Below are 144,179 nucleotides of genomic sequence, written 5' to 3'. Positions count from 1 at the left end.
AAAAACAAAGGTGTTGGATTTTAGAAATGCTGACTTTGCAAAAATGGGGAGATGTTTAAGTGATTCATTGGCGGACTGGAGGAACTTGGAAGGGGTGCAGGAGAGGTGGGAAAAACTGAAAAGTGCAATACTAAGGGCAACAGGCCTTTGTATCAAAAGGGTTAGGAAAAGCACCAGGAAAAGGAAGCCAGTGTGGTTCACAAAAGAAGTATCAACTAGTGTGAAAGCAAAAAAGATGGCTTTTAGGAAATACAAACAGACTCAAAATAATAATGACAAAGAGGTGTATCTTGACAGACGGAAGGATGCTAAGAAAGTGATCAGACGTGCAAAGGCAGAAGCCGAGGAGAAAATGGCCCAGTCAGTAGATAAATGGGGCAAAACCTTTTTTAAGTATATAAATGAAAGGAGAAAATCAAATGGAGGAATAATAAGACTTAAGACAGAGAGTGAGACAAGGCAATAGCAGATCACCTAAATCATTATTTTTGCTCAGTATTTACTACAGAAGGAGAAGGGAAGGGGCCAGAGTTAAGTTGCAAGGACATTCATAAAAATAAGGTAGATGAAAGTACATTTACAGAGGAGAAGGTCCTAACTGAACTGTCAAAACTAAAAGTGGATAAATCAATGGGGCCAGATGGAATACACCCAAGGATACTAAAAGAGCTAAACGATGTGCTGGTGGCACCATTAATAGAATTATTTAACCAGTCACTAAATACAGGTGCCATTCCAGAGGACTGGAAAAGAGCAAATGTAGTTCCACTGTACAAAAGTGGAAGCAAGTAACTACAGACCAGTAAGCCTTACAACAGTAGTAGAGAAAGTAATGGAAAAACTACTAAAAGAAAGAGTTGTGGAATATCTTAAATCAAACAACTTACAGGATCCAAAACAGCATGGATTTACTGGTGGGAGATCATGCCAAACAAATCTTATTGACTTTTTTGACTCTGTGATGAAAATAATAGATCAAGGGGGAGCTGTAGAAGTAGCATATCTAGACTTTAGTAAGGCATTTGACACTGTCCCACATCGCAGACTGATAAATAAACTTGAAAGTGTGGGGGTGGATTATAAAATAGTTAAATGGATAAGAAACTGGTTGCAGGATAGGAAACAGACAGTTGTAGTAAATGGAGTGCAATCTATGGAGGGAAATGTTACCAGTGGAGTACCCCAGGGATCTGTACTCGGACCAGTTCTCTTTAATATCTTTGTTGGTGACATTGCAAATGGTATTGAAGGGAAAGTATGCCTTTTTGCAGATGATACAAAGATATGCAACAGGGTAGACACACCAGGAGGGGTAAAACAAATGATTGGTGACCTAGCTAGACTTGAAAAATGGTCAAGAACATGGCAACTACAGTTTAATGCTAAAAAATGCAAAATCATGCACTTGGGTCTCAAAAACCCAAAGGCTAAATATAGTATCAAGGGTACTATAATGGAAACTATTGAGGAGGAAAGGGATTTAGGAGTCATTATTTCAAGTGACTTAAAGGCAGGAAAGCAATGCAACAAAGCAATGATAAAGGCAAGTCAGATGCTTGGTTGCATAGGAAGAGGAATCAGTAGCAGGAAAAGAGAAGTATTAATGCCACTGTATAGGTCATTGGTGCGGCCTCATCTGGAATACTGTGTCCAGTTCTGGAGACCATATCTCCAGAAGGATATAAATACATTAGAGAGTGTACAAAGAACGGCAACTAAAATGGTGCATGGCCTACATCACAAAACTTACCCGGAAAGGCTAAAAGATCTTAACATGTATAGTATGGTGGAGAGAAGGGAAAGGGGAGACATGATAGAAACTTTCAAATATACCAAAGGTTTTAACAAAGTTCAGGAGGGAAACATTCTTCAAAGGAAGAGAAGTATTACAACTCGAGGATATACACTGAAACTGGAGGGAGGCAGGTTCAGGGGAAATTTAAGGAAAAAATACTTCACAGAAAGGGTAGTGGATAAGTGGAATAGCCTACCATCAGAGGTGGTAGAGGCTAAGGGGTATATGCAATTAGCGGCGAATCACGGCAAATTATCGGCCGTTTTTCAACTCGACACAATTCGACAGGCTAATTTCGGCAAGTGGGTGCCGAAATTGACCATATGCAATAAAAAACGGATTCGACAGTCCCGCGGCCGAAAAACGGCCGATTTGACCGGATTTTGATCCGGTTTTTTAAAAACGTGGAAAAACCCGGAAAAAAAAATGGCGTGGGGTCCCCCCTCCAAAGCATAACCAGCCTCTGGCTCTTCGAGCTGGTCCTGGTTCTAAAAATCCGGGGGGAAAATTGACAGGGATCCCCCGTATTTTTAAAACCAGCACCGGGCTCTGCGCCTGGTGCTGGTGCAAAAAATACGGGGGACAAAAAGAGTAGGGGTCCCCCGTATTTTATACACCAGCATCGGGCTCCACTAGCTGGACAGATAATGCCACAGCCGGGGGTCACTTTTATACAGTGCCCTGCGGCCGTGGCATTAAATATCCAACTAGTCACCCCTGGCCGGGGTACCCTGGGGGAGTGGGGACCCCTTCAATCAAGGGGTCCCCCCCCCAGCCACCCAAGGGCCAGGGGTGAAGCCCGAGGCTGTCCCCCCCCCCCATCCAAGGGCTGCGGATGGGGGGCTGATAGCCTTGAGAAATGTGAAAGAATATTGGTTTTTCCAGTAGTACTACAAGTCCCAGCAAGCCTCCCCCGCAAGCTGGTACTTAGAGAACCACAAGTACCAGCATGCGGGAGAAAAACGGGCCCGCTGGTACCTGTAGTTCTACTGGGAAAAAAAATATCCAAATAAAAACAGGAGACACACACCTTGATAGTAAAACTTTATTACAAAACTGCCGACACACACATACTTACCTATGTTGACCCGCCGACTGCCACAGTCTCCGACGATCCGGGGTACCTGTGAAAAAAATTAGACTCACCTGATCCAGTGTCCGGGAGATAATCCACGTACTTGGTAAAAAAAGAAAACGCATACCCGACCATGCCGGACTGAAAGGGGTCCCATGTTGACACATGGGACCCCTTTCCCCGAATGTGCCGGGACCCTTTGTGACTCCTGTCACTGAGGTCCCTTCAGCCAATCAGGAAGCGCTACTTCCGTGGCGCTCACCTGATTGGCTGTGCGCGTGTGACCTCAGACAGCGCATCGCACAGCTCCGTCCATTACTTTCAATGGTGGGAACTTTGCCATCAGCGGTGGGGTTACCCGCGGTCAGCCGCTGACCGCGGGTGACCTCACCGCTGACGCAAAGTTCCCACCATTGAGTATAATGGAGAAGCTTTGCGAGGCGCTGTCTGACAGCTCAGACGTCCAGCCAATCAGCAGAGTGCCAGGACGTTGCGCTCGCTGATTGGCTGAAGGGACCTCGGTGACAGCAGTCACGTGGTGTCCCGGCATTCGGGGAAAGGGGTCCCATGTGAAAACATGGGACCCCTTTCAGTGCGTGGTCCGGGTAAATGCGGTTTGTTTTTTTGCCAAGTACGTGGATTTATATGTGGACACTGGATTGAGGTGAGTATAATTTTATTCACAGGTACCCCGGATCGTCTGATCAGGAGACGTGGCAGTCGGCGGGTCAACATAGGTAAGTATGTGTGTGTCGGCAGGTGTGAAATAAAGTTTTACTCTCAAGGTGTGTGTCTCCTGTTTTTATTTGGGTATTTTTTTTCCAGTAGTACTACAGGTACCAGCGGGCCCGTTTTTCTCCCGCATGCTGGTACTTGTGGTTCTCCAAGCACCAGCTTGCGGGGGAGGCTTGCTGGGACTTGTAGTACTACAGGAAAAAACAATATTCTTTACATTTTCTCAAGGCTATCAGCCTCCCATCCGCAGCCCTTGGATGGGGGGGGGGACAGCCTCGGGCTTCACCCCTGGCCCTTGGGTGGCTGGGGGGGGGACCCCTTGATTGAAGGGGTCCCCACTCCCACAGGGTACCCCGGCCAGGGGTGACTAGTTGGATATTTAATGCCACGGCCGCAGGGCGCTGTATAAAAGTGACCCCCGGCTGTGGCATTATCTGTCCAGCTAGTGGAGCCCGATGCTGGTGTATAAAATACGGGGGACCCCTACTCTTTTTGTCCCCCGTATTTTTTGCACCAGTACCAGGCGCAGAGCCCGGTGCTGGTTTTAAAAATACGGGGGATCCCCTGTCATTTTTCCCCCCGGATTTTTAGAACCAGGACCGGCTCGAAGAGCCCGAGGCTGGTTATGCTTTGAAGGGGGGACCCCACGCCATTTTTTACCGTGATTTTACCATTCCATCTAAAATAAATAAATAAATAAATAAAAATATTATTTTTAAAAATATATAAAAAATACTTGTGCCTCCAAAAAAGACAAACCAAGTACCTAATTTCTTATAATATAAATAGATATGCTATTACCAATAAAAAAAACACCAAAAAAAACATGTTTTAATTTTTTTTTTATTAGTTTCACCCACCAAAGTGTGTCGGATTGAAAATGACGAATTTACTGTCTAAAAGCACTGTTGTCGAATTTCCAAACTTCAATTGAATATACTTTGGTCGAATTGCAGCACTTGTATCATTGCAGAAAAGTCGAATTTGACAAAAGTCGAATTTCAAAAAGTCGAATTTTGAAAGTCCGTTTTTTTGACGGAAAGTACTGAATTGCATTGACGATTTTTTTTTGGGGGGCGAAAAAGTCTAGTTTTTCGCCAATTTAGGGAATTCGACCGCAATTGCATATACCCCTATTGACTGTAGAGCAATTTAAACATGCTTGGGATAGGCATATGAATATCCTTACAAAGAATTAAGGTTCAAAAAGGGTTGAGATTACCTAAAGGATAAAAAAAAAGGGGCAGACTAGATGGGCCAAGTGGTTCTTATCTGCCGTCAAATTCTATGTTTCTATAGAGAAGAGAGATTGGACGATAGCTGGAACATTAGGCCAGGTCCTTGGCTTCCTTGGGCACCATGGTGATATGGGCCCAGAGAATTCAGACAATTATGGGGCAGAAGGGGTCCTACTCAGTACTAGGAAAGTGCACATAGTAAAGTGGCCATTGATTGAACAATGCACAGGCTGCATTGCAGTTTTGTGGCAGCCGAAGACCTGTATAGTATGAACTCCAGCCATACATCCTGTATAAGGCCGGGTACACACTAGAACATTGTGTACCTGACCGATCCGACGGGACCCTGCAATGGCAAGTGCTTACACACTTGCACGATGCAGGGGACGACATGGTATTGTACACTTTATCTTTCAGTCATCGGCCGACCGGAAGATATTGTATGCGACCCACGGGAGTGTGCAATTGGGCATACACACTTAACGACATGCCCGATTTGCCGTTCCAATTTGCTCAGAAATGAGAAATCGAGGCAATATCATTTAAGTGTACCCACCTTGAGAGCAACAGTGGTAGCTCTGAGAAAATGGCTATAAAATATATAGATAGAAGAGCATAAGGAAATGTTTCCCTGGGGTAGCCTGTGAATTAATGACGAGTGCCCGATGTGTTAAAGGGGTAATCCTTTAAAAGGAAATCCAGGTTGGTTTTGCCTTTTAAATGGTTGCTACTTTAAAACATCAGCCAGTCATCGATGCCCACAGTTGACATACTATTATTACCCCGTGTGTATGTGTATATGCTTGCCTTATTAACAACTGGTGATCATTTTGTGTTTTGTATAGTGTCGTTGTCATGTCGCTGACAGGAAGGTCCGTGTGCCTGCTCGGTGCTGTAAGGCGCAGTATCTGTATTGGCGCAGTGAGGTCACAGGGCACGGCAGCCACGCAATCAGGTAGGGATCTTGGGTTCTTTTCCTTACACACTTACCCATAGCAACAGATACTGCAGTGATCTTAACCGCAACACCAAACCTCATCTGTCATTCAATTTCAGTGTCATTGGCAAAGGTTGGTAGATGCCTGGAATTAATGGCAACCACTTGCCATAAAGTTAAAAGTGATTTGTTTTTGGATTTAAAAAAAACAAATCTCTCACCAGGTGCACACAACTGATACATATATTTTGAGGCTATTTTATATCATTAGCATTAATTAGAGAGAGAATAGGTATTCTCTTCCTATATATTCACTATGGTGGGAATCGAACCCATGACCTTGGTGCTGTGAGGCAGTAATGCTAACCATTACACCATCCGCGCTGCCCGTACAGACTTACAGTCTCAGGAATATTGCTTCAGCCTACAGAATTGTTGCCTCCTCACTGGTCTCGCCACAAGTTCTATTCCCACTCTGTGGGGGTCGTGGACACCCACGAGTGGGAATAGCCCCTGTGAGCCGGGATCCCGGCTGACGTCAAATGAACTGCATCCCTCCCATGAGTATAGGTAGAACGCACACATAGAAAGCATTGTACACACACTAACTGGCGCAACTGGATAGGCATGCAGATGTACGCCATTACCAGTTTCTAGCCCATTCTTTGCCGGTGCTGACAGTGTAAAATGAGAACGTTGTCAGCAAAACATTGGTGTGAGACTTGTACACAAGGGGGGTAATTCAGAGTTGATCGCCGCAGCAAATTTGTTAGCAGTTGGGCAAAACCATGGCCCTCATTCCGAGTTGTTTGCTCGCTAGCTGCTTTTAGCAGCCGCCCTCTGGGAGTGTATCTTAGCTTAGCAGAATTGCGAACGAAAGGATCGCAGCGTGGAAACAAAAAAAGATTGTGCAGTTTCTGAGCAGCTCCAGACCTACTCCTAGCTTGCGATCACTTCAGACTATTTAGTTCCTGTGTTGACGTCACGAACACGCCCTGCGTTCGGCCAGCCACGCCTGCGTTTCCCCAGGCACGCCTGCGTTTGTATCTGACACGCCTGCGTTTTTTCACATACACCCAGAAAACGGTCAGTTACCACCCAGAAACGCCCACTCCATGTCAATCACTCTGCGGCCAGCAGCGACTGAAAAGCGTCGCTAGACCTTGTGTGAAACTACTTCGGCTGCTGTGAAAGTACATCGCACGTGCGCATTGCACCGCTTACGCATGCGCAGAAGTGCCGCTTTTTTTTTTTACTAATCGCTGCGCTGCAAACGAAAACAGCTAGCGAACAACTCAGAATGACCACCCATGTGCACTGCAGGGGAGGCAGATATAACATGTGCAGAGAGTTAGATTTGGGTTGGGTGTGTTCAAACTGAAATCTAAATTGCAGTGTAAAAATAAAGCAGCCAGTATTTACCCTGCACAGAAACAATATAACCCACCCAAATCTAACTCTCTCTGCACATGTTATGTCGGTCACACCTGCAGTGCACATGGTTTTGCCCAACTGCTAACAAATTTGCTGCTGCGATCAACTCTGAATTACCCCCAATATACGTGGCAGCGGGAGAGACCGGAATTGGGACTGATACATTACAGGCACAATTACTGAAACCCTCATCCTACCTGCTTAAACACCTAATATGAACCATGCTGCCGACTCCCTCATCTCTGGTTTTGTCAGTACAACATGACCAGAGGCAGCACTGCCGCAAGGAGGATGACTCCCACAAAGGGTGTACAAGGAGGGTGGTATGCCTTAAGTAGCAGCTGTTAAACAAAGGTTTAAAAACCTGTTCAATATTTGTTCACCTGTGCCTTGTTTGTAACACTTCATTTTGCCACAAGGTGGCGCAGGTGTTCTATAATGGGAATGATTTGGATCACTAGCTTCCAAGGGAACTGATTTTATTTAAATGTTGCATTATTTCTGCAAAATGACTGGAAAGTCAGATGACACAGAATGACAGCTTATTTTACCTGTATCATGTGTGTTCAAACTTACAGGTGTACGTGCAGAAAAAGATCAGAAAAATGCAAAGTGTAAGTCTATTTTTGCTATCCTTTCTAATATCAGTTATGTTTGTTTTTTTGTTTCATTCGGGATCAGTTATGTATTTCTCTTACGTCCTAGAGGATGCTGGGGACTCCGTAAGGACCATGGGGTATAGACGGGCTCCGCAGGAGGTAGGGCACCTAAAAAGAACTTTGACTATGGGTGTGCACTGGCTCCTCCCTCTATGCCCCTCCTCCAGACCTCAGTTAGATCTTGTGCCCAGAGGAGAATGGGTGCACTGCAGAGAGCTCTCCAGAGTTTTCTGTGGAAAAATAATTTTGTTAGGTTTTTTATTTTCAGGGAGTCCTGTTGGCAACAGGCTCCCTGCATCGTGGGACTGAGGAGAGAGAAACAGAGCTGGCTTGTCAAGTTGGGCACTGCTTCTAAGGCTACTGGACACCATTAGCTCCAGAGGGAGTCGGAACACAGGTCTCACCTGGGGTTCGTCCCGGAGCCGCGCCGCCGTCCTCCTCACAGATGCCGAAGGTAGAAGCGGATAGAGAAGACAGAAGACATCTTAGGCGGCAGAAGACATCAGATCTTCATGAGGTAGGCCATTGCTCCCAGTCACACACACACACAGAGCAGCACTGAAGGGCGCAGGGGGGGGGCGCCCTGGGCAGCAATAAACCTCACATTTTGGCACAAATACAGTGGGATTAGACTGCGGAGGCAGTAAATCTCTGATCCCCCGCCATTTTATTGAAAAATCACTGGGACCGAAGCCCACCGTCGGGTGGGCGGGGCTTGATCCTCAGCACTAACCAGCGCCATTTTCTCCACAGAAGCTGCATGAGAAAGAAAACGCTGGCTCCCTGGTCTCTCCCCTGCTGAACACAGGCTGGAAAAAAGAGGAGGGGGGCACTTTGGCGACGCAGTGAGTGGGAATTGACATAATATATATTAAAAAGCTCTATCTGGATATATATATTTTTTTCCAGTGTTGTTAAGCGCTGGGTGTGTGCTGGCATACTCTTTCTCTGTCTCTCCTTAGGACCTGGTTGGGGTTTTGTCCCCTTATAGGTTAATCCCTGTGTGTGTGGGGTGTCGGTACGTGTGTGTCGACATGTCTGAGGCGGAAGGCTTCTCCAAGGAGGAGGTGGAGCAAATGAGTGGTGTGTCCCCGTCAGTTGTGCCGACTCCAGATTGGATGGACATGTGGCATACGTTGCATGCAAGTGTGGCATCTTTACATAAAAGGCTTGATAAGGCTGGTTTAGGAGGGACATCAGGGGGTCAATCCTCAGATTGGACCGACTCACAGGGCCCGTCGGGGTCTCAAAAGCGTCCCTTAACACAAGACACTACTACCGACACGGATTCTGATTCCAGTGTCGACTATGACGAAGTAAAATTGCACCCTACGGTGACTAAAACCATTCAGTGTATGATTGTGGCAATAAGGGATGTGTTGCATATTGTGGATGAACCCTCGGTCCCCGACACAAGGGTACACATGTTTAAGGAAAAGAAACAGATTATTAATTTTCCCACATCTCATGAATTAAATGAGTTCTTTGGAAAAGCTTGGGAGACTCCAGATAAGAGACCACAGATCCCCAAAAGAATTTTTATGGCATACCTTTTCCCTAAGCAGGACAGGGAGATTTGGGAATCACCCCCCACTGTGGACAAGGCCCTGACGCGCTTGTCCAAGAAAGTGGCGCTACCGTCTCCTGACACAGCAGCCCTTAAGGACCCTGCAGATCGCAGGCAAGAAACTACCTTAAAGGGTATTTATTCTCTTACGGGTGCTGTGTTAAGACCGACGATTGCGTCAGCATGGGTGTGTAGCGCAATTGCAGCTTGGACAGATGAGCTGACAGATCAATTTGATACTATGGATAAGGATACTATATTCCTAACTCTAGCCCATATAAAAGACGCAGTCTTATTTATGCGGGATGCTCAAAGGGACATTGGATTGCTAGCTTCTAGGGCCAATGCCATGTCTATCTCAGCGAGAAGATCCTTATGGACTCGCCAATGGACAGGTGATGTGGATTCCAAAAAACATATATAAGTACTACCCTATAAGGGTGATGTATTGTTTGGGGATGGGCTGACGGACCTGGTTTCCACAGCTACAGCAGGTAAATCAAATTTTTTACCATATATTCCCCAACAGCAAAAGAAAGCAACACCCTATCAGATGCAGTCCTTTCGGTCGCACAAGTCCAAAAGAGGTCGGGGATCCTCTTTCCTCGCCAGAGGTAAGGGCAGAGGCAAGAGAGCACCTGCTTCGGCAGGTGCCCAGGAACAAAAGTCCTCTCCGGCTGCTCCAAAAACCACAGCATGACATTGGGGCTCCCCTGAGGGAGTCCACACCGGTGGGGGCACGTCTTCGACTTTTCAGTCAGGCCTGGGTCAGTTCGTACCTGAATCCCTGGGTGTTGGAAATAGTTTCCCAGGGGTACAAATTGGAATTTGATGATGTGCCCCCGAGCCGATTTTTCAAATCGGCCCTACCAGCTTCCACATCGGAAGGGGATGTAGTGTTAGCTGCAATTCAAACGCTGTGTATACAGCAAGTGATAATCAAGGTTCCCCTGCACCAGCAGGGAAGAGGTTACTATTCAACCCTATTTGTGGTCCCGAAACCGGACGGTTCGGTCAGACCGATTTTGAATCTGAAATCCCTAAACCTGTACATAAAAAGATTCAAATTCAAAATGGAATCTCTCCGAGCAATAATAGCCAACATGGAGGAGGGGGAGTTTATGGTGTCTCTGGACATAAAGGATGCGTACCTTCATGTCCCCATATATGCCCCCCATCAGGAATACCTGAGATTCGCTGTACAGGATTGTCATTACCAATTTCAGACGTTGCCGTTTGGACTTTCCACAGCCCCGAGGATTTTCACCAAGATAATGGCGGAAATGATGGTGGTCCTGCGCAAGCATGGAGTCACAATTATCCCATACTTGGACGATCTCCTGATAAAAGCGAGATCAAGGGAGAAATTGCTGAGCAGTGTGGCGCTCTCTCTGATAGTGCTCCAGCAACACGGTTGGATTCTAAATCTACCGAAGTCACAGTTGATTCCGACAACTCGACTACCGTTCCTAGGTATGATACTGGATACGGAACAAATGAAGGTCTTCCTCACAATAGAGAGAGCCCAAGACATCCAGAACATGGTCAGAGACCTGCTAAAACCGAAAAAGGGTGTCAGTTCACCAATGCACTCGAGTTCTGGGGAAAATGGTGGCGGCCTACGAGGCCATTCCCTTCGGAAGGTTCCATGCAAGGATTTTTCAATGGGACCTTCTAGACAAGTGGTCCGGGTCCCATCTGCACTTACATCGGAAAATAACTCTGTCCCCAGGAACCAGAGTGTCTCTCCTGTGGTGGTTGCAAAGTGCCCATCTGCTGGAGGGTCGCCGGTTCGGGACTCAGGACTGGATCCTGGTTACCACGGACGCGAGCCTCCGAGGATGGGGAGCGGTCACACAGGGTAAGACTTTTCAGGGTCTTTGGTCAGACCAGGAGTCCTGTCTACACATCAATGTGTTGGAACTCAGGGCCATTTTCAACGGCCTTCGACAAGCGGAGAGTTTTCTTCAAAACCTTCCGGTTCTGATTCAATCAGACAATATCACAGCAGTGGCTCATGTGAACCGCCAAGGCGGGACAAGAAGCAGAGTCGCGATGGCGGAAGCCACAAGGATCCTTCGCTGGGCGGAAAATCATGTAAGCGCTCTGTCGGCTGTCTTCATTCCGGGAGTGGACAACTGGGAAGCAGACTTCCTCAGCAGACACGATCTCCATCCAGGAGAGTGGGGACTTCATCAAGAAGTCTTTGCAGACGTAGCACGTCTTTGGGGAACTCCTCAAATAGACATGATGGCGTCACGCCTCAACAAAAAACTTCGGAGGTATTGCGCCAGGTCTCGGGACCCTCAGGCAGTAGCAGTAGACGCACTGGTAACACCGTGGGTGTTCGAATCGGTCTATGTGTTTCCTCCTCTTCCTCTCATCACGAAAGTGTTGAGGATCATAAGACGAAGAAGAGTACAGACGATACTCGTTGTCCCAGACTGGCCTCGAAGGGCCTGGTACTCAGATCTACAAGAGATGCTCACAGGAGACCCCTGGCCTCTTCCTCTGAGGGAAGACCTGTTGCAGCAGGGGCCCTGTGTATTTCAAGACTTACCGCGGTTACGTTTGACGGCATGGCGGTTGAACGCCGAATCCTAGCAAAAAAGGGGATTCCGGAAGAGGTCATCCCTACTTTAATAAAGGCTAGGAAGGAGGTGACGATAAAACATTATCACCGTATCTGGCGAAAGTATGTGTCTTGGTGTGAGACCAAGAATGCACCTACGGAAGATTTTCATCTGGGTCGTCTTCTCCACTTCCTACAGACAGGAGTGGATATGGGCCTGAAATTAGGCTCGGTTAAGGTACAGATTTCGTCCCTCTCGATTTTCTTTCAGAAGGAATTGGCTTCTCTTCCAGAAGTCCAGACGTTTGTAAAGGGAGTGCTGCACATCCAGCCCCCTTTTGTGCCTCCAGTGGCACCATGGTACCTGAACGTGGTGTTGCAGTTCCTAAAATCACACTGGCTTGAACCGTTTAACAAGGTTAAGTTGAAATTTCTTACCTGGAAGGTGGTCATGTTGTTGGCCTTAGCATCAGCAAGGCGAGTGTCAGAATTGGCGGCTCTATCACACAAGAGCCCCTACTTGATTTTTCATGTGGATCGAGCTGAATTGAGGACACGTCCGCAATTTTTGCCTAAAGTGGTTTCGTCGTTCCATATGAATCAACCTATTGTGGTGCCTGTGTCTACCGGTGACCTGGAGGATTCCCGATCCCTGGACGTAGTCAGGGCCTTAAAAATTTATGTAGCCAGGACGGCTAGAATTAGGAAAACAGAGGCTCTGTTTGTCCTGTATGCGGCCAATAAGATTGGCGCTCCTGCTTCAAAGCAGACTATTGCTCACTGGATCTGTAATACGATTCAGCAGGCTCACTCTACGGCTGGATTGCCGGTACCAAATTCGGTTAAGGCCCGTTCCACTAGGAAGGTGGGCTCTTCTTGGGCGGCTGCCCGAGGCGTCTCGGCTTTACAACTTTGCCGAGCGGCGACTTGGTCGGGGTCAAACACTTTTGCTAAATTCTACAAGTTTGATACCCTGGCTGATGAGGACCTAGCGTTTGCTCAGTCGGTGCTGCAGAGTCGTCCGCACTCTCCCGCCCGATTGGATGCTTTGGTATAAACCCCATGGTCCTTACGGAGTCCCCAGCATCCTCTAGGACGTAAGAGAAAATAAGATTTTAAACCTACCGGTAAATCTATTTCTCCTAGTCCGTAGAGGATGCTGGGCGCCCGTCCCAGTGCGGAAACTCTGCAAGACTTGTATATAGTTGTTGCTTACATAAGGGTTATGTTACAGTTGACATCGGTCTTGGACCATTACTGTTGTTTTTGTTCATACTGTTAACTGGTTATGTATGTTCCAGGTTACATGGTATGATTGGTGTGGGCTGGTATGAATCTTGCCCTTGGATTGCTAAATCCTGCCTTGTATTGTCCATCTCCTCTGGGCACAGTTCTCTAACTGAAGTCTGGAGGAGGGGCATAGAGGGAGGAGCCAGTGCACACCCATAGTCTAAGTTCTTTTTAGGTGCCCTATCTCCTGCGGAGCCCGTCTATACCCCATGGTCCTTACGGAGTCCCCAGCATCCTCTACGGACTAGGAGAAATAGATTTACCGGTAGGTTTAAAATCTTATTTTTTATCCTTTATTTATATGACGGTACAAGGGTTCTGCAGCGCCCAATTACAGAGTACATAAACAAATAATCAAAACAGGAATATAGTGACTTACAGTTGAAGACAATATAGGACAAGTACAGGGTAAATAAACAAACATAGCTACATCAGCAGATGACACTGGAATAAGTATCAGGTGGCAGTAGACTACTGGATTTGGTGCAGCCGAAGATTATTAAAGTAAGAAAAAGGATAAGCACATGAGGGAAAAGGGCCCTGCTCGTGAGAGCTTACATTCTAAAGGGGATGGGCAGACAAGACAGGGGTAAGACAGATGGGGTAGACAGAGAGCGTGGAATAGAGGGTTAGGATGATTTATTATTGGAACCGGGTGTGGGTCATTAGTTCGACCCCATATGTTTGACATACAAATAGTCGATAGGGTCAAAGGTTGACAGGTACAAAACGTCAATATAGAAATGGTTGACAAGTTTTTTATTTTTGGGTGTCATTTGCAACGTTAAGCCAGGTGAAACCCCAATTAGTGTACCGCATACCCTCCATCACTCATTTTGCTTGCCATGCTTCAGGCAGATAACTATTCCCAGTCGTAGTCGTGACGTGGATGGTAAAGTATGAAAAAGTTTTAAAAAAAGAAAAACAAAAAAACTTTTGTCGACCATATGTCTGACAACCATTATCATGTAGAACTTTAGCACTGTTGACCTTTTGACTGTTGACCTCTCAGCCGGTTACCATTGCAACCATATAATCATCATCATCTGTCGTCGTCATCATCCGGCAGCACGGATGGTGTAATACAGTTGTGCTCATAAGTTTACATACCCTAGCAGAATTTGTGATTTTCTGGCCATTTGTCAGAGAATGTGAATGATAACTCACAAACTTTTGTTTCACTCTTGGTTAGTGGTTGGGTGAAGCTATTTATTGTCAAACAACTGTGTTTACTCTTTTTAAATCATAATGACAACAGAAACCACCCAAATGACCCAGATCAAAAGTTTACATACCCCAGTTCTTAATACCGTGTATTGCCCCATTTAACATCAATGACAGCTTGAAGTCTTTTGTGGTAGTTGTGGATGAGGCTCTTTATTTTCTCAGATGGTAAAGCTGCCCATTCTTCTTGACAAAAAGCCTACAGTTCCTGTAAATTCTTGGGCTGTCTTGCATGAACTGCACGTTTGAGATCTCCCCAGAGTGGCTCAATGATATTGAGGTCAGGAGACTGAGATGGTCACTCCAGAACCTTCACTTTATTCTGCTGTAGCCAATGACAGGTCGACTTGGCCTTGTGTTTTGGATCATTGTCATTTTGGAACGTCCCATGCGCAGCTTCCGGGCTGATGAGTGCAAATTTCTCTGACGTCCTAGTGGATGCTGGGTACTCCGTAAGGACCATGGGGAATAGACGGGCGCCGCAGGAGACTGGGCACTCTAAAAGAAAGATTAGGTACTATATCTGGTGTGCACTGGCTCCTCCCTCTATGCCCCTCCTCCAGACCTCCGTTAGAATCTGTGCCCGGCCAGAGCTGGATGCACCTAGTGGGCTCTCCTGAGCTTACTAGAAAAGAAAGTATTTGTTAGGTTTTTTATTTTCAGTGAGATCTGCTGGCAACAGACTCACTGCTACGAGGGACTGAGGGGAGAGAAGCAAACCTACCTCCTTACAGCTAGCTTGTGCTTCTAAGGCTACTGGACACCATTAGCTCCAGAGGGATCGAACACAGGGCCCGACCTCGATCGTCCGTTCCCGGAGCCGCGCCGCCGTCCCCCTTGCAGAGCCAGAAGACGGAAGAACCAGGAGAAAATCGGCGGCTATAGACTCCGGTCTTCAATAAGGTAGCGCACAGCACTGCAGCTGTGCGCCATTGCTCCCACAGCACACCACACGCTCCGGTCACTGGTGGGTGCAGGGCGCTGGGGGGGGCGCCCTGGGCTGCAATATGTATACCTTTTTGGCAAAATGCACATAATACAGTTATAAACTGTATATGTGCCTAATCCCCCGCCATAAATATTATTATTAAAAAAGCGGGAGAAGCCCGCCGCTGAAGGGGCGGGGCTATCTTCCTCAGCACAGCCAGCGCCATTTTGTCTTCACAGCTCCGCTGGAAGGACGCTCCCCAGGCTCTCCCCTGCAATATACACTACGAGAAGGGTAAAAAAGAGAGGGGGGGCACATAAATTTAGGCGCAAAAGGTGATATAAGCAGCTATTGGGGGAAAATTCACTTTGTATTAGTGTAAATACCTCTGTTATATAGCACTCTGGTGTGTGCTGGCATACTCTCTCTCTGTCTCCCCAAAGGACTTTGTGGGGTCCTGTCCTCAGTCAGAGCATTCCCTGTGTGTGTGTGCGGTGTGTCGGTACGGCTGTGTCGACATGTTTGATGAGGACGCTTACGTGGAGGCGGAGCAGGAGCCGATAAGTGTGATGTCGCCCCCTGCGGGGCCGACACCAGAGTGGATGGATATGTGGAAGGTATTAACCGACAGTGTCAACTCCTTGCATAAAAGGTTCGATGACGTAACAGCTTTGGGACAGCCGGCATCTCAGCCCGCGCCTGCCCAAGCGTCTCAGAGGCCATCAGGGGCTCAAAAACGCCCGCTACCTCAGATGGCAGACACAGATGTCGACACAGAGTCTAATTCCAGTGTAGACGAGGATGAGACAAATGTACAATCCACAAGGGCCATCCGATGCATGATTACGGCAATGAAAAATGTGTTGCACATTTCTGACATTAACCCGGTTACCACTAAAAAGGGTATTATGTTTGGGGAGAAAAAGCAGCCAGTGACTTTTCCCCCATCTGATGAGTTAAATGAATTGTGTGAAGAAGCGTGGTGTTCCCCAGATAAGAAATTAGTGATTTCTAAGAGGTTACTAATGGCGTACCCTTTCCCGCCAACGGACAGGTTGCGTTGGGAAACATCCCCTAGGGTGGACAAGGCGCTCACACGCTTATCAAAAAAGGTGGCACTGCCGTCTCAGGATACGGCCGCCTTAAAGGAGCCTGCAGATAGAAAGCAGGAGGCTATCCTGAAGTCTGTGTATACACACTCAGGTACTATACTGAGACCTGCTATTGCTTCAGCATGGATGTGTAGTGCTGCAGCAGCATGGTCTGATTCCCTGTCAGATAACATTGATTCCCTTGACAGGGATACTATTTTGCTAACCATAGAGCATATTAAAGACGTAGTCTTATATATGAGGGATGCACAGAGGGACATTTGCCGGCTGGCATCTAGAATTAATGCAATGTCCATTTCTGCCAGGAGAGTATTATGGACTCGGCAGTGGACAGGTGATGCTGATTCTAAAAGGCACATGGAAGTTTTGCCTTATAAAGGTGAGGAATTGTTTGGGGACGGTCTCTCGGACCTCGTATCCACAGCAACAGCTGGGAAGTCGACTTTTTTACCTCAGGTTCCCTCACAGCCTAAGAAAGCACCGTATTATCAAGTACAGTCCTTTCGGCCTCAGAAAGGCAAGCGGGTCAGAGGCGCGTCCTTTCTGCCCAGAGGCAGGGGTAGAGGGAAAAAGCTGCACCAGACAGCCAGTTCCCAGGAACAAAAATCCTCCCCTGCTTCCACTAAGTCCACCGCATGACGCTGGGGCTTCACAGGTGGAGCCAGGTGCGGTGGGGGCCCGTCTCCGGAACTATAGCGACCAGTGGGTTCGCTCACAGGTGGATCTCTGGGTTCTACAAGTGGTATCTCAGGGATACAAGCTGGAGTTCGAGACGTCTCCCCCTCGCCGTTACCTCAAATCAGCCTTGCCAGCTACTCCCTCCCAAGGAAAGGGAGGTAGTACTGGCGGCAATTCACAAGCTGTACCTTCAGCAGGTGATAATCAAAGTTCCCCTCCTTCAACAGGGACGGGGTTACTATTCCACAATGTTTGTGGTACCGAAACCAGACGGTTCGGTGAGACCCATTCTAAATTTAAAATCCTTGAACACTTATATAAGGAAGTTCAAGTTCAAAATGGAATCGCTCAGGGCGGTTATTGCAAGCCTGGAAGAGGGGGATTTTATGGTGTCTCTGGACATCAAGGATGCTTACCTACATGTCCCCATTTACCCACCTCACCAGGAGTACCTCAGGTTTGTGGTACAGGACTGCCATTACCAATTCCAGACGTTGCCGTTTGGTCTGTCCACGGCACCGAGGGTATTTACCAAGGTAATGGCCGAAATTATGATACTCCTTCGAAAGAAGGGAGTTATAATTATCCCATACTTGGACGATCTCCTTATAAAGGCAAGGTCCAAGGAGCAGTTGTTGGTCGGAGTAGCACTATCTCGGGAAGTGCTACAACAGCACGGCTGGATTCTGAATATCCCAAAGTCGCAGCTGGTTCCTACGACGCGTCTGCTGTTCTTGGGCATGATTCTGGACACAGAACAGAAGAAGGTGTTTCTCCCGGAGGAGAAGGCCAAGGAGTTGTCATCTCTGGTCAGAGACCTCCTGAAACCAAAACAGGTGTCGGTGCATCACTGCACGCGAGTCCTGGGAAAGATGGTAGCTTCTTACGAAGCAATTCCCTTCGGCAGGTTCCATGCAAGGATCTTTCAGTGGGATCTGTTAGACAAGTGGTGTGGATCGCATCTTCAGATGCATCGGCTGATCACCCTGTCCCCGAGGGCCAGGGTGTCTCTGCTGTGGTGGCTGCAGAGTGCTCATCTTCTCGAGGGCCGCAGATTCGGCATTCAGGACTGGGTCCTGGTGACCACGGATGCAAGCCTCCAAGGTTGGGGGGCAGTCACTCAGGGAAGAAACTTCCAAGGACAATGGTCGAGTCAGTAGACTTCCCTACACATAAATATTCTGGAACTAAGGGCCATTTACAATGCCCTAAGTGAAGCAGAACCCCTGCTTCAAAACCAGCCTGTGCTGATTCAGTCAGACAACATCACGGCTGTCGCCCATGTAAACCGACAGGGCGGCACAAGAAGCAGGATGGCGATGGCAGAAGCCACAAGGATTCTCCGGTGGGCGGAGAATCACGTGCTAGCACTGTCAGCAGTGTTCATTCCGGGAGTGGACAACTGGGAAGCAGACTTCCTCAGCAGGCACGACCTCCACCCGGGAGAGTGGGGACTTCATCCAGAAGTCTTCCAGCTGATTGTAAATCGTTGGGAAAGGCCACAGGTGGACATGATGGCATCCCGCCTCAACAAAAAGCTAAAAAGATATTGCGCCAGGTCAAGGGACCCTCAGGCGATAGCTGTGGACACTCTAGTGACACCGTGGGTGTACCAGTCGGTGTATGTGTTCCCTCCTCTTCCTCTCATACCAAAGGTACTGAGGATAATAAGAAAGAGAGGAGTAAGAACTATACTCATCGTTCCGGATTGGCCAAGAAGAACTTGGTACCCGGAACTACAAGAAATGATCTCAGAGGACCCTTGGCCTCTGCCGCTCCGACAGGACCTGCTACAGCAGGGGCCCTGTCTGTTCCAAGACTTGCTGCGTTTGACGGCATGGCGGTTGAACGCCAGATCCTAATGGAAAAGGGCATTCCAGTTGAAGTCATTCCTACGCTGATAAAAGCTAGGAAGAATGTGACAGCAAAACATTATCACCGCATATGGCGAAAATATGTTGCTTGGTGTGAGGCCATGAAGGCCCCAACAGAGGAATTTCAGCTGGGTCGATTTCTGCACTTCCTACAGTCAGGAGTGACTATGGGCCTAAAATTGGGATCCATTAAAGTCCAGATTTCGGCCCTGTTTATTTTCTTTCAAAAAGAACTGGCTTCACTGCCTGAAGTTCAGACGTTTGTTAAGGGAGTGCTGCATATTCAGCCCCCTTTTGTGCCTCCAGTGGCACCTTGGGATCTCAACGTAGTGTTGGATTTCCTAAAATCACATTGGTTTGAGCCACTTCAGACCGTGGAGTTGAAGTATCTCACGTGGAAGGTAGTCATGCTGTTGGCCTTGGCCTCAGCTAGGCGTGTGTCAGAATTGGCGGCTTTGTCCTGTAAAAGTCCATATCTGATTTTCCATATGGACAGGGCAGAATTGAGGACTCGTCCCCAATTTCTCCCAAAGGTGGTATCAGCGTTTCATTTGAACCAACCTATTGTGGTGCCTGCGGCTACTCGGGACTTGGAGGCTTCCAAGTTGCTGGACGTAGTCCGGGCCCTGAAAATCTATGTTTCCAGGACGGCTAGAGTCAGAAAAACTGGTCACACGAGGAGCCTTCACCAAACCCCTAAGTGTAGCAAAACTGTAGAAAAAGTGACCACCAGTGGCGCTATCGTTAAAAAGAAAATTGCTTACACATATATATAGAAACGTGGGGTATTTTCATACATAATTCTTTTTGACCATATAAGATTTCAATTTCCTAAAATTTGAAGAAGACACAATAGTGCAAATAGGAGATGGCACCATAAGATAAAAACGATTTTTATTGGTCCCACTCACAAAGGCATAGATGAATCAGCGCATATCACCCACACGGGGTCAGAGAAGGTAGTTTCTTCATATACTGTAACTACGGCTTAGAAGAGACAAATACAGTGCAATCCCATTTATAAAAACAAGAATTTTTAATGTATCAACACACTCACATCTGTCAAAGCAGACAGAGGGACTCTGGACAGGAACGGACCTTGCAGCTGTGTGTTCTACATTGGGGACGATTTTACATCATTTGGTTTCCCAAGGAATTTCCATCCAACCACATGAGACTGCCTGGGAGGGTCCACCAGAGGATTGGTGATATATGCTTATAAGCTTTTTACCCTATGTGAGTGTGTTGATACATTAAAAATTCTTGTTTTTATAAATGGGATTGCACTGTATTTGTCTCTTCTAAGCCCTAGTTACAGTATATGAAGAAACTACCTTCTCTGACCCCGTGTGGGTGATATGCGCTGATTCATCTATGCCTTTGTGAGTGGGACCAATAAAAATCGTTTTTATCTTATGGTGCCATCTCCTATTTGCACTATTGTGTCTTCTTCAAATTTTAGGAAATTGAAATCTTATATGGTCAAAAAGAATTATGTATGAAAATACCCCACGTTTCTATATATATGTGTAAGCATTTTTCTTTTTAACGATAGCGCCACTGGTGGTCACTTTTTCTACAGTTTTGCTACACTTAGGGGTTTGGTGAAGGCTCCTCGTGTGATCACACGGGCTGCTACTGTTGGTTTGCAAGCGCATCTCTGAGTATAACTTCTTGTATATAAATTCTTTTGCTTTCCCCATGACTCAGAATCCAGACACGTCGGTGCAGCACTGGATGAAAGATGCACGGGTTTTTCAGGAGTCCAGAAACTCACTGATCTTTTATACACATACACTGATTACAAGCAAACAGATCACAGGTGAGGATGGTTACCTTTCGTAGCCATTCAAACCCGTTTGTGTCAACTTGTGTGCATGTTATCAGGCCAAAATCTCCAGGGTATGTAAACTTTTGATCAGGGTCATTTGGGTAGTTTCTGTTGTTATTATGATTTAAAAAGAGTAAACACAGTTGTTTGACAATAAATAGCTTCACCCAACCACTAACCATGAGTGAAAGAAAAGTTTGTGAGTTATCATTCACCTTCTCTGACAAATGGCCAGAAAATCACAAATTCTGCTAGGGTATGTAAACTTATGAGCACAACTGTAGTTAGCATTACTGCCTCACGGCACTGAGGTTATGGGTTCTATTCCCACCATGGCCCTAACTGTGTGAAGTTTGTATATTCTCCCTGTACTTGCGTGGGTTTCCTCCCACAAACCAAAAATATACTGATAGGTTAATTGGCTCCTGGCAAAATAAACCCTAGCTTGTATGTGTATGCGTGTACATGTGGTAGGGAATATAGGGGCTAATTCAGGTTGGATCGCAAATCGCGATCCAACCGGAATTTCTGCGGTCGCCCGGCATGCGCATGCGCAGGGCCCGCAGTGAATGTGAATGTCTCTGCCTGATTGACAGACGGAGGCGTTCACGGTGAGGGAGAGGGTCGGCAACTCTCCAGTTTCAAGGCGGAGACAGAGTGCTGCGCAGGCGGCTGCAGGGAAACGGGCGTGGTGGTGCAAATGGGTGGCATGGGTGTTATCAGGACGGCTGCATGACGTCACACGCAGCCGCTCTGATCAAAAAGATGGCGGCGGGCCTCAGCACGCGAGGCAAAGGATTGCAAATTCTGCTAAAAAGCAGAATTTGCAATCCTTACTGAATAGGGTCCATAGATTGTAAGCTACACTGGGGGGATCCGGTCGTTAGGTCGACAGTAAGTAGGTCAACATGGTTTCTAGGTCGACATGACAAAGGGTTTTTCACATTTTGTTAACTTTTTCATACTTGACGATCCACGTGGACTACAATTGGGAACGGTAACCTGTGCTGAGCGCAGCGGTAACAGAGCAAGGCACCTTGCCCGCGAGCTATGCGAGGGGACACGGTGCACTAATAAGGGTTCCCGGTCACTGTACGGAGAAAACGACACCATTTTTTTTTAGAAAAACCTCATGTCGACCTTCTCTCATGTCGACTTAGTACATGTCGACCTACAGTCCCTGTCTACCTAGAAACCATGGCGACCTACTTACTGTCGACTAATAGTGGTCGACCTAAATCTAATCTGCCTAACATACCACACCACCACTGGGGCAGGGACTGGTATGAATGGACAATTGTTCCCTGTAAAGCTCTGCGGAATATGTGCGCTATATAAATGACTGGTAATAAATAAAATATAAATTCAAATCACGTCAACGTTTTTAAAAAATAATTCCAAATCTTCGACACTATAAATGTGTGTAATGAGGGGAGGGGTTTTAGAACTTGACCAATGGGCGACGGAAAAGGTATTTTGAAGCTGACATAAATACATTGATGATAAAGCAAATCCGTAACCTGAACCATGTGTTTGTGACTGTAAAGGGGCCTAGACACGGTGCGATTTTGGCTATACCAGAAATAGCTCATTTAAATAGTGGGCTTGTATTTCATGGGTGTATCGCAGGCTTTTATCTGTCAGTACTGTACACACGTACCAATATGCACTAGTTTCTCAACTTTCTAGTCGAAATTGAGCTACCTGCACAGTCTATTTTTTTAGTGCGATGCCGACCCCGTGGGAGCGCGCATCGGCATCACATACACACAGCGCGATATGTACTATGTTTTCTACCGATATGGACTATATAGTTCATATCGCACCATGTGTATGCAGCTTAAGAGACTCGTGTATCGCACAGTACACACCTGCCTGGGCTACTTGCAAGGCATAAGGAAGAAGAGATGTCATGGTCTGCATAGTGGCAAATAACGTCCTGAGTGTTAGTCTGTCTTAGTCGCATTTGCAGAGGAACATTATGGTAACTGCAGCCTGCACCGCGGCCCAATAATAGGCAGATAAGACACACTCACCGTTGTACATGTACATAGTCCAGGTGTTGTAGTTAATAATAGGATTTTAATTACCTACCGGTAAATCCTTTTCTCGCAGTCCGTAGAGGATGCTGGGGTCCACATTAGTACCATGGGGTATAGACGGGTCCACTAGGAGCCATTGGCACTTTAAGAGTTTGAGAGTGTGGGCTGACTACTCCCTCTATGCCCCTCCTACCAGACTCAGTCTAGAAACTGCGCCCGAGGAGACGGACATCTTCGAGAGAAGGATTACACACAGATAGTGGCGAGATTCATACCAGCTCACACATACAAGGCACATCAAGCTAACTAGCTTGAAACTCGGCAGCCTCTGAAACATTACTTACCAAGTAACAATGCAGTACTCCACTAAAAACAAAGTTGTACTGAACCAGATAACCACTGCAGGAAAACAAAGCGCTGGGAGGGCACCCAGCATCCTCTACGGACTACGAGAAAAGGATTTACCAGTAGGTAATTAAAATCCTATTTCTCTTACGTCCTAGAGGATGCTGGGGACTCCGTAAGGACCATAGACTGGCTCCGCAGGAGATAGGGCACCTAAAAAGAACTTTGACTATGGGTGTGCACTGGCTCCTCCCTCTATGCTCCTCCTCCAGACCTCCGTTAGATCTTGTGCCCAGAGGAGAAAGGGTACAATGCAGAGAGCTCTCCAGAGTTTTCTGTTTTAAAGAATTTTGTTAGGTTTTTTATTTTCAGGGAGTCCTGATGGCAACAGGCTCCCTGCATCGTGGGACTGGGGAGAGAGAAGCAGGGCTGGCTTGTTAAGTTGGGCACTGTTTCTAAGGCTACTGGACACCATTAGCTTCAGAGGGAGTCGGAACACAGGTCTCACCTGGGGTTCGTCCCGGAGCCGCGCCGCCGTCCTCCTCACAGATGCCGAAGATAGAAGCCAGGTGAGTATGAGAAGGCAAGAAGACATCAGGCGGCAGAAGACATCAGATCTTCATGAGGTAAGCGCGCAGCGGTAAGCTGCGCGCCATTGCTCCCAGTACTCACACACAAGCAGGCACTGAAGGGTGCAGGGCGCAGGGGGGGGCGCCCTGGGCAGCAATATTCCTCATTTTGTGGCAATATAAGCAGGATTAGGCTGTGGCACAGTAAATCCACAAATCCCCCGCCATTTTTTATATAAGTTTACTGGGACCGAAGCCCGCCGTCGGGTGGGCGGGGCTTGATCCTCAGCACTAACCAGCGCCATTTTCTCCACAGAAACTGCATGAGGAAAAGCTGGCTCCCTGATCTCTCCCCTGCTGAACCTTCACAGGCTGGAAAAAAGAGGAGGGGGGCACTTTGGAACGCAGTGAGTGGGAATTAAGGCTATATATATAAAAAGCGCTATCTGATATATATTCCAGTGTTTTTAAGCGCTGGTGTGTGCTGGCATACTCTCTCTCTGTCTCTCCTAAGGGCCTGGTTGGGGTTTTGTCCCCTTATAGGTTAATCCCTGTGTGTGTGGGGTGTCGGTACGTGTGTGTCGACATGGCTGAGGCGGAAGGCTTCTCCAAGGAGGCGGTGGAGCAAATGAGTGGTGTCCCCGTCGGTTGTGCCGACTCCGGATTGGATGGACATGTGGCATATGTTGAATGCAAGTGTGGCATCTTTACATAAAAGGCTTGATAAGGCTGAATTAGGGGGGACATCAGGGGGTCAATCCTCGGATTGGACCGACTCACAGGGCCCGTCGGGGTCTCAAAAGCGTCCCTTAACACAAGACACTACTACCGACACGGATTCTGATTCCAGTGTCGACTATGACGAAGTAAAATTGCACCCTAGGGTGACTAAAACCATTCAGTGTATGATTGTGGCAATAAGGGATGTGTTGCATATTGAGGATGAACCCTCGGTCCCCGACACAAGGGTACACATGTTAAAGGAAAAGAAACAGATTATTAATTTTCCCACATCTCATGAATTAAATTAGTTCTTTGGAAAAGCTTGGGAGACTCCGGAAAAGAGACCGCAGATCCCCAAAAGAATTTATATGGCATACCCCTTCCCTAAGCAGGACAGGGAGATTTGGGAATCATCCCCCACTGTGGACAAGGCCCTGACGCGCTTGTCCAAGAAAGTGGCGCTACCGTCTCCTGACACAGCAGCCCTTAAGGACCCTGCAGATCGCAGGCAAGAAACTACCTTAAAGTGTATTTATTCTCATACGGGGGCTGTGCTAAGACCGACAATTGCGTCGGCATGGGTGTGTAGCGCAATTGCAGCTTGGACAGATGAGCTGACAGATCAATTTGATAATATGGATAAGGATACTATATTCTTAACTCTAGCCCATATAAAAGACGCAGTCTTATTTATGAGGGATGCTCAAAGGGACATTGGATTGCTGGCTTCTAGGGCCAATGCCATGTCTATCTCAGCGAGAAGATCCTTATGGACTCGCCAATGGACGGGTGATGCGGATTCCAAAAAACATATGGAAGTACTACCCTATAAGGGTGATGTATTGTTTGGGGATGGGCTGACGGACCTGGTTTCCACAGCTACAGCAGGTAAATCAAATTTTTTACCATATATTCCCCAACAGCAAAAGAAAGTAACACCCTATCAGATGCAGTCCTTTCGGTCGCACAAGTCCAAAAGAGGTCGGGAATCCTCTTTCCTCGCCAGAGGTAAGGGCAGAGGCAAAAGAGCACCTGCTTCGGCAGGTGCCCAGGAACAAAAGTCCTCCCCGGCTGCTCCAAAACCCACAGCATGACGCTGGGGCTCCCCTGAGGGAGTCCGCACCGGTGGGGGCACGTCTTCGACTATTCAGTCAGGCCTGGGTCAGATCAGACCTGAATCCCTGGGTGTTGGAAATAGTTTCCCAGGGGTACAAACTGGAATTCGACGAGGTGCCCCCGCACCGATTTGTCAAATCGGCCCTACCAGCTTCCACATCGGAAAGAGATGTAGTGTTAGCTGCAATTCAAACGCTGTGTATACAGCAAGTGATAATCAAGGTTCCCCTGCACCAGCAGGGAAGAGGTTACTACTCAACCCTATTTGTGGTCCCGAAACCGGACGGTTCGGTCAGACCTATTTTGAATCTGAAATCCCTAAACCTGTACATAAAAAGATTCAAATTCAAAATGGAATCACTCAGAGCGATAATAGCCAACATGGAGGAGTGGGAGTTTATGGTGTGTCTGGACATAAAGGATGCGTACCTTCATGTCCCCATATATGCCCCACATCAGGAATACCTGAGATTCGCTGTACAGGATTGTCATTACCAATTTCAGACGTTGCCGTTTGGACTTTCCACGGCCCCGAGGATTTTCACCAAGATAATGGTGGAAATGATGGTGGTCCTGCGCAAGCATGGAGTCACAATTATCCCATACTTGGACGATCTCCTGATAAAAGCGAGATCAAGGGGAAATTGCTGAGCAGTGTGGCACTCTCTCTGAGAGTGCTCCAGCAACATGGTTGGATTCTAAATCTACCGAAGTCACAGTTGATTCCGACAACTCGACTACCGTTCCTAGGTATGATACTGGATACGGAACAAATGAAGGTCTTCCTCCCAATAGAGAAAGCCCAGGACATCCAGAACATAGTCAGAGACCTGCTAAAACCGAAAAGGGTGTCAGTTCACCAATGCACTCGAGTTCTGGGAAATATGGTGGCGGCCTACGAGGCCATTCCCTTCGGAAGGTTCCATGCAAGGACTTTTCAATGGGACCTTCTGGACAAGTGGTCCGGGTCCCATCTGCACTTACATCGGAAAATAACTCTGTCCCCAGGGGCCAGAGTGTCTCTCCTGTGGTAGTTGCAAAGTGCTCACCTGCTGGAGGGTCGCAGGTTCGGGATTCAGGACTGGATCCTGGTTACCACGGACGCGAGCCTCCGAGGATGGGGAGCGGTCACACAGGGAAAAAACTTTCAGGGACTTTGGTCAGACCAGGAGTCCTGTCTACACATCAATGTGTTGGAACTCAGGGCCATTTACAACGGTCTTCGACAAGCGGAGAGTCTTCTTCGAAACCTACCGGTTCTGATTCAATCAGACAATGTCACAGCAGGGGCTCATGTGAACCGCCAAGGCGGGACAAAAAGCAGAGTCGCGATGGCGGAAACCACCAGGATTCTTCGCTGGGCGGAAAATCATGTAAGCGCTCTGTCGGCTGTCTTCATTCCGGGAGTGGACAACTGGGAAGCAGACTTCCTCAGCAGACACGATCTCCATCCAGGACAGTGGGGACTTCATCAAGAAGTCTTTGCAGACGTAACACGTCTTTGGGGAACTCCTCAAATAGACATGATGGCGTCACGCCTCAACAAAAAGCTTCGGAGGTATTGTGCCAGGTCTTGGGACCCTCAGGCAGTGGCAGTAGACGCTCTGATAACACCGTGGGTGTTCAAATCGGTCTACGTGTTTCCTCCTCTTCCTCTCATCACAAAAGTGTTGAGGATCATAAGGCAAAGAAGAGTACAGACGATATTCGTCCCAGACTGGCCTCGAAGGGCCTGGTACTCAGATCTACAAGAGATGCTCACAGGAGATCCCTGGCCTCTTCCTCAGAGGGAAGACCTGTTGCAACAGGGGCCCTGTGTATTTCAGGACTTACCGCGGTTACGTTTGACGGCATGGCGGTTGAACGCCGAATCCTAGCGAAAAAGGGGATTCCGGAAGAGGTCATCCCTACTTTAATAAAGGCTAGGAAGGAGGTGACGGTTAAGCATTATCACCGTATCTGGCGAAAGTATGTGTCTTGGTGTGAGACCAAGAATGCACCTACGGAAGATTTTCATCTGGGTCGTTTTCTCCACTTCCTACTGACAGGAGTGGATATGGGCCTGAAATTAGGCTCTGTTAAGGTTCAGATTTCGGCCCTCTCGATTTTCTTTCAGAAGGAATTGGCTTCTCTTCCAGAAGTCCAGACGTTTGTAAAGGGAGTGCTACACATCCAGCCTCCTTTTGTGCCTCCAGCGGCACCGTGGGACCTCAACGTGGTGTTGCAGTTTCTAAAATCACACTGGTTTGAACCGCTTAACAAGGTTGAGTTGAAATTTCTTACTTGGAAGGTGGTCATGTTGTTGGCCTTGGCATCGGCAAGGCGAGTATCAGAATTGGCGGCTTTGTCACACAAAAGCCCTTACTTGATTTTTCATGTGGATCGAGCTGAATTGAGGACACGTCCGCAATTTTTGCCTAAGGTGGTTTCTTCATTCCATGTGAATCAACCTATTGTGGTGCCTGTGGCTACAAGTGACCTGGAGGATTCCAGATCCCTGGACGTAGTCAGGGCCTTAAAGATTTATGTAGCCAGGACGGCTAGAATTAGGAAAACAGAGGCCCAGTTTGTCCTGTATGCGGCCAATAAGATTGGCGCACCTGCTTCGAAGCAGACTATTGCTCGCTGGATCTGTAATACGATTCAGCAGGCTCACTCTACGGCTGGATTGCCGGTACCAAATTCGGTTAAGGCCCATTCCAGTAGGAAGGTGGGCTCTTCTTGGGCGGCTGCCCGAGGCGTCTCGGCATTACAACTTTGCCGAGCGGCGACTTGGTCGGGGTCAAACACTTTTGCTAAATTCTACAAGTTTGATACCCTGGCTGATGAGGACCTAGCGTTTGCTCAGTCGGTGCTGCAGAGTCATACGCACTCTCCCGCCCGATTGGATGCTTTGGTATAAACCCCATGGTCCTTACGGAGTCCCCAGCATCCTCTAGGATGTAAGAGAAAATAAGATTTTAAACCTACCGGTAAATCTATTTCTCCTAGTCCGTAGAGGATGCTGGGCGCCCGTCCCAGTACGGAAACTCTGCAAGACTTGTATATAGTTGTTGCTTACATAAGGGTTATGTTACAGTTGAAATCGGTTTTGGACCGTTACTGTTGTTGTTCATATGGTTAACTGGTTATGTATGATCCAGGTTACATGGTATGATTGGTGTGGGCTGGTATGAATCTTGCCCTTGGATTGTTAAATCCTGCCTTGTATTGTCCATCTCCTCTGGGCACAGTTCTCTAACTGAGGTCTGGAGGAGGGGCATAGAGGGAGGAGCCAGTGCACACCCATAGTCAAAGTTCTTTTTAGGTGCCCTATCTCCTGCGGAGCCCGTCTATGGCCCTCATTCCGAGTTGATCGGTCGCAAGGCGATTTTAGCAGAGTTACACACGCTAAGCCGCCGCCTACTGGGAGTGAATCTTAGCTTCTTAAAATTGCGACCGAAGTATTCGCAATATTGCGATTACTAACTACTTAGCAGTTTCAGAGTAGCTCCAGACTTACTCTGCCTGTGCGATCATTTCAGTGCTTGTCGTTCCTGGTTGACGTCACAAACACACCCAGCGTTCGCCCAGGCACTCCCACCGTTTCCCCGGCCACTCCTGCGTTTTTTCCGGAAACGGTAGCGTTTTCAGCCACACGCCCCTGAAACGCCGTGTTTCCGCCCAGTAACACCCATTTCCTGTCAATCACATTACGATCGCCGGAGCGAAGAAAAAGCCGTGAGTAAAAATACTTTCATCATAGTAAAGTTACTTGGCGCAGTCGCAGTGCGAACATTGCGCATGCGTACTAAGCGGATTTTCACTGCGATGCGATGAAAAATACCGAGCGAACAACTCGGAATGAGGGCCTATACCCCATGGTCCTTACGGAGTCCCCAGCATCCTCTACGGACTAGGAGAAATAGATTTACCGGTAGGTTTAAAATCTTATTTTTTTTCTTACATCCTAGAGGATGCTGGGGTCCACATTAGTACCATGGGGATGTACCAAAGCTCCCAGAACGGAAGTGAGAGCGCGGAGGCTTCTGCAGAACTGATTGACCAAACTTAAGGTCCTCAGAGGCCAAAGTATCGAACTTGTAGAACTTTGTAAACGTGTTAGACCCAGACCAAGTAGCCGCTCGGCAGAGTTGTAAAGCCGAGACACCCCGGGCAATTGCCCAGGAAGACCCCACCTTACGAGTAGAGTGGGCTTTAACAGACGTAGGACACGGCAATCCTGCCGTAGAATACACGTGCTGGATAGTGAACCTGATCCAGCGAGAGATCGTCTGCTTAGAAGCAGGACACCCAATTTTCTTGGGATCATACAGGACAAATAGAGAGTCCGATTTTCTGTGACGAGCAGTCCTCCTCACATAGATCTTTAGAGCCCTTACAACATCTAAGGACTTTGATGAAATTGAGGAGTCAGTCGCAACTGGCACCACAATAGGTTGGTGCAACTGGCACCACAATAGGCAACTGGCACCACAATAGGTTGGCACCACAATTGGCACCACAATAGAAATGCCGACACAACCTTCGGAAGAAACTGCTGACGTGTACGGAGCTCAGCTCCGTCTTCATGGAAGATCAAATAGGGGCTTTTACATGACAAAGCAACCAACTCCGACACACGTCTAGCAGACGCCAACAAAGTGACAGCCTTCCACGTGAGAAACTTGACCTCAACCTCCTGTAGAGGCTCAAACCAGTCCGACTGAAGGAACTGCAACACCACGTTAAGATTCCATGTCGCCGTAGGCGGTACAAAGGGAGGTTGGATGTGCAGAACTCCCTTCAAAAAAGTCTGAACCTCAGGGAGGGCAGCCAATTGTTTCTGGAAGAAAATGGATAGAGCCGGAATCTGGACCTTCACGGATCCTAACCTTAGGCCCATATCCACACCTGCTTGCAGGAAGAGGAGAAACCGTCCCAGTTGAAACTCCACCGTAGGAAACGTCTTGGACTCACACCAAGATACATATTTTTTCCAAATACGATGGTAATGTTTAGACGTTACTCCTTTCCTAGCCTGTATCAGGGTAGGAATAACCTTGTTCGGAACGTCCTTCCGAGCTAGTATCTGGCGTTCAACCTCCATGCCGTCAAATGTAGCCGTGGTAAGTCTTGATAGGCAAACGGCACCTGCTTTTAGCAGGTCCTCCCGAAGAGGAAGAGGCCTTGGCTCTTCTAGCAGTAGATCCAGAAGATCCGCTCACCAAATCTTTCTTGGCCAGTCTGGAGCAATGAGGGTCGCTTGAATTCTTGATCTCCTTATGAGCTTTAGAACTCTTGGAATGAGTGGAAGTGGTGGAAATGCGTACACCGACTGGAATACCCACGGAGTCACTAGGGCGTCCACTTCTTGCTGGTCTCTCGACCAGGAACAATATCGCCGAAGCTTCTTGTTGAGACGAGAGGCCATCATGTCTATTTGGGGTACACCCCAAAGATCTGTTATCTCCTTGAACACCTCTGGATGGAGACCCCACTCCCCTGGATGGAGATCGTGTCTGCTGAGGAAGTCCGCTTCCCAGTTGTCCACTCCCGGAATGAAGATTGCTGACAGCACCAACGCGTGTTTTTCTGCCCAGAAGTTGATTCTTGTTACCTCTGACATTGCAGCTCTGCTCTTCATTCCGCCCTGTTTATGTAAGCCACTGTCGTTACATTGTCCGACTGCACTTGAATGGGCCGATTTCTTAGGAGATGGGCTGCTTGGAGAAGACCATTGTGGACGGCTCTTAGTTCCAGAATGTTTATCGGCAGGCCGGCTTCCAGACTTGACCACCTTCCTTGGAAAGTTTCCCCTTGAGAGGCTGCGCCCCAGCCCCGGAGACTTGCATCCGTGGTCAGAAGGATCCAGTCCTGAATCCCGAACCTGCGGCCCTCCAGAAGATGAGATAATTGTAGCCACCAGAGGAGTGAAATCCTGGCCTTTGGCGACAGACGTATTCTCTGGTGCATGTGAAGATGAGATCCCGACCACTTGTCCAGAAGATCCAGCTGGAAGGCCCGAGCATGAAACCTCCGTACTGCAGAGCCACGTAAGAGGCCACCATCTTCCCAGAAGGCGAATGCACTGATGAACCGACACCCGGGCTGGCTTCAGGACATCCCGGACCATTGTTGGTGATACTAATGCTTTTTACTTTGGAAGAAACACCCTCTGCACTTCCGTGTCAAGGATCATTCCCAGAAAGGACAACCTCCTGGTTGGTTCCAAATGTGATTTTGGAAGATTCAGGATACAACCATGTTCTCTGAGTAGATGGGTCGTGAGAACAATGGACTGTAACAACTTCTCCTTGGACGATGCCTTTATCAGCAAATCGTCCAGATATGGAATTATGTTCACCCCCTGTCTGCGGAGGAGAACCATCATCTCTGCCATCACCTTGGTGAATACCCTCGGTGCTGTGGAGAGGCCGAATGGCAGGGCCTGGAATTGGAAATGACAGTCCAACAGTGCGAATTGGAGATAAGCTTGATGCGGCAGCCAAATCGGAATGTGGAGGTACGCATCCTTGATATCTAGGGACACCAGGAATTCCCCCTCTTCCAGACCTGATATCATCGCCCTTAGAGACTCCATTTTGAACTTGAACTCCCTCAGGAAGGGGTTTAGCAATTTTAAATTCAGAATGGGTCTGACCGAACCATCCGGTTTCAGTACCACAAAAAGGTTCAAATAGTAACCTTTGTTTTGCATATGGGGTGGGACTGGTACAATATCCTGTCATCCACCAACTTCTGGATGGCTTCCTGTATCCTATCCCTGTCTGCCAGCAAAGCTGGCAAGCCTGATTTGAAGAAACGGTGAGGAGGGAGATCTTGAAATTCCAGCCTGTACCCCTGGGACACAATATCTTGCACCCAGGGATCCAGGCCGGACAACACCAAGACGTGACTGAAATGCCTGAGTCTTGCCCCCACCGGCCCCACTTCCAGGCCGCGCGGTCCACCGAGATGCTGAGGACTTTGGCGTATCTGAAGCAGGTTTCTTGGATTTTGGCCGACCTCCCCTAAAGAAGGTGTTGGACGGTTTGGCCTTTCTTGGCTTGGCAGCTGAAGAAAAGGGTTTCTTCGTGGCAGGTGCAGCTGAGGGAAGAAAAGGAGACTTACCCGCTGTAGCCGTGGAAATCCACGCATCCAACGCTTCCCCAAACAGAGCCTGACTTGTGTAGGGTAGGGTCTCCACACCTCTCCTGGATTCCGCGTCGGCAGACCACTGGCGTAGCCAAAGTCCCCTACGAGCTGAGACAAACATGGAAGATATCCCTGCAGCCATGGAACCCAGGTCTTTCATGGATTCCACCATAAATCCTGCAGAATTCTGAATGTTACATAAAAACAATTCAACATCACTTTTATCCATTGTATCCAAATCCTCAAGTAACGTGCCTGACCACTTTACTATAGCTTTGGAAATCCATGCACTGGCAATAGTGGGACGTAGTATCGCCCCTGAAGCCGTGTATATGGATTTGAGCGTAGTATCAGTTTTGAGATCAGCCGGCTCTTTTAAGGCGGTACATCCTGGAACAGGTAAAACCACCTTTTTTGAGAGTCTGGATACAGACGCGTCAACTATGGGCGGGTTTTCCCATTTTTTCCTATCCTCCTCAGGGAAGAGGAAAGCCACCAGAATCCTTCTAGGGATCTGGAATTTTTTCTCTGGGTTTTCCCGTGATTTCTCAAATATATCATTTAATTCCTTTGACGCACGGAAGGTTAGCGAGGCTTTCTTATTTTCAGTGAAATAAGCCTCCTCAACCTGCTCAGGTGTTGTATCAGTAACATTCAACACATCTGTAATGGCCTCTATCATCAACTGCGCCGCTTTTGCAAGAAATGCTGCCCCACGCAACACATTCCCATCACCGTCTGCAGTGTCAGAATCGGTATCCGTGTCATCTTGCATAATTTGTGCAAGAGCACGTTTGTGGGAACATACAGTGGGGGGCCCTGAGGTAACAGAACCGGACCAAACTGCCATAGAGTTCTGTAAAACCTGAGTGTCAGATTCATTCTGTGCAACCCTAGTAGAAATCTGAGAAATCATAGATTTAATAGAGGATAACCATTCAGGCTCCCTTGCTGGTATCTGTGCTAAAACAGTGCAATCCTGATTACATGGAATGGGATTATCCTGAGAGGACATATCCTCAGCAGCATATGACACAGAGTCCCTGGACATAGCTTAATGTAGACCACAGACACTCTATATATATATATATACACACACACACACACACACACACACACACACACACACACACACACACACACACACACACACACACACACACACACGAGGACAGACAGGGTTTCACCCCCAAGAATGGCAAGAGAGAGACAGAGATTGGAGCCAACCCACACACAGCGCTTCTAAGGTATAGGGAGACCCCCAACCAGCGCTGACTGTGTACCTTAATAGGTTACACGGTCTGTACACCGCCTCCCCCTGCCCCCCCCCCCCCCTTCCCTTCTACAACCCCCTGGTACCGTAAGAGACAGCTGGAGTTGAATTGGAGGAACAGCTCTCACTGACGGCCCTTCTGCAGGCAGGAAAATGGCGCTGAACGCTGCTGGGTCTGCTCTGAGGAGAAGCTCCGCCCCCTTAATGGCGCTGTCTTCCCGCTCTTCTGGAGATTATACTGGCCTGAGGAATTATGCTGGCAGCGATCCTGGGACCCTGACAGGCTTGGAGGTCAGTGTAGGGTGTAGGCGCTGGCTCAGGGCGCACCTTACAGCGCCGCACTATGTACTGCTGAACACCGGAGCGCAGTTAGTACTGCGCTCCTGACCCCGTTGCCGCCATCTTCACACCAGCTCCCCGCTTGCAAGGGGGCCGGTGACTAACTCGCCACTGATCTTCTGGCTCTGTAAAGGTGTGGCGGCATGCTGCCAGGGTGAGCGATCCACTGTGGCGGGAAATGTTCGATCCCCTCAGGAGCTCAGTGTCCTGTCAGCAGAGATAGTGGCTCATACCCCGCAGTGTGGACACATCTCCCCCCCTTAGTCCCACGAAGCAGGGAAGCTGTTGACAGCAGCATCCCTGTAAAAGAATAAACTCTAAAAAATAACTTTACTAGAGAAACTCTGTAGAGCTCCCCTAGCTGTGACCGGCTCCTCCGGGCGCATTTTCTAAACTGGGTCTGGTAGGAGAAGCATAGAGGGAGGAGCCAGCCCACACTCTTAAACTCTTAAAGTGCCAATGGCTCCTAGTGGACCCATCTATACCCCATGGTACTAATGTGGACCCCAGCATCCTCTAGGATGTAAGAGAAAATTAAATACCCATTCCATGCACCTTGCCCATTTGTGAGTAGGGTGGCTAATCCCGGGATCGGCGGGATCCCGGGATTTAGGCCCAAAAATGGCCGGGATTCAATCCCGGGATTGGAAGCTCCAATCCCGGGGATTGAGGGATCAGCGTTGAGCGTCCACAGGACACTCAGACGCTGCCCGGCTTCCTCCTTCCAGGTCCCCAGCGCAGCGTGGGAGATCATGCTGCGCTGTCAGCTGCTGGTGGGAGCCGCCAGCAGCGTTCACAGGATGTTCCCCTCCCGCCCGCCCCCGGTATATGGTGAGTTATATGGGCGGGGTGGGGCGAGGGGGCGGGAATCCCGGGATTGGCCATTTTTCTATCCCGATACCTGGGATTGAAAAAATGGCCCGAGATTAACTTCCCTATTTGTGAGTAAACCCTAAAACGAGGAGCAGACCCTCAGTGTAGTTACGGACATAACACACTTCACCTTGTTCAGTAATTCTGTGGTCTTATGTCAGGCTCTTATCATCTCTTTACATATGTGAATCCTACATATATGTTAGTGTAAGTATGATTTGTTTCATCAGCCCGGGTGCAGTTTGATTGGCGAGATGCTTTGTGTCTTGATGCCCAATTGACGGAGGACGAGCTCATGATACGAGACAGCTTCCGGTCGTACTGCCAGGAGAAACTGATGCCACGGATTACCATGGCTAATCGCCATGAAGGTTAGATATGTCCTCACCCTGCGATGTACCTGTTAGCCTTGCACTGGAATGTGGTTCATGCTAGGACTCCCCCGTTCTGTGCCACCCTCTTACCCATTAATGGGCATCAGACTGAATCCTTTGCCTTCATCATTGCTGTCAATTTTGTCTTTAGTATTTGACAGGGCGATTATATCGGAGATGGGAGAGCTTGGTGTCCTGGGATCTACAATTAAAGGTAACGCAACATTATAACTAGTGAATTTTCTCTTTCATCCACTAGGGGGCACAGGGATTACTAGTGAATTATTGTATAACATTAAATAAAAATATGGGTTTTAGCTAATGGGAGTCTTATCCAAATCCTTCTTCAAATAAAATGCTTAAATCTTGTCTCTACTGCCCGTCCAGGTTACGGCTGTGCCGGGACGTCCTATGTGGCGTATGGGCTGCTGGCGAGAGAGGTGGAGAGGGTGGACAGCAGCTATCGCTCCGTGATGAGTGTTCAGTCCTCACTGGTAATGCATCCAATATATGCCTATGGGTCAGAGGAACAAAAGCAAAAATACCTGCCAGGACTAGGTAGGTCACATTGTATTCACCTGTCTGGATGTAGTGCTGTTCCTAAACGGAATATGCATTATTGTGTAGTGGTGTCTGTACTGTGTATACATGTCACCGCGTAGCGGTGTCTTTATTGTGTATAGATGTCAAGGTGTAGTGACATCTTTGCTGTGTATACATGTCACGGTGTAGTGGCGTCTTTACTTTGTATACTTGTCTCTGTGTAGCGGCCTCTATACTGTGTATACATGTCTCTGTGTAGCGGCGTCTGTACTGTGTATACATGTCTCTGTGTAGCGACGTCTCTGTACTGTGTATACATGTCTCTGTGTAGCGACGTCTGTACTGTGTATACATGTCACGATGTAGCGGCGTCTGTACTGTGTATACATGTCTCTGTAGCGACGTCTGTACTGTGTATACATGTCTCTGTGTAGCGACGTCTGTACTGTGTATACATGTCACGATGTAGCGGCGTCTGTACTGTGTATACATGTCTCTGTAGCGACGTCTGTACTGTGTATACATGTCTCTGTGTAGCGACGTCTGTACTGTGTATACATGTCTCTGTGTAGCGACGTCTGTACTGTGTATACATGTCTCTGTGTAGCGACGTCTGTACTGTGTATACATGTCTCTGTGTAGCGACGTCTGTACTGTGTATACATGTCTCTGTGTAGCGACGTCTGTACTGTGTATACATGTCTCTGTGTAGCGACGTCTGTACTGAGTTTATATGTAACTTTTGTAGTGTATGTACTGTGTATACCTCTCATAGGTGTAGTTGTGGCTGCAGTGAGTACACCTGTCACCTGTGTGTATGCCTCTCATGGCGTATAGTGTCTGTACTGAGCTGTGACCTGTGTAGCAGTGTATGTACTGCTTATATATTTCGTGCTCTAGGGAGAGATGTATCAAACCCCTCTCCAAGGCTTGATACGTCTCCACCATAGTAATATATATGAGCAAGCAGCTAGCACTGTTGCTTTATTAACATGTGGGCTTTTCACTGCAGCAAGAGGAGAGCTGCTGGGATGTTTCGGTCTCACAGAACCAAATCATGGCAGTGACCCTGCTGGAATGGAAACAAGAGCTCGACATAACCCAACCAGCAAAACCTACACACTCAACGGATCCAAAACTTGGTACGATCATCTCTGCAGTATCGGCAAGACAATATAATTAGACTAGACAGATTGCATCTGCATGGCCAGTGTCAATAGCAGGCATATAGGGGATGATCTGTCCGTTTTACGGACAGATAATGTGACTTGTATCACTGCACATGCTCCGTGGCTGATCGTACACAACTATGATCAACTATGGGCAATTCCAAGTATCCACCAACAGTTACCATGCTGCATTCTAGTTATACTAAGGGTTTGACATTGTATGTTAATTAAACATGGTCATATTTAAACCGTATAATAGCTTTGAAGTCTTCGTAGTAACATGTGACATCATTATCGTACGTTGTGCCACTTCAATATAGGATCACAAACTCACCCATTGCCGACCTCTGTGTAGTTTGGGCGGTGTGTGAAGATGGCAAAGTCCGGGGTTTTTTGATAGAGAGAGGAACCAAGGGTCTGTCAACCCCCAAAATAGAGGGAAAGTTCTCTCTACGGGCTTCTGCCACCGGAATGATCCTGATGGAAGATGTGGAAATTCCAGAAGAAAATCTGCTTCCCCATGTGTCAGGAATGGGGGTGAGATTCATTATCTGTCTATAAGTTCAAAGTAAATCAGTCGTGTAATTCAATATAACTCCTCCTATTACACTAGAAGACCTCTTTTTATATCTCTCCATATTCCCTCTCCCTATATCTCCTCCTATTACTCCATATACCCTCTCCCTATATCTCCTCCTATTACTCCACATAATCTCTCCCTCTATCTCCTCCTATTACTCCATATACCCTCTCCCTATATCTCCTCCTATTACTCCATATCTCTCTCCCTATATCTCCTCCTATTACTCCATATCTCTCTCCCTATATCTCCTCCTATTACTCCATATACCCTCTCCCTATATCTTCTCCTATTACGCCATATACCCTCTCCCTATATCTCCTCCTATTACTCCATATCTCTCTCCCTATATCTCCTCCTATTACTCCATATACCCTCTCCCTATATCTCCTCCTATTACTCCACATAATCTCTCCCTCTATCTCCTCCTATTACTCCATATACCCTCTCCCTATATCTTCTCCTATTACGCCATATACCCTCTCCCTATATCTCCTCCTATTACTCCATATACCCTCTCCCTATATCTTCTCCTATTACGCCATATACCCTCTCCCTATATCTCCTCCTATTACTCCATATCTCTCTCCCTATATCTCCTCCTATTACTCCATATACCCTCTCCCTATATCTCCTCCTATTACTCCACATAATCTCTCCCTCTATCTCCTCCTATTACTCCATATACCCTCTCCCTATATCTTCTCCTATTACGCCATATACCCTCTCCCTATATCTCCTCCTATTACTCCATATACCCTCTCCCTATATCTTCTCCTATTACGCCATATACCCTCTCCCTATATCTCCTCCTATTACTCCATATCTCTCTCCCTATATCTCCTCCTATTACTCCATATACCCTCTCCCTATATCTTCTCCTATTACGCCATATACCCTCTCCCTATATCTCCTCCTATTACTCCATATCTCTCTCCCTATATCTCCTCCTATTACTCCATATACCCTCTCCCTATATCTCCTCCTATTACTCCACATAATCTCTCCCTCTATCTCCTCCTATTACTCCATATACCCTCTCCCTATATCTTCTCCTATTACGCCATATACCCTCTCCCTCTATCTCCTCCTATTACTCCATATACCCTCTCCCTATATCTTCTCCTATTACGCCATATACCCTCTCCCTATATCTCCTCCTATTACTCCATATCTCTCTCCCTATATCTCCTCCTATTACTCCATATACCCTCTCCCTATATCTCCTCCTATTACTCCACATAATCTCTCCCTCTATCTCCTCCTATTACTCCATATACCCTCTCCCTATATCTTCTCCTATTACGCCATATACCCTCTCCCTATATCTCCTCCTATTACTCCATATACCCTCTCCCTATATCTCCTCCTATTAATCCATATTACCCTCTTCCTATATGTCCTCTTATTACTCCATATACCCTCTGCCTATTACTCCATATACCCTCTCCCTATATCTCCTTCTATTACTCCATATAATCTCTCCATATATCTCCTCCTATTCCATATGGGATCAGTATGAGATCCCGACAGTCAATTGACTGCCTCCCCTCCATATAGCCTCTCATATATATCCTCCTATTACTCAATATACCCTCTCCCTATATCTCCTCCTATTACTCAATATACCCTCTCCCTATATCTCCTCCTATTACTCCATATATCCTCTCCCTATATCTCCTCCTTCTATTACTCCATATAACCTCTTCCTATTCCGCCTTCTATTACTCCTCTTCCTATACATCCTCCTATTACTCCATATACCCTCTCCCTATATCTCCTCCTATTATTCCAAATAACATCTCCTATTACTCCATGTTACTTATTTAACTCTCTCAGTGCATGCTACCTCTTATTAAATACTACCTAATATATAGTATCATGGTTATATTTGTTTTCTAGGGACCCTTCGGCTGTCTGAATAATGCCCGCTATGGCATTTCCTGGGGTGCTCTGGGTGCTGCAGAGTTCTGTTTCCATGCAGCACGACAGTATACATTAGATAGGTATGTAACTAGCAGGACCGAGAACGGACGCAGCAAAACCTCTTCTCCATAGCCAGGCGTAGCACAGGCATCATCTTTAATAATGCTAGGGCCAAGAAAGCAGGATGGCACAGCAAGTAGCTCTCTCCCGAACATAGGAATCCAGCATTTAACTATGAGCTAGAGTGCCACAATCTAGGGCACAAGCTGGCACAGACATGTAGAGATGTAGGCGGGCAGGTGTTTTAGGGATATTAGTCTGTTGGCTGGCTTGTGATACCGTTCGCTCTGGTCTTGCAGGATTCAGTTTGGAGTGCCGCTTGCCAGGAACCAGCTCATACAGAAGAAGATGGCAGACATGCTGACAGAGATTACCATTGGTCTGCAGGCGTGTCTGCAACTCGGACGTCTGAAAGATGAGGACAAGTACGTACCAGTACACCATAACACATCAATCAGTAGCATATGAAGATCCATTTTGTATTCCAAATATATTCTTTCCTTTTGTCAAACCGTCCTCCCGACCAACATGGCGGAAGCCCTCCAGTCGTTATCATAGATGCCTGGTTTATTTTCATTAAGTTATTTCATTTTAGAGACGTCGAGAGCACTTTTCAAAGAGGGATCAATTTCTTTATTCCTAGGTTTTTTATGTGAAGTTTACAGAACTAAAGAATTTAATGTTATATTTTTTTTCTGAGTATTGTACTTATATGGGACATTTCTACACTATTTTTTTTTGTCTAGTTCATCTATGAAATAGAATGCAGTTCCCCTTCATTATGGTTCCGGAGACCTGTTAAGTGCCCCAGAGCCATGTCTTGTTGCTGCTGTCTTGTCCGTACCATCTAATTGCAGCCTGGAAAAAGACAGTGTAGTATCTGTAGGAGCTGCATACCAGAAGCTTCAGGGCTTTCATCATCTCAGTCAGGGTACCAGTCTGCTGATACACTTGTGTTTTTTGTCCACTAGGGAACATAACACCTCAGATGTCATGCAAATCCAGGCTCTAAGTGTGGAATTTACAAGTGATGGTTTGATTATTAGCATCACTAGGGTTCTTCTTATGAGTACACGTGACGTTGCGTATCGTGAACCACTAAATCTCCACTTAACATTGTATTTTGCAGAGCTACTCCAGAAATGATCTCTATTCTCAAGAGGAATTCATGTGGAAAAGCTCTGGACATTGCCCGCCAGGCCCGGGATATGCTGGGAGGTAACGGAATCTCTGACGAATACCATATCATCAGACATGTCATGAACCTGGAAGCCGTGAACACGTATGAGGGTAAGTAGAACCATCTACAAGGTTTATGTTCTGCTGTGGATATGGATAGGACTGTGTGAAAGTCTTATGGTTATATATAAATTGTCTCTTTCCATGCAGGTACGCATGACGTGCACGCATTAATCCTCGGACGGGCGATTACAGGACTGCAGGCGTTCACTGTGGGCAAATAACTGTTCTGCTCCAGACCCTGTAGACACACAGTGTGGTGCTGCAATGGTTACTGAATGTACTAATGACGCTCCAGACAGAGCTCCGAGATTCTACAGTAGTGTTGTATACTGGGAAATCCTGCTGGGGATAAAGAATGCTTTTCTGTGAATAGTTACATTATCTTTTATTTTAAAACGTTGCACAAGACATATTTAGAAGTAGGGACTTAATTTCAGATGTTCCCTACAGTCACATAGTAATTTCTCCTTATAAACTGCAACCCGTCCTTTCTGTTCGCTCTCTGCAGTCACCCAATAATTTCTCCTGGTAAATTGTAACCCGTCCCTTCCTTTCTGATCTCTCCCTGCAGTCAGCCGATAATTTCTCCTGGTAAACTGCAATCTGTCCCTTCATTTCCATTATTTTTTTTCCATGTGCTTTGTAACTGATTTAATTTTACTACTTTCTAGATAAAACTTAATTCCCTGTCCAGATAAGTTTCTTCTGTTTCATGCAACAATACATATATTTCACGCTATATAATAGAAATAACATACGTAAGCGGGATCCCACCTATCGGGCTCCCGATGGCCGACATCTCGTACTGATCCCGTATGTACTACGGACTGTGCAACTAATTTCTCTGCAGATGGCAGACATCACTTGTCTATGCACATTTTACAATCTGTCATTTTTCTTATAACTGAATGAACCGTAAACGGTTACTATACATTGTAATGTGTGATTACAGTCTAAGGGGGTTATTCAGGTCTGTTAGCAAACCAAAAAAGTTAGCAACTGGGCAAAACCATGTTGCACTGATGAGGGGGGGGGGGGGGGGGGCGCAGATGTTAGATGTGCAGAGAGATTTAGATTTAGTGGGTTATTTTGTTTCTGTGCATGGTAAATACTGGCTGCTTAATTTCTACACTGCAATTTTTATTTCAGTTTCAACACACCACACCCAAATCTAACTCTCTGCACATGTTATATCTGCCCCACCTGCATTGCGACATCGTTTTGCCCAGTTGCTAACTATTTTGGTTTGCTAACAAACCTGAATAAGGACCTAAGTTTGTAACATAGATAATAATAAGAATTTACTTACCGATAATTCTATTTCTCGGAGTCCGTAGTGGATGCTGGGGTTCCTGAAAGGACCATGGGGAATAGCGGCTCCGCAGGAGACAGGGCACAAAAAAGTAAAGCTTTACTAGGTCAGGTGGTGTGCACTGGCTCCTCCCCCTATGACCCTCCTCCAGACTCCAGTTAGGTACTGTGCCCGGACGAGCATACACAATAAGGGAGGCATTTTGAATCCCGGGTAAGACTCATACCAGCCACACCAATCACACCGTACAACTTGTGATCTAAACCCAGTTAACAGTATGACAACAGAAAGGGCCTCTTAAAGATGGCTCCTTAACAATAACCCGAATTAGTTAACAATAACTATGTACCAGTATTGCAGATAATCCGCACTTGGGATGGGCGCCCAGCATCCACTACGGACTCCGAGAAATAGAATTATCGGTAAGTAAATTCTTATTTTCTCTATCGTCCTAAGTGGATGCTGGGGTTCCTGAAAGGACCATGGGGATTATACCAAAGCTCCCAAACGGGCGGGAGAGTGCGGATGACTCTGCAGCACCGAATGAGAGAACTCCAGGTCCTCCTTTGCCAGGGTATCAAATTTGTAAAATTTTACAAACGTGTTCTCCCCCGACCACGTAGCTGCTCGGCAGAGTTGTAATGCCGAGACCCCTCGGGCAGCCGCCCAAGATGAGCCCACCTTCCTTGTGGAGTGGGCTTTTACAGTTTTAGGCTGTGGCAGGCCTGCCACAGAATGTGCAAGTTGAATTGTGTTACAAATCCAACGAGCAATCGACTGCTTAGAAGCAGGTGCGCCCAACTTGTTGGGTGCATACAATATAAACAGCGAGTCAGATTTTCTGACTCCAGCCGTCCTTGCAATGTATATTTTTAAGGCTCTGACAACGTCCAACAACTTGGAGTCCTCCAAGTCGCTAGTGGCCGCAGGCACCACAATAGGTTGGTTCAGATGAAATGCTGATACCACTTTAGGGAGAAAATGCGGACGAGTCCGCAGTTCTGCCCTATCCGAATGGAAGATTAGATAAGGACTTTTATAAGATAAAGCCGCCAATTCAGATACTCTCCTGGCAGAGGCCAGGGCTAGTAACATAGTCACTTTCAATGTGAGATATTTCAAATCCACCTTTTTCAATGGTTCAAACCAATGGGATTTGAGGAAATCTAAAACTACATTTAGATCCCACGGTGCCACCGGAGGCACCACAGGAGGCTGTATATGCAGTACTCCCTTGACAAAAGTCTGGACCTCAGGGACAGAGGCCAATTCTTTTTGGAAGAATATTGACAGGGCCGAAATTTGAACCTTAATGGATCCCAATTTGAGACCCATAGATAATCCTGATTGCAGGAAATGTAGGAAACGACCCAGTTGGAATTCCTCCGTCGGAACCCTCCGATCCTCGCACCACGCTACATATTTTCGCCAAATGCGGTGATAATGTTTCACGGTGACTTCCTTCCGTGCCTTAATCAAGGTAGGAATGACTTCTTCTGGAATGCCTTTCCCTTTTAGGATCTGGCGTTCAACCGCCATGCCGTCAAACGCAGCCGCGGTAAGTCTTGAAAAAGACAGGGACCCTGCTGTAGCAGGTCCCTTCTCAGAGGTAGAGGCCACGGTTCGTCCGTGAGCATCTCTTGAAGTTCCGGATACCAAGTCCTTCTCGGCCAATCCGGAACCACTAGTATTGTTCTTACTCTTCTTTGCCGTATGATCTTCAATACCTTTGGTATGAGCGGCAGAGGAGGAAACACATACACTGACTGGTACACCCAAGGAGTTACCAGTGCGTCCACAGCTATTGCCTGTGGATCTCTTGACCTGGCGCAATATTTGTCCAGTTTCTTGTTGAGGCGAGACGCCATCATGTCTACAATTGGTCTTTCCCAACGGTCTATTAACATGTTGAAGACTTCTGGATGTAGACCCCACTCTCCCGGATGAAGATCGTGTCTGCTGAGGAAGTCTGCTTCCCAGTTGTCCACGCCCGGGATGAACACTGCTGACAGTGCTATCACGTGATTCTCCGCCCAGCGAAGAATCTTGGCAGCTTCTGCCATTGCACTCCTGCTTCTTGTGCCGCCCTGCCTGTTTACATGGGCGACCGCCGTGATGTTGTCCGACTGAATCAACACCGGCTTTCCTTGCAGGAGAAGTTCCGCCTGGCTTAGAGCATTGTAGATTGCTCTTAGTTCCAGAATGTTTATGTGAAGAGACTTTTCCAGACTCGTCCATACTCCCTGGAAGTTTCTTCCTTGTGTGACTGCTCCCCAGCCTCTCAGGCTGGCGTCCGTGGTCACCAGGATCCAATCCTGAATGCCGAATCTGCGGCCTTCTAATAGGTGAGCCTTCTGCAACCACCACAGAAGTGACACCCTTGTCTTTGGTGACAGGGTTATTCGCAGGTGCATCTGCAGATGCGACCCTGACCATTTGTCCAACAGATCCCTTTGGAATATTCTTGCATGGAATCTGCCGAATGGAATTGCTTCGTAAGAAGCCACCATTTTTCCCAGGACTCTTGTGCATTGATGTACTGACACTTTTCCTGGTTTTAGGAGGTTCCTGACCAGATCGGATAACTCCTTGGCTTTTTCCTCTGGAAGGAAAACCTTTTTCTGAACCGTGTCCAGAATCATTCCTAGGAACAGCAGACGAGTTGTCGGGATTAAATGGGATTTTGGAATATTCAGAATCCACCCGTGTTGTCTTAGCACCTCTTGAGATAGTGCTAAAGCTGTCTCCAGCTGTTCTCTGGACCTTGCCCTTATTAGGAGATCGTCCAAGTATGGGATAACTAATACGCCTTTTCTTCGAAGAAGAATCATCATCTCGGCCATTACCTTGGTAAAGACCCGAGGCGCCGTGGACAATCCGAACGGCAGCGTCTGAAACTGATAGTGACAGTTTTGAACAATGAACCTGAGGTACCCCTGGTGTGCGGGGTAAATCGGAACGTGTAGATACGCATCCTTGATGTCCAAGGATACCATAAAGTCCCCTTCTTCCAGGTTCGCTATCACTGCTCTGAGTGACTCCATCTTGAACTTGAACTTTTTTATGTAGAGGTTCAAGGACTTCAGATTTAGAATAGGCCTTACCGAGCCATCCGGCTTCGGTACCACAAATAGAGTGGAATAATACCCCTTTCCTTGTTGTAATAGGGGTACTTTGACTATCACCTGCTGAGCGTACAGCTTGTGAATGGCTTCCAACACCCTCTCCCTTTCGGAAGAGACGGTTGGTAAGGCAGACTTCAGGAAACGATGAGGAGGATCCGTCTCTAATTCCAACCTGTACCCCTGAGATATTATCTGCAGGATCCAGGGGTCTACCTGCGAGTGAGCCCACTGCGCGCTGTAATTTTTGAGACGGCCCCCCACTGTCCCCGAGTCCGCTTGAGAGGCCCCAGCGTCATGCTGAGGTTTTTGCAGGAGCCGGGGAGGGCTTCTGTTCCTGGGAAGGAGCTGCCTGTTGGTGTCTCTTCCCTCTTCCTCTGCCTCGTGGCAGGTACGACAAGCCCTTTGCTCTCTTATTTTTGTAGGAGCGAAAAGGCTGCGGTTGAAAGGTCGGTGCCTTTCTCTGTTGGGGAGTGACTTGAGGTAAAAAAGTGGATTTCCCGGCAGTAGCCGTGGCCACCAAGTCTGATAGACCAACTCCAAATAACTCCTCCCCTTTATACGGCAAAACCTCCATGTGACGTTTTGAATCCGCATCGCCTGTCCACTGTCGTGTCCATAAGGCTCTTCTGGCTGAAATGGACATAGCACTCACCCGAGATGCCAGTGTGCAAATATCCCTCTGTGCATCACGCATATAGATAAATGCATCCTTTATTTGTTCTAACGACAGTAAAACATTGTCCCTATCTAGGGTATCAATATTTTCAATCAGGGATTCTGACCAAACTACTCCAGCACTGCACATCCAGGCAGTTGCTATAGCTGGTCGTAGTATAACACCTGCATGTGTGTATATATTCTTTTGAATAACTTCCATCTTTCTATCTGATGGATCCTTAAGTGCGGCCGTCTCAGGAGAGGGTAACGCCACTTGTTTGGATAAGCGTGTGAGCGCCTTGTCCACCTTAGGGGGTGTTTCCCAGCGCGCCCTAACCTCTGGCGGGAAAGGGTATAATGCCAATAACTTTTTTGAAATTATCAACTTTTTATCAGGAGCAACCCACGCTTCATCACACACGTCATTTAATTCTTCTGATTCAGGAAAAACTGTTTGTAGTTTTTTCACACCATACATAATACCCTGTTTTACGGTATCTGTAGTATCAGCTAAATGTAACGTCTCCTTCATTGCCAAAATCATATAACGTGTGGCCCTACTGGAAAATACGTTTGAATTTCTACCGTCGTCACTGGAATCAGTGCCCGTGTCTGGGTCTGTGTCGACCGACTGAGGCAAAGGGCGTTTTACAGCCCCTGACGGTGTTTGAGGCGCCTGGACAGGCATTAATTGATTGTCCGGCCGCCTCATGTCCTCAACTGACTGTTTAAGGGAAGATAAACCATCACGTAATTCCACAAATAAAGGCATCCATTCTGGTGTCGACCCCCTGGGGGGTGACATCTGCATATTTGGCAATTGCTCCGCCTCCACACCAATATCGTCCTCATACATGTCGACACCACGTACCGACACACACCGCAAACTCACAGGGAATGCTCTAATGAAGACAGGACCCACTAGCCCTTTTGGGGAGACAGAGGGAGAGTCTGCCAGCACACACCACAAAGCGCTATATATACAAGGGATATCCTTATATTAAGTGCTCCCTTATAGCTGCTTTAATATATATATATATATATAGCCATTAATGTGCCCCCCCTCTCTGTTTTACCCTGTTTCTGTAGTGCAGTGCAGGGGAGAGACCTGGGAGCCGTTCTGACCAGCGGAGCTGTGACAGAAAATGGCGCCGTGTGCTGAGGAGATAGGCCCCGCCCCTTTTTCGGCGGGTTCTTCTCCCGCTATTTTTCCAGTCAGGCAGGGGTTAAATATCTCCATATAGCCCCTATGGGCTATATGTGAGGTATTTTTAGCCTTGTATAAGGTTTATATTTGCCTCTCAGAGCGCCCCCCCCCAGCGCTCTGCACCCTCAGTGACTGCCCAGTGAAGTGTGCTGAGAGGAAAATGGCGCACAGCTGCAGTGCTGTGCGCTACCTTATGAAGACTGAGGAGTCTTCAGCCGCCGGTTTCCGGACCTCTTCACGCTTCAGCATCTGCAAGGGGGTCGGCGGCGCGGCTCCGGGACCGGACTCCACGGCTGGGCCTGTGTTCGATCCCTCTGGAGCTAATGGTGTCCAGTAGCCAAGCAGCAAATCCACTCTGCATGCAGGTGAGTTTACTACTTTCCCCCTAAGTCCCACGTTGCAGTGATCCTGTTGCCAGCAGGACTCACTGTAAAGAAAAAAACCTAAACTAAACTTTCTCTAAGCAGCTCTTTAGGAGAGCCACCTAGATTGCACCCTTCTCGTTCGGGCACAAAATCTAACTGGAGTCTGGAGGAGGGTCATAGGGGGAGGAGCCAGTGCACACCACCTGACCTAGTAAAGCTTTACTTTTTTGTGCCCTGTCTCCTGCGGAGCCGCTATTCCCCATGGTCCTTTCAGGAACCCCAGCATCCACTTAGGACGATAGAGAAAGTAACTTAGTAAGGTACAGTAACATCTAATGGAACATATATCCAGTTTACTATTGTATTCTCGGACATCAATTTTTAAATCAAAAGTTGAGCCATCTAAACCTCTGGGCCTAATTTACGAAGTGTACTGGATGTGCAGAGTAAAATGCATTGGTTTTGTGCCGCTCTCCTTGTATGTTCCGCCCCATGCTCACTCACGGTTCTCTAGATTCTCCTCTGCAAACTAGAATAGTGCTGAGGTTCATGGAGAGGCAGAGCAATATAAACAGATACATATAAACAGCGTACAGGCAGATTGTTGTGCTTATTCCATATTTATCAAGGAATGTCCTCGCACTGGTCCACCATGTCCACTATCTTGTTCTGGAAAATCTAGATGCTTCATCAAAAATCGAAGCGAACCACGTCACCAAAAAGATAAATTTGCGCTGTGAATGAGCCACTTGACCTTGTAAACGAAGTGATGGTGTCTGTAGTCACGCTATTTTAGTACGTATTTGAATATTTTAATAATACTGCTCTTTAGATTAACTTCTTGCCACAAACAACAACTTTGGAATTTATTACGCAAAAGGCCAATACACATCATTACAGCAGTGTTTTTAAGTTTGTTTTCAAAGTCCCTGAAATGGGCAAAACACACGACAAAAGATAAATCATTTTAATGATGTACATGTGTGATCTTTCAAATAAAAGTTTATGAATAAAATACATTTTTTTTATTTCTTTTCAGTTAACAAAGTTCTAATTACTACACAACAATATCTCTATATATAACAAGTTAACACTTAAGAAAACACATGCTGTCTCTGTTATTTTAGGCCACTTACATCTCAAACCATTTTAGAAAACTAATTTTTAACAAACAACTTGGATCTTCTGTTTCAACGGTTCTTCCAGTGAACAAAGGGCTAAATTCTGCTGTTGGATGCTCCTGATGAAGATAATGTGCCTTCTGGAAAGCCTGCAGAGTATGAGGTCCCTGCTGACCCTGCTTTTCAGATTTCGGGTTGTAAACACATGTCTTTGTAGATGGTAACTACAGTCTGGCAGACTTTCTTGAGTTCAGCCTGCAGCTGCCCAATCCTATCTATGAGCCCGGTTAGCTCTTGCAGTCTGACCTGCAGCAGTGTGTTGTTTTGCTCATACAGCTGGTACATTCTGTCTTCAAGACACTGCGTCACCTCCGCCACCTGGCACAGAGAAGGAGATGGCTCAAAGGATATACAGAACCGTCAAAATGCTGTTTGCTGTCCTCGACTAAGTGAACATTTTCAAAAGTGTATTAATAATAAACAAAATGCCGTCCCAATATCACATCTACGTACTCAGTGTCACTTGGTGCCAGAGAGAAGAGGTGGCTTTTCCCGTTACTGGTTTTGCCAAATTAGAACATTAACATGCAGCCGTGCTGCAGGAGTAAACGCCAGGAAATATAACATTGAAATGCAAATCATGTTATTGGACTGTAAAGCGTTTTTTTGTTTTTTCCCTGTAACAGCTGGTGGTAACATCTCTCTTTTCCACATGCTGCAAATGAAGGCAGAGGATGTTCTGTACAGCTTTCTAACTAATTGCTCCAGGTACCCGCGCACTCGGGGGATTAAACGCAGTTAGAATAATGTGCTCAAAGCTGATTACATAAACATGTTGTGGAAAAAAAAACCTAATCTCTAAACGCGTTTATGTGCCCAGAAAGCACCTAGACCCGTGAACAGACAATTTTATGCTGAATTACCACAGAATGCAGAACTGGGGAAGAAAACGAATATTGCTTTAATGCTAGCATTCTTTCATTCCAAAAGGACAACAAAGAGTTCCTGAGAGCAGCTGTCTACTATCTGTTCGGAGTGGAAGCTATAATGGCTGTGACATGTAATGTCTGCAGAGCTCTTGTGAGGAGTACAGAATTATTATTATGCTGCACTTGGAAGGAGGATGGATTTTTAAATAATTTGTCCATCTCACTGACTTGGAGGTAAAGGTCACTTTAGAAGGCTGAATACATTAAATCATGTTGTTTTGTTTAAAATATAAAAGCAATGGAGGATATAACCTTTGCATTCACACTACCTTGTGCTACCTACAGTGGAACACACTGGCAGATCGCAGCCAACCTCTGCTCAGTCCTGATTAGGATACAACATTTAATTAATATAAAATTATAATACGGGTTGAACTCGATGGACACTTGTCTTTTTTTCAACCTCAACAACTATGTAACTTAGCGATGTGGGTCATATCTGGCCTAACGTGACTTGAGTGGGCATCTAAGTCTCTGCAAGTATGGCTGCCAGTAAAATTAGTTTTGTAACAAATTGCTGTCATGATCTATATAAAAAAATGTATGTATAGTTATTGATGTACTGCTGCATCCAGAAACCTTCATTATCTCTTACGTCCTAGAGACCGTTCATATTAGTACGTCCGTTCATATTAGTACCATGGGGTATAGACGGGTCCACCAGGAGCCATTGGCACTTTAAGAGTTTTTAACAGTGTGGGCTGGCTCCTCCCTCTATGCCCCTCCTACCAGACTCAGTTTAGAAAATGTGCCCGGAGGAGCCGGTCACAGCTAGGGGAGCTCTACAGAGCTTCTTTAGTAAAAGTTTTTTTAGAGTTTGTTATTTTACAGGGAGGCTGCTGGCAACAGCCTCCCTGCATCGAGGGACTGAGGGTGGGAGCAGTGTCCGCCCTGCGGGGTGACACTGTCTCCGCTGACTGGACACTGAGCTCCAGAGGGGATAGATCGCTCCCTGCCGCAGGGGAACGCTCACCCCAGCAGCATACCGCCACCCCTTTACAGAGCTGAAGTGTGGCGAGTGAGTCATCTGCTCCCTGGCAAGCGGGGAGCCGATGTGAAGATGGCGGCTACAGGGTAGGGAGCGCAGTACTGACTGCGCTCCGGGGGCTCTGCGGTGCATGGTGCGGCACTGTGAGGGGCGCCCTGAGCCGGCGCCTTAACCATACACTGACCAGAAAGCCTGTCGGGGGCCTCGGATCTCAGCCAGCAGAAAATCCTCAGGCCATTATAATCTTTGAAGAGTGGGAAGACAGACCATTAAGGGGGTGGAGCTTTTCAGAGCGGACCCAGCAGCGTTCAGCGCCATTTTCCTGCCTGCAGACACGCTTACTGTTAAGAGCAGTCCCTCCAGAGCAACTCCAGCTATCTGTACGGTACCAGGGGGTTGTAGAAGGGAGGGGAGGCTGTGTATAGACTGTGTCACCTATTAAGGGACACAGTCAGCGCTGGTTAAGGGTCTCCCTATACCTGTATAGCGCTGTGTGTGGGTTGGCTCCAATCTCTGTGTCTCTCTGCCATTCTTGGGGGGGAAACTCTGTCTGCCCTGTACCCTGTGTGTATGTGTGTGTGCAAGAAACCATGTCTAGAGAGACTGTCTCATATGCTGCAGAGGCTATATCTTCTCAGGAAGATCCCATCCCATGTAATCAGATTGCACTGTTGTAGCGCAGATCCCGGCTAGGGAACCGGAGTGGTTAGCCTCTCTTAGGGGGGCTATTTCTCAGATTTCTGAAAGGGTTGCAAGAACTGAGCATGCAACTCAGGTGTTGCAGTCCTCTATGGCAGTATGGTTCGATACTGCTCTCCTGGGGCCCTGTGCGGTACATTCTCACAAACGTGCTCTTGCCCAAATTACGCAGGATGACATGGATACCGATTCTGACACAGCAGACGGTGATGGGGATGGCATCACTTGCTAAGGGGGTGCAGTTGAATAGAAAAAAATGGATTTTAATACCTACCGGAAAGTCCTTTTCTCCTAGTCCATAGAGGATGCTGGGGTCCACTTAAGTACCATCGGGTATAGACGGTTCCGCAGGAGCCATGGGCACTTTAAGACTTTCAAGGGTGTGAACTGGCTCCTCCCTCTGCCCCTCCTTCAAACCTCAGTATAGGAACTGTGCCCAGGGAGACGGACATTTCGAAGAAAGGATTTACTTTTAAATTACTGGTGAGATTCATACCAGCTCACACCTCAACCAAGCCGCACAACATGGCATTCAACACAACACATGTCAACGGGCATGAACACTTTTGCAGCAACATGCTGAAAATAACTGTAACACAACACTTGTGTAACTACAAAACTAATAACTGCAGGTAAAGTACGCACTGGGTCGGGTGCCCAGCATCCTCTACGGACTAGGAGAAAAGGATTTACCAGTAGGTATTAAAATCCTGTTTTCTCATAAGTCCTAGAGGATGCTGGGGTCCACTTCAGTACCATGGGGTTATACCAAAGCTCCAGTACGGGTGGGAGAGTGCGGATGACCCTGCAGCACCGATTGACCAAACTTGAGGTCCTCATCGGCCAAGGTGTCAAACTTGTAAAAGAAAATTCTTAGCAGTTTCTGAGTAGCTCGTACACTGCGATCAGTTCAGTCAGTTTCGTTCCTGGTTTGACGTCACAAACACACCCAGCGTTCGCCCAGACACTCCCCCATTTCTTCAGACACTCCCGCGTTTTTCCCAGAAACGCCAGCGTTTTTTCGCACACTCCCAGAAAACGGCCAGTTTCCGCCCAGAAACACCCACTTCCTGTCAATCACACTACGATTAGCAGAACGATGAAAAATCCTCGTTAGGCCGTGAGTAAAATACCAAACATTGCGCATGCGCAGTTTGCGACTAATCGCTCGGTAGCGAAAAAAAATAACGAGCGAACAACTCGGAATGAGGGCCAATGTTCTGCTTAGAAGCAGGACACCCAATCTTGTTGGGAGCATACAAGATAAACAGAGCCTCAGTTTTCCGTATCCTAGCTGTTCTTGCGACATAAATCTTCAAAGCTCTAACCACATCAAGAGACTTTCACGCAGAGACGGTGTCAGTAGCCACTGGCACCACAATAGGCTGGTTTATATGGAAAGAAGAAACCACCTTCAGAAGAAATTGTTGGCGAGTTCTCAACTCCGCCCTATCTTCATGGAAGATCAGGTAAGGACTCTTGTGAGACAAGGCCCCCAACTCAGACACCCGCCTTGCGGATGCCAAGAGCATCACCACTTTCCAAGTGAGAAACTTCAATTCTATCTCCTACAGAGGTTCAAATCAATCTGATTGAAGGAACTGCAACACCACATTAAGGTCCCATGGTGCCACCGGAGGCACAAATGGAGGTTGGATGTGCAGCACCCCTTTCACGAACGTCTGAACTTCTGGAAGGGAGGCCAATTGTTTTTGAAAGAAAACTGACAAGGCCGAAATCTGAACCTTGATTGAACCCAATCTTAGGCCCGCATCCACACCTACCTGCAGAAAATGTAGAAAACGTACCAACTGAAACTCTTCCGTAGGAGCCTTCTTGGATTCACACCAAGACACACATTTTCTCCAAATACGGTGGTAATGTTTAGACGTTACTCCTTTCCTGGCCTGAACAAGAGTGGGAATGACTTCCTTGGGAATCCCCTTTCGGGCTAGGATCCGGCGCTCAACAGCCATGCCGTCAAACGTAGCCGCGGTTAGTCTTGATACACGCACGGCCCCTGCTGCAGCAGGTCCTCGCGAGGAGGAAGAGGCTGAGGATCTGCCATGAGCAACTCCTGAAGATCTGGATAGCAAGCCCTCCTTGGCCAGTGTGGGGCAATGAGGATTGCTCGAACCCTTGTTGTTCTTATTATTTTGAGAACTTTTGGTATTAGTGGAAGAGGAGGGAAGACATATACCAACCGTAACACCCACTGGGCCACCAGTGCATCCACTGCTACTGCTTGAGGGTCTCTCGACCTGGAACAATATCTCTGAAGCTTCTTGTTGAGACGAGATGCCATCATGTCTACTTGAGGAACTCCCCAAAGACATGTCACCTCTGCGAAGACTTCTTGGTGGAGGCCCCACTCTCCTGGATGGAGATCATGTCTGCTGAGGAAGTCTGCTTCCCAGTTGTCCACTCCCGGAATGAAAATTGCCAACAGAGCTCTTGCATGTCTTTCTGCCCAGAGGAGGATCTTTGTCACCTCAGCCATTGCCGCTCTGCTTTTCGTTCCGCCTTGACGGTTTATGTACGCGACTGCTGTTACATTGTCCGACTTGATCTGCACTGGCTGATCTTGTAAAAGATGCACCGCTTGTAGAAGGCCGTTGTAAATGGCTCTCAATTCCAGAATGTTTATGTGAAGACAGGATTCCTGACTTGACCATTTTCCTTGGAAACTCTTTCCCTGTGTGACTGCTCCCCAGCCTCGGAGACTTGCATCCGTGGTTACTAGGACCCAATCCTGAATCCCGAACCTGCGTCCCTCTAATAGGTGAGAACTGTGCAGCCACCACAGGAGCGAGATCCTGGCTTTGGAGGACAGGATTATCCTCTGGTGCATGTGTAGGTGGGACCCGGACCACTTGTCCAACAGATCCCACTGGAATACTCTGGCATGGAATCTGCCAAACTGTATGGCCTCGTAGGTCGCTACCATCTTTCCCAACAACTGAATGCATTGATGTATCGACACTCTCGTCTGTTTCAAAATTGTTTGACCATTCTCTGACTCTCCAGAGCTTTTTTACTGGAAGAAATACCCTCTGAACTTCTGTGTCCAGTATCATCCCCAGAAAAGACAATCTTGTCGTCGGTTCCAACTGCGACTTTGGAAAATTCAAACTCCAACCGTGTTGTTGGAGCACTGACAGGGAGAGTGCAATATTCTGCACCAACCGTTCCTTGGATCTCGCTTTTATCAGGAGATCGTCCAGGTAAGGAATTATATTGACTCCTTGTTGTCGAAGGAGGACCATCATCTCTGCCACCACCTTGGTGAACACCCTCAGTGCCGTGGAGAGTCCGAACAGCAACGTCTGAAACTGGTAATGGCAATCCTGTATTGCGAACTTCAGATAAGCCTGATGTGGAGGATAAATGGGAACATGTAAGTAGGCATCTTTTATGTCTACCGACACCATGACATCTCCTTCCTCCAGACTGGAAATCACTGCTCTCAGAGATTCCATCTTGAACTTGAACCTTTTCAGGTAGAGATTCAGAGATTTCAGGTTTAGAATTGGTCTGACCGAGCCGTCCGGCTTCGGAACTACGAAGTGGCTTGAATAAAAACCTTCCTGCTGTGACAAGGGTACCAAGACAATGACTTGATCCTGATATAATTTCTGAATTGCAGCCTTTACTACTTCTCTGTCTGGAAGAGCAGCTAGTAAGGTCGATTTGAAAAATCTGCATTGGGGGACGTCTTGAAACTCCAGCTTGTATCCATGGGACACTATTTGCAAAACCCATGGGTCCAGGCCAGATTGAGCACAGATCTGACTGAAAAGTTTCAGACATGCTCCCACCCGAGCAGACTCCCGCAAGGGAGCCCCAGCATCATGCTGCAGATATGGCAGAAGCAGGGGTGGACTTCTGCTCCTGCGATCCGGGAGACGCTGCAGACTTTTTTTTCCTCGTCCTCTCCCTCTACCTGCAAAGAAGGGGGAACCTTTGGCCTTTTTGTATTTGTTGGGCCAAAAGGACTGCATCTGAGAGTGGTGTGTCTTTTTCGCTGGTGCAGGAGCATAAGGCAAGAATGTCGACTTACCTGCGGTAGCCGCAGAGACCAATGCATCCAGCCCATCTCCAAACAGGGCCTCCCCTTTATATGGGAGAGCCTCCATATTTCTTTTGGAATCTGCGTCAGCATTCCACTGGCGAATCCACAACGCCCTCCGAGCCGAGACTGCCATGGTAGCGGCTTTTGAACCTAAAAGCCCAATATCGTTCATGGCTTCTAGCATGTATGCAGCAGCGTCTTTGATATGACCTAACTTTAGGAGAATCTCGTCTCTATTTCAGATGACAAGTTATCTGACCATTTTTCAATAGCCCTACTCACCCACGCGCAAGCAATGGTGGGCCTGAGCAGTGTACCATTGGCCACATAAATAGATTTTAACGTAGTCTCCAACTTGCGGTCTGCCGTCCCAGGTGCAGGGAGAATCACCTTTTTTGTTAACTGTGACAGGGCACTGTCTAAAACTGGGGGTGACTCCTACCTTTCCCTGTCATCTGCCGGGAAAGGATAAGCAACCTGAATCCTTTTGGGAATCTGAAATTTATTTTCAGGGTTTGCCCAAATTCCCTCAAAGAGAGGATTTAGCTTGTGAGGAGGGAAAGTTACATTCATTTTCTTTTTCTTTATAAAAATAAGCCTTCTCCTGAGGTACAGGAGGGGCTTCCGTAACTTCCAAAACCTCCCTTATAGCAACAATCATGTATTGAATGCTTTTTGCCAATTTAGGATCTATTTCCCTGGAATCACTAGTGTCGACACAGGAATCAGAGTCCGTGTCGGTATCAGTTTGTACTATTTGTGCAAATGGTCTTTTATGTGACCCAGAGGGGTCGCCTGCGGATGAAAAAGCAGAACCACTAAAAATCACATCTTCCACTGATTTTCTCCAGTTTTTTGCATGAGACTCAGACTTATCTAATCTCTTACTGATATGATTCACACTATCACGTAATTCTTTCACCCATTCAGGCTCATGGTGTGCCAGCAGTGCCACCACATTAAAACTCTGTGTCCCTAAAATGGCTCCCTCAGGTGAAGAGCTCCCTGCCTCAGACATGTCACACACGTGCACAACCACACCACAGACACTCCGGGACTTATAGGGGACAGACCCACAGTAAAATCTGTCAGTAGGAAACAGATAGGATTTGCCAGTTCACAACCCTGCACCAGCAATAAAATGTCTGTGAAACAAAATGCCCACAGACCTGCAGCGCTTTTATAATGATAATTACACAATGTATAGCACCAAATTTCACTGTGCCCCCCGTTTTGCACCCCGATTCTTGGTTCAGCAGTGGAGGAGGACCAGCGTTCTTCTCTGCAGCCTGGAAGGAGAGAAAATGGCGCTGAGCAGTGTGCTGGCTGACTGAGGAGGAAGCCCCGCCCCCGTAATGGCGCATTTTCCCTCAGACCTTTTGCTACTAATATTTATACTGGCGGGGGAAGGACTGTGCCTCAGCAACTTATGCCCCTTTTCTCTAACGTCCTAGAGGATGCTGGGGACTCCGTAAGGACCATGGGGAATAGACGGGCTCCGCAGGAGATAGGGCACTTTAGGAAAGCTTTGGATTCTGGGTGTGCACTGGCTCCTCCCTGTATGTCCCTCCTCCAGACCTCAGTTTTACACTGTGCCCAGAGGATGAAGGGTGCACTGCAGGGAGCTCTCTTGAGTTCTTTGCTACAGAAAGCATTTTTGTTTGGATTTTTACTTTTTTCACAGGGAGCACTGCTGGCAACAGGCTCCCTGCATCGAGGGACTGAGGAGAGAGGGGCAGACCTACTTAACTGATAGGATCTGCTTCCTCGGCTACTGGACACCATTAGCTTCAGAGAGGGTGAACACAGGTTCGTCCACCCCCGGAGCCACGCCGCCGTTCTCCTCACAGAGCCAGAAGAACAGAAGCAAGAAAACGTCTCAGGCGGCAGAAGCCTTCAGCTTCACAGAGGTAACGCACAGCACTGCAGCTGTGCGTCATTGCTCCACATCACCTCACACACTCCGGTCACTGTATGGGTGCAGGGGCGCCCTGGGCAGCAATAATAACACCTCTTAGTATATACATGTACAGCTGGGCACTGTACATGTATATAATTGAGCCCTCGCCATTTTACACGATTTTGAGCGGGACAGAAGCCCGCCGCCGAGGGGGCGGGGCTTCTCCCTCAGCACTCACCAGCGCCATTTCTCTCTCCACAGAACGCTGAGAGGAAGCTCCCCGGACTCTCCCCTGCTTACACACGGTGAAGGGAGTTTAAAAAGAGAGGGGGGGGGGGAGCACATAATTGGCAGATAAAGTATAATACAGCGCTGCTGGGGAAAAGCATTCTGTGTTGGTCTCCAGGTTGTTGCGCTGGGGTGTGTGCTGGCATACTCTCTCTCTGTCTCTCCAAAGGGCCTTTCAGGGGATACTGTCTTCAGAAAAAGTTTCCCTGGGTGTGTGCAGTGTGTCGGTACGTGTGTGTCGACATGTTTGATGAGGAAGGCTCGCTTAATGTGGAGGGGGAGTGCTTGAATGTCAGGTTGCCGTCGGCAACGCCGGCACCGGACTGGGTGGATATGCTGAATGTCTTGAATGCAAATGTAAATCTCCTGCATAAAAGATTAGACAAGGCTGAAGCTAGGGATCAGTCAGGTAGCCAGTCCGTGCCTGTCCCTGTGGTGCCAGGACCTTCAGGGTCTCAAAAGCGCCCCATATCCCAGGTCGCTGACACAGATACCGACACATATACTGACAGATAGTGTCGACTATGAGGATGCAAAATTACAGCCGAAGGTGGCAAAAGGTATTAGGTACATGATTATTGCCATAAAAAAGGTTTTGCATATCACGGAGGAACCCCCTGTCCCTGACACGAGGGTTCACATGTATAAAGGGAAAAAGCCTGAGGTCACATTTCCGTCCTCATTTGAGCTAAGCGAACTATGCGAAAAGGCTTGGGAATCTCCGGATAGGAGACTCCATATTCCCAAAAGGATTCTCATGGCGTATCCTTATCCACAGAAGGATCGGATACGATGGGAATCTGCGCCTAAAGTAGACAAAGCGCTGACACGCTTATCCAAGAAGGTGGCACTGCCTTCTCCGGATACTGCTTCCCTCAAGGATCCTGCTGATCGCAAGCAGGAAATTACCATGAAGCACATTTACACACATTCAGGAACTATAGTTAGGCCGGCCATGGCGTCGGCCTGGGTTTGTAGTGCTGTCGTGGCATGGGCAGACTCCTTATCTACGGAGATGGACACCTTAGATAGGGATACCATTCTAATGACCATGGAGCATATCAGAGATGCTGCCTTGTATATGAGGGATGCTCAGAGAGACATTTGTTTACTAAGCTCTAGAATAAACGTTATGTCTATTTCTGCTAGGCGGCTCTTGTGGACCCGACAGTGGACGGGAGACGCCGACTCAAAGCGGCATATGGAGTCATTGCCTTACAAGGGGGAGGAGTTGTTTGGAGAAGGCCTCTCGAACCTAGTCTCTACTGCTACGGCCGGTAAATCGAATTTTTTACCTTATGTTCCCCCGCAGCATTCTAAGAAGATACCACATTATCAAATGCAGTCCTTTCGTTCCAATAAAAACAAGAAGGTACGAGGATCGTCCTTCGTTGCCAGAGGTAAAGGCAAGGGAAAAAAGCTGCACTCAGCTAGTTCCCAGGAGCAGAAGTCCTCCCCTACTTCCGCAAAGTCCACATCATGACGCTAGGGCTTTCCGGGGGGGGGGAATCAGATCAAGTGGGGGCACGTCTTCGTCTTTTCAGCCACGTCTGGGTTCAATCACAGGTGGATCCCTGGGCAATAGAGATTGTTTCCCAGGGATACAGACTGGAATTCGGAGACATGCCCCCTCGCCGGTTTTTCAAATTGGCTCTGCCGGCTTCCCTGTCAGAGAGGGAGCTAGTGTTAGCGGCAATTCACAAATTGTACATTCAACAGGTGATAATCAAGGTTCCTCATCTCCAGCAAGGAGAGGGTTATTATTCATCCCTGTTTGTGGTACCGAAACCGGACGGTTCAGTCAGACCCATTCTAAATCTAAAATCCCTGAACCTGTACTTGAAGAGGTTCAAGTTCAAAATGGAATCGCTCAGAATGGTCATCGCCAGCCTGGAGGGAGGGGATTGGATGGTGTCCCTGGACATAAAGGATGCGTACCTTCATGTTCCGATTTTCCCCCCTCACCAGGCGTTTTTGAGATTTGCATTACAGGATTGTCACTACCAATTTCAGACGTTGCCGTTTGGTCTTTCCACGGCCCCGAGAATTTTCACCAAGGTAATGGCGGAAATGATGGTGCTCCTGCGCAAGCAGGGAGTCACAATTATCCCATACTTGGACGATCTCCTTATAAAGGCGAGATCTCGGGAGAAGTTGCTGGACAGCGTGTCTCGGTCCGTGAAGACGTTGCAGATGCACGGCTGGATTCTCAATTTACCGAAATCCCAGCTAGTACCTGCAACGCGTCTGACCTTTTTGGGCCTGATTCTAGACACAGACCAAAAAAGAGTTTTTCTTCCGGTGGAGAAGGCTCAGGAGCTCATAACCCTGGTCAGGGACCTTTTAAAGCCAAAAAAGGTTTCGGTGCATCATTGCACAAAGGTTCTGGGGAAGATGGTGGCTTCATACGAGGCCATCCCCTTCGGCAGGTTCCATGCGAGGACTTTCCAATGGGACCTATTGGACAAATGGTCCGGGTCCCATCTACATATGCAGAAACGGATCACCCTGTCTCCCAGGGCCAGGGTATCTCTCCTGTGGTGGCTGCACAGTGCTCACCTCCTAGGGGGTCGCAGGTTCGGCATTCAGGACTGGATCCTGGTGACCACGGACGCGAGCCTCCGAGGTTGGGGGGCTGTCGCACTGGGAAGAAATTTCCAAGGTCTCTGGTCAAGCCTAGAGACTTGTCTCCACATCAATGTCCTGGAGTTAAGGGCCATTTACAACGCCCTACACCAGGCGGAGTGGCTTCAGAACAAACCGGTTCTGATTCAGTCGGACAATATCACGGCAGTGGCTCATGTAAACTGCCAAGGCGGCACAAGGAGCAGAGTGGCCATGGCAGAGGCGACCAGGATTCTGCGCTGGGCGGAAGGCCATGTAAGCGCACTATCTGCAGTGTTCATCCCGGGGGTGGACAACTGGGAGGCGGACTTCCTCAGCAGGCACGACCTGCATCCAGGAGAGTGGGGACTTCATCAAGAAGTCTTCACACAGATCGTGGATCGGTGGGGACTGCCTCAAATAGACATGATGGCGTCCCGTCTCAACAAAAAGCTAAAGAGGTATTGCGCCAGGTCAAGAGACCCTCAGGCGGTAGCGGTAGACGCTCTGGTGACACCATGGGTGTTCAGATCGGTCTATGTGTTTCCTCCTCTGCCTCTCATACCCAAGGTGTTGAGATTAATAAGACTAAGAAGGGTCAGAACAATTCTCATTGTTCCAGATTGGCCAAGGAGGACTTGGTATCCGGATCTGCAAGAGTTGCTCACAGAAGATCCGTGGCCTCTTCCTCTAAGGCAGGACCTGCTGCAGCATGGGCCCTGTCTGTTCCAAGACTTACCGCAGCTGCGTTTGACGGCATGGCGGTTGAACGCCGGATTCTACCTGGAAAAGGGATTCTGGAGGAGGTCATTACTACCCTGATCAAGGCTAGGAAGGATGTAACATCGAAACATTATCACCGTATATGGCGGAAATATGTTTCTTGGTGTGAGGCCAGAGCTGCTCCTACGGAGGAGTTTCATTTGGGCCGTCTGCTTCACTTCCTTCAAACGGGAGTGAATTTGGGCCTAAAATTAGGGTCCATAAAGGTCCAAATTTCGGCCTTATCCATTTTCTTTCAAAAAGAATTGGCTTCTCTTCCTGAAGTACAGACTTTTGTGAAGGGAGTGCTGCATATTCAGCCTCCCTTTGTACCTCCGGTGGCGCCTTGGGATCTTAACGTGGTATTAAGTTTCCTCAAGTCACCTTGGTTTGAACCACTCAAAACAGTGGAGTTGAAATACCTCACTTGGAAAGTGGTCATGTTGTTGGCCTTAGCTTCTGCAAGGCGTGTTTCGGAATTAGCGGCTTTATCATATAAAAGCCCATACCTGATTTTTCACGCGGATAGGGCAGAGTTGAGGACTCGTCCTCAATTTCTGCCCAAGGTGGTCTCATCTTTTCATATGAACCAACCTATTGTCGTGCCTGTGGCTACACGGGACTTGGAGGACTCCGAGTCCCTGGATGTGGTCAGGGCTTTGAAGATTTACGTGACCAGAACAGCTAGGATCAGGAAGACTGAAGCTCTGTTTGTTCTGTATGCGGCCAACAAGGTTGGCGCTCTTGCTTCAAAGCAGACAATTGCTCGCTGGATCTGTAACACGATTCAGCAGGCGCATTCTACGGCGGGATTGCCATTGCCTAAATCGGTTAAGGCCCATTCCACTAGGAAGGTGGGCTCTTCTTGGGCGGCTGCCCGAGGGGTCTCGGCACTACAACTGTGCCGAGCTGCTACTTGGTCGGGGTCAAACACCTTTGCAAAGTTCTATAAGTTTGATACCCTGGCTGAGGAGGACCTCCTGTTTGCTCAATCGGTGCTGCAGAGTCATCCGCACTCCCCCGCCCGTTTGGGAGCTTTGGTATAATCCCCATGGTCCTTACGGAGTCCCCAGCATCCTCTAGGACGTTAGAGAAAATAGGATTTTACTTACCGGTAAATCTATTTCTCGTAGTCCGTAGAGGATGCTGGGCGCCCGTCCCAAGTGCGGACTTCTTCTGCAAGACTTGTATATAGTTATTGCTTACATAAGGGTTATGTTATAGTTGGTCGGTCTTGAACCGAGGCTATGTTACTTGTTCATACTTTTAACTGGGTAGTTTATCACAAGTTATACGGTGTGATTGGTGTGGCTGGTATGAATCTCGCCCTTAGGTTACATAAATCCTTTCCTCGTACTGTTCATATCCTCTGGGCACAGTTTCTCTAACTGAGGTCTGGAGGAGGGACATAGAGGGAGGAGCCAGTGCACACCCAGAATCCAAAGCTTTCTTAAAGTGCCCTATCTCCTGCGGAGCCCGTCTATTCCCCATGGTCCTTACGGAGTCCCCAGCATCCTCTACGGACTACGAGAAATAGATTTACCGGTAAGTAAAATCCTATTATCTGCCAGTTTTACTAGGTTTCATGTTGCCCAGGGCACCCCCAACCGCGCCCTGCAGTGCCTGTGTGTGATGGGTAGCATGGCGCGCAGCGTTCCCGCCCACTGCGCGGTACCTTTTAGCCATCACGATGACTGAAGATCCTTTTCTTCTTACACTCACCTGTCTTCTGACTTCTGGCTCTGTAAGGGGGGTAATGGCGGGCTGTGGGAGTGAGCACATAGCCGCAGGTAGCGTTCAGTACCCTTCAGGAGCTAATGGTGTCCTGTCAGCCAGAAGCAGAGCCATGAAACTATTCAGGAAGTTGGTTCCTACTTCTGCCCCCTAAGTCCCACGAAGCAGGGAGACTGTTGCCAGCAGTCCTCCATGAAAATAAAAAACCTAACATAAGTCTTTCAGAGAAACTCAGTAGAGCTCCCCTGGAGTGCATCCAGTCTGCCTGGGCCCATTTTCTAAAGTGAGGTCTGGAGGAGGGGTATAGAGGGAGGAGCCAGTTTCACCCTTGAAAAGTCTTAAAGTGCCCATGGCTCCTGCGGAACCGTCTATACCCCATGGTACTGAAGTGGACCCCAGCATCCTCTAGGACGTATGAGAAAAATGGGAGTCTCCGCCTATAGCTGACGCCTCTGTTTCCAGGCTGTCAAAACAAGTGGTTTTGCCTGTCCCTGAATCTACTGGGTTGAAAGACCCAGCAGATCGCAAGGTGGATGCTAGGATCAAATCCATATAGACGGCTTCAGGGGCGATACTGCGGCCTACTATTGCCTGTGCATGGATTTCAAAAGCAATAGCAAAGTGGTCAATCACTCTGCAGTAGGACTTTTAACATACAGGATTCTGCAGGGTTTCTGGTGAAATTCATGAAGGATCTGGGTTCCATGGCTGCGGGGATCTCCTCCATGTCCATCTCAGCTCGCAGGGGTCTCTGGCTGCGCCATGTCTGCGGACGCAGAATCCAGGAAAAGTGTGGAGAGCCTACCCTATACAGGTCAGGCTGTGTTTGGGGAGGCACTGGATGCGTGGATTGCCACAGCTACAGCGGGTAAGTCTCCTTTTCTCCCCTCAGCTGCACCGGCTACGAAGAAGCCTTTTTCTCCCAACTCGTCACAATCCTTTCGGCCCACTAGGACTAGAAAGAACAAGCCCTCTCACACCTTCTTTAGAGGTGGTCGTGCCAAATCTAAAAAGCCTGCTCCTGCAGGTTCCCAGGACCAAAAGCCTGGTTTTGGTGCCTCAAAGTCCTCAGCATGACGGTGTACCGCACAGCCTGGAAGTAGGTCGGGTGGGAGCGAGACCCTAGCATTTCAGACATGTCTGGGTGTCGTCCGGCCTGGATACAGGATATTGTGTCCCGGGGGTACAGGCTGGAGTTTCAAACTCTTCCACCTCATCGATTCTTCAAATCAGGCTTGCCGGCAGACAGAGCTATTTTACTGGACGCTATCCGAAAATTGGTATTGTCGGAGGTCATTGTTCCAGTTCCACCTCATCAGTTGAACAAAGGTTACCATTCGAACCTTTTTGTGGTACCAAAGTCGAATGGTTCGGTCAGGCCAATTCTGAACTTGAAATCATTGAACCCTTATCTCAGGGACTTCAAATTCAAAATGGAGTCTCTGCGAGCGGTTATCTCAGGACTGACGGAGGGGGAGTTCCTGGTGTCCCTGGACATCAAGGATGCGTACCTCCACATTCCCATTTGATCGCCGCATCAGGCTTATCTCAGGTTTGCACTGTTAGATGATCACTATCAGTTTCAGGCACTGCCATTCGGTCTCTCCACAGCACCGAGGATCTTCACCAAGGTGATGGCAGAGATGATGGTTCTCCTCCGCATGCAGAGGGTGAACATAATTCCGTATCTGGACGACCTGCTGATCAAGGCATCGTCCAGGGAGAAGTTGTTAAGATCCATTGCTCTCACGACGCATCTGCTCAAGGAGCACAGTTGGAACCTGAACCTTCCAAAGTCTCATCTGGAGCAGACAAGGAGGCTGTCTTTCCTGGGGATGATCCTCGACACAGAGGTGCAGAGGGTGTTTCTACCGGTGGAGAAAGCGCCTCAACAAGAAGCTGAGGAGGTGCAGAGGGTGTTTCTACCAGTGGAGAAAGCGTTGGTGATTCAACAATGGTCTGGTGTCTTGAAGCCGGCCCGGGTACCGGTTCATAGGTGCATCCGCCTTCTGGGGAAGATGGTTGCCTCCTATGAGTCTCAGCAGTACGGAAGGTTTCATGCTCTGTCCTTTCAACTGGATCTCTTGGACCAGTGGTCGGGATCTCACCTACATATGCACCAGAGGATACGTCTGTCGCCAAAAGCAAGGATTTCGCTCCTCAGGTGGCTGCAACTACCTCACCTTCTGGAGGGCCAAAGGTTCGGGGTTCAGGACTGGATCCTTTTAACCATGGATGCAAGTCTAAGAGGTTGGGGAGCAGTCGCTCAAGGGGAAACCTTCCAAGGAAGGTGGTCAAGTCAGGAATCCCTTCTTCCGATAAACATCCTGGGGCAAAGAAGAAGGCCGTTTACAATGGCCTTCTTCAAGCGGCACACGTTCTACAGGATCGGGTTGTTCAGGTGCAGTCGGACAACGTGACCACAGTGGCCTACATAAACCGACAAGGCGGAACGAAGAGCAGGGCTGCAATGTCAGAGGTGGCAAGGATCATCCTCTGGGCAGAAAGGCACACTGTAGCGATGTCAGCAATCTTCATTCCGGGAGTAGACAACTGGGAAGCGGACTTCCTTAGCAGACAGGATCTCCATCCAGGAGAGTGGGGCCTTCACCCGGAGGTGTTCGAGGAGGTAACCAGTTGGTGGGGAGTTCCTCACATAGACATGATGGCCTCCCGCCTCAACAAGAAGCTGAGGAGGTACTGTTCCAGGTTGAGAGACCCACAGGCAGTGGCGGTGGACACACTAGTAACGCCGTGGGTGTTCACGTCAGTGTCTGTGTTCCCTCCACTTGCTCTTATCCCAAGAGTTCTACAACTTGTAAAAAGAACAAGGGTTCTGGCAATCCTCATTGCTCCGGACTGGCCAAGGAGGGTTTGGTACGCAGATCTGCTGGATCTACTGCTGGAAGATCCAAGGCCTTTGCCTCTTCGGGAGGATCTTCTATTACAGGGGCCGTTCGCTTATCAAGACTTACCACGGCTACGTTTGACGGCATGGCGGTTGAGCGCCAGATCTTGGCTCGGAAGGGTATTCCGAGCGAGGTTATTCCTACCCTGATACAGGCTAGGAAGGGGGTAATGTCTAAACATTACCATCGACTTTGGAAAAAGTATGTGTCTTGGTGTGAATCCAAGAAGTTTCCTGCAGTGGAGTTTCAACTTGGACGGTTCCTCCTTTTCCTGCAAGCAGGTGTGGATTTACGCCTGAGATTGGGCTCCATCAAGGTCCAGATTTCGGCCTTATCCATTTTCTTCCAGAAACAATTGGCTGTCCTCCCTGAGGTTTAGACCTTTTTGAAAGGGGTTTTGCACATCCAGACCCCTTTTGTGGCGCCAACGGCACCATGGGATCTTGATGTGGTGTTGCAGTTCCTGCAATCGGATTGGTTTGAGCCTCTACAGGAGGCTCAAATCAAGTTTGTCACATGGAAGGCGGTAACTTTGTTGGTCTTGGCTTCTGCTCGACGTGTGTCGGAGTTGGGGGCTTTGTCCTGTAAAAGTCCCTATCTGGTCTTCCATGAAGATAGGGAGGAACTCAGGACTCGTCCACAGTTCCTTCCTAAGGTTGTGTCGGCTTTTCATATCAACCAATCTATTGTGGTGCCAGTGGCTACTGACTCCTCAATTGCTTCAAAGGCCTTGGATGTTGTGAGGACTTTGAAGATTTATGTGAAGAGGACTGCTCGTCTCAGGAATCTGACTCTCTGTTTGTTCTATATGATCCCAAGAAAATTGGGTGTCCTGCTTCTAAGCAGCCGATTTCTCGCTGGATCAGGTTCACCATCCAGCATGCCTATTCTACGGCAGAACGGCCATGTCCAAAATCGGTTAAGGCCCACTCTACTCGTAAAGTGGGTTCTTCCTGGGCGGCTGCCCAGGGTGTCTCGGCCTTACAGCTTCGCCGAGCAGCTACTTGGTCTAGTTCAAACACGTTTGCTAAGTTTTACAAGTTCGATACTTTGGCCTCTGATGACCTCAAGTTTGGTCAAGCAGTTCTGTAGAAGCCTGCGCGCTCTCCCTCCCGTTCTGGGAGTTTTGGTACATCCCCATGGTACTAATATGGACCCCAGCATCCTCTAGGACGTAAGAGAAAGTAGGATTTTAATTATCTACTGGTAAATCCTTTTCTCGTAGTCCCAGCACTTCTTTATCCTGCAGTGGTTGTCTGGTTCAGTACTACCTGGTTCCTAGGTAAGTTCTGTGTTCATTCCTGTTTCAGCTGTTGCTGAGTTTTCTGGCCTGTTGGCCGGATTTGCCTTGTTGTGTGAGCTGGTATAAATCTCGCTACTATCTGTGTATTTCCTTCTCTCGAAGTATGTCATCTCCTCGGGCACAGTTTCTAGACTGAGTCTGGTAGGAGGGGCATAGAGGGAGGAGCCAGCCCACACTGTTAAACTCTTAAAGTGCCAATGGCTCCTGGTGAACCAGTCTATACCTCATGGTACTAATATGGACCCCAGCATACTCTATGGACTACGAGAAAAGGATTTACCGGTAGGTAATTCAAATCCTATTTTATGGTTACAACTTGCAAAAGAACAGAATCGACTTGTGTTTAAGTGTCTCTGCCTCTGGACAGGTTTACAGGCATTAAGCCGGTAACACACAGATAAATGTCCTATTTGGCCGAGTGTTTCTGGCGTAATTGGGACATATTCATGGAAACTGAAGACGAATGCACACACAGAGGTGAAAGTGGTCCTTTTCCGACCAAATTTATTGACTTGCCAGATAACGACCCAATGTAAATCAGATAATAATTGGGCACAGTGATTGGTTTGGGCCAGGCACGCAGCAATATGAGGTTGAATTTGGAACATTTGTATGAAGGCATCAAACAGACAACACATTTTTTAATCACATAAGCCCATATTTGTGGAGAGGTTACCCCAGGCCTGAACCTAAGCCAGCAGCCTGGTGAAACTGCACTCCATTGTGTGTTTGTATAAAGAGCCCACACACATACAAGGTTATAAGTGAAAACTAATAATACGTTACCTTCGTGGTGAGATTGGTGTTAAATGATTTCATGATTGCTTGATCCTTGCTGCGCCTTTCATTGATTTTATCAATCAGGCTTTGTGCGTGGCTCTGTAGACCCTCCACACTGGCTTCTAATGCTGCAAAATAGTTGGAAGATTTTCCGTCAGGAATGCTGTTGGTGGCCGCTGCCTCTGATGCAGAGATAGACAATGAGGGGCTTGATGGACTGCAAGAAAAAAAAAAGAGGATTTTAGTACTTACCGATAAATCTATTTCTCTGAATCCTCTCGGGGACACTGGAATCCTAAATAGCTGGGGTGTGAAGAATGGACCAGAGGTGGCACAATATATGTAAACCAATTACAGTGCATAGCTGGCTCCTCCCCCTTCATGCCCCTCTCCCTCCAGTTTGGAAAATTGTATGGAGGGAAGAGGGAACATGAAAGAAACATTCAGGAAGGAACCATACACGCCATGGCGTAAAACGTTAATTTTAAAAACTATGAAACCGTAAACTTAACAAGTGGAAAACCAGAATTAAGCAAATTAACAAAAACACACAGACACCGGAGCACCGAGGTGGGCGCCCAGTGTCCCCGAGTGGATTCAGAGAAATAGATTTATCGGTAAGTACCAAAATCCTCTTTTCTCTGTCATCCACTAGATACTCCCACGGGCGGGAGTGCTGTCCGAAGCCTAGAGAACCAACTGGCCAAAAGTAGAATCTTTGGCCGCAAAAGTGTCACACTTGTTAAAAAACGAGTATACTTGTGAGCAGAAGACCACGTTGCAGCTTTACAAAGTTGACCCGTAGAGGCTCCTCTGGCAGCTGCTCAAGAAGCTCCTAGCGACCTGGTGGTATGAGCACCCGCCCAAAACGGGACACTCTTACCACTAGCGACATAAGACTGTCTAATTGTGAGTCTCATCCATCTTGACAAAGTTTGCTTTGTCGCCGGCCAACCTCTTTTTGGCCCATTATACAATACAAACAACACATCTGGCCGTCTAAGGGAATTAGTTTCCTGTACATACACTCTTATTGCCCTGACTACATCCAGTGAACTGTCACCATCCGACATCTGAAAGTAGGAACCACAATAGGTTGGTTGATGTGAAAACTCGAAAACCGCCTTGGGTAGAAACTCCGCCTTAGTACGAAGTTCTGCTCTATCCTCGTGGAAAATCAAAACGGGCTCTTGCAAGATAAGGCTCCTAGCTCTGAAACCATCCTTGCCGAAGCCCATGCCAGCAACAAAACAGTCTTCCAGGACACATATTTAAGGTATGCTTTTTCCAAAGGTTCGAAAGGGTCAAATCTTAAAAATTCTAAAACCAGGTTTAAATCCCACGGAGTCGTGGGTAGGCGCGTGTCGGGGGGCGAAAGTGTGGTTGAAGCCTCAACACTCCCTGCAAAAATGTCTGTACCTCCTGTAAGGAAGCCAGACATTGCTGAAAGAAAATAGAAAGGTACCTATAAGGATCCCAACCTCAAACCGCCTTCCAAACCAGCTTGAAGAAAGCGCAACAATCTATTAAGACAAAACTGTCTGGGGTTCCAACCCGTAGGCCAGCAAAAATCCATGTACCTCTTCCAAATTCTATGATAGTGAGCCGCTGTAACCGGCTTCCTTGCTGCGAACATTGTAGGGATAGCTGAATTGGGAACATCCTTTTCCCTTAGAATCTTGGCTTCAAGAGCCATGCCGTTAAACGAAGACAGCTCAGATCTGGATGCAGGAATGGACCTTGTGACAATAGATCTTACCTCTGCAGCAACCTCCAAGGCTCCTCCACTAGGAGACCCCCCAGATCCGAGTACCAACTTCTGCGAGACCAGTCCAGAGCTATTAGGATTACCCACGCTTTTTCCTGTTTTACCTTCTTTAATACTCGTGGTAGGAGAGGAAATGGTGGAAATATGTATATCAGATCGTACGGCCAGTGAATCGACCGTGCATCCACTGCTTCTGCCGCTGGGTCTCGTGTCCTGGTCACATATCTCGGAAGTTGAGGATTGTGACGGGATGCCATTAGATCCACCTGTGGTATTACCCACCTTCTTACTACCGCATTGAAAACTTGGGTGTGTAGACTCCACTCTCCTGGGTACATGTCTTGGCGGCTGAGATAATCCACCTCCCAGTTGTCTACTCCGGGAATGCAGACTGCCGACAGAATTATGTCACGATTTTCTGCCCAGGACAGCATTCTTGTTGCTTCCTTTAGGGCCATCCGACTTTTCGTTCCTCCCTAGCGGTTTATATAAGCCGCCACTGTAACATTGTCTGAATGAATTCTCATGTGTTGATTTCTTACTAGACTCTCCGCTAAAAGAAGCGCATTGTAGATAGCTCGAAGTTCCAGCACATTTATGGGGAGACTGCTCTCGTACTGGGACCATCTCCCTGAAACTGGTGTTTGTCCAGTACTGCGCCCCAACCTCTGAGACTTGCATCTGTTGCCAAGATGATCCAATCCCAGATTCCGAACCGCTTCCTCATTGCCAGGTTTCTGTGGATCGACCACCAAATCAATGAAATTCTGGTTTGAGACGACAGGCGAATCGTCTTGTGAAGAAAAAGATGCATGCCTGTCCCCTGAGAGATCAGGTCCATCTGGAATGTTCTTGAGTGAAGTCTGCCGTACTGAATCGCTTCGAAAGCTACCTTCTTCCCTAGAAGCCGTATGCAAAGGTGTAGAGACACCCTTTGATTTTGAAAGACCTGTTGAACCATGTGCCTGATGTCTTCAATCTTGTACTCTGGTAGACCTTTAGTTGAGTCGTGTCCAGAATCAGACCCAATAATTGAAGTCTTTGGGGTGGAAGTAAGGTGGATTTTTTTAAGTTGACCATCCAGCCTTGTCGAGTTAGGACCCGATAAGTCAATCTTGCACCCCTAATCAGGATCTACGGAGACGGGGCCTTAATCAAAAGATTGTCCAGGTACGGTATTATTGTTACCCACATAGATCTTAATCTTGCCACCATGACCGCCATGATCTTTGTGAAGATCCTTGGAGCCAAGGACAGACCGAACGTAGCGCTCTGAATTGATAGTGGTCCTTCTCCACCGTAAACCTCAGATACGCTTGATGTGGCGTCCAAATTGGAACATGGAGGTACGCATCCTTTATGTCCATAGACATCATGAATTCCTCTTGTTCCAACCCTGCTATGACAGACTGTATCGACTCCATCTTGAAACTGTCAAATTCTGAATCTTCCTCTGTAGGGGAAATCTCTATTATCTCCTCCCACAACTCCCTGTCTTCTTCATCTACTAAGAGACCCTCTTCTTCCTCTGACTCCTCCTGCAGAACCTGAAGGGGTCTTTTACCTGACCGTCGGGTAGGTTTTTCTACCTGCGTGGGAGGGGTAAGTCTAATCATAAATTCCTCTATGGTTTTAGAGAATCCCGCAGCCCATTCTAAATGTTGCTTACGAGACTCCACCATTTCTCTGGATAAATCAGCTAAGGCATTTTCCCACAAACTAGATGGACCAGCCTGGGCGTCTTGTCCTAAACATGTGTCGCACACCCCGGAACTGCCAACACTTGTGCTCTTTTTTCCACATTTTGAACAAACATAACAAATTTTTGTAGGTTTGGATGGTTAAGTACACATTCACCCACACACACCACCATCAGCAGTCTGTTCCTCTATTGAATTAGAGTAAGACTGTAGGCAGAAAGGAGCAATGAAACAACTGGGGAGTGCACATCTGGTTTTGTAAGTAACAGTTAAAATCAGTACACTGCTGAGCATGCCTAAAACAGAATTTAAAATGGGCACAACCTAAAATTTTTAGTCGCATCTGTGTTAGATAGCCTGAGCGAAGCGCCTCCTACCGTAGTATCAGGGCTGCCTCCGGCTACCGCCCACTCACCGTAGGGCTGCTACAGGCCTCTACATAGCGCTCTGTCCCTCCTGATTACCTCAGAGCAGGACCCGTGCTGCCGCCATCTGGATATCCGCGTCTCTGGCGGTTACCACCTGACCAGAGATGCAGCACTAACTCTGGGCAATGTACTCTGTCTCGGTGGCTGAGCTCCGCCGTTGACAAAGCATGCATGCTCAGGATGCCCCTGTGCTGCAGGGGAAGCAGGGAGGAAGCTATTACTCACTGTGGATTTTCACGCCGTGATCGGCGGATCCCTTCCAATAGGATCTTGGTCACCAGTACTCCGAAGAGTAACTTGTAAAACCGTGGTCCCTCCCTTCGATGGGTGGGAGTAGGTTACTGCAATTAAAATAAAGAAACATTTCTTCAAAGGAGCCTGAGCTCCCTGATGTACTTCTTCCTCCTTCGCACAATTTTTCAAACTGGAGGGAGTGGAATGTGAAGGAGGGAGGAGCCAGCTCTGCACTGCAATTGATTTACATATAGTGTACCACCTCCAGTCTCCATTCTTCACACCCCAGCTGTTTAGGATTCCAGTGTCCCCTAGTGGATGACAGAGAAATGGGACATTCTGATATATAAGCAATGCAATCAAGCAGATAATATTTATTGGGCATTGAGCAAAATATTAATAATACTATTAGTGTAAAAAGAATAAGGACTTTACATCCATATTTGTAAATCCATAGGGTGCACCAAAACCTTGATATACAGATTCCTCTAGAAGTTGTGTGTATACAGAGTCTCAGGCAGGTTATTTATGTAACCAACCCCCACAGAACAGATCAGAAAGGAAAAGAAAGGGTCTAATGTCCCCTAATAGCTTCCGAGAAAAGAATTTAATGGAAAAATAAAAATAAGAATTTACTTACCGATAATTCTATTTCTCGGAGTCCGTAGTGGATGCTGGGGTTCCTGAAAGGACCATGGGGGGATAGCGGCTCCGCAGGAGACAGGGCACAAAAGTAAAGCTTTCCGATCAGGTGGTGTGCACTGGCTCCTCCCCCCATGACCCTCCTCCAAGCCAGTTAGGTACTGTGCCCGGACGAGCGTACACAATAAGGGAGGAATTTTGAATCCCGGGTAAGACTCATACCAGCCACACCAATCACACCGTACAACTTGTGATCTAAACCCAGTTAACAGTATGATAACAGCGGAGCCTCTGAAAAGATGGCTCACAACAATAATAACCCGATTTTTGTAACTATGTACAAGTATTGCAGATAATCCGCACTTGGGATGGGCGCCCAGCATCCACTACGGACTCCGAGAAATAGAATTATCGGTAAGTAAATTCTTATTTTCTCTATCGTCCTAGTGGATGCTGGGGTTCCTGAAAGGACCATGGGGATTATACCAAAGCTCCCAAACGGGCGGGAGAGTGCGGATGACTCTGCAGCACCGAATGAGAGAACTCCAGGTCCTCCTTAGCCAGGGTATCAAATTTGTAGAATTTTGCAAACGTGTTTGCCCCTGACCAAGTAGCTGCTCGGCAAAGTTGTAAAGCCGAGACCCCTCGGGCAGCCGCCCAAGATGAGCCCACCTTCCTTGTGGAATGGGCATTTACATATTTTGGCTGTGGCAGGCCTGCCACAGAATGTGCAAGCTGAATTGTATTACACATCCAACTAGCAATAGTCTGCTTAGAAGCAAGAGCACCCAGTTTGTTGGGTGCCTACAGGATAACAGCAAGTCAGTTTTCCTGACTCCAGCCGTCCTGGAACATATTTTCAGGGCCCTGACAACATCTAGCAACTTGAAGTCCTCCAAGTCCCTAGTAGGTGCAAGGCACCACAATAAGCTGGTTCAGGTGAAACACTGACACCACCTTAGGGAGAGAACTGGGGACGAGTCCGCAGCTCTGCCCTGTCCGAATGGACAAACAGATATGGGCTTTTTTGAGAAAAAACCACCAATTTGACACTCGCCTGGTCCAGGCCAGGGCCAAGAGCATGGTCACTTTTCATGTGAGATGCTTCAAATCCACAGATTTGACTGGTTTTAAACCAATGTGATTTGAGGAATCCCAGAACTACGTTGAGATCCCACAGTGCCACTGGAGGCACAAAAGGGGGTTGTATATGCAATACTCCCTTGACAAACTTCTGGACTTCAGGAACTGAAGCCAATTCTTTCTGGAAGAAAATCGACAGGGCCGAAATTTGAACCTTAATGGACCCCAATTTGAGGCCCATAGACACTCCTGTTTGCAGGAAATGCAGGAAACGACCGAGTTGAAATTTCTTTGTGGGGCCTTCCTGGCCTCACACCACGCAACATATTTTCGCCACATGTGGTGATAATGTTGTGCGGTCACCTCCTTTCTGGCTTTGACCAGGGTAGGAATGACCTCTTCCGGAATGCCTTTTTCCCTTAGGATCCGGCTTTCCACCGCCATGCCGACAAACGCAGCTGCGGTAAGTCTTGGAACAGACATGGTACTTGCTGAAGCAAGTCCCTTCTTAGCGGCAGAGGCCATAAGACCTCTGTAAGCATCTCTTGAAGTTCCGGTTACCAAGTCCGTCTTGGCCAATCCGGAGCCATGAGTATAGTTCTTACTCCTCTACGTCTTATAATTCTCAGCACCTTAGGTATGAGAAGCAGAGGAGGGAACACATACACCGACTGGTACACCCACGGTGTTACCAGAACGTCCACAGCTATTGCCTGAGGGTCTCTTGACCTGGCGCAATACCTGTCCCGTTTCTTGTTCAGACGGGACGCCATCATGTCCACCTTTGGTATTTCCCAACGGTTTACAATCATGTGGAAAAAACTTCCCGATGAAGTTTCCACTCTCCCGGGTGGAGGTCGTGCCTGCTGAGGAAGTCTGCTTCCCAGTTTCCATTCCCGGGATGAAACACTGCTGACAGTGCTATCACATGATTTTCCGCCCAGCGAAAAGTCCTTGCAGTTTTTGCCATTGCCCTCCTGCTTCTTGTGTCACCCTGTCTGTTTACGTGGGCGACTGCCGTGATGTTTTTCCCACTGGATCAATACCGGCTGACCTTGAAGCAGAGGTCTTGCTAAGCTTAGAGCATTATAAATTTACCCTTAGCTCCAGTATATTTATGTGGAGAAAAGTCTCCAGACTTGATCACACTCCCTGGAAATTTTTTCCTTGTGTGACTGCTCCCCAGCCTCTCGGGCTGGGTTCCGTGGTCACCAGCATCCAATCCTGAATGCCGAATCTGCGGCCCTCTAGAAGATGAGCACTCTATAACCACCACAGGAGAGACACCCTTGTCCTTGGATATAGGGTTATCCGCTGATGCATCTGAAGATGCGATCCGGACCATTTGTCCAGCAGATCCCACTGAAAAGTTCTTGCGTGAAATCTGCCGAATGGAATTGCTTCGTAGGAAGCCACCATTTTTACCAGGACCCTTGTGCAATGATGCACTGTTTTTAGGAGGTTCCTGACTAGCTCGGATAACTCCCTGGCTTTCTCTTCCGGGAGAAACACCTTTTTCTGGACTGTGTCCAGAATCATCCCTAGGCACAGCAGACGTGTCGTCGGGATCAGCTGCGATTTTGGAATATTTAGAATCCACCCGTGCTGTTGTAGCAGTATTCTAGATAGTGCTACTCCGACCTCCAACTGTTCCCTGGACTATGCCCTTATCAGGGGATCGTCCAAGTAAGGGATAATTAAGACGCCTTTTCTTCGAAGAAGAATCATTTCGGCCATTACCTTGGTAAAGACCCGAGGTGCCGTGGACAATCCAAACGGCAGCGTCTGAAACTGATAGTGACAGTTCTGCACCACGAACCTGAGGTACCCTTAGTGAGAAGGGCAAATTTGGGACATAGAGGTAAGCATCCCTGATGTCCCGGGACACTATATAGTCCCCTTCTTCCTGGTTCGTTATCACTGCTCTGAGTGACTCCATCTTGATTTGAACCTTTGTAAGTGTTCAAAAATTTTTTTAGAATAAGTATCACCTAGCCTTCTGGCTTCAGTACCACAATATAGTGTGGAATAATACCCCTTTTCTTGTAGTAGGAGGGGTAATTTAATTATCACCTGCTGGGAATACAGCTTGTGAATTTTTTCCCATACTGCCTCCTTGTCGGAGGGAGACCTTGGTAAAGCAGACTTCAGGAGCCTGCGAAGGGGAAACGTCTCGACATTCCAATCTGTACCCCTGGGATACTACTTGTAGGATCCAGGGGTCCTGTACGGTCTCAGCGCCATGCTGAGAACTTGTCAGAAGCGGTGGAACGCTTCTGTTCCTGGGAATGGGCTGCCTGCTGCAGTCTTCTTCCCTTTCCTCTATCCCTGGGCAGATATGATCTTATAGGGACGAAAGGACTGAGGCTGAAAAGACGGTGTCTTTTTCTGCAGAGATGTGACTTAGGGTAAAAACGGCGGATTTTCCAGCAGTTGCCGTGGCCACCAGGTCCGATGGACCGACCCCAAATAACTCCTCTTCCTTTATACGGCAATACACCTTTGTGCCGTTTGGAATCTGCATCACCTGACCACTGTCGTGTCCATAACATCTTCTGGCAGTTATGGACATCGCATTTACTCTTGATGCCAGAGTGCAAATATCCCTCTGTGCATCTCGCATATATAGAAATGCATCCTTTAAATGCTCTATAGTCAATAAAATACTGTCCCTGTCAAGGGTATCAATATTTTTAGTCAGGGAATCCGACCAAGCCACCCCAGCTCTGCACATCCAGGCTGAGGCGATCGCTAGTCGCAGTATAACACCAGTATGTGTGTATATACTTTTTATGATATTTTCCAGCCTCCTGTCAGCTGGTCCTTGAGGACGGCCCTATCTATAGACGGTACCGCCACCTGTTTTGATAAGCGTGTGAGCGCCTTATCCACCCTAAGGGGTGTTTCCCAACGCGCCCTAACTTCTGGCGGGAAAGGGTATACCGCCCATAATTTTCTATTGGGAGGAACCCACGCATCATCACACACTTTATTTAATTTATCTGATTCAGGAAAAACTATGGTAGTTTTTTCACATCCCACATAATACCCTCTTTTGTGGTACTTGTAGTATCAGAAATATGTAACACCTCCTTCATTGCCTTTAACGTGTGGCCCTAATAAGGAATACGTTTGTTTATTCACCGTCGACACTGGATTCAGTGTCCCTGTCTGTGTCTGTGTCGACCGACTAAAGTAAACGGGCGTTTTAAAACCCCTGACGGTGTTTTTGAGACGTCTGGACCGGTACTAATTGTTTGTCGGCCGTCTCATGTCGTCAACCGACCTTGCAGCGTGTTGACATTATCACGTAATTCCCTAAATAAGCCATCCATTCCGGTGTCGACTCCCTAGAGAGTGACATCACCATTACAGGCAATTGCTCCGCCTCCTCACCAACATCGTCCTCCTACATGTCGACACACACGTACCGACACACAGCACACACACAGGGAATGCTCTGATAGAGGACAGGACCCACTAGCCCTTTGGAGAGACAGAGGGAGAGTTTGCCAGCACACACCAAAAACGCTATAATTATATAGGGACAACCTTATATAAGTGTTTTCCCTTATAGCATCTTTTTTATATATTTCTAACGCCAAATTAGTGCCCCCCCTCTCTGTTTTAACCCTGTTTCTGTAGTGCAGTGCAGGGGAGAGCCTGGGAGCCTTCCCTCCAGCCTTTCTGTGAGGGAAAATGGCGCTGTGTGCTGAGGAGATAGGCCCCGCCCCTTTTTCGGCGGCCTCGTCTCCCGCTCTTAACGGATTCTGGCAGGGGTTAAATATCTCCATATAGCCTCCGGAGGCTATATGTGAGGTATTTTTAGCCAAAATAGGTATTCATTTGCCTCCCAGGGCGCCCCCCTCCCAGCGCCCTGCACCCTCAGTGACTGCCGTGTGAAGTGTGCTGAGAGGAAAATGGCGCACAGCTGCAGTGCTGTGCGCTACCTTTAGAAGACTGAGGAGTCTTCTGCCGCCGATTCTGGACCTCTTCTTACTTCAGCATCTGCAAGGGGGCCGGCGGCAAGGCTCCGGTGACCATCCAGGCTGTACCTGTGATCGTCCCTCTGGAGCTGATGTCCAGTAGCCAAGAAGCCAATCCATCCTGCACGCAGGTGAGTTCACTTCTTCTCCCCTAAGTCCCTCGTTGTAGTGATCCTGTTGCCAGCAGGACTCACTGTAAAGTAAAAAACCTAAGCTAAACTTTTCTAAGCAGCTCTTTAGGAGAGCCACCTAGATTGCACCCTTCTCGGCCGGGCACAAAAATCTAACTGGCTTGGAGGAGGGTCATGGGGGGAGGAGCCAGTGCACACCACCTGATCGGAAAGCTTTACTTTTGTGCCCTGTCTCCTGCGGAGCCGCTATCCCCCCATGGTCCTTTCAGGAACCCCAGCATCCACTAGGACGATAGAGAAAATCTTTTTTCTCTTTCCTTCTCTTGGGGCACACTAAAAACTTGGGTGACGTCCCAAAGCTGCCCATACATTCGGATACGCTCAGAAGTTGCGGAAGCGTCTTTGGATACACAAACATTGGATGTATAAATCTTTGTAAACGTTATACCAGGGACCAGGTGCTGGCCCATCATATGCTCAGCCAAGGCTCCAAAGGTTATCTGGTAGAATGTGCCCGCACATTTCAGGATTAGGTTTTGTTATTATAATTCTCTTTTTAAATGGCACCACAAGAGGATATAACGAGCAACAAGATACAGAAGAACACAGATAATATATAAATTCTCAGATACATAATTACAGTTAGCCTAGTTATGTGTCCCTGCTCACGTGAATTACAATCTATTGGGAGTATGGGTTGAGACGATGGGGAGAAGAGGGGAGAGACTGCACACTTAGGAGTAGAGGAAGTTAGCTAGAATGAAAAAAAGGGCTTTTAGGGCACGTTTTAAGGCTGGGAAGTTGGATGAAAGTGTACTGGAGCGACGTAGTGCATTCCAGACGTTAGGAGCCGCTCTAGAGAAATCTTGAATGCAAGAATGGAAAGTAGTGATCAGGGAGGAGGTGAGATGGCAATCATTAGAGGGTGGGAGGGAGGTTGTGAGGAAAGGAGGATGGACATACGAGGGGTGTGCAATAAGTTTCCGAATGCATAAAAAATAAGAATTTACTTACCGATAATTCTATTTCTCGTAGTCCGTAGTGGATGCTGGGGACTCCGTCAGGACCATGGGGATTAGCGGCTCCGCAGGAGACAGGGCACAAAAATAAAAGCTTTAGGACTAGGTGGTGTGCACTGGCTCCTCCCCCTATGACCCTCCTCCAAGCCTCAGTTAGGATACTGTGCCCGGACGAGCGTACACAATAAGGAAGGATTTTGAATCCCGGGTAAGACTCATACCAGCCACACCAATCACACTGTACAACTTGTGATCTGAACCCAGTTAACAGCATGATAACAGAGGAGCCTCTGAAAAGATGGCTCACAACAATAACAACCCGATTTTTGTAACAATAACTATGTACAAGTATTGCAGACAATCCGCACTTGGGATGGGCGCCCAGCATCCACTACGGACTACGAGAAATAGAATTATCGGTAAGTAAATTCTTATTTTCTCTGACGTCCTAAGTGGATGCTGGGGACTCCGTCAGGACCATGGGGATTATACCAAAGCTCCCAAACGGGCGGGAGAGTGCGGATGACTCTGCAGCACCGGATGAGAGAACTCCAGGTCCTCCTCAGCCAGGGTATCAAATTTGTAGAATTTTGCAAACGTGTTTGCCCCTGACCAAGTAGCAGCTCGGCAAAGTTGTAAAGCCGAGACCCCTCGGGCAGCCGCCCAAGATGAGCCCACCTTCCTTGTGGAATGGGCCTTTACAGATTTTAGCTGTGGCAGGCCTGCCACAGAATGTGCAAGCTGAATTGTACTACAAATCCAACGCGCAATCGTCTGCTTAGAAGCAGGAGCACCCAGCTTGTTGGGTGCATACAGGATAAACAGCGAGTCAGTTTTCCTGACTCCAGCCGTCCTGGAAACATATATTTTCAGGGCCCTGACAACGTCTAGCAACTTGGAGTCCTCCAAGTCCCTAGTAGCCGCAGGCACCACAATAGGTTGGTTCAGGTGAAACGCTGAAAACCACCTTAGGGAGAAACTGAGGACGAGTCCGCAGTTCTGCCCTGTCCGAATGGAAAATCAGATATGGGCTTTTGTGAGACAAAGCCGCCAATTCTGACACTCGCCTGGCCGAGGCCAGGGCCAACAGCATGGTCACTTTCCATGTGAGATATTTCAAATCCACAGATTTGAGCGGTTCAAACCAATGTGATTTGAGGAATCCCAGAACTACGTTGAGATCCCACAGTGCCACTGGAGGCACAAAAGGGGGTTGTATATGCAGTACTCCCTTGACGAATGTCTGGACTTCAGGAACTGAAGCCAATTCTTTCTGGAAGAAAATCGACAGGGCCGAAATTTGAACCTTAATGGACCCCAATTTGAGGCCCATAGCCACTCCTGTTTGCAGGAAATGCAGGAATCGACCCAGTTGAAATTCCTCCGTGGGGGCCTTCCTGGCCTCACACCACGCCACATATTTTCGCCAAATGCAGTGATAATGTTGTGCGGTCACCTCCTTCCTGGCATTGACCAGGGTAGGTATGACCTCTTCCGGAATGCCTTTTTCCCTTAGGATCCGGCGTTCAAACGCCATGCCGTCAAACGCAGCCGCGGTAAGTCTTGGAACAGACAGGGTCCTTGCTGAAGCAAGTCCCTTCTTAGCGGCAGAGGCCATGGGTCCTCTGTGAGCATCTCTTGAAGTTCCGGGTACCAAGTCCTTCTTGGCCAATCCGGAGCCACGAGTATAGTTCTTACTCCTCTCCGTCTTATAATTCTCAGTACCTTGGGTATGAGAGGAAGAGGAGGGAACACATACACTGACTGGTACACCCACGGTGTTACCAGAGCATCCACAGCTATTGCCTGAGGGTCCCTTGACCTGGCGCAATACCTGTCCAGTTTTTTGTTGAGGCGGGACACCATCATGTCCACCTTTGGTCTTTCCCAACGGTTCACAATCATGTGGAAGACTTCTGGGTGAAGTCCCCTTCTGCCATTGCCCTCCTGCTTCTTGTGCCGCCCTGTCTGTTTACGTGGGGCGACTGCCGTGATGTTGTCCGACTGGATCAGCACCGGCTGACCTTGAAGCAGAGGTCTTGCTAGGCATAGAGCATTGTAAATTGCCCTTAGCTCCAGTATATTTATGTGGAGAGAAGTCTCTAGACTTGACCACATTCCCTGGAAATTTCTTCCCTGTGTGACTGCTCCCCAGCCTCTCAGGCTGGCATCCGTGGTCACCAGGATCCAATCCTGAATGCCGAATCTGCGGCCCTCTAGTAGATGAGCACTCTGCAGCCACCACAGAAGAGACACCCTTGTCCTTGGAGACAGGGTTATCCGCTGATGCATCTGAAGATGCGATCCGGACCATTTGTCCAGCAGATCCCACTGAAAAGTTCTTGCGTGAAATCTGCCGAATGGAATCGCTTCGTAAGAAGCCACCATTTTTCCCAGGACCCTTGTGCAATGATGCACTGACACTTTTCCTGGTTTTAGGAGGTTCCTGACTAGCTCGGATAACTCCCTGGCTTTCTCCTCCGGGAGAAACACCTTTTTCTGGACTGTGTCCAGAATCATCCCTAGGAACAGCAGACGTGTCGTTGGGATCAGCTGCGATTTTGGAATATTTAGAATCCAGCCGTGCTGTTGTAGCAGTACCCGAGATAGTGCTACTCCGACCTCCAACTGTTCCCTGGACTTTGCCCTTATCAGGAGATCGTCCAAGTAAGGGATAATTAAGACGCCTTTTCTTCGAAGAAGAATCATCATTTCGGCCATTACCTTGGTAAAGACCCGGGGTGCCGTGGACAATCCAAACGGCAGCGTCTGAAACTGATAATGACAGTCCTGTACTACGAACCTGAGGTACCCTTGGTGAGAAGGGCAAATTTGGACATGAAGGTAAGCATCCTTGATGTCCAGGGACACCATATAGTCCCCTTCTTCCAGGTTCGCTATCACTGCTCTGAGTGACTCCATCTTGAATTTGAACCTTTGTATGTAAGTGTTCAAAGATTTCAGATTTAGAATAGGTCTCACCGAGCCGTCTGGCTTCGGTACCACAAATAGTGTGGAATAATACCCCTTTCCCTGTTGTAGGAGGGGTACTTTGATTATCACCTGCTGGGAATACAGCTTGTGAATTGCTTCCAATACTGCCTCCCTGTCGGAGGGAGACTTTGGTAAAGCAGACTTCAGGAACCTGCGAGGGGGAGACGTCTCGAATTCCAATCTGTACCCCTGGGATACTACCTGTAGGATCCAGGGGTCTACTTGCGAGTGAGCCCACTGCGCGCAGAAACTCTTGAGACGACCCCCCACCGCACCTGAGTCCGCTTGTAAGGCCCCAGCGTCATGCTGAGGACTTGGCAGAAGCGGTGGAGGGCTTCTGTTCCTGGGAAGAGGCTGTCTGCTGCAGTCTTTTTCCCTTTCCTCTACCCCGGGGAAGATATGACTGGCCTTTTGCCCGCTTGCCCTTATGGGGACGAAAGGACTGAGGCTGAAAAGACGGTGTCTTTTTCTGCTGAGAGGTGAGTTGGGGTAAAAAGGTGGATTTTCCAGCTGTTGCTGTGGCCACCAGGTCCGAAAGACCGACCCCAAATAACTCCTCCCCTTTATACGGCAATACTTCCATGTGTCGTGTCCATAAACATCTTCTGGCAGAAATGGACATCGCACTTACTCTTGATGCCAGGGTGCAAATATCCCTCTGTGCATCACGCATATATAGAAACGCATCTTTTAAACGCTCTATAGTCAATAAAATACTGTCCCTGTCAAGGGTATCAATATTTTCAGTCAGGGAATCCGACCAAGCCACCCCAGCGCTGCACATCCAGGCTGAGGCAATCGCTGGTCGCAGTATAACACCAGTATGAGTGTATATACTTTTTTGGACATTTTCCAGCTTCCTATCAGCTGGTTCCTTGAGGGCGGCCGTATCAGGAGACGGTAACGCCACTTGTTTTGATAAGCGTGTGAGTGCCTTATCCACCCTAGGGGGTGTTTCCCAACGCGCCCTAACTTCTGGCGGGAAAGGGTATAATGCCAATAATTTCTTAGATATTAGCAGTTTTTTATCGGGGGAAACCCACGCATCACACACTTCATTTAATTCTTCTGATTCAGGAAAAACTACGAGTAGTTTTTTCACACCCCACATAATACCCTTTTTTGTGGTACTTGTAGTATCAGAAATATGCAAAGCCTCCTTCATTGCCGTGATCATGTAACGTGTGGCCCTACTGGAAAATACGTTTGTTTCTTCACCGTCGACACTGGAGTCAGTGTCCGTGTCTGTGTCGACCGACTGAGGTAATGGGCGCTTTAGAGCCCCCGACGGTGTCTGAGACGCCTGGACAGGCACTAACTGATTTGCCGGCTGTCTCATGTTGTCAACAGTTTTCTGTAAAATGCTGACACTATCACGTAATTCCTTAAATAAGACCATCCAGTCAGGTGTCGACTCCCTAGGGGGTGACATCACTAATACCGGCAATTGCTCCGCCTCCACACCATTTTCCTCCTCATACATGTCGACACACGCGTACCGACACACAGCACACACACAGGGAATGCTCTGATAGAGGACAGGACCCCACTAGCCCTTTGGGGAGACAGAGGGTGAGTTTGCCAGCACACACCAAAGCGCTATATATGTATAGGGACAACCTTATAAATAAGTGTCTATCCCTTATAGCTGCAATATATCTATATCTAGCCAAATAAGTGCCCCCCCTCTCTTTTTTACCCTGTTTCTGTAGTGCAGGGGAGAGTCTGGGAGCCTTCCTACCAGCGGAGCTGTGTGGAAAAATGGCGCTTGTGTGCTGAGGAGATAGGCTCCGCCCCCTTCTCGGCGGCCTCTCTCCCGCTTTTTCTGAGGTAAAATGACAGGAGTTAAATACATCCATATAGCCCAGGAGCTATTTGTGATGTATTTTTAGTCATATATAGTGTTTTCATTGCATCTCAGGGCGCCCCCCCCCCAGCGCCCTGCACCCTCAGTGACCGCGGTGTGAAGTGTGCTGAGAGCAATGGCGCACAGCTGCAGTGCTGTGCGCTACCTTTATGAAGACATGGACGTCTTCTGCCGCCGATTTCTGGACCTTTTCTGTCTTCAGCATCTGTAAGGGGGCCGGCGGCGCGGCTCCGGGACCCATCCATGGCTGGGCCTGTGATCGTCCCTCTGGAGCTAATGTCCAGTAGCCAAGAAGCCCAATCCACTCTGCACGCAGGTGAGTTCGCTTCTTCTCCCCTTAGTCCCTCGATGCAGTGAGCCTGTTGCCAGCAGGACTCACTGAAAATAAAAAAACCTAAGTCTATACTTTTATTCCAAGCAGCTCAGGAGAGCTACCTAGATTGCACCCTTCTCGGCCGGGCACAAAAACCTAACTGAGGCTTGGAGGAGGGTCATGGGGGAGGAGCCAGTGCACACCACCTAGTCCTAAAGCTTTTATTTTTGTGCCCTGTCTCCTGCGGAGCCGCTAATCCCCATGGTCCTGACGGAGTCCCCAGCATCCACTTAGGACGTCAGAGAAAGTATTATATTTACAAAATACAATACATTTTTTTCTAAATATTCATTAGCGGAGTCTATGCAAAGTTGCATGCGCTCAAACCACTTGGTGAAGCAGCTGGACCAGTCCGAAGCAGGTGTGTCTTCTACATGCTGGATGAAGGTCTCCACTGCAGCTTCCGGTGACTCAAAACGAATCCCACACATCTTGCGTTTGATTTGTGGGAACACGAAGAAGTCGGAGGGGGCCAGGTCTGGACTGTACAACAGATGACCAAGATGGTGGTTGCGTTCATGTTCCAGAAAATCCACTAATCCTGGGCTTGGGGCAGGTGCATTGTCATGATAGAGAAGGGCACCACGGGAACTGGAAATGGCTTCCAGCACTTGCGACAGGAATTGGTTGACATACCAGTCCCCAGTGACGGTGCACTACTGCACGGGTGGTATGAGAGCTAAGTGACCAGTCTTGGCCACAAAAAAAGCCGCCATCTGCTTGGCCATGCTACGCTCACAGCAGCGTTTCTGTGGAGGCGCACTTCCAACTGGGGACAGTGGCATTACTAAGGCGGGGCGAGCATGGCATATGCCATAGTGGGCTCAGCAGAGGGAGGCACTGCCAGCAAGAGCATCGTAAACGCACCACCCACCTATTGCGCCGCCAAGCAAGAATGGCTGACGGGAGTGGGAGTGTGGTGTCGTCCGGCATCTGCTGCATGGCCTCATCATCCCTGCTGGTGGCTGTGGGTGGGGAGACACGCAGAGACATAGAATCAAGGGGGAGGGGGAGAGACAGAAAAAGACATAGAATGAGGGGGCACACAGAGAGACAGAATGAAGTGAGGGAGGCTGTTTGACACAGAGTGAAAGGAGGATACTGAGAGACACAAATTGAAGGGGGTGGTGAGAGACACAGCAGTTGGGAGATGATGTGGCAGAGACGCATGTAGGAGATGATGTGTGGTTGAGAGAGATGCAGGGGGGAGATGATGGTGTGGTTGAGAGAGATGCAAAGGAGATGAGGGTGTGGCTAAGAGATGCCGCTGGAGGAGATGACGGTGTGCTGAGACGAGGGAGGAGTGAGATGATTGTGTGCTGAGAGACGATGCAGGCGGAGATGATACAGGGAAATGATGGTGTGGCTGAGAGATGCAAGGGGGAGATCTAGGATCTAAGATTCCTTTCAACCAGGCATTTGCAACACTGATCTCAGAAGATGGGCTCCAAACTGCAGGTGCTCACAGATAAGTAGATTGCCTATCATGCTGGATTTGACAGCTTGTCGCTGGGTTGATCAAGTCTATATCTCTTGTCCTCTGCAATGACCCCTTGTCTGAAACCACAGGTTACCTTGGGATCCTGTCTCTCTATTTCCAGCTTGCTGGTCCATTACAAAGTTCCACACAAGCTTTTACCTGCACCCCAAGCGTTGGATGCTGTGCCTGTAGTCCTCCTGTGCAGGGGACTAACCAGAACTACAAGGCTGCTGGAGTCTGGAGAGGGGAAGTATTTGGTCCTGTACCTGTCACCAGTTGTGCTAGCAGCACAGGCTCCCTGGTTATTACCTGTGGGGGCAGTGAGTAGATCACCCATGGAAGCAGACCCTTATAGGGAATGGCATCTCCTCATCCTGCTTCTAACATTCTGCAGCCCTGGATACTGTGTCGATATCACCGATCAGGTCAAATGTGGTTACATTTTAGATGCAACCCATATGCCAGTGAGCATAAGGTTTATTAATTATTAAATATAATTAATTGATATATGTACGTGTAATTATTTTGTAATAATAGGATTTTGATAACCTACCGGTAAATCCTTTTCTCCTAGTCCGTAGAGGATGCTGGGGACGACATCAAGACCATGGGGTATAGACGGGATCCGCAGGAGACATGGGCACTCTAAAGACTTTTCATTGGGTGTGAACTGGCTCCTTCCTCTATGCCCCTCCTCCAGACCTCAGTTGTAGGAACTGTGCCCAGGGAGACTGACATTTCGAGGAAAGGAATTACTTAACTAGTGGTGAGATATCTACCAACTCACACCCTCAACCATGCCGCACACATGGCATTCAACATAACACATGCCAACAGGCATGAACTAATTGCAGCAACATGCTGAAACCAAGATAAGACAACTTGTGTAACTGTAATAACTAAACTGCAGGTAAAGTACGCACTGGGAAGGGCGCCCTGCATCCTCTACGGACTAGGAGAAAAGGATTTACCGGTAGGTTATCAAAATCCTATTTTCTCATACGTCCTAGAGGATGCTGGGGACGACATCAAGACCATGGGGTCTATACCAAAGCTCCAGTACGGGCGGGGGAGTGCGGATGACCCTGCAGCACCGACTGACCAAACTTTAGGTCCTCATCGGCCAAGGTGTCAAACTTGTAGAACTTAGCAAATGTGTTTGACCCTGACCAAGTAGCTGCTCGGCAAAGTTGTAATGCCGAAACCCTCCGGGCAGCCGCCCAGGATGAGCCCACCTTCCTAGTGGAGTGGCCTTTACTGACGTCGGTAACGGCAATCCAGCCGTAGTATGAGCTTGCTGAATTGTATTTCTAATCCAGTGTGCAATAGTCTGCTTGGAAGCAGGACAGCCAATCTTGTTGTGATCATACAGGACAAACAGAGCCTGTTTTCCGTATACGAGCTGTTCTAGCAACATAGATTTTCAAAGCTCTAACCACATCTAGAGACTTTGAATCAGTGAATGTGTCAGTAACTACTGGCACCACAATAGGTTGGTTTATGTGAAAAGCAGAAACCACCTTTGGAAGAAAATGTTGTCGAGTTCGCAACTCTGCCCTATCTTCATGGAAAATCAGGTAAGGGCTCTTGTGAGACAAGGCCCCCAATTCCGACACCCGCCTTGCATATGCCAATGCCAAAAGCATCACCACTTTCCAAGTTAGAAACTTCTACGCTATCTTTTGTAGAGGCTCAAACCAATCCGATTGAAGGAACTGCAATACCACGTTAAGGTCCCATGGTGCCACTGGAGGCACGAATGGAGGCTGGATGTGCAGAACCCCTTTCACGAAGGTCTGAACCTCTGGAAGAGAGGCCAATTGTTTTTGGAAGAACACTGACAAGGCCGAAATCTGGACCTTGATTGATCCCAATCGTAGGCCCGTCTCCACACCATCCTGCAAAAAAATGGAGAAAACGTCCTAAGTGTAACTCTTCCGTAGGAGCTTACTTGGATTCACACCAAGACACATATTTTCTCCAAATACGGTGGTAATGTTTTGATGTTACTCCCTTTCTGGCCTGAATAAGGGTGGGGATGACCTCCTTAGGAATACCCTTCCTGGCTAGGATACGGCGCTCAACAGCCATGCCGTCAAATGTAGCCGCGGTAAGTCTTGGTACACACAAGGCCCCTGCTGCAGCAGGTCCTCCCGAGGAGGAAGAGGCCGAGGATCTCCTATGAGTAACTGCTGAAGATCTGGGTACCAAGCCCTTCTTGGCCAGTCTGGAGCAATGAAGATTGCTCGAACCCTTGTCTTTCTTATGATCCTGAGTACTTTTGGGATCAGCGGAAGTGGAGGGAAAACATACACTGACGGAAACACCCACTGGGTCACCAGTGCATCCACTACTACTGATTGAGGGTCTTTCGACCTGGAACAGTATCTCTGAAGCTTCTTGTTGAGACAAGACGCCATCATGTCTATTTGAGGAACTCCCCAAAGACTTGTCACCTCTGCGAATACTTCTTGGTGGAGGCCCCACTCTCCTGGATGGAGATAGTGTCTGCTGAGGAAGTCTGCTTCCCAGTTGTCTACTCCCGGAATGAATATTGCTGACAGAGCTTGTAGATGTTTTTCTGCCCAGCGGAGGATTTTTGTCGCCTCTGCCATTGCCGTTCTGCTTTTCGTTCCGCCCTGCCTGTTTATGTATGCGACTGCTGTTACATTGTCCGACTGGATCTGCACGGGACGGTCTTGAAGAAGATGTACCGCTTGTTGAAGGCCGTTGTAAATGGCTCTTAGCTCCAGAACGTTTATGTGAAGGCAGGCTTCCTGTTGTGACCAACGTCCCTGGAAGTTTTCTCCCTGAGAGACTGCTCCCCAGCCTCGGAGACTTGCATCTGTGGTTACTAGGACCCAGTCCTGAATCCCGAACCTGCGTCCCTCTAGCAGGTGAGAGCTGTGCAACCACCACAGGAGCGAAAATAAGATTTTACTTACCGGTAAATCTATTTCTCGTAGTCCGTAGTGGATGCTGGGGACTCCGTAAGGACCATGGGGATAGACGGGCTCCGCAGGAGACATGGGCACTTTAAGAAAGAATTTAGGTTCTGGTGTGCACTGGCTCCTCCCTCTATGCCCCTCCTCCAGACCTCAGTTAGAGAAACTGTGCACAGAGGAGCTGACAGTACAAGGAAAGGATTTTGGTAATCCAGGGCAAGATTCATACCAGCCACACCAATCACACCGTATAACATGTGATAACAACCAGTTAACAGTATGACAAATAACAGAGCATCAGGTCAAACCCTGATGCAACCATAACTTAACCCTTATTTAAGCAATAACTATATACAAGTATTGCAGAAGAAGTCCGCACTTGGGACGGGCGCCCAGCATCCACTACGGACTACGAGAAATAGATTTACCGGTAAGTAAAATCTTATTTTCTCTGACGTCCTAAGTGGATGCTGGGGACTCCGTCAGGACCATGGGGGAATAGCGGCTCCGCAGGAGACAGGGCACAAAAGTAAAAGCTTTAGGATCAGGTGGTGTGCACTGGCTCCTCCCCCTATGACCCTCCTCCAAGCCTCAGTTAGATTTTTGTGCCCGGCCGAGAAGGGTGCAATCTAGGTGGCTCTCCTAAAGAGCTGCTTAGAGTAAAAGTTTTGTTAGGTTTCTTATTTTCAGTGAGTCCTGCTGGCAACAGGCTCACTGCTACGAGGGACTTAGGGGAGAGAAGTGAACTCACCTGCGTGCAGGATGGATTGGCTTCTTAGGCTACTGGACACCATTAGCTCCAGAGGGAGTCGGAACACAGGTCTCACCCTGGGGTTCGTCCCGGAGCCGCGCCGCCGACCCCCTTGCAGATGCCGAAAAGTGAAGAGGTCCAGAAACCGGCGGCAGAAGACTTTTCAGTCTTCATAAGGTAGCGCACAGCACTGCAGCTGTGCGCCATTGTTGTCAGCACACTTCATAGCAGCGGTCACTGAGGGTGCAGGGCGCTGGGGGGGCGCCCTGGGCAGCAATGATAGTACCTTATTCTGGCTAAAAATACATCACATATAGCCTCTGGGGGCTATATGGATGTATTTAACCCCTGCCAGGTCTCAGAAAAACGGGAGAAGAAGCCCGCCGAAAAGGGGGCGGGGCCTATTCTCCTCAGCACACAGCGCCATTTTCCCTCACAGAAATGCTGGTGGGAAGGCTCCCATGCTCTCCCCTGCACTGCACTACAGAAACAGGGTTAAAACAGAGAGGGGGGGCACTGATTTGGCGATATGACTATATATATATTAAAATGCTATAAGGGAAAAACACTTATATAAAGGTTGTCCCTGTATAATTATAGCGTTTTTGGTGTGTGCTGGCAAACTCTCCCTCTGTCTCCCCAAAGGGCTAGTGGGGTCCTGTCCTCTATCAGAGCATTCCCTGTGTGTGTGCTGTGTGTCGGTACGTGTGTGTCGACATGTATGAGGACGATGTTGGTGAGGAGGCGGAGCAATTGCCTGTAATGGTGATGTCACTCTCTAGGGAGTCGACACCGGAATGGATGGCTTATTCAAGGAATTACGTGATAATGTCAACAGAGACGGCCGGCAAACAAAAAGTACCTGTCCAGGCGTCTCAAACACCGTCAGGGGCTTTAAAACGCCCATTTACCTCAGTCGGTCGACAGACACAGACACGGACACTGATTTCAGTGTCGACGGTGAAGAAACAAACGTATTTTCCTTTAGGGCCACACGTTACTTGTTAAGGGCAATGAAGGAGGTGTTACATATTTCTGATACTACAAGTACCACAAAAAAGGGTATTATGTGGGGTGTGAAAAAACTAACTGTAGTTTTTCCTGAATCAGATAAATTAAATGAAGTGTGTGATGATGCGTGGGTTTCCCCCGATAGAAAATTATTGGCGGTATACCCTTTCCCGCCAGAAATTAGGGCGCGTTGGGAAACACCCCTTAGGGTGGATAAGGCGCTCACACGCTTATCAAAACAAGTGGCGGTACCGTCTCCAGATAGGGCCGTCCTCAAGGAGCCAGCTGATAGGAGGCTGGAAAATATCCTAAGAAGTATATACACACATACTGGTGTTATACTGCGACCAGCGATCGCCTCAGCCTGGATGTGCAGAGCTGGGATGGCTTGGTCGGATTCCCTGACTAAAAATATTGATACCCTTGACAGGGACAGTATTTTATTGACTATAGAGCATTTAAAGGATGCATTTCTATATATGTGAGATGCACAGAGGGATATTTGCACTCTGGCATCAAGAGTAAGTGCGATGTCCATATCTGCCAAAAGATGTTTATGGACACGACAGTGGTCAGGTGATGCAGATTCCAAACGGCACAAAGATGTATTGCCGTATAAAGGGGAGGAGTTATTTGGGGTCGGTCCATCGGACCTGGTGGCCACGGCAACTGCTGGAAAATCCACCGTTTTTACCCTAAGTCACATCTATGCAGAAAAAGACACCGTCTTTTCAGCCTCAGTCCTTTCGTCCCCATAAGAGTCATATCTGCCCAGGGATAAAGGAAAGGAAAGAAGACTGCAGCAGGCAGCCCATTCCCAGGAACAGAAGCCTTCCACCGCTTCTGCCAAGTTCTCAGCATGACGCTGGGGCCGTACAGGACCCCTGGATCCTACAAGTAGTATCCCAGGGGTACAGATTGGAAAGTCGAGACGTTTCCCCCTCGCAGGTTCCTGAAGTCTGCTTTACCAATGTCTCCCTCCGACAGGGTGGCAGTATTGGAAACAATTCACAAGCTGTATTCCCAGCATGTGATAATCAAAGTACCCCTCCTACAACAAGGAAAGGGGTATTATTCCACACTATATTGTGGTACTGAAACCAGAAGGCTCGGTGAGACCTATTCTAAATCTGAAATATTTGAACACTTACAAAGGTTCAAATCAAGATGGAGTCACTCAGAGCAGTGATAGCGAACCAGGAAGAAGGGGACTATATGGTGTCCCGGGACATCAGGGATGCTTACCTCCATGTCCCAATTTGCCCTTCTCACCAAGAGTATCTCAGGTTCGTGGTACAGAACGGTCACTATCAGTTTCAGACGCTGCCGTTTGGATTGTCCACGGCACCCCGGGTCTTTACCAAGGTAATGGCCGAAATGATGATTCTTCTTCAAAGAAAATGGACGACCTCCTGATAAGAGCAAGGTCCAGAGAACAGTTGGAGGTCGGAGTAGCACTATCTCAAGTAGTTCTACGACAGCACGGGTGGATTCTAAATATTCCAAAACCGCAGTTGTTTCCGACGACACGTCTGCTGTTCCTAGGGATGATTCTGGACACAGTCCAGAAAAAGGTGTTTCTCCCGGAGGAGAAAGCCAGGGAGTTATCCGAGCTAGTCAGGAACCTCCTAAAACCAGGAAAAGTGTCAGTGCATCATTGCACAAGAGTCCTGGGAAAAATGGTGGCTTATTACGAAGCAATTCCATTCGGCAGATTACACGCAAGAACTTTTCAGTGGGATCTGCTGGACAAATGGTCCGGATCGCATCTTCAGATGCATCAGCGGATAACCCTATCTCCAAGGACAAGGGTGTCTCTCCTGTGGTGGTTACAGAGTGCTCATCTTCTAGAGGGCCGCAGATTCGGCATTCAGGATTGGATGTTGGTGACCACGGAGGCCAGCCTGAGAGGCTGGGGAGCAGTCACACAGGGAAAAAATTTCCAGGGAGTGTGATCAAGTCTGGAGACTTTTCTCCACATAAATATACTGGAGCTAAGGGCAATTTAGAATGCTCTAAGCTTAGCAAGACCTCTGCTTCAAGGTCAGCCGGTATTGATCCAGTGGGACAACATCACGGCAGTCGCCCACGTAAACAGGGCGGCACAAGAAGCAGGAGGGCAATGGAAAAAACTGCAAGGATTTTTCGCTGGGCGGAAAATCATGTGATAGCACTGTCAGCAGTGTTCATTCCGGGAGTGGACAACTGGGAAGCAGACTTCCTCAGCAGGCACGACCTCCACCCGGGAGAGTGGGGACTTCATCGGGAAGTCTTCCACATGATTGTGAACCGTTGGGAAAGACCAAAGGTGGACATGATGGCGTCCCGCCTGAACAAAAAACTGGACAGGTATTGCGCCAGGTCAAGAGACCCTCAGGCAATAGCTGTGGACGTTTTGGTAACACCGTGGGTGTACCAGTCGGTGTATGTGTTCCCTCCTCTGCTTCTCATACCTAAGGTACTGAGAATTATAAGACGTAGAGGAGTAAGAACTATACTCGTGGCTCCGGATTGGCCAAGAAGGACTTGGTACCCGGAACTTCAAGAGATGCTCACAGAGGACTCATGGCCTCTGCCGCTAAGAAGGGACTTGCTTCAGCAAGTACCATGTCTGTTCCAAGACTTACCGCGGCTGCGTTTGACGGCATGGCGGTTGAACGCCGGATCCTAAGGGAAAAAGGCATTCCGGAAGAGGTCATTCCTACCCTGGTCAAAGCCAGGAAGGAGGTGACCGCACAACATTATCACCACATGTGGCGAAAATATGTTGCGTGGTGTGAGGCCAGGAAGGCCCCATGAAGAAATTTCAACTCGGTCGATTCCTGCATTTCCTGCAAACAGGAGTGTCTATGGGCCTCAAATTGGGGTCCATTAAGGTTCAAATTTCGGCCCTGTCGATTTTCTTCCAGAAAGAATTGGCTTCAGTTCCTGAAGTCCAGAAGTTTGTCAAGGGAGTACTGCATATACAACCCCCTTTTGTGCCTCCAGTGGCACTGTGGGATCTCAACGTAGTTCTGGGATTCCTCAAATCACATTGGTTTAAACCGTTCAAATCTGTGGATTTGAAATATCTCACATGGAAAGTGACCATGATGTTGGCCCTGGCCTCGGCCAGGCGAGTGTCAGAATTGGCGGCTTTGTCTCACAAAAGCCCATATCTGATTGTCCATTCGGACAGGGCAGAGCTGCGGACTCGTCCCCAGTTTCTCCCTAAGGTGGTGTCAGCGTTTCACCTGAACCAGCTTATTGTGGTACCTGCGGCTACTAGGGACTTGGAGGACTCCAAGTTGCTAGATGTTGTCAGGGCCCTGAAAATATAGGTTTCCAGGACGGCTGGAGTCAGGAAAACTGACTTGCTGTTATCCTGTAGGCACCCAACAAACTGGGTGCTCTTGCTTCTAAGCAGACGATTGCTAGTTGGATGTGTAGTACAATTCAGCTTGCACATTCTGTGGCAGGCCTGCCACAGCCAAAATATGTAAATGCCCATTCCACAAGGAAGGTGGGCTCATCTTGGGCGGCTGCCCGAGGGGTCTTGGCTTTACAACTTTGCCGAGCTGCTACTTGGTCAGGGGCACACCCTGGCTGAGGAGGACCTGGAGTTCTCTCACTCGGTGCTGCAGAGTCATCCGCACTCTCCCGCCCGTTTGGGAGCTTTGGTATAATCCCCATGGTCCTGACGGAGTCCCCAGCATCCACTTAGGACGTCAGAGAAAATAAGAATTTACTTACCGATAATTCTATTTCTCGTAGTCCGTAGTGGATGCTGGGCGCCCATCCCAAGTGCGGATTGTCTGCAATACTTGTACATAGTTATTGTTACAAAAAATCGGGTTATTATTGTTGTGAGCCATCTTTTCAGAGGCTCCGCTGTTATCATGCTGTTAACTGGGTTCAGATCACAGGTTGTACAGTGTGATTGGTGTGGCTGGTATGAGTCTTACCCGGGATTCAAAATCCTTCCTTATTGTGTACGCTCGTCCGGGCACAGTATCCTAACTGAGGCTTGGAGGAGGGTCATAGGGGGAGGAGCCAGTGCACACCACCTGATCCTAAAGCTTTTACTTTTGTGCCCTGTCTCCTGCGGAGCCGCTATTCCCCCATGGTCCTGACGGAGTCCCCAGCATCCACTACGGACTACGAGAAATAGAATTATCGGTAAGTAAATTCTTATTTTCTCTAACGTCCTAGTGGATGCTGGGGACTCCGTAAGGACCATGGGGATAATACCAAAGCTCCCAAACGGGCGGGAGAGTGCGGATGACTCTGCAGCACCGATTGAGCAAACAAGAGGTCCTCCTCAGCCAGGGTATCAAACTTGTAGAACTTTGCAAAAGTGTTTGAACCTGACCAAGTAGCCGCTCGGCAAAGTTGTAATGCCGAGACCCCTCGGGCAGCCGCCCAAGAAGAGCCCACCTTCCTAGTGGAATGGGCCTTAACTGATTTTGGCAGCGGCAATCCAGCCGCAGAATGAGCCTGCTGAATCGTGTTACAGATCCAGCGAGCAATAGTTTGCTTTGAAGCAGGAGCACCAAGCTTGTTGGATGCATACAGGATAAACAACGACTCTGTTTTCCTGACCCTAGCCGTTCTGGCTACATAAACCTTTAAAGCCCTGACCACATCAAGCAACTCGGAATCCTCCAAGTCACGAGTAGCCACAGGCACCACAATAGGTTGGTTCATATGAAAAGATGAAACCACTTTCGGCAGAAATTGTGGACGGGTCCGCAATTTTGCTCTATCCATATGGAAAACCAGATAGGAGCTTTTATGTGACAAAGCCGCCAACTCTGACACACGCCTAGCCGAAGCCTAGGCTAATAGCATGACCACCTTCCACGTGAGATATTTCAACTCCACCGTTTTAAGTGGTTCAAACCAGTGGGATTTCAGGAAACTTAACACCACGTTAAGATCCCATGGTGCCACTGGAGGCACAAAAGGAGGCTGAATATGCAGCACTTCCTTTACAAACGTCTGAACTTCTTGTAGAGAAGCCAACTCTTTTTGAAAGAAAATGGATAGGGCCGAAATCTGGACCTTAATGGAGCCCAATTTAAGGCCCAAATTCACTCCGGACTGTAGGAAGTGAAGGAAACGGCCCAGCTGGAATTCCTCCGTAGGAGCATTCCTGGACTCACACCAAGAAACATATTTTCGCCATATACGGTGATATTGTTTAGCTGTCACGTCCTTCCTAGCCTTTATCAGCGTAGGAATGACCTCATCCGGAATGCCCTTCTCTGCTAGGATCCGGCGTTCAACCGCCATGCCGTCAAACGCAGCCGCGGTAAGTCTTGGAACAGACAGGGCCCCTGTTGCAACAGGTCCTGTCTTAGAGGAAGAGGCCACGGGTCCTCTGTGAGCATTTCTTGCAGATCTGGATACCAAGTCCTTCGTGGCCAATCTGGAACAATGAGGATTGTTCTCACTCCTCTTTTTCTTATTATCCTCAGCACCTTGGGTATGACAGGAAGAGGAGGAAATACATAGACCGACTGGAACACCCACGGTGTCACCAGGGCGTCCACAGCTACTGCCTGAGGGTCTCTTGACCTGGCGCAATACCTCTGTAGCTTTTTGTTGAGGCGGGATGCCATCATGTCCACCTGTGGCAGTTCCCACCGACTTGTAATCTGTGCGAAGACTTCCTGATGAAGTCCCCACTCTCCCGGGTGGAGGTCGTGTCTGCTGAGGAAGTCTGCTTCCCAGTTGTCCACTCCCGGGATGAACACTGCTGACAGTGCTCTTACGTGATTCTCCGCCCAGCGAAGAATTCTGGTGGCTTCCGCCATCGCCACTCTGCTCCTTGTGCCGCCTTGTCGGTTTACATGAGCCACTGCGGTGATGTCTGACTGAATCAGAACCGGTTAGTCGCGAAGCAAGTTCTTCGCTTGACGCAGGGCGTTGTATACGGCTCTTAGTTCCAGGATGTTGATGTGAAGGCAAGTCTCTTGACTTGACCACAGACCTTGGAAATTTCTTCCCTGTGTGACTGCTCCCTAACCTCGGAGGCTTGCGTCCGTGGTCACCAGGACCCAGTCCTGAATGCCGAATCTGCGGCCCTCGAGAAGGTGAGCACTCTGCAGCCACCACAGGAGTGACACCCTGGCCCTGGGGGATAGGGTGATTAACCGATGCATCTGAAGATGTGATCCGGACCACTTGTCCAGTAAGTCCCATTGAAAGGTCCTCGCATGGAACCTGCCGAAGGGAATGGCCTTGTATGATGCCACCATCTTTCCCAGGACTCGAGTGCAGTGATGCACTGACACCTGTTTTGGTTTTAATAAGTTCCTGACCAGGGTCATGAGTTCCTGAGCTTTCTCTATTGGGAGATAAACCCTTTTCTGGTCTGTATCCAGAATCATGCCCAGGAAAGGCAGACGAGTCGTAGGAACTTTGGAATATTTAGAATCCAGCCGTGTTGCCGTAACACATCCAGAGAAAGTTATACGCTGTTCAGCAACTGCTCTCTTGATCTCGCTTTTATGAGGAGATCGTCAAAGTACGGGATAATTGTGACCCCTTGCTTCCGCAGGAGTACCATCATTTCCGCCATTACCTTGGTAAATATTCTCGGTGCCGTGGAGAGACCAAACGGCAACGTCTGAAATTGGTAATGACAATCCTGTACCACAAATCTGAGGTACGCCTGATGAGGTGGATAAATGGGGACATGAAGGTATGCATCCTTTATGTCCAGAGACACCATAAAATCCCCCCCTTCCAGGCTTGCGATGACCGCTCTCAGCGATTCCATCTTGAACTTGAACCTTTTCAGGTATATGTTCAGGGATTTTAAATTCAATATGGGTCTGACCGAACCGTCCGGTTTCGGGACTACAAACATGGTCGAATAATAACCCCTTCCCTGTTGAAGGAGGGGAACCTTGACCACCACCTGTTGAAGATACAATTTGTGAATTGCAGTTAACACTATTTCCCTCTCGTGGGGGGAAGCTGGTAGGGCCGATTTGAGGTATCGGTGAGGGGGCATCTCTTCGAATTCCAGCTTGTATCCCTGAGACACAATTTCTATTGCCCAGGGATCCACCTGGGAGTGAACCCACTTGTGGCTGAAATTTCGAAGACGTGCCCCCACCGGGCCTAGCTCCGCCTGTGGAGCCCCAGCGTCATGCGGTGGATTTTGTAGAAGCCGGGGAGGACTTCTGTTCCTGGGAACTAGCTGTGTCATGCAGCTTCTTTCCTCTGCCCCTGCCTCTGACAAGAAAGGATGCACCTCGAACTTTCTTGTTTCTTCGTGATCGAAAGGACTGCATTTGATAATGTCGTGCTTTCTTAGGCTGTGCGGGAATATAAGGCAAAAGATCAGAATTACCAGCTATAGCTGTGGAGACCAGGTCCGAGAGCCCTTCTCCACACAATTCCTCAGCCTTGTAAGGTAAACCTTCCATATGCCTCTTTTAGTCGGCATCACCTGTCCATTGCATGTTCCACAGAACACGTCTAGCAGAAATCGACATAGCGTTGACTCTAGAACCCAGTAGACTAATGTCTCTTTGGGCATGTTTTTTATATATATATATATATATATATATAAGACAGCATCTTTTATATATAGATCATATATATACATATACTAGGGTCTCAATCTCTGCTGATAAGGTATCTGTCCACGCTGCTACAGCGCTATAAACCCATGCCGACACAATCGCCGGTCTGAGTAGTGTACCAGAATGTGTGTAAATGGACTTCAAAGTACTTTTACTGCATGCTATCTGCAGGATCCCTGAGGATAGCTGTTAAGTCAGCGCTACCTTTTGGGTAAACGTGACAAGCTTTGTCCACCCTAGGGGAAGATTCCCATTGTATCCTGGCCCTAGTAGGGAAAGGATACTCCCTGAGAATTCTTTGTGGGAATCTGCAGTCTCTTGTCTGGAGATTCCCGCTCTTATTCTTCATGAGAGGAGGGAAATTTACCTCAGCTTTCTTCCCCATAAACATGTGTACCCTCGCGTCAGGGACAGATGAGTCATCAGTGATATGCAAAACATCTTTTATTACAATAATCATATATTGAATACTTTCCTGCCATTTTGGCTGTAACTTTGCATTATCGTAGTCGACACTGGAGTCAGACTCCGTGTCGATATCAGTGTCTATTATTTTGGATAGTGAGCGTTGTGAGACTCTGAAGGTCTCTGCGACATAGGGACAGAAATGTGTAGATTCCCTGTCTGTTCTCTAATCTTTTGTGCAATAAATTTACCTTAGCACTTAATTTCACATATCCAAACAGGTGTCGGCGTTGTCGACGGAGACACCACTCACACACACATTTGCTCCATCTCCTCCTTAGGGGAGCCTTTTACCTCAGACATGTCGACACACACGTACCGACAAGCCACACACTCAGGGAATGCTCATCTGAAGATAATTCCCCCACAAGGCCCTTTGGAGAGACAGAGGGGTATATTTACTAAGATTCGTAATTTCCGAAAATAGGTCAAAGTTCAATCACGAATGACATCGGCAGTGTAAAACTGCAACTTTTTGAATTGATTACGACTAATTTACTAAGCTGTCGTATTCGTATTTTTCTTTGCTTCCGATGTCGATGTCATTCGTGTTTTTTTACCTAATTTGACGGCAGTGATTAGCAAAACACTGCCGTTTTTTTTTACAATCAATCTCGGCCGGATCTGTGTGATCCGTGCTGGGGTTCGTATTTTTTTTTTTTTTAAATTAAACAAAGTAAAATCCTAAAAAAAATTGCGTGGGGTCCCCCCTCCTAAGCATAACCAGCCTCGGGCTCTTTGAGCCGATCCTGGTTGCAGAAATATGGGTAAAAAAATGACAGGGGTTCCCCCATATTTAAGCAACCAGCATCGGGCTCTGCGCCTGGTCCTGGTCCCAAAAATACGGGGGACAAAAAGAGTAGGGGTCCCCCGTATTTTTAAAACCAGCACCGGGCTCCACTAGCTGGACAGATAATGCCACAGCCGGGGGTCACTTTTATATAGCGCCCTGCGGCCGTGGCATCAAAAATCCAACTAGTCACCCCTGGCCGGGGTACCCTGGGGGAGTGGGGACCCCTTCAATCAAGGGGTCCCCCCCCCCCAGCCACCCAAGGGCCAGGGGTGAAGCCCGAGGCTGTCCCCCCCCATCCAATGGGCTGCGGATGGGAGGGCTGATAGCCTTTGTTGTAAAATAAAAGATATTGTTTTTAGTAGCAGTACTACAAGTCCCAGCAAGCCTCCCCCGCATGCTTGTACTTGGAGAACCACAAGTACCAGCATGCGGCGGAAAAACGGGCCCGCTGGTACCTGTAGTACTACCACTAAAAAAATACCCAAAAAAACACAAGACACACACACCGTGAAAGTATAATTTTATTACATACATACACACATACATACATACTTACCTTATGTTCCCACGCAGGTCGGTCCTCTTCTCCAGTAGAATCCAAGGGGTACCTGTTGAAGAAATTCTACTCACCAGATCCAGTGGTCCAGGCTCCTCGGCAAATCCAGGGATAATCCACGTACTTGAATAAAACAAAAAAACGGTTGCCCGACCACGAACTGAAAGGTGACCCATGTTTGCACATGGGTCACCTTTCCACGAATGCCAGAAACCCACTTTGCCTTCTGGCTAAGTGGGTTTCTTCAGCCAATCAGGGAGTGCCACGTTGTAGCACTCTCCTGATCAGCTGTGTGCTGCTGTCCTCACTGACAGGCAGCACGCGGCAGTGTTACAATGTAGCGCCTATGCGCTACATTGTAACCAATGATGGGAACTTTCTGCTCAGCGGTGACGTCACTTTAGGTCAACCGCAGGGCAGAAAGTTCCCATCATTGGTTACAATGTAGCGCATAGGCGCTACATTGTAACACTGCCGCGTGCTGCCTGTCAGTGAGGACAGCAGCACACAGCTGATCAGGAGAGTGCTACAACGTGGCACTCCCTGATTGGCTGAAGAAACCCACTTAGCCAGAAGGCAAAGTGGGTTTCTGGCATTCGTGGAAAGGTGACCCATGTGCAAACATGGGTCACCTTTCAGTTCGTGGTCGGGCAACCGTTTTTTTGTTTTATTCAAGTACATGGATTATCCCTGGATTTGCCGAGGAGCCTGGACCACTGGATCTGGTGAGTAGAATTTCTTCAACAGGTACCCCTTGGATTCTACTGGAGAAGAGGACCGACCTGCGTGGGAACATAAGGTAAGTATGTATGTATGTGTGTATGTATGTAATAAAATTATACTTTCACGGTGTGTGTGTCTTGTGTTTTTTTGGGTATTTTTTTAGTGGTAGTACTACAGGTACCAGCGGGCCCGTTTTTCCGCCGCATGCTGGTACTTGTGGTTCTCCAAGTACAAGCATGCGGGGGAGGCTTGCTGGGACTTGTAGTACTGCTACTAAAAACAATATCTTTTATTTTACAACAAAGGCTATCAGCCCTCCCATCCGCAGCCCATTGGATGGGGGGGGGGGGGACAGCCTCGGGCTTCACCCCTGGCCCTTGGGTGGCTGGGGGGGGGGGGGACCCCTTGATTGAAGGGGTCCCCACTCCCCCAGGGTACCCCGGCCAGGGGTGACTAGTTGGATTTTTGATGCCACGGCCGCAGGGCGCTATATAAAAGTGACCCCCGGCTGTGGCATTATCTGTCCAGCTAGTGGAGCCCGGTGCTGGTTTTAAAAATACGGGGGACCCCTACTCTTTTTGTCCCCCGTATTTTTGGGACCAGGACCAGGCGCAGAGCCCGATGCTGGTTGCTTAAATATGGGGGAACCCCTGTCATTTTTTTTCCCATATTTCAGCAACCAGGATCGGCTCAAAGAGCCCGAGGCTGGTTATGCTTAGGAGGGGGGACCCCACGCAATTTTTTTTGGCAAAAAAAAGCACTTTCCAACCCCTTCCCACTGATATACATGCACGGATCTCATGGATCCCTGCATGCATCTCAAATCACGAATAAAAAAAGCAGGTCTGTTTTTTTTTAGGACTTTTTTACGAATTGTAATTTTTCACGGCAGTGTTTTGGGTTTTTTTGCTTTGCACTTCTTAGTAAATGACCGAGATTCATACTTAAACAGGCGTAATTTGACCGATGGTGTATTCATTCGTAATTTTTTACCTGAACTAGAAAAAAATTACGAATGCCCTCATCACTGCCGTGATTAGTGTTTAGTAAATGACCGAGATTGACCGAGATGACACTTTGATGAAAAAACGGCATCTCGGTCAAAATCGGGAGCTTAGTAAATATACCCCAGAGAGAGAGTATGCCAGCACACACCCCAGCGCTATATGACCCAGGAAAAAATAAGATTTTACTTACCGGTAAATCTATTTCTCGTAGTCCGTAGTGGATGCTGGGGACTCGGTAAGGACCATGGGGAATAGACGGGCTCCGCAGGAGACAGGGCACTTTAAGAAAGAATTTGGATACTGGTGTGCTCTGGCTCCTCCCTCTATGTCCCTCCTCCAGACCTCAGTTAGAGAAACTGTGCCCGGAAGAGCTGACAGTACAAGGAAAGGATTTTGGAATCCAGGGCAAGACTCATACCAGTCACACCAATCACACCGTATAACTTGTGATAAACTTACCCAGTTAAAAGTATGAACAACAACGGAGCATCAGATCAACCCTGATGCAACCACAACATAACCCTTATTTAAGCAATAACTATATACAAGTATTGCAGAAGAAGTCCGCACTTGGGACGGGCGCCCAGCATCCACTACGGACTACGAGAAATAGATTTACCGGTAAGTAAAATCTTATTTTCTCTAACGTCCTAGTGGATGCTGGGGACTCCGTAAGGACCATGGGGATTATACCAAAGCTCCCAAACGGGCGGGCGAGTGCGGATGACTCTGCAGCACCGAATGAGCAAACACAAGGTCCTCCTCAGCCAGGGTATCAAACTTGTAAAACTTTGCAAAAGTGTTTGAACCTGACCAAGTAGCTGCTCGGCAAAGCTGTAATGCCGAGACCCCTCGGGCAGCCGCCCAAGAAGAGCCCACCTTCCTTGTGGAGTGGGCTTTTACTGATTTTGGAAGCGGCAATCCAGCCGCAGAATGAGCCTGCTGAATCGTGTTACAGATCCAGCGAGCAATAGTTTGCTTTGAAGCAGGAGCACCCAGCTTGTTGGATGCATACAGGATAAACAGCGACTCAGTCTTCCTGACTCTAGCCGTTCTGGCTACATAAACCTTCAAAGCCCTGACCACATCCAGCAACTCGGAATCCTCCAAGTCACGAGTAGCCACAGGCACCACAATAGGTTGGTTCATATGAAAAGATGACACCACTTTTGGCAGAAATTGTGGACGGGTCCGCAATTCTGCCCTGTCCATATGGAAAACCAGATATGGGCTTTTATGTGACAAAGCCGCTAATTCTGACACACGCCTAGCTGAAGCCAAGGCTAATAGCATGACCACCTTCCACGTGAGAAATTTTAACTCTACGGTTTTGAGTGGCTCAAACCAGTGTGACTTCAGGAAACTCAACACCACGTTAAGATCCCAAGGTGCCACTGGAGGCACAAAAGGGGCTGAATATGCCGCACTCCCTTTACAACGTCTGAACTTCAGGAAGAGAAGCCAGTTCTTTTTGAAAGAAAATGGATAGGACCGAAATCTGGACCTTAATGGAACCCAATTTTAGGCCCAAAGTCACTCCCGACTGTAGGAAGTGAAGGAAACGGGCCAGCTGGAATTGCTCCGTAGGGGCATTCCTGGCCTCACACCAAACAACATATTTTCGCCATATACGGTGATAATGTTGAGCCGTCACATCCTTCTATCAGCGTAGGAATGACCTCATCCGGAATGCCTTTTTTCTGCTAGGATCCTGCGTTCAACCGCCATGCCGTCAAACGCAGCCGCGGTAAGTCTTGGAACAGACAGGGCCCCTGTTGCACAAGTCCTGTCTTAGAGGCAGAGGCCATGGGTCCTCTGTGAACATTTCTTGCAGATCTGGATACCAAGTGCTTCTTGGCCAATCCGGAACAAAGAGTATTGTTCTCACTCCTCTTTTCCTTATGATTCTCAGCACCTTGGGTATGAGAGGAAGAGGAGGAAATACATAGACCGACGGGAACACCGACGGTGTCACCAGTGCGTCCACAGCTATCGCCTGAGGGTCTCTTGACCTGGCGCAATATTTCTGCAGCTTTTTGTTGAGGCGGGATGCCATCATGTCAACCTGTGGCAGTTCCCACCGACTTGCAATCTGCATGAAGACTTCTTGATGAAGTCCCCACTCTCCCGGGTGGAGGTCGTGCCTGCTGAGGAAGTCTGCTTCCCAGTTGTCCACTCCCGGAATGAATACTGCTGACAGTGCGCTTACGTGATTCTCCGCCCAGCGAATAAATTCTGGTGGCTTCTACCATCGCCACCCTGCTCCTTGTGCCGCCTTGGCGGTTTACATGAGCCACTGCGGTGATATTGTCTAACTGAATCAGAACCGGTTGGTCGCGAAGCAGGGTCTCCGCTTGACTTAGGGCGTTGTATATGGCCCTTAGTTCCAGGATATTGATGTGAAGGCAAGTCTCCTGCCTTGACCACAGCCCTTGGAAAATTCTTCCCTGTGTGACTGCTCCCCACCCTCGGAGGCTTGCATCCGTGGTCACCAGGACCCAGTCCTGAATGCCGAATCTGCGACCTTCGAGAAGGTGAGCACTCTGCAGCCACCACAGGAGAGACACCCTGGCCCTGGGGGAAAGGGTGATTAACTGATGCATCTGAAGATGTGATCCGGACCACTTGTCCAGTAAGTCCCATTGGAAGGTCCTCGCATGGAACCTGCCGAAGGGAATGGCCTCGTATGATGCCACCCTCCTTCCCAGGACTCGAGTGCAGTGATGCACGGACACCTGTTTTGGTTTTAATAGATTCCTGACCAGCGTCACGAGCATCTGAGCTCTCTCTATCGGGAGATAAAACCTTTTCTGGTCTGTGTCTAGGATCATGCCTAGGAGAGGCAGATGAGCTGTAGGAACCAGCTGCGACTTTGGAATATATAGAATCCAGCCGTGTTGCCGTTACACTTCCAGAGAAAGTGATACGCTGTTCAGCAACTGCTCTCTTGATCTCGCTTTTATGAGGAGATCGTCCAAGTACGTGATAATAGTGACACCTTGCTTCCGCAGGAGCACCATCATTTCCGCCATTACCTTGGTGAAGATTCTTAAGGCCGTGGAGAGACCAAACGGCAACGTCTGAAATTGGTAATGACCATCCCGTACCGCAATTCTGAGGTACGCCTGATGAGGTGGATAAATGGGGACATGAAGGTATGCATCCTTTATGTCCCGAGTCACCATAAAATCTCCCCCTTTCAGGCTTGCAATGACCGCTCTTAGCGATTCCATCTTGAACTTGAACCCTTTCAGGTATATGTTCAGGGATTTTAAATTCAATATGGGTCTGACCGAACCGTCTGGTTTCGGGACTACAACATGGTCGAATAATAACCCCCTCCTTGTTGAAGGAGGGGAACCTTGACCACCACCTGTTGAAGATACAATATGTGAATTGCAGTTAACACTATTTCCCTCTCGTGGGGGGAAGCCGGCAGGGCCGTCGGTGAGGGGGCATCTCCTCAAAGTCCAGCTTGTATCCCTGAGACACAATATCTATTGCCCAGGGAACTAACAGGGAGTGAACCCACTTGTGGCTGAACTTAGGAAGGCGTGCCCCCACCGGGCCTAGCTCCGCCTGTGGAGCCCCAGCGACATGCGGTGGATTTTTGTAGAGGCCGGGGAGGACTTCTGTTCCTGGGAACTAGCTGTGTTGTGCAGCTTCTTTCCTCTGCCCCCGCCTCTGGCAAGAAAGGACGCACCTCGGACTTTCTTGTTTCTTTATTCGAAAGGCTGCATTTGATAATGTTGTGCTTTCCTAGGCTGTGCAGGAATATAAGGCAAAATATCAGAATTACCAGCTATAGCTGTGGAGACCAGGTCCGAGAACCCTTCTCCACACAATCCTCAGCCTTCCATATGCCTCTTAAGTCGGCATCATCTGTCCATTGCATATTCTACAGGACACGTCAAGCAGAAATCGACATAGCTTTGACTCTAGGACCCAGTATACTCATGTCTCTTTGGGCATGTTTTATATATACATATCTCTTAAGACAGCATCTTTAATATATATATATATATCTCTATATATACATATATATATCTATATACATACTAGGGTCTCAATCTCTGCTGATAAGGTACCTGTCCACGCTGCCACAGCGCTATAAACCCATGCCGACACAATCGCCGGTCTGAGTAGTGTACCAGAATGTGCACGCTATCTGCAGGATCCCTGAGAATAGCTGTTACGTCAGGGCTACCTTTTGGGCAAACGTGACACCCTAGGGGAAGATTTCCATCATATCCTGGCCCTAGTGGGGAAAGGATACTGCCTGAGAATTCTTTGTGGGAAACTGCAGTCTCTTGTCTGGAGATTCCCGCTCTTTTTCATCATGAGAGGAGGGAAATTTACCTCAGCTTTCTTCCCCTTAAACATGTGGACCCTTGTGTCAGGGACAGATGAGTCATCAGTGATATGCAAATCATCTTTTATTACAATAATCATATATTGAATACTTTTCTGGCATTTCGGTTGTAACTTTGCATTATCGTAGTCGACACTGGAGTCAAACTCCGTGTCGGTATCAGTGTCTATTATTTTGGATAGTGAGCATTGAGAGACTCTAAAGGTCTCTGCGACATAGGGACAGACATGGGTAGATTTCCTGTCTGTTCTCTAATCTTTTGTGCAATAAATTCACCTTAGCACTTAATTACACATATCCAAACAGGTGTCGGCGTTGTCGACAGAGACACCACTCACACACACATGTGCTCCATCTCCTCCTTAGGGAAGCCTTTTACCTCAGACATGTCGACACACACATACCGACACACCACACACTCAGGGAATGCTCATCTGAAGATAATTCCCCCATAAGGCCCTTTGGAGAGACAGAGGGGTATATTTACTAACATTCGTAATTCTCCCGATTTGGTGGGAGAATAATCACGAATGACATCGAAAGTGTAACTGCAACTTTTTGAATTTGTTACGACTAATTTACTAAGCTGCCGTATTCTGCATTTTCGGGTTTTCCGATGTCGATGTCATTCGTTTTTTTAGGCAGTGTTTTACGTGAGTGACTTGTAAAACACTGCCGACTTTAATACAATGAATCTCGGCCGGATCTGAGAGATCCGTGCTGGGCTTCATTGTGCACTTTGTTTAAAAAAAAAATAAAGTTTAAATGTTAAAAAAAAATTGCGTGGGGTCCCCCCTCCTAAGGCAAACCAGCCTCGGGCTCTTTGAGCCGATCCTGGTTGCAGAAATATGGGAAAAAAATGGACAGGGGTTCCCCCATATTTAAGCAACCAGCATCGGGCTCTGCGCCTGGTCCTGGTTCCAAAAATACGGGGGACAAAAAGCGTAGGAGTCCCCCGTATTTTTAAAACCAGCACGGGCTCCACTAGCTGGACAGATAATGCCACAGCCGGGGGTCACTTTTATACAGTGCCCTGCGGCCGTGGCATCAAATATCCAACTAGTCACCCCTGGCCGGGGTACCCTGGGGGAGTGGGGACCCCTTCAATCAAGGGGTCCCTCCCCCCCAGCCACCCAAGGGCCAGGGGTGAAGCCCGAGGCTGTCCCCCCCCATCCAATGGGCTGCGGATGGGGGGCTGATAGCCTTTGTTGATAGTTATGAATATTGTTTTTAGTAGCAGTACTACAAGTCCCAGCAAGCCTCCCCCGCAAGCTGGTACTTGGAGAACCACAAGTACCAGCATGCGGCGGAAAAACGGGCCCGCTGGTACCTGTAGTACTACTACTAAAAAAATACCCAAAAAAAGACAATACACACACACCTTGAAAGTAAAGTTTTATTACATCCATCCACACAAACATACATACATACTTACCTTATGTTCACACGCAGGTCGGTCCTCTTCTCCAGTAGAATCCATGGGGTACCTGTTGAATAAATTATACTCACCAGATCCAGGGTACCAGACTCCTCGGATAATCCTTTTGTAATCCACATACTTGATTAAAAAAAAAAAAACGGAGACCCGAGCCACGCACTGAAAGGGGACCCATGTTTTCACATGGGTCCCCTTTCCCCGAATGCCAGAAACCCACTCTGACTGATGTCTAAGTGGGTTTCTTCAGCCAATCAGGGAGCGCCACGTTGTAGCACCCTCCTGATCGGCTGTGTGCTCCTGTACTGTCTGACAGGCGGCACACGGCAGTGTTACAATGTAGCGCCTATGCGCTCCATTGTAACCAATGGTGGGAACTTTCTGCTCAGCGGTTGACCGAAAGTGACCTCACCGCTGACCTGAAAGTTCCCACCATTGGTGGACCGACCTGCGTGTGAACATAAGGTAAGTATGTATGTATGTATGTTTGTGTGGATGGATGTAATAAAACTTTACTTTCAAGGTGTGTGTGTATTGTCTTTTTTTGGGTATTTTTTTAGTAGTAGTACTACAGGTACCAGCGGGACCGTTTTTCCGCCGCATGCTGGTACTTGTGGTTCTCCAAGTACCAGCTTGCGGGGGAGGCTTGCTGGGACTTGTAGTACTGCTACTAAAAACAATATTCATAACTATCAACAAAGGCTATCAGCCCCCCATCCGCAGCCCATTGGATGGGGGGGGACAGCCTCGGGCTTCACCCCTGGCCCTTGGGTGGCTGGGGGGGGGGGGGACCCCTTGATCGAAGGGGTCCCCACTCCCCCAGGGTACCCCGGCCAGGGGTGACTAGTTGGATATTTGATGCCACGGCCGCAAGGCACTGTATAAAAGTGACCCCCGGCTGTGGCATTATCTGTCCAGCTAGTGGAGCCCGGTGCTGGTTTTAAAAATACGGGGGACCCCTACGCTTTTTGTCCCCCGTATTTTTGGAACCAGGACCAGGCGCAGAGCCCGATGCTGGTTGCTTAAATATGGGGGAACCCCTGTCATTTTTTTCCCCATATTTCTGCAACCAGGATCGGCTCAAAGAGCCCGAGGCTGGTTATGCTTAGGAGGGGGGACCCCACGCATTTTTTTTTCTACAAATTAACACTTTCCCACCCCTTCCCACTGATATACATGCACGGATCTCATGGATCCATGCATGCCTATCCAATCACGGCTCAAAAAAGCAGGTCTGTTTTTTTTTAGCACTTTTTTACGAGTTGTATTTTTTCACGGCAGTGTTTTTTTTTTTTTTGCTTTGCACTTCTTAGTAAATGACCGAGATTCATACTTAAACAGCAGCGTTTTGACCGATGGTGTATTCATTCGTATTTTTTTTGTTGGACTTGCAAAAAAATACGAATGGCCTCATCACTGCCGTGATTTCTGCTTAGTAAATTACCAAGATGACACTTTGAAGAAAAAACGGCATCTCGGACAAAATCGGGACCTTAGTAAATATACCCCAGAGAGAGAGTATGCCAGCACACACCCCAGCGCTATTAACCCAGGAATAACACAGTAACTTAATGTTAACCCAGTAGCTGCTGTTTATATTGATTTTTGCGCCTAATTATGTGCCCCCCCTCTCTTTTTACCCTCTTCTACCGTGTAACTGCAGGGGAGAGACTGGGGAGCTTCCTCTCAGCGGTGCTGTGGAGAAAAAACATGGCGCTGGTGAGTGCTGAGGAAGAAGCCCCGCCCCCTCGACGGCGGGCTTCTGTCCCGCTTTCATGTACAATTTTGGCGGGGGCTCATACATATATACAGTGCCCAACTGTATATTATGCAAACTTTTGCCAAAGAGGTCTCTAATTGCTGCCCAGGGCGCCCCCCCCTCCCTGCGCCCTGCACCCTACAGTGACCGGAGTATGTGGGTGCAGTGTGGGAGCAATGGCGCACAACTGCAGTGCTGTGCGCTACCTCATATGAAGACTGGAGTCTTCTGCCGCCGATTTCGAAGTCTTCTTGCTTCTTTCACCCGGCTTCTGTCTTCCGGCTCTGCGAGGGGGACGGCGGCGCGGCTCCGGGATCGGACGCCAAAGGGTGAGATCCTGTGTACGATCCCTCTGGAGCTAATGGTGTCCAGTAGCCTAAGAAGCAGGACCTATCTTCAGAGAGTAGGGCTGCTTCTCTCCCCTCAGTCCCACGATGCAGGGAGTCTGTTGCCAGCAGAGCTCCCTGAAAATAAAAAACCTAACAATAGCCTAAGAAGCAGGACCTATCTTCAGAGAGTAGGGCTGCTTCTCTCCCCTCAGTCCCATGATGCAGGGAGTCTGTTGCCAGCAGAGCTCCCTGAAAATAAAAAACCTAACAAAATACTTTCTTATAGCAAGCTCAGGAGAGCTCACTAAGTAGCACCCAGCTCATCCGGGCACAGATTCAAACTGAGGTCTGGAGGAGAGACATAGAGGGAGGAGCCAGAGCACACCAGTATCCAAATTCTTTCTTAAAGTGCCCTGTCTCCTGCGAGGCCCGTCTATTCCCCATGGTCCTTACGGAGTCCCCAGCATCCACTAGGACGTTAGAGAAAACACAGCAATTTAATGTTTACCCAGTAGCGCTGTTATTATCTGCGCCGAATTATGTGCCCCCCCTCTTCTTTAAAACCCTCTCTTCTACCGTGGTATAAGCAGGGGAGAGACCGGGGGAGCTTCCTCTCAGCAGTGCTGTGGAGAAAAAACATGGCGCTGGTGAGTGCTGAGGGAGAAGCCCCGCCCCCTCGACGGCAGGCTTTTGTCCCGTTAAAAGTCTAAAATTGGCGGGGCCTCCTGCATATATACAGTGTCCAGCTGTATATATGCTCCTTTTGCCAAATAAGAGGTTTATATTGCTGCCCAGGGCGCCCCCCCCTGCGCCCTGCACCCTTACAGTGACCGGAGTATGTGAGGTGTGTGGGAGCAATGGCGCACAGCTGCAGTGCTGTGCGTTACCTCAGTGAAGATCATGAAGTCTTCTGCCGCCTGTGAAGTCTTCTTTGCTTCTCATACTCACCAGGCTTCTGTCTTCCGGCTCTGCGAGGGGGACGGCGGCGCGGCTCTGGGACCGGACGACGAGGGTGAGATCCTGTGTACGATCCCTCTGGACCTAATGGTGTCCAGTAGCCTAAGAAGCAGAACCTAGCTTCAGAGAGTAGGGCTGCTTCTCTCCCCTCTGTCCCACGATGCAGGGAGTCTGTTGCCAGCAGAGCTCCCTGAAAATAAAAAACCTAACAAAATACTTTCTCACAGCAAGCTCAGGAGAGCTCACTGAAAAGCACCCAGCTCGTCCGGGCACAGATTCAAACTGAGGTCTGGAGGAGGGACATAGAGGGAGGAGCCAGAGCACACCAGAATCTAAATTCTCTCTTAAAGTGCCCATGTCTCCTGCGGAGCCCGTCTATTCCCCATGGTCCTTACAGAGTCCCCAGCATCCACTAGGACGTTAGAGAAATACGTAATACAGTATATCTTTGTGAAAATCCTATATTAGATAACACCTGACGCACCAAGCCCCCTCAGGTTATGGAATATAGGGATAGCAAGATGAGTGAAAGACACGAAATGGACACCACTCAGCTATCAAATGCATACACAGAAAGTCACAGTTTGTACAATGCAGAGGTTATTACTGACAATAGTACTGCACTGGACTAGCTTACACAGCTATATAACAATTGGGGTAATTCCAAGTTGATCGCTGCAGGAATTTTTTTAGCAGTTAGGCAAAACCATGTGCACTGCAGGGGAGGCAGATATAACATGTGCAGAGAGAGTTAGATTTGGGTGTGGTGAGTTCAATCTGCAATGGGGAGGGGCTTCAGGTCTAAGCCTTATCCCCTCTGCTGGCAAAACCACCGGGTACTGTGGGCGATATAAGAATTGGTTTAGAGAGATCACCTGACCTGCGCCCATGCCCTGGTGATCTAGTGGGATTGCCTGTACTGCCACAGTGTCCACTGCCAGCGCGCGCGGACCGCCTCCCACTGACTGCGCTGGATCGCGATAAAGACCGAGACCCGCAAGCGGGACCCACTTACCACCTCCCGAAGCGCGGCCACGCGATCCTGGAGAGCCCCAGCCGTGTGTGTCTAACGTGAAGAAAACCGGAGCCTCCGCTCTAGGTACCCGACAACCAGGGCTCGGGAGTGTACAGCGCAGCTGGGGAGAGCCGGAGCTGCAGCAGTGAATGTCACAAGACATTTACCACCGCTGCTGCCCTTGAAGTCTTCACTTTTTACCTCATAAAAAGCTTTTCTTAGGGCTGCTTGGAGCAGCCCCTCTGTTAAGTGCCTGCTTACTGCAGCACCAACTTACAAAACTGAGCTCCTGTGCTGGGAGGCAGGGTGATATAGGAGGTGGCGCTGTGCATTCTGGGAACAGTCAAAGCTTTGAGCCTGTTGGTGCCTCGGATCAAGATCCTATTCTACACCCCATTGTTCAATCCTTGTGGAGCCCAGTGTACCCCACAGCAGAAATACGGTTTGTATTTGATTTCCCAAACAAATGTTCCTCATCCCTTTCCTGTCGCACACAAAGTCCTTGTAACTTAAACATAAATCTGCATCCTACATAATGCAGCCTAGGAAATCTTAGATCAAACTGTTGTTAAACGAAACTCACTAGTTTTCATAAAACACAATCTGATTAACATGTTCCTGTCTCATTCACATCTCCATGCAAACCCAGTGTTGGCATATCACACAACAAGAGATGCTGAAAGCACAAACAGTCTTTTCAAACCTCAGTTTGTAGCTCAAAGAAAATGTTTGACCACCAAAAGCCTCCCAATTGACACCTATTCCCTGCTGGAGCTAGGACAATTAACATACAACTTTCTATGCAAAAGTGTCTCAAGAACTATTGTCAAGGCCTTTTAGAAACAAAATACCTTGTACTTTTCTCATAAGTGCCCTGTCCATTCAGTTCTATAACTGCGCAGTGATATAATATATAACACATTATTAAACATGCATCTGTAGAACATGGCACCAAGCACCAATTCGTCCATTTAAAAACCACGTCTGGCACGGAAGGTTAACCCTTTACGTGCCACGGCTGCCACTGTCCATGTGGCCACCAGGGTCTCCGGCCACACTCCTCCCCAATTCAAGCGGTAAAACCAGGGAGCAATATCCCAACGATTTGGTACTGCAGTTTCTTGGGGTGAAGGGGACGCTACCTGGGGGGTGTAGGCTCCAGCCTAGACAGTTCATCCATAGTGCAGTGGGTCTTTCTTCGTGGGTACACAATGTTCACGTAGTCAGTCCAAGTTCAAGGCTCCACCACAAAAGTCTGTCAGATTTCCCCAAGGTAGGTCACAGCCACCCAACAGGTTGGTGGTAAGTCACCACTGTGGGGGGCCAGTTACACAAACAAAGTAAAGATTGGTCCAGTGCACACACAAGTGCCACCCAAGGTGTCCCAATTGTGGCATACCCCACTTCTCACCATAGCAGTGTTCTGCTCAAACAGGCCACAGGCTGCTCTTGCCCATATAGATCCTCCTGGCTCAGTACTGCTCCCAGTTTGGGCAGTGGCGCAGTAGTTCGTACCACAACTTCCTGGTCAAGAATATGCACCCTCAGCACTGGAGCAGGTACCAGAGCCTCCTTCAATGACTGGAATGCCAACTCACAAGTGGGTGCAAAGTCCACTGACTTGGGAATGCCCTTCTTAGTCATCTCTGTAAGGGGGTTCACTACAGAACTAAAGTCGGTGACAACATGTCCGTAGGGCCTTACAGGTTCTAAGGTCAGTACCTGTCTGGGTGATGTGGGTTGGGGACAGCCTCTGGTCGCCTCTACCTCCTCTGGTTCGGGCCTACCCCTGTCTCTTCCCACACGGTACCCCAGGCACTGCACCTGTCATTCCTATCTGGCAACTGTCTGACCTATCAGACATGCCCTCCAATCCTCCTCTGTCGACCTATGACTAGGGAAACCCACCCTGTCACCTAGGTCTGCTCTTTCCTCCTTGTCTGTTACCTGTACCACAGTGATGGCAGCCAGACCACCAGCCTCTGGATCTTGTGTGGCATCCACTACAAGGAGGCTGCGTGTCTTCCCCGATCTACTGCGCACAGGCAGGGGACCTGCTATGTCCCCAGCAACTTGCTGTAAGGGTTCTCCTATGGGCAGAGGCCCAGAGACAACACAAATGCTGGAGTACCCCAGCTGCCAATGCATGGCAACAGCCTTACAGTTGGTCTGGGCATCATCCGACATTCCAGACCAGGGTAAGCTCTGTGTCAGGCACTTCACGGTATGGTCTATCTCCGGGTGGCTGTCCAAAGGGGTTTCGCTGGCAACCGACACCAGTTTCGCAGGAAAGTTCTCTGGGGGGACCAGTTGGACACGTTCCCTATCTGGTCTATCCCCTCCCACTTTCCTGGCTACCCTGTACCTTAACCCTTCCCGCCAGGTCAAACTTCCTGCCCCAACCCTGTCAAGGCCGCTGCCAGCTTGGCACCGCTTGCCTTCCAGGGATGGGTCAGGGAGTTGAACCTCCCTAAACTTCTGCCTGCGGCCCTCAATCTCTCCCAAATTGGGACACTCTACACAGGAATCTAGCTTGGGACTACTAGGGTCAGTCTGGTAGGGGTCAGTCACGGAAAGGTCAATGTGGTTTCTCATACTCACCGCCGGAGTTGGAAAACTACTTGGGTCAGGAGCATCATTGGGCACCCCCACAGGATCAAACGAGCTGGAACCAACATCCTCTGCGTTGCTAGGGGACGTAGGCATACCAGAGGCAAAAGGCATGCGGGGTCGATTTGGCGATCTAGCCACTGTAATCTTTTCCTCTGGGCTGGTTGAGGCTGTGGTTGGCTGTGCTGGCAGTTGTCTAGCAGCTGTAGTCTTTTCCTCTGGGATGGGCTGTGCTGGAGTAGCTGATGTCAACGGTGGTTGTGGAACTTGACTCCGGGGAGTGGCGCCAGCAAAAGTGGTGACAATCCCACCACCCAGATCATTTCCTAGGACCAAATCAGTTGGGAGACCATCCATGACGGCAACTTCTCGCAACTCTGGTCCAGCTCCCCAGCCCAGGTAGACCCTTGCCATGAGAACCTACAGAGGCAAACAACTACAGGCAAACAACTACAGACCAGTGAGTCTTACATCAGTAGTAGGGAAACTGATGGAAACACTCTTAAAAGAAAGAGTTGTAGATTATCTCAAATCCGGCAATTTACTGGATCCCAAACAGCATGGATTCACTGGGGGGAGATCATGTCAAACAAATCTTATTGACTTTTTTGATTGTGTGACTAAAGTGATGGATAAAGGTGGAGCCATGGATATAGCTTATCTAGACTTTAGTAAGGCTTTTGACACAGTTCCACATCGCAGACTGCTAAATAAACTTGAAAGTTTGGGATTGGATATTAGGATTATTGAATGGATAAGATCTTGGTTGAAGGATAGAAAACAGAGAGTTGTGGTAAATGGAGTGCATTCACAGGAGGGAAATGTTACCAGTGGAGTACCCCAGGGATCTGTACTTGGACCAGTGCTTTTTAATATCTTTATTGGTGACATTGCAAATGGCATTAAAGGGAAAGTATGCCTTTTTGCAGATGACACAAAGGTATGCAACAGGGTAGACACACCAGGTGGGGTAAAACAAATGATTGAGGATCTAGGTAGACTAGAGGAATGGTCAAGAGTCTGGCAATTACAGTTTAATGCCAAAAAATGCAAAATCATGCACTTGGGTCTCAAAAATCCTAAAGCTAAATACAGTATTAATGGCACTATACTGGAAACTACTGAGGAGGAAAGGGATCTAGGAGTCACTATTTCAGATGACTTAAAAGCAGGTAAGCAATGTAACAAGGCAATGAGGAAGGCTAGTCAGATGCTTGGCTGCATTGGGAGAGGAATCAGCAGCAGAAAGAAGGAAGTAATAATGCCACTGTATAGGTCATTAGTACGGCCTCATCTAGAATACTGTATTCAGTTCTGGAGGCCATATCTTCAAAAGGATATTAATACATTAGAAACTGTACAAAGGAGGGCAACTAAAATGGTGCATGGCCTACATCACAAAACATACCCAGAAAGACTAAGAAATCTCAATATGTATAGTTTGGAGCAGAGAAGGGAAAGGGGGGACATGATAGAAACTTTCAAATATATGAAGGGTTTTAACAAAGTCCAGGAGGGAAACATTCTCCAAATGTAGAGAAGCAATAGGACACGAGGACATGCACTGAGACTGGAGGGGGGGAGGTTCAGGAGAAATTTGCGGAAAAATTATTTCACAGAAAGGGTAGTGGACAAGTGGAATAGCCTCCCATCAGAGGTGGTAGAGGCTAAGACAGTAGAGCAATTTAAACATGCATGGGATAGACATAAGGATATCCTTACAAAGAAATAAGAATCAAATAAGGTTAGTGATAAAAAATAATATAAAAAAAAATAATAAAAAAATTAAAAAAAATAAGGGGCAGACTAGATGGGCCAAGTGGTTCTTATCTGCCGACAAATTCTATGTTTCTATGTAACCTCTTTCTCCATTCCATCTGCCATGGTGACTTTGGCATTGCGACCCTGCAATACTGCAGCAGGATCGATAAGGTGGGGGCTCACTATAGTGACTGAGGCACCGGAGTCTCTTAGGCCTTCTTTCTGCAGGGGTCCCATGTGGACCGGCTGCAGGTGCCTCCACATATTGTGTAGGGGATGTTTGGCCATGCAGGTGACTCTCTCCGCAGAGTGCACCTGTTTCTCGCCACACTCCATCGGACCAACTGGAGGGGGAACAGTCTCTGAAGGCTCATCTACACTCGTCAAAACAAGCGAGCCAGGCTCCAGCACTCGGATTTGGGATGCGAGTCTGGGCTGCTTGGGGTGCAGAACAGTTCATCCTCAGATGTCAGATTTTCCCACAGCCGTAGCACTTCTTCTCCAGTCATGGTACCGATGATCTCTGATCACTTGCAGGGACACTGCGGTGCTGTTGCTGGCCAAGAGCACCCGGGTTGGAAGATGCTTGTTTTTGGGGCGATGAGCTGAAGAGGGGTTTCCTCCTGGTGGGGCTGGCTGCTGGTTGGGCGTTTCTGCCCCTGGGCACGTCCCGGAACTTCTTCCTGTACGACTCTGGAGTGAAGAATTGCTGGAGGAGGGCCTTTGCGACGTCGTCGTAATCCCCACTGTCCTCCGTGGCCACTCCTCGATAGGCCTCTCCATGCAGAGTGGGCACAAGGTGTCTCACCCACTCCGACTTGGGTAAATCATGTAGTTTCCAAGTCCGTTCAAAAACTTGTAGATGTCCATCAATATCCCCATTACTGTCTGCAAATTTGGCAAACTGTATATGTCTCGATCTGCTTGCAGCAGCAGGCAACGGCTCTCGGGGAACCACGTCCTGTGGTGCCCGCTCCGCATGCCACATCCGAATGACAAGCATGCGTCCTTGCTCCGTTGCCCTTTCCCCCAATTCCACTAGCTGACCTGCTAGGCTATCCGTTCCGTCCCCCCTGGGACATTGGGATCCTGGCCCTGCTAGGGATCGCTGGGAAACATGGCTGTTGCTAGAGGGGACAGGGCTTGTGGGTCTCACCGGTTCCTTACGAAGGTCCACTGGTGGGCCGTCCTCTGCGATGCTGACGCCCTCAGCGCTGTCTACCTCTGTCCGGCGGGACTCCTCATAGCTCATGAGTGCCGCCCTCATGACGCTTCTGGAAGTGTTGAAAGGGATATCCACACCCTTCTGCCGACACATGATTTCCAGATAGTCCTTAGAAATTCCGATGAAGTCCGCCATCTTGTACGTTCTCCTGTGCTGCAGTTACTCCTCTCATGAGTAACTCGGCTTCTCCAATCAGGTGACCGAAAAGCCGCCTGGGATTATCCCACAGCTGCCACCAATTTCTGTGACTGGACGGTCCCGTACGACAGCCCTCACCGCTTCGCGTCCCATCCCCAGTCGCAGAATGGAGTTTTAGGTCACATAGGACCTGACCAGATAAGGGATTCCCGCTTACCGTCAGTAACCGCCTGTTACTGACTCCACCCACTGCGCAGTGGGCAGGTTCTACGCTGCCACCAGACTCCTAACCTGCCGTGGCGTCTGGAACCACGGTTCTGCTCTGTATGCATCAACATACTGTCTTACCATGCCTGGGTGGTGTTGACGAATCCCCACTAGTCGCTTGACTAGGCCTCTACCCGGAAGCTGGCTGGAGGCTGAGCTTGGAGACGCTGGGTACACCCTGGACAGCCGGGAAATGGAGCTAGGCTTCGCCTTGCCCTGCAGGTCACAAGATGAAGCGTTCGTCTTGAGGCAGAAGATGTTTATTTGCCCAAAGTGTTCAGAAAAGAACTCAGCAATACAGCAGATGTTACAGCAGAGTGAAAATGGTTTAATACAATATAAAGCTCACAGGCCTCTTTTTATTTAGTAAAACCACAATGCATCTCAGGGGGTAGTTCCCCCCTGAGTCCTTTCCATCCAATCAGGATATCTTACAAAAATAAGATTTTACTTACCGGTAAATCTATTTCTCGTAGTCCGTAGTGGATGCTGGGGACTCCGTAAGGACCATGGGGAATAGACGGGCTCCGCAGGAGACAGGGCACTTTAAGAAAGAATTAGGAATACTGGTGTGCACTGGCTCCTCCCTCTATGTCCCTCCTCCAGACCTCAGTTAAGGAAACTGTGCCCGGAAGAGCTGACAGTACAAGGAAAGGATTTTGGAATCCAGGGTAAGACTCATACCAGCCACACCAATCACACTGTATAACTCGTGATAACCTTACCCAGTTAACAGTATGAACAACAACAGAGCATCAGATAAACCTGATGCAACCATAAAATAACCCTTATTTAAGCAATAACTATATACAAGTATTGCAGAAGAAGTCCGCACTTGGGACGGGCGCCCAGCATCCACTACGGACTACGAGAAATAGATTTACCGGTAAGTAAAATCTTATTTTCTCTAACGTCCTAGTGGATGCTAGGGACTCCGTAAGGACCATGGGGATTATACCAAAGCACCCAAACGGGCGGGAGAGTGCGGATGACTCTGCAGCACCGAATGAGCAAACTCAAGGTCCTCCTCAGCCAGGGTATCAAACTTGTAGAACTTTGCAAAGGTGTTTGAACCCGACCAAGCAGCCGCTCGGCAAAGCTGTAATGCCGAGACCCCTCAGGCAGCCGCCCAAGAAGAGCCCACCTTCCTTGTGGAATGGGCTTTTACTGATTTCGGAGGCGGCAATCCAGCCGCAGAATGAGCCTGCTGAATCGTGTTACAGATCCAGCGAGCAATAGTTTGCTTTGAAGCAGGAGCACCCAGCTTGTTGGGTGCATACAGGATAAACAGCGACTTAGTTTTCCTGACTCTAGCCGTTCTGGCTACATAAACCTTCAAAGCCCTGACTACATCCAGTAACTCGGAATCCTCCAAGTCACGAGTAGCCACAGGCACCACGATAGGTTGGTTCATATGAAAAGAAGACACTACTTTTGGCAGAAATTGCGGACGAGTCCGCAATTCTGCCCTGTCCATATGGAAAACCAGATAGGGGCTTTTACGTGACAAAGCCGCCAATTCTGACACACGCCAAGGCTAACAGCATGACCACCTTCCACGTGAGATATTTTAACTCCACGGTGTTAAGAGGCTCAAACCAGTGTGATTTCAGGAAACTCAACACCACGTTAAGATCCCAAGGTGCCACTGGAGGCACAAACGGGGACTGAATATGTAGCACTCCCTTTACAAAAGTCTGAACTTCAGGAAGAGAAGCCAGTTCTTTTTGAAAGAAAATGGATAGGGCCGAAATCTGGACCTTAATGGAGCCCAATTTTAGGCCCAAAGTCACTCCCGACTGTAGGAAGTGAAGGAAACGGCCCAGCTGGAATTCCTCTGTAGGAGCATTCCTGGCCTCACACCAAGCAACATATTTTCGCCATATACGGTGATAATGTTTAGCCGTCACGTCCTTCCTAGCCTTTATTAGCGTAGGAATAACCTCATCCGGAATCCCTTTTTCTGCTAGGATCCGGCGTTCAACCGCCATGCCGTCAAACGCAGCCGCGGTAAGTCTTGGAACAGACAGGGCCCCTGTTGCAACAGATCCTGTCTGAGAGGAAGAGGCCATGGGTCCTCTGTGAGCATTTCTTGCAGTTCCGGATACCAAGTCCTTCTTGGCCAATCCGGAACAATGAGTATTGTTCTCACTCCTCTTTTTCTTACGATTCTCAGCACCTTGGGTATGAGAGGAAGAGGAGGAAACACATAAACCGACTGGAAAACCCACGGTGTCACTAGTGCGTCCACAGCTATCGCCTGAGGGTCTCTTGACCTGGCGCAATACCTTTGTAGCTTTTTGCTGAGACGGGATGCCATCATGTCCACCTGTGGCAGTTCCCAACGACTTGTAATCTGTGTGAAGACTTCTTGATGAAGTCCCCACTCTCCCGGGTGGAGGTCGTGCCCGCTGAGGAAGTCTGCTTCCCAGTTGTCCACTCCCGGAATGAACACTGCTGACAGTGCTTTTACGTGATTCTCCGCCCAGCGCAGAATTCTGGTGGCTTCCGTCATCGCCACCCTGCTCCTTGTGCCGCCTTGGCGGTTTACATGAGCCACTGTGGTGATGTTGTCTGATTGAATAAGCACCGATTTGTCGTGAAGCAGGGTCTCCGCTTGACTTAGGGCGTTGTATATGGCCCTTAGTTCTAGGATATTGATGTGAAGGCAAGTCTCCTGACTTGACCACAGACCCTGAAAATTTCTTCCCTGTGTGACTGCCCCCCACCCTCGGAGGCTTGCATCCGTGGTCACCAGGACCCAGTCCTGAATGCCGAATCTTCGGCCCTCGAGAAGGTGAGCACTCTGCAGCCACCACAGAAGAGACACCCTGGCCCTGGGGGATAGGGTGATCAGCCGATGCATCTGTAGATGTGATCCGGACCACTTGTCCAACAGATCCCATTGAAAGGTCCTCGCATGGAACCTGCCGAAGGGAATGGCCTCATATGATGCCACCATCTTTCCCAGGACTCGCGTGCAGTGATGCACCGACACCCGTTTTGGTTTTAAGAGATCTCTGACCAGTGTCATGAGTTCCTGAGCCTTCTCCGTCGGGAGAAAAACCTTCTTCTGGTCTGTGTCCAGAATCATGCCCAGAAAGGGCAGACGCGTCGTAGGAATCAGCTGCGACTTTGGAATATTCAGAATCCTGCCGTGCTGTTGTAACACTTCCCGAGAGTGTGCTACGCTGATCAGCAACTGCTCTCTGGACCTCGCCTTTATGAGGAGATCGTCCAAGTATGGGATAATTGTGACTCCCTGCTTTCGCAGGAGCACCATCATTTCCGCCATTACCTTGGTAAATATTCTCGGTGCCGTGGAGAGACCAAACGGCAACGTCTGGAATTGGTAATGACAATCCTGTACCACAAATCTGAGGTACTCCTGATGAGGTGGATAAATGGGGACATGCAGGTAAGCATCCTTTATGTCCAAAGACACCATAAAATCCCCCTCTTCCAGGCTTGCAATGACCGCTCTGAGCGATTCCATCTTGAACTTGAACCTTTTCAGGTAAATGTTCAGGGATTTTAAATTCAAAATGGGTCTGACCGAACCGTCCGGTTTCGGTACCACAAACATTGTGGAATAGTAACCCCTTCCCTGTTGAAGGAGGGGAACCTTCACCACCACCTGCTGGAGATATAATTTGTGAATTGCCGCTAACACTATTTCCCTCTCTAAGGGGGAAGCTGGCAGGGCCGATTTGAGGTAACGGTGAGGGGGCATCACTTCGAATTCCAGCTTGTATCCCTGAGATACAATCTGTACAGCCCAGGGATCCACCCGAGAGCGAACCCACCGGTGGCTGAAATGTCGGAGACGCGCCCCCACCGATCCTGGCTCCACCTGTGGAGCCCCAGCGTCATGCGGTGGATTTAGTGGAAGCCGGGGAGGACTTCTGTTCCTGGGAACTAGCTGTATTGTGCAGCTTCTTTCCTCTACCCCTGCCTCTAGCCAGAAAAGACGCACCTCGGACTTTCTTGCCTCTTTGTGACCGAAAGGACTGCCTTTGGTAATACGGTGCTTTCTTAGGTTGTGAGGGAATATATGGCAAAAAATTTGACTTCCCAGCCGTAGCTGTGGAAACTAGGTCCGAGAGACCGTCCCCAAACAATTCCTCACCCTTATAAGGTAAAACCTCCATGTGCCGTTTTGAGTCGGCATCACCTGTCCATTGCCGAGTCCACAGGACCCTTCTGGCCGAAATCGACATTGCATTTATTCTAGAGCCCAGTAGGGTAATATCTCTCTGGGCATCTCTCATATACAGGACAGCGTCTTTAATATGCCCCAGGGTCAGTAATATAATATCCTTGTCCAAGGTATCAAGTTCCTCAGATAATGTATCTGTCCATGCTGCAACAGCACTACACTACACATCCAGGCCGACGCAATTGCCGGCCTTAGCAGAGTACCTGAATGTGTATAAATGGACTTCAGAATACCTTCCTGCTTTCTATCTGCAGGCTCCTTTAGGGTGGCCGTATCCTGTGACGGCAGGGCTACCTTCTTAGATAAGCGTGTCAAAGCTTTGTCTACCCTAGGGGAGGATTCCCAGCGTAACCTGTCCGTTGGCGGGAAAGGATACGCCATAAACAACCATTTGGAAATCTGCACTTTCCTATCTGGAGATTCCCAAGCTTTTTCACATAACTCATTTAACTCATGTGAAGGGGGAAAGGTCACCTCATGCCTTTTTTCCCCAAACATATAAACCCTCTTGTCAGAGACTGGGTTTTCCTCTGAGATGTGTAATACATCCTTCATTGCTATAATCATGTAGCGGATGGCTTTAGCCATTTTAGGCTGCAACTTTGCATCATCGCCATCGACACTGGAGTCAGAATCCGTGTCGATATCTGTGTCAACTATTTGGGATAGTGGATGCTTCTGAGACCCTGACGGCCTCTGCGTTGTAGGGTCAGGCATGGGTTGAGACCCTGACTGTCCCAAGGCTTCAGCTTTATCCAACCTTTTATGCAAGGAATTAACATTATCATTTAAAACCTTCCACATATCCATCCAATCGGGTGTCGCGCCGTCGGCGGCGACACCACATTCATCTGCACCTGCTCTGCTTCCACATAGCCTTCCTCGTCAAACATGTCGACACAAGCGTACCGACACACCACACACACATGGGATGCTCTATTTGAGGACAGAACCCCTGCAAGGCCCTTTGGAGAGACAGAGAGAGTATGCCAGCACACACCCCAGCGCTATATGACCCAGGAATTACACAGTAACTTAGTGTTTACCCAGTAGCTGCTGTATACACTGATTTTGCGCTAAATTTATGTGCCCCCCCCTCTCTTTTTACCCTCTTTCTACCGTGATTCTGCAGGGGAGAGCCTGGGGAGCTTCCTCTCAGCGAAACTGTGGAGAGAAAATGGCGCTGGTGGGTGCTGAGGAAGAAGCCCCGCCCCCTCAGCGGCGGGCTTCTGTCCCGCGATTTTGTGTAAAATAATGACGGGGGCTCATGCATATATACAGTGCCCAACTGTATATATACTGGAGGAGGGGCATAGAGGGAGGAGCCAGGTCACACCCTTTGAAAGTCTTAAAGTGCGGATCCGGTCTATACCCCATGGTTCTTGAAGTGACCCCAGCATCTTCTAGGACGTATGAGAAATACACAGATAGTGGTGAGATTCACACCAGCTCACACATAACAACAGAAAATCAAGCAACCAGCTTGAAACAAGTCAGCAACGGCTGAACAACAGTACTTAACCAAGTAACAATTCAGTACTGAACCAAGTAACCAACTGCAGGAAAACTAAGCGCTGGGCGGGCACCCAGCATCCTCTACGGACTACGAGAAAAGGATTTACTGGTAGGTAATTAAAATCCTATTTTCTCTTACGTCCTAGAGGATGCTGGGGTATACATTAGTACCATGGGGATGTACCAAAGCTCCCAGTACGGGAGGGAGAGCGCGGAGGCTCCTGCAGAACTGATTGACCAAACTTTAGGTCCTCAGAAGCCAAAGTATCGAACTTGTAGAACTTAGCAAACGTGTTCGATCCTGACCAAGTAGCTGCTTGGCAAAGCTGTAAAGCCGAGACACCCCGAGCAGCCGCCCAGGAAGAACCCACTTTACGAGTAGAGTGGGCCTTAATGGATTTCGGACACGGCAATCCTGCCATAATATAAGCATGGTGGATAGTAAACCTGATCCAGCGAGAAATCGTCTGCTTAGAAGCAGGCCACTCAACCTTGTTGGAATCATAAAGGACAAACAGAGCGTCCGACTTTCTGTGACGAGAAGTTCTCTTCACATAAATCTTCAAAGCCTGTACAACATCCAAAGACTTTGAGGTAATTGATAGTGATGAGCGGATTCGGTTTTACTCGGTTCTCAAAACCGAATCTTATTGGCTATCCAAAACACGTGACATCAGTGAGCCAATAAGATTCGGTTTTGAGAACCGAGTAAAACCGAATCCGCTCATCACTAGTAATTGAGGGGTCAGTAGCCACTGGCACCACAATAGGTTGGTTGATATGAAAAGCCGACACAACCTTCGGAAGAAATTGCTGACGCGTCCTGAGCTCAACTCTATCTTCATGGAAAATCAAGTAGGCGCTCTTGTAGGACAATGCCCCCAATTCTGATACGCATCTAGCAGATGCCAATGCCAACAGTATGACAGTCTTCCAAGTAAGAAACTTGACCTCAACCTCCTGTAAAGGCTCGAACCAATCCGATTGCTGGAACTGCAGTACCGCGTTAAGATCCCAAGGTGCCGTAGGAGGCACAAAGGGAGGTTGGATGTGCAGAACCCCTTTCAAGAAAGTCTGAACCTCAGGGTGGGCAGCCAATTGTTTCTGTGAGAAAACGGACAAGGCCGAAATCTGGACTTTTATGGAGCCCAGGAGCAGGCCCACATCTACCCCTGCTTGCAGGAAGAGGAGAAACCGTTCAAGTTGAAACTCCACCGTAGGAAAATTCTTGGATTCACACCAAGACACGTACTTTTTCCAAATCCGATGGTAATGTTTTAACGTTATTCCTTTCCTAGCCTGTATCAGGGTAGGAATAACTTTGTTCGGAATGTCCTTCCGAGCTAAAATCTGGCGTCAGAGAAAATAAGATTTTACTTACCGATAAATCTATTTCTCGTAGTCCGTAGTGGATGCTGGGGACTCCGTCAGGACCATGGGGATATAGCGGCTCCGCAGGAGACAGTGCACAATAATAAAAGCTTTAGGATCAGGTGGTGTGCACTGGCTCCTCCCCCTATGACCCTCCTCCAAGCCTCAGTTAGGATACTGTGCCCGGACGAGCGTGCATAATAAGGAAGGATATTGAATCCCGGGTAAGACTCATACCAGCCACACCAATCACACCGTACAACCTGTGATCTGAACCCAGTTAACAGTATGATAACAACGAAGGAGCCTCTGAAAAGATGGCTCACAACAAGAATAACCCGATTTTTGTAACAATAACTATGTACAAGTATTGCAGACAATCCGCACTTGGGATGGGCGCCCAGCATCCACTACGGACTACGAGAAATAGATTTATCGGTAAGTAAAATCTTATTTTCTCTGACGTCCTAGTGGATGCTGGGGACTCCGTCAGGACCATGGGGATTATACCAAAGCTCCCAAACGGGCGGGAGAGTGCGGATGACCCTGCAGCACCGAATGAGAGAACTCCATGTCCTCCTCAGCCAGGGTATCAAATTTGTAGAATTTAGCAAACGTGTTTTCCCCTGACCAAGTAACTGCTCGGCAAAGTTGTAAAGCCGAGACCCCTCGGGCAGTCGCCCAAGATGAGCCCCCTTCCTTTTGGAATGGGCTTTTACCGATTTTGGCTGTGGCAGGCCTGCCACAGAATGTGTAAACTGAATTGTATTACAAATCCAGCGAGCAATCGTCTGCTTAGAAGCAGGAGCACCCATCTTGTTGGGTGCATACAGGCTAAACAGCGAGTCAGATTTTCTGACTCCAGCCTTCCTGGAAACATATTTTTCAGGGCCCTGACAACGTCAAGTAACTTGGAGTCCTCCAAGTCCCTAGTACCCGCAGGTACCACAATAGGTTGGTTCATGTGAAAAACAGAAAACACCTTAAGGAGAAATTGAGGACGAGTCCTCAATTCTGCCCTGTCAGAATGAAAAATTAAGTAAGGGCTTTATATATGATAAAGCCGCCAATTCTGACACACGCCTGGCTGAAGCCAGGGCTAATAGCATCGTCACCTTCCATGTGAGATATTTTAAGTCCACAGTGGTGAGTGGTTCAAACCAATGTGACTTTAGGAAACTCAAAACAACATTGAGATCCCAAGGTGCCACTGGGGCACAAAAGGAGGCTGTATATGCAGTACCCCTTTTACAAACATCTGAACGTCAGGCACTAAAGCCAGTTCTTTCTGGAAGAAATTCGACAGGGCCGAAATTTGAACCTTAATGGACCCTAATTTTAGGCCCATAGACAGTCCTGTTTTCAGGAAATGTAGGAAACGACCCAGTTGGAATTCCTCTGTAGGGGCCTTCTTGGCCTCACACCACGCAACATATCTTCGCCAAATGCGGTGAAAATGTTTTGCGGTTACATCCTTCCTGTCTTCGACCAGGGTAGGGATGACTTCATCTGGAATGCCCTTTCAGGATCCGGCGTTCAACCGCCATGCCGTCAAACGCGGCCGCGGTAAGTCTTGGAACAGACAAGGCCCCTGCTGGAGCAGGTCCTTTCTTAAAGGTAGAGGCCACGGGTCTTCCGTGAACATCTCTTGAAGTTTCGGGTACCAAGTCCTCCTTGGCCAATCCGGAACCACGAGTATCATTCTTACTCATCTCCCTCTTATGATTCTCAGTACTTTTTGTATGAGAGGCATAGGATCCCTCCCATACACATACTCTGACTGGTACATCCACAGTGTTACCAGAGCGTCCACCGCTATTGCCTGAGGGTCCCTTGACCTGGCGCAATATCTAGTTTTTTGTTCAGGCGGGACGCCATCATGTCCACCTTTGGTTTTTCACAACGGTTTACAATCATGTGGAAGACTTCCCGATGAAGTCCCCACTCTCCCGGGTGGAGGTCATGCCTGCTGAGGAAGTCTGCTTCCCAGTTTTCCACTCCCGGAATGAACACTGCTGAGAGTGTTATCACATGATTTTTCGCCCAGCGAAGAATCCTTGCAGTTTCTGCCATTTCCCTCCTGCTTCTTGTGCCGCCCTGTCTGTTTACGTGGGCGACTGCCGTGATGTTGTCCCACTGGATCAATACCGGCTGACCTTGAAGCAGAGGTCTTGCTAAGCTTAGAGCATTGTAAATTGCCCTTAGCTCCAGTATATTTATGTGGAGAGAAGTCTCCAGACTCGATCACACTCTCTGGAAATTTTTTCCTTGTGTGACTGCTCCCCAGCCACTCAGGCTGGCATCCGTGGTCACCAGGACCCAGTCCTGAATGCCGAATCTGCGGCCCTTTCATAGATGAGCACTCTGCAGCCACCGCAGAAGAAACACCCTTGTCCTTGGAGACAGGGTTATCCGCTGATGCATCTGAAGATGCGATCCGGACCATTTTTCCAGCAGATCCCACGTAAAGGTTCTTGCGTGAAATCTACCGAATGGGATCGCTTTGTAAGAAACCACCATTTTTCACAGGATCCTTGTGCAATGATGCACTGATACTTTTCCTGGTTTTAGGAGGTTCCTGACTAGCTCGGATAACTCCCTAGCTTTTTTCTCCGGGAGAAAACATCCTTTTCTGGACTGTGTCCAGAATCATCCCTAGGAACAGTAGACGTGTCGTCGGAAAAAACTGCGATTTTGGAATATTTAGAATCCACTCGTGCTGTCGTAGAACTACTTAAGATAGTGCTACTCCGACCTCCAACTGTTCTCTGGACCTTGCCCTTATCAGGAAAGCGTCCATATTTCTTTTAAGAAGAATCATCATTTCGGCCATTACCTTGGTAAAGACCCGGGGTGCCGTGGACAATCCAAACGGCAGCGTCTGAACTGATAGTGACAGTTCTGTACCACGAACCTGAGGTACCCTTGGTGAGAAGGGCAAATTTGGACATGTAGGTAAGCGTCCCTGATATCCAGTGACACCATATCGTCCCCTTCTTCCTGGTTCGCTATCACTGCTCTGAGTGACTCCATCTTGATTTGAACGCTTGTATGTAAGTGTTCAAATATTTCAGATCTCACCTAGCCGTCTGGCTTCAGTACCACAATATAGTGTGGAATAATACCCCTTCCCTTGTTGTAGAAGGAGTACTTTGATTATCACCTGCTGGGAATACAGCCTGTGAATTGTTCCCAATACTGCCTCCCTGTCGGAGGGAGACGTTGGTAAAGCAGACTTCAGGAACTTGTGAGGGGGAGACGTCTCGAATTTCCAATGTACACCTGGGATACTACGTGTAGGATCCAGGAGTCCACTTGTGAGTGAGCCCACTGCGTGCTGAAACTCTTGAGATGACCCCCTACCGCACCTGAGTCCGCTTGTACGGCCCCAGCGTCATGCTACGGACTTGGCAGAAGCTGTGGAGGGCTTCTGTTCCTGGGAATGGGCTGCCTGCTGCAGTCTTCTTCCCTTTCCTCTACCCCTGGGCAGATATGACTGGCCCTTTTGCCCGCCTGCCCTTATGGGGACGAAAGGACTGAGACTGAAAAGACTGTGTCCTTTTCTGCTGAGATGTGACTTGGGGTAACAAAAGGTGGATTTTTCAGCTGTTGCCATGGCCACCAGGTCCGATGGACCGCCCCTTTATACGGCAATACTTCCATGTGCCGTCTGGAATCTGCATCACCTGACCACTGTCGTCTGGCAGATATGGACACCACATTTACTCTTGATGCCAGAATGCAAATATCCCTCTGCGCATCTCGCATATATAGAAATGCATCCTTAAAATGCTCTATAGTCAATAAAATCTTGTCCCTGTCAAGGGTATCAATATTTTCAGTCAGGAAATCCGACCAAGCCCCCCCAGCACTGCACATCCAGGCTGAGGCGATTGCTGGTCGTAGTATAACACCAGTATATGTGTATATACTTTTAGGATATTTTTCAGCCTCCTATCAGCTGGCTCCTTGAGGGCGGCCGTATCTGGAGACGGTAACGCCACTTGTTTTTATAAGCGTGTGAGCGCCTTATTCACCCTAAGGTGTGTTTCCCAACTCGCCCTAACTTCTGGCGGGAAAGGGTATACCGCCAATAATTTTCTATCGGAGGAAACCCACGTATCATCACACACTTCATTTAATTTATCTGATTCAGGAAAAACTACAAGTAGTTTATTCACACCCTACATAATACCCTTATTTGTGGTACTTGTAGTATCAGAAATATGTAACACCTCCTTCATTGCCCTTAACATGAAACGTGTGGCCCTAAAGGAAAATACGTTTGTTTCTTCACCGTCGACACTGGAGTCAGTGTCCGTGTCTGTGTCGACCGACTGAGGTAAATGGGCGTTTTTACAAGCCCCTGACGGTGTCTGAGACGCCTGGACAGGTACTAATTTGTTTGCCGGCCGTCTCATGTCGTCAACCGACCTTGCAGCATGTTGACATTATCACGTAATTCCTAAATAAGCCATCCATTCCAGTGTCGACTCCCTAGAGAGTGACATCACCAATACAGGCAATTTGCTCCGCCTCCTCACCAACATCGTCCTCCTACATGTCGACACACACGTACCGACACACAGCACACACACAGGGAATGCTCTGACAGAGGACAGGACCCCACTAGCCCTTTGGGGAGACAGAGGGAGAGTTTGCCAGCACACACCAAAAACGCTATAATTATACAGGGACAACCCCTTATACAAGTGTTTTCCCTTATAGCATTTTTATATATGTAATCATATCGCCAAATAAGTGCCCCCCCTCTCTGTTTTAACCCTGTTTCTGTAGTGCAGTGCAGGGGAGAGCCTGGGAGCCTTCCTCACCGCAGAGCTGAGCAGGAAAATGGCGCCGTGTGCCGAGGAGAATAGGCCCCGCCCCCTTTTCGGCGGGCTCTTCTCCCGGAGTTTGTGAGATCTGGCAGGGGTTAAATACATCCATATAGCCTCAAGGGCTATATGTGATGTATTTTAGCCATAAAAAGGTATTATACATTGCTGCCCAGGGCGCCCCCCCCAGCGCCCTGCACCCTCAGTGACAGTTGGTGACTGTTGGTAAAGTGTGCTGACAACAATGGCGCACAGCTGCAGTGCTGTGCGCTACCTTATGAAGACTGAAAGTCTTCTGCCGCCTGTTTCTGGACTTCTGGACCTCTTCAACTTCGGCATCTGCAAGGGGGGTCGGCGGCACGGCTCCGGGACGAACCCCAGGGTGAGACCTGTGTTCCGACTCCCTCTGGAGCTAATGGTGTCCAGTAGCCTAAGAAGCAAATCCATCCTGCACGCAGGTGAGTTTTCTTCTCTCCCCTAAGTCCCTCGTAGCAGTGAGCCTGTTGCCAGCAGGACTCACTGAAAATAAAAAACCTAACTTAAACTTTTATTCTAAGCAGCTCAGGAGAGCCACCTAGATTGCACCCTTCTCGTCGGGCACAAAAATCTAACTGAGGCTTGGAGGAGGGTCATAGGGGGAGGAGCCAGTGCACACCACCTGATCCTAAAGCTTTTATTATTGTGCCCTGTCTCCTGCGGAGCCGCTATATCCCCATGGTCCTGACGGAGTCCCCAGCATCCACTAGGACGTCAGAGAAAGGGGGAATTCAATTAGCCACGATAATATACTGAGGGCAAATTGAAGCAGCAGGGTTAATCAGCTCCAAAGGCAGCCCGCCAGCTGCAGTTAATGGGGATGTTTCACGCTAAATAGCCTGTTTTCGGGTGCCATGACCATGTTAACACAGGTCTGGGAACTTTTCCCGGTTTCTATGGGTTAACGTGTGTTAACAGTGTAACTTACCAGGCAAGAAAAAGGGGCTGTAATTGAATAGCCCCGGGCGTTAAAGGCCGAGGGTACCACCCTTTTGCACCCGCGGTAAATTATCTCGGGGCTAACTGAATTCTCCACAACAAATGAAGCTAAGTAACAACAAAGTTTCTGAATTTTTTTCCGGATGTGTCTGGAGTCTCACCGGGAGAAAGTCTGGGTAGACGATGGGCCCAACCGGTCTGGTTTGCCATCACTGGGATTCACCAATTCCTCATGCGCCTCTCTGTGGTCCACCTCAGAGTCAGCCATCTATGAGGAACTGAGACAAGGATAGAAAATAATGTGTAAATAAGCAGTGTGAATGTGCACATATCTGCATCCATGTGTATGAAATTCATCAGCCACATGTACAGATACAGGCTGGATGCCTCTATCAAAATTGTGCAATATATTTCAAAGCAATTAAGTTATTTTGGTGTACACACAGCATGTAGCAGAGGTCAGTATTGTAAATAAGATTTTACTTACCGATAAATCTATTTCTCATAGTCCGTAGTGGATGCTGGGGACTCCGTCAGGACCATGGGGATATAGCGGCTCCGCAGGAGACAGGGCACAAAAAGTAAGCTTTTAGGATCACATGGTGTGTACTGGCTCCTCCCCCTATGACCCTCCTCCAAGCCTCAGTTAGGTACTGTGCCCGGACGAGCGAACACAATAAGGAAGGATTTATGAATCCCGGGTAAGACTCATACCAGCCACACCAATCACACCGTACAACTTGTGATTTGAACCCAGTTAACAGTATGATAACAACGAAGGAGCCTCTGAAAAGATGGCCCACAACAATAATAACCCGATTTTTGTAACAATAATTATGTACAAGTAATGCAGACAATCCGCACTTGGGATGGGCGCCCAGCATCCACTACGGACTATGAGAAATAGATTTATCGGTAAGTAAAATCTTATTTTCTCTAACGTCCTAGTGGATGCTGGGGACTCCGTCAGGACCATGGGGATTATACCAAAGCTCCCAAACGGGCGGGAGAGTGCGGATGACTCTGCAGCACCGAATGAGAGAACTCCAGGTCCTCCTCAGCCAGGGTATCAAATTTGTAGAATTTTACAAACGTGTTCCCCCCTGACCACGTAGCTGCTCGGCAAAGTTGTAAAGCCGAGACCCCTCGGGCAGCCGCCCAAGATGAGCCCACCTTCCTTGTGGAATGGGCATTTACAGATTTTGGCTGTGGCAGGCCTGCCACAGAATGTGCAAGCTGAATTGTACTACAAATCCAACGAGCAATAGTCTGCTTAGAAGCAGGAGCACCCAGCTTTTTGGGTGCATACAATATAAACAGCAAGTCAGACTTTCTGACTCCAGCCGTCCTGGAATTATATATATATATATATTTTCAGGGCCCTGACAACGTCTAGCAACTTGGAGTCCTCCAAGTCCCTAGTAGCCGCAGGCACCACAATAGGTTGTTTCAGGTGAAACGCTGACACCACCTTAGGAAGAAACTGGGGACGAGTCCGCAGTTCTGCCCTTTCCGAATGGAAAATCAAATATGGGCTTTTGTAAGACAAAGCCGCCAATTCTAACACTCGCCTGGCCGAGGCCAGGGCCAACAGCATGGTCACTTTCCATGTGAGATATTTCAAATCCACAGATTTGAGCGGTTCAAACCAATATGATTTGAGGAATCCCAACACTACGTTGAGATCCAACGGTGCCACTGGAGGCACAAAAGGGGCTGTATATGCAATACTCCCTTGACAAATGTCTGGACTTCAGGAACTGAAGCCAATTCTTTCTGGAAGAAAATCTACAGGGCCGAAACTTGAACCTTAATGGACCCCAATTTGAGGCTCATAGACACTCCTGTTTGCAGGAAGTGCAGAAATCGACCTAGTTGAAATTTCTTCGTGGGGCCTTCCTGGCGTCACCCACGCAACATATTTTCACCACATGTGGTGATAACGTTGTGCGGTCACCTCCTTCCTGGCTTTGACCAGGGTAGGTATGACCTCTTCCGGAATGCCTTTTCCCTTAGGATCCGGCGTTCAACCGCCATGCCGTCAAACGCAGCCGCGGTAAGTCTTGGAACAGACATGGTACTTGCTGAAGCAAGTCCCTTCTTAGCTCCCGAGGCCATTAGTCCTCTGTGAGCATCTCTTGAAATTCCGGGTACCAAGTCCCTCTTGGCCAATCCGGAGCCACGAGTATAGTTCTTACTCCTCTACGTCTTATAATTCTCAATACCTTGGTTATGAGAAGCAGAGGAGGGAACACATACACCGACTGTTACACCCGCGGTGTTACCAGGACATCCACAGCTATCGCCTGAAGGTCTCGTGACCTGGCGCAATACCTGTCCCGTTTTTTGTTCGGGCGGGATGCCATCATGTCCACCTTTGGTCTTTCCCAACGGTTCACAATCATGCGGAAAACTTCCCGATGAAGTTCCCACTCTCCCGGGTGGAGGTCGTGCCTGCTGAGGAAGTCTGCTTCCCAGTCGTCCACTCCCGGAATGAACACTGCTGACAGTGCTATCACATGATTTTCCGCCTAGCGAAAAATCCTTGCAGTTTTGCCACTGCCCTCCTGCTTCTTGTGCCGCCCTTTCTGTTTACGTGGGCGACTGCCGTGATGTTATCCCACTGGATCAATACCGGCTGACCTTGAAGCAGAGGTCTTGCTAAGTTTAGAGCATTATAAATTTGCTCTTAGCTCCAGTATATTTATGTGGAGAGAATTCTCCAGACTTGATCACACTCCCTGGAAATTTTTTCCCTGTGTGACTGCTCTCCAGCCTCTCAGGCTGGCCTCCGTGGTCACCAGCACCCAATCCTGAATGCCGAATCTGCGGCCCTCTAGAAGATGAGCACTCTGTAATCACCACAGGAGAGACACCCTTGTCCTTGGATATAGGGTTATCCGCTGATGCATCTGAAGATGCGATCCGGACCATTTGTCCAGCAGATCCCACTGAAGAGTTCTTGCGTGAAATCTGCCGAATGGAATCGCTTCGTAATAAGCCACCATTTTTACCAGGACTCTTGTGCAATGATGCACTGACACTTTTCCTGGTTTTAGGAGGATCCCGATTAGCTCGGATAACTCCCTGGCTTTCTCCTCTGGGAGAAACACCTTTTTCTGGACTGTGTCCAGAATCATCCCTAGGACCAGCAGACGTGTCGTCGGAACAACTGCGGTTTTGGAATATTTAGAATCCACCCGTGTTGTCGTAGAACTACTTGAGATAGTGCTACTCCGACCTCCAACTGTTCTCTGGACCTTGTTCTTATCAGGAAGTCGTCCATTTTCTTTGAAGACGAATCCTCATTTCGGTCATTACCTTGGTAAGGACCCGGGGTGCCTTGGACAATCCAACGGCATCGTCTGAAACTGATAGTGACAGTTCTGTACCACGAACCTGAGGTACCCTCGGTGAGAAAGGCAAATTTTTGGGACATGGAGGTAAGCATCCCTGATGTCCCGGGACACCATATAGTCCCCTTCTTCCCGGTTCGCTATCACTGCTCTGAGTGACTCCATCTGGATTTGAACTTTTGTAAGTGTTCAAATATTTCAGATTTAGAATAGGTCTCACCTAGCCTTCTGGCTTCAGTACCACCATATAGTGTGGAATAATACCCCTTTCCTTGTTGTAGGAGGGGTACTTTGATTATCACCTGCTGGGAATACAGCTTGTGAATTGTTTTCAATACTGCCTCCCTGTCGGAGGGAGACATTGGTACAGCAGACTACAGGAACCTGCGAGGGGGAAACGTCTCGACATTCCAATCTGTACCCCTTGGATACTAATTGTAGGATCCAGGGGTCCTGTACGGTCCCAGCGTCATGCTGAGAACTTGGTAGAAGCGTTGGAGGGCTTCTGTTCCTGGGAATGGGCTGCCTGCTGCAGTCTTCTTCCCTTTCCTCTATCCCTGGGCAGATATGACTCTTATAGGGACGAAAGGACTGAGGCTGAAAAGACGGTGTCTTTTTCTGCAGAGATGTGACTTAGGGTAAAAAACGGTGGATTTTCCAGCAGTTGCCGTGACCACCAGGTCCCATGGACCGACCCCAAATAACTCCTCCCCTTTATACGGCAATACATCTTTGTGCCGTTTGGAATCTGCATCACCTGACCACTGTCGTGTCCATAAACATCTTCTTGCAGATATGGACATCGCATTTACTCTTGATGCCAGAGTGCAAATATCCCTCTGCGCATCTCGCATATATAGAAATGCATCCTTTAAATGCTCTATAGTCAATAAAATACTGTCCCTGTCAAGGGTATCAATATTTTTAGTCAGGGAATCCGACCAAGCCACCTCAGCTCTGCACATCCAGGCTGAGGCGATCGCTGGTCGCAGTATAACACCAGCATGTGTGTGTATACTTTTTAGGATATTTTCCAGCCTCCTATCAGCTGGCTCCTTAAGTACGGCCCTATCTGTAGATGGTACCGCCACTTGTTCTGATAAGCATGTGAGCGCCTTATCCACCCTAAGGGGTGTTTCCCAACGCGCCCTAACTTCTGGCGGGAAAAGGTATACCGCCAATAATTTTCTATCGGGGGAAACCCACGCATCATCACACACTTCATTTAATTTATCTGATTCAGGAAAAACTACAGGTAGTTTTTTCACATCCCACATAATACCCTTTTTTGTGGTACTTGTAGAATCAGAAATATGTAACACCTCCTTCATTGCCCTTAACGTGTGGCCCTAAAGGAAAATACGTTTGTTTCTTCACCGTCGACACTGAAATCAGTGTCCGTGTCTGGGTCTGTGTCGACCGACTGAGGTAAATGGGCGTTTTACAGCCCCTGACAGTGTTTGAGACGCCTGGGCAGGTACTAATTTGTTCGCCGGCCGTCTCATGTCGTCAACCGGCTTGCAGCGTGTTGACATTATCACGTAATTCCATAAATAAGCCATCCATTCCGGTGTCGACTCCCTAGAGAGTGACATCACCATTACAGGCAATTTGCTCCGCCTCCTCACCAACATTTTCCTCATACATGTCGACACACACGTACCGACATACAGCACACACATAGGGAATGCTCTGATAAAGGACAGGACCCACTAGCCCTTTGGGGAGACAGAGGGAGAGTTTGCCAGCACACACCAAAACGCTATAATTATATAGGGACAACCTTTATATAAGTGTTCCTCCCTTATAGCATTTAATATATATTCATATCGCCAAATCAGTGCCCCCCCTCTCTGTTTTAACCCTGTTTCTGTAGTGCAGTGCAGGGGAGAGCATGGGAGCCTTCCCACCAGCATTTCTGTGAGGGAAAATGGCGCTGTGTGCTGAGGAGAATAGGCCCCGCCCCCTTTTCTGCGGGCTTCTTCTCCGGAGTTTGTGATATCTGGCAGGGGTTAAATACATCCATATAGCCTCAAGGGCTATATGTGATGTATTTTTCGCCATACAGGTATTATACATTGCTGCCCAGGGCGCCCCCCCCCCGCGCCCTGCACCCTCCGTGACCGCTGTGTGAAGTGTGCTGACAACAATGGCGCACAGCTGCAGTGCTGTGCGCTACCTGATGAAGACTGAAAGTCTTCTGCCGCCTGGTTCCGGACCTCTTCAATCTTCAGCATCTGCAAGGGGGGTCGGCGGCGCGGCTCCGGGACGAACCCCAGGGCGAGACCTGTGTTCCGACTCCCTCTGGAGCTAATGGTGTCCAGTAGCCTAAGAAGCTGCATCCTGCACGCAGGTGAGTTCACTTCTCTCCCCTAAGTCCCTCGATGCAGTGAGCCTGTTGCCAGCAGGACTCACTGAAAATAAAGAACCTAAAAACTTTTTCTAAGCAACTCTTTAAGAGAGCCACCTAGATTGCACCCTGCTCGGACGGGCACAAAAACCTAACTGAGGCTTGGAGGAGGGTCATAGGGGGAGGAGCCAGTACACACCATGTGATCCTAAAAGCTTACTTTTTGTGCCCGGTCTCCTGCGGAGCCGCTAATCCCCATGGTCCTGACGGAGTCCCCAGCATCCACTAGGACGTTAGAGAAATTATTTTTGAAATACACACCTCTGCATGGTGTATTTATTACTGGTGATACTAATAATGATTTATTTTTTATCCCAGGCTCATAGCTCTGTAATTGCACCTTATACCCCTCATTCACCATGCTACCTCACCAACGCAAGTCACAACTGTGACACAATACAAAAACGTGTCTGCTACATGGTAGACACTACGCACAAACACATCAGTAAGCCAGCAAGTGCTCGAGTGAGCTGTGGACATTCATTGCATACTCGTTATTAAGAGAATAAGGAGAAACACGCGAGGTGCGAGGTACAAGACGCTTCTCTTCAGAAGCAGCGCAGCAGAAAACGTCGAGAAGTTGTGAGGCGGGCGTAGCCAGCAGATGCCGTGCGCGCATTGGCTGTGAGGATGGAGGGGCGTGGCGGCATGATGAATACTCAGCGTCAGCGACGACAGTCCTTGAGCGGGAAAAATAGAGTGCAGTGCGCGCTGCGCACTTGACGCTTCACGTATCAAAGTGGAAGGGCAACATGATTATATAAATTAAAGTTGATATTATAATTATAGACGTGCAGTGGACTAGTCTACTCTACTCTTGTCACGGCTATCTGCCATTGTAGTATGATATCTTATTTAGCTTACAGGTTAAAGTCAAAACCATACCTCGCAACATGACCCTCTCCAGGAGGGACAGAATGCCCTGCTTCTGGACTTCCCTCTTAATGTATGATTGCCATCACCTGTGCTGTAACACCTTTCTTATCCATTCACCTGTTCAAAACAGGTGCCGGCAATCACACATTAAGAGAAAAGTCCAGAATCAGAGCATTGTGTCCCTCCTGGAGAGGGTCGTGTTGGGAGGCATGGTCAAAACACAGGCGTACTCTACTCATCAAAATAGCTAGCATGTACTATCAAACTCTAAAAGCAGCAACATAGGCTAGTGTTAGGGGATTATTATTAAGGAGGCAACTATAAATAAAACATAATAATGTTTCTCTATCGTCCTAGTGGATGCTGGGGTTCCTGAAAGGACCATGGGGAATAGCGGCTCCGCAGGAGACAGGGCACAAAAAGTAAAGCTTTAGGATCAGGTGGTGTGCACTGGCTCCTCCCCCTATGACCCTCCTCCAAGCCTCAGTTAGATTTTTGTGCCCGGCCGAGAAGGGTGCAATCTAGGTGGCTCTCCTGAGCTGCTTAGAATAAAAGTTTAGTTAGGTTTTTTTATTTTCAGTGAGTCCTGCTGGCAACAGGCTCACTGCATCGTGGGACTAAGGGGAGAAGAAACGGACTCACCTGAGTGCAGAGTGGATCGGGTTTCTTAGGCTACTGGACGCTAGCTCCAGAGGGACGATCACAGGTTCAGCCTGGATGGGTCACCGGAGCCGCGCCGCCGTCCCCATTACAGAGCCAGAAGAGACGAAGAGGTCCGGTGAAATCGGCGGCAGAAGACATCCTGTCTTCAGACTAAGGTAGCGCACAGCACCGCAGCTGTGCGCCATTGCTCTCAGCACACTTCACACTCCGGTCACTGAGGGTGCAGGGCGCTGGGGGGGGAGCGCCCTGAGACGCAATATAACGGAATACCTTAGGTGGCAAAACAGAATACATCACATATAGCTCCTGGGCTATATGGATGTATTTTAATCCCCTGCCATTTTACACAGAAAAGCGGGAGATAAGGACGTCGTGAAGGGGCGGAGCCTATCTCCTCAGCACACAAGCGCCATTTTCCCTCACAGCTCCGCTGGAAGGACGGCTCCCTGACTCTCCCCTGCAGTCCTGCTTCAGAATCAGGGTAAAAAAGAGAAGGGGGGGCATTTTTGGCAGCAAATAACGATAATAACAGCAGCTATAAGGGAATAACACTTATATAAGGTTATCCCTGTATATATATATATAGCGCTGGGTGTGTGCTGGCAGACTCTCCCTCTGTCTCTCCAAAGGGCTAAGTGGGGTCCTGTCCTCTATCAGAGCATTCCCGGTGTGTGTGCTGTGTGTCGGTACGCGTGTGTCGACATGTATGAGGAGGAAAATTATGTGGAGGCGGAGCAGTTGCCTGTGTTGGTGATGTCACCCCCTAGGGAGTCGACACCTGACTGGATGATTGTATTTAAACAATTAAGTGATAATGTCAGCAATTTGCAGAAAACTGTTGACGACATGAGACAGCCGGCAAATCAATTAGTGCCTGTCCAGGCGTCTCAGACACCGTCAGGTGCGCTAAAACGCCCGTTACCTCAGTGGGTCGACACAGACCCTGACACAGATACTGAGTCTAGTGTCGACGGTGACGAGACAAACATAATGTCCAGTAGGGCCACACGTTACATGATCACGGCAATGAAAGAGGCATTGAACCTTTCTGACACTACAAGTACCACAAAGAAGGGTATTATGTGGGGAGAGAAAAAACTACCAATATTTTTTCCTGAGTCAGAGGAAATAAATGAGGTGTGTGAAAAAGCGTGGGTTTCCCCCGATAAAAAACAGCTAATTTCTAAAAAATTATTAGCATTATATCCTTTCCCGCCAGAGGTTAGGGCGCGTTGGGAAACACCCCCTAGGGTAGATAAGGCGCTCACACGTTTATCAAAACAAGTAGCGTTACCGTCTCCTGATACGGCTACCCTCAAAGAACCAGCTGATAGAAGGCTGGAAAATATCCTAAAAAGTATATACACACATACTGGTGTTATACTGCGACCAGCAATCGCCTCAGCCTGGATGTGCAGTGCTGGAGTCGCATGGTCGGATTCCCTGACCGAGAATATTGATACCCTGGATAGGGACAATATTTTGTTAACTCTTGAACATTTAAAGGATGCACTACTATATATGCGTGATGCACAGAGGGATATTTGCACCCTGGCATCAAGAATAAGTGCTATGTCCATCTCTGCCAGAAGAGCGTTATGGACGCGACAGTGGTCAGGGGATGCGGATTCCAAACGGCACATGGAAGTATTGCCGTATAAAGGGGAGGAGTTATTTGGGGCTGGTCTATCGGACCTGGTGACCACGGCAACGGCTGGAAAATCCACCTTTTTACCCCAGGTCACTCCACATCAGCAGAAAAAGACACCGTCTTTTCAAACTCAGTCCTTTCGTTCCCATAAGTACAAGCGAGCAAAAGGCCACTCTTTTCTGCCCCGGGGCAGAGGAAGAGGAAAAAGACTGCACCATGCAGCCGCTTCACAGGAGCAGAAGCCCTCCCCTGCTTCTGCCAAGTCTTCAGCATGACGCTGGGGCTTTACAAGCAGACTCAGATATGGTGGGGGCCCGTCTCAAGAATTTCAACGCGCAGTGGGCTCACTCGCAAGTGGATCCCTGGATTCTACAGGTAGTATCGCAGGGGTACAAACTGGAATTCGAGGCGTTTCCCCCTCGTCGTTTCCTGAAGTCTGCTTTACCAAAGTCTCCCTCCGACAGGGAGGCAGTTTTGGCAGCCATTCACAAGCTGTATTCCCAGCAGGTGATAATCAAGGTACCCCTCCTGCAACAAGGAAAGGGGTATTATTCCACGCTGTTTGTGGTACCGAAGCCGGACGGCTCGGTGAGACCAATTTTAAATCTGAAATCCTTGAACACTTACATAAAAAGGTTCAAATTCAAGATGGAGTCACTCAGAGCAGTGATAGCAAACCTGGAAGAAGGGGACTATATGGTGTCTCTGGACATCAAGGATGCTTATCTCCACGTCCCGATATACCCTTCTCACCAAGGGTACCTCAGGTTTGTAGTACAAAACTGTCATTATCAGTTTCAGACGCTGCCGTTTGGATTGTCCACGGCACCTCGGGTCTTTACCAAGGTAATGGCCGAAATGATGATTCTTCTAAGAAGAAAAGACATTTTAATTATCCCTTACTTGGACGATCTCCTGATAAGGGCAAGATCCAGGGAACAGTTAGAAGTCGGAGTAGCACTATCTCAGGTAGTGTTACGTCAGCACGGGTGGATTCTAAATATTCCAAAATCGCAGCTGATTCCAACGACACGTCTACTGTTCCTAGGAATGATTCTGGACATAGTCCAGAAGAAGGTGTTTTCTCCCGGAGGAGAAGGCCAGGGAGTTATCCGAGCTAGTCAGGAACCTCCTAAAACCAGGACAGGTCTCAGTGCATCAGTGAACGAGGGTCCTGGGGAAAATGGTGGCTTCTTACGAAGCGATTCCATTCGGAAGATTCCATGCAAGAACATTTCAGTGGGATCTACTGGACAAATGGTCCGGATCGCATCTGCAGATGCATCAGCGGATAACCCTGTCGCCAAGGACAAGGGTGTCTCTCCTGTGGTGGCTGCAGAGTGCTCATCTACTAGAGGGCCGCAGATTTGGCATTCAGGATTGGATCCTGGTAACCACGGATGCCAGCCTGAGAGGCTGGGGAGCAGTCACACAGGGAAGGAATTTCCAGGGCCTGTGGTCAAGCCTGGAAACGTCTCTTCATATAAACATTCTGGAACTAAGGGCCATTTACAATGCCCTAAGTCAAGCAAAACCTCTGCTTCAGGGTCAGGCGGTGTTGATCCAATCGGACAACATCACGTCAGTCACCCACGTAAACAGACAGGGCGGCACGAGAAGCAGGAGGGCAATGGCAGAAGCTGCAAGGATTCTTCGCTGGGCGGAAAATCATGTGATAGCACTGTCAGCAGTATTCATTCCGGGAGTGGACAACTGGGAAGCAGACTTCCTCAGCAGACACGACCTTCACCCGGGAGAGTGGGGACTTCACCCAGAAGTCTTCCACCTGATTGTAAACCGTTGGGAAAAACCAAAGGTGGACATGATGGCGTCCCGCCTCAACAAAAAACTGGACAGATATTGCGCCAGGTCAAGGGACCCTCAGGCAATAGCAGTGGACGGTCTGGTAACGCCGTGGGTGTACCAGTCAGTGTATGTGTTCCCTCCTCTGCCTCTCATACCAAAAGTACTGAGAACCATAAGAAGGAGAGGAGTAAGAACTATACTCGTGGTTCCGGATTGGCCAAGACGGACTTGGTACCCGGAACTTCAAGAGATGCTCACGGACGAACCGTGGCCTCTACCTCTAAGAAAGGACCTGCTACTGCAGGAGCCTTGTCTGTTCCAAGACTTACCGCGGCTGCGTTTGACGGCATGGCAGTTGAACGCCGGATCCTGAGGGAAAAAGGCATTCCAGAAGAAGTCATCCCTACTCTGGTCAAAGCCAGGAAGGACGTAACCGCAAAACATTATCACCGCATTTGGCGTAAATATGTTGCGTGGTGTGAGGCCAAGAAGGCCCCTACAAAGGAATTTCAACTGGGTCGTTTCCTTCATTTCCTGCAAACAGGACTGTCTATGGGCCTAAAATTAGGGTCCATTAAGGTTCAAATTTCGGCCCTGTCGATTTTCTTCCAGAAAGAACTGGCTTCAGTACCTGAAGTTCAGACATTTGTAAAAGGGGTCCTGCACATACAGCCTCCTTTTGTGCCTCCAGTGGCACCTTGGGATCTCAATGTGGTGTTGAGTTTTCTAAAGTCACATTGGTTTGAACCACTTTCCACTGTGGACTTAAAATATCTCACATGGAAGGTGTCGATGCTGTTAGCCTTGGCTTCAGCCAGGCGTGTGTCAGAATTGGCGCCTTTATCATATAAAAGCCCTTACTTAATTTTTCATTCTGACAGGGCGGAATTGAGGACTCGTCCTCAATTTCTACCTAAGGTGGTTTCTGCATTTCACATGAACCAACCTATTGTGGTACCTGCGGCTACCAGGGACTTAGAGGACTCTAAGTTGCTTGACGTTGTCAGGGCCTTGAAAATATATGTTTCCAGGACGGCTGGAGTCAGAAAATCTGACTCGCTGTTTATCCTGTATGCACCCAACAAGCTGGGTGCTCCTGCTTCTAAGCAGACGATTGCTCGTTGGATTTGTAGTACAATTCAGCTTGCACATTCTGTGGCAGGATTGCCACAGCCAAAATCAGTAAAAGCCCATTCCACAAGGAAAGTGGGCTCATCTTGGGCGGCTGCCCGAGGGGTCTCGGCTTTACAACTTTGCCGAGCAGCTACTTGGTCAGGGGCAAACACGTTTGCTAAATTCTACAAATTTGATACCCTGGCTGAGGAGGACCTGGAGTTCTCTCATTCGGTGCTGCAGAGTCATCCGCACTCTCCCGCCCGTTTGGGAGCTTTGGTATAATCCCCATGGTCCTTTCAGGAACCCCAGCATCCACTAGGACGATAGAGAAAATAAGAATTTACTTACCGATAATTCTATTTCTCGGAGTCCGTAGTGGATGCTGGGCGCCCATCCCAAGTGCGGATTATCTGCAATACTTGTACATAGTTACAAAAATCGGGTTATTATTGTTGTGAGCCATCTTTTCAGAGGCTCCGCTGTTATCATACTGTTAACTGGGTTCAGATCACAGGTTGTACAGTGTGATTGGTGTGGCTGGTATGAGTCTTACCCGGGATTCAAAATCCTTCCTTATTGTGTACGCTCGTCCGGGCACAGTATCCTAACTGAGGCTTGGAGGAGGGTCATAGGGGGAGGAGCCAGTGCACACCACCTGATCCTAAAGCTTTACTTTTTGTGCCCTGTCTCCTGCGGAGCCGCTATTCCCCATGGTCCTTTCAGGAACCCCAGCATCCACTACGGACTCCGAGAAATAGAATTATCGGTAAGTAAATTCTTATTTTTTCCCCCTTATCTGTTACAAAATTTCTAGTTCCTAATGGTTATTTGCTCATGTTGCGGATTTGTAATGCCCTTTACCTCCCAACTGTCCCTAACTTGGCGGGACCATGACGTCACAATTCATGGGCCCATAAGAGCAGTGGTGCCGAGAGAGGGGGGGAGAGGGTACAAATTACCGGGGCCCAAGTCTGATGGAGGGCCCAGTGAGGGTCCAGTAGGGGCCCAGGCCACCTCCCCCTTACCTAGCAGCAGAAGCTGCAGCACTTTTTCTCAGCCCATCACATGCCGCTGTGTACTGGGCTGCAACGTGGCCATGGAGGGGCTTAAAATACTATTTTCTCTGACGTCCTAAGTGGATGCTGGGGACTCCGTCAGGACCATGGGGATTAGCGGCTCCGCAGGAGACAGGGCACAAAAATAAAAGCTTTAGGACTAGGTGGTGTGCACTGGCTCCTCCCCCTATGACCCTCCTCCAAGCCTCAGTTAGGTTTTTGTGCCCGGCCGAGAAGGGTGCAATCTAGGTAGCTCTCCTGAGCTGCTTGGAATAAAAGTATAGACTTAGGTTTTTTTATTTTCAGTGAGTCCTGCTGGCAACAGGCTCACTGCATCGAGGGACTAAGGGGAGAAGAAGCGAACTCACCTGCGTGCAGAGTGGATTGGGCTTCTTGGCTACTGGACGCTAGCTCCAGAGGGACGATCACAGGCCCAGCCATGGATGGGTCCCGGAGCCGCGCCGCCGGCCCCCTTACAGATGCTGAAGACAGAAAAGGTCCAGAAATCGGCGGCAGAAGACGTCCATGTCTTCATAAAGGTAGCGCACAGCACTGCAGCTGTGCGCCATTGCTCTCAGCACACTTCACACCGCGGTCACTGAGGGTGCAGGGCGCTGGGGGGGGGCGCCCTGAGACGCAATGAAAACAATATATATGACTAAAAATACATCACATATAGCTCCTGGGCTATATGGATGTATTTAACTCCTGTCATTTTACCTCAGAAAAAGCGGGAGAGAGGCCGCCGAGAAGGGGGCGGAGCCTATCTCCTCAGCACACAAGCGCCATTTTTCCACACAGCTCCGCTGGTAGGAAGGCTCCCAGACTCTCCCCTGTACTCCTGCACTACAG

General features: G+C 48.5%; 2 protein-coding genes across 5 annotated transcripts in view; one reads left to right on the top strand and one right to left on the bottom strand.

Annotated features, from left to right (window-relative positions):
* GCDH (glutaryl-CoA dehydrogenase) overlaps positions 1 to 41,958 on the top strand; it is a 51,870-nt gene extending 9,912 nt beyond the window's left edge. For all 4 annotated transcript variants that reach the window (XM_063931271.1, XM_063931272.1, XM_063931269.1 and 1 more), the window contains 11 exons: positions 5,689 to 5,798; positions 7,793 to 7,828; positions 35,597 to 35,737; positions 35,892 to 35,954; positions 36,128 to 36,298; positions 37,296 to 37,425; positions 37,773 to 37,989; positions 39,935 to 40,038; positions 40,318 to 40,443; positions 41,148 to 41,308; positions 41,408 to 41,958. In XM_063931271.1, coding sequence (XP_063787341.1) covers positions 5,699 to 5,798; positions 7,793 to 7,828; positions 35,597 to 35,737; positions 35,892 to 35,954; positions 36,128 to 36,298; positions 37,296 to 37,425; positions 37,773 to 37,989; positions 39,935 to 40,038; positions 40,318 to 40,443; positions 41,148 to 41,308; positions 41,408 to 41,481 — 1,323 coding nt within the window. In that variant the 5' untranslated portion in view covers positions 5,689 to 5,698 and the 3' untranslated portion in view covers positions 41,482 to 41,958. The remainder of the gene's footprint in view (positions 1 to 5,688; positions 5,799 to 7,792; positions 7,829 to 35,596; positions 35,738 to 35,891; positions 35,955 to 36,127; positions 36,299 to 37,295; positions 37,426 to 37,772; positions 37,990 to 39,934; positions 40,039 to 40,317; positions 40,444 to 41,147; positions 41,309 to 41,407) is intronic.
* A 6,806-nt stretch (positions 41,959 to 48,764) lies between these two features.
* SYCE2 (synaptonemal complex central element protein 2) lies at positions 48,765 to 136,770 on the bottom strand. Its single transcript, XM_063931268.1, has 4 exons — positions 136,652 to 136,770; positions 130,556 to 130,672; positions 68,082 to 68,292; positions 48,765 to 49,425 (listed from the first exon to the last, which is right to left on the bottom strand). The coding sequence occupies exons 2-4, from the start codon at positions 130,660 to 130,662 to the stop codon at positions 49,231 to 49,233; spliced, it is 513 nt and encodes a 170-aa protein (XP_063787338.1). The 5' UTR covers positions 130,663 to 130,672; positions 136,652 to 136,770; the 3' UTR covers positions 48,765 to 49,230.
* Positions 136,771 to 144,179: the final 7,409 nt, after the last annotated feature.

Source organism: Pseudophryne corroboree, chromosome 6, assembly GCF_028390025.1.
Source record: "Pseudophryne corroboree isolate aPseCor3 chromosome 6, aPseCor3.hap2, whole genome shotgun sequence".
Classification (NCBI taxonomy): domain Eukaryota; kingdom Metazoa; phylum Chordata; class Amphibia; order Anura; family Myobatrachidae; genus Pseudophryne; species Pseudophryne corroboree.
The sequence above is the reverse complement of the archived record's forward strand: the minus strand, read 5'-3'. Positions and strand labels throughout refer to the sequence as shown.

Excerpts from the sequence above, each read along its gene's own strand:
- SYCE2 (XM_063931268.1), bottom strand. The coding sequence starts at position 130,662 with ATGGCTGACTCTGAGGTGGACCACAGAGAGGCGCATGAGGAATTGGTG. Across the intron at positions 68,293-130,555 it reads TCTACCCAGACTTTCTCCCG|TCCATCAAGCCCCTCATTGT; the intron begins GTGAGACTCCAG and ends TTTTTCTTGCAG. Across the intron at positions 49,426-68,081 it reads ACACCAATCTCACCACGAAG|GTGGCGGAGGTGACGCAGTG; the intron begins GTAACGTATTAT and ends TCTCTGTGCCAG.